The following is a 138293-nucleotide window of genomic DNA, read 5'->3' on the forward strand; positions in this document are numbered from 1 at the left end:
TTTAATTTTCATTTAGCATGTACTAAATTACAGCATGTTTCACTGTTCATGCTGTTCCACTGTTCAGTGGAACAGCATGTTCCACTGTTATTGTGTTCCACACAATTCCATAAGCAGAGCCAGCCAATGGCACCTACCGGGGTAATACAGGTGGCACAACATACAAGTTGATCCTTGATGCAGTTGGTTCCCTATGAGCTACTATTCATTAAGATGGCAATTGCAGTTAGTAGCAATGTCCATGAAATACCAGGAGGGCCCCATTGGAAGTTGTTTTTTTTTTTGTAATAAGGCTGCAAGGTTTGGAACTGTAAGGGCAAAAAATTTAATGCATCTATGCAATTGATTTGATTGATATGCAAGGTTTAACGTACCAAAACCGCCATATGATTATGAGAGACACCATAGTAGAGGGCTCTGGAAATTTCGACCACCTAGGGGTTTCTAAACGTGCACCCAATCTGAGCACACGGCCCTACAGCATTTTGCATCATTTTGCATTTTGCATCAGCATTTTGCATTTTGCCCACCATTTGCATGGTAGCCAATGGTCTACAGGACTGGCATTCCCATCAGCTATCTTTGAATCAACACTACGGATTAAAAAACTTGAATTACGCTTGATCTAAGCCGTTAAAAGAATTATGCAACAGCGTAATTGGGCCCCGTGCGCATCGCCTTCTCAATTGCGAGCCTTGCTTCGGTTCCCTGTGCATGCCTCAACCATGCTGTAAAGAAATGAATGACTGTGTGCGTAACATTGGCAGCTTCTAAGCATCTTGGAATGCCTACTGCACTTGTCTTTCGTGTCCTTCTTGTCTCTATGTTGTCGTTCTGTTCTCCCGCTATAACTATCGTCCTTCTTGTCTCCGTGTTGTCATTCCGTTCTCGCGCTATAACTAATGTGTCATACCAAGAAGCCCAAGCTGCCACACTACTAAGCCTACTGCAAGTTTTAAGTAAAGTGCCCACAATGCCATGATTAGTTTTTTGGAATCGACAAAGGGCCCCATTTTGCATCCATACGTCATTATGTGAACCCACGCAGCTGTTCACATTGTTTATGCTTTTGCTGATGATTAAATTCTATATGTCCAAAGGCCTTGTAATGAGTGGGAAAGGAACCCCGAAACAGTTACGATTTTGTATAAACGCAATGGGCCGGCAGACAAAGTTTTGAAGTTCATTTACAGACAGATTTAAGCTCTCTGTGCCAACTTTGTAATTTACTACAACGCTTTAAAACTGCCAATTGCTGCACATAACTGCGGCTTAGACAAAGGTGTTTTCTACCGCCCATTCACAGTACATCATCCACTGCAAGTGCGACAACACCCAGGCTGCTGATCTGGCCGAGTATGGAATGCGCATGAAATCGGCTGCTGGCTGGCAGATATCAACCACTCGGCGATTATCGCCTCTGTTGCCAGATGACATGAGTGCTGCCGGGAGCACTCTGTTATGGTTGCAGAGATTGCGGAGAATCTGTCAACATGCAATCTCGCAGGTCGTGACTGGGAGAAGCTCAAATCATGAAATGCGCTCGTGTCAGCTCTGTGATCACCAGCGATGCCAGCGGGTCAACGTGTTGAGGCACGGAAGGGTATGAAGGAGGGTATGACATACTAATTGTCCGCAGTGGCCTTATTAGCGTAACACTAAATTTGTGGTGCGGATGGCTTGATGATGGTTTAGCTTAAACGCCAACTAAACTTCAAAAAAGTCATTTCGTGGTCTCTCTGATGCACCCGCTTATTGTGCAATTTATGTTTCAATGCCTGGTACGATTATATGTTCTGCCAAGCAATATTACATGCATTTCACTATATGACATTCACATACGTAGTGTTTTTTTTTCGGAGCAGTTTCAAGGAATAGCATGGCTATGCGGTGGAACAGATGCTTGCCACGCAGACGACATGGATTAGGCTCTCACTTGAACCCTAAGATTTTTATCAGCTATTTTATATGCATCTTGATTTTTCGATCAAGGACAATATTTCTTGCTCCCTACCGACGACACCAGAATTTTCACGAAGCGAGCTTTTTAATGCTATCGCGTTAAAAACTTGACCAGTGACTATGCAACATAAGTGCTTCGTTGTAGAACGGTTTTCAGTATACTTGGTGACAACTTTCTGTGGCAATGAAGGGAAGGCTACGTGGCCAGAGCTACTGCTCCTGTACTCCTCTGCGAAGTAGTGTGGTTCGGCTCGCACTTTGAACGACGGCTGCGCCATGTAATTACACTGCACAAAATTTGATACGCCTGCTTACACACCCATTTGTGAGAGAAATTCGACACAAGCTCCTTCAGCGAGTGGTCGAAATAGCTGAAGGGCGACGCGCGCTCACTTAAAGACGAAGACTCCATTTTGATTTGAGGTGCACGTAGAACTTTGCACTTTGGCTCCGTAGCCTTCCCTTCACTGCCACAGAAAGTTGTCCCCGAGTATAGTGTACTAGATATTACGTTTATATGAATGGCTTAGTTAACAGAAAACAGAAGTAACAGGGCAAATATCTGAATTTTTAGAGTTCCAATACTTTCTTGTGCGCAGTCGATACAAATGCTAAACGAGACTATATAAAACATTTGATACAGCCATTACAAATAAGTTCAGCAGCAAAGTCGCTTTTTAATTTTTGTTTACTTTTCATTATCAACACAATAAATGGTGCACACAAAGGGTGACAAAAATTGAAGTTGGGAAGTGCATCACAGTCACTTAAAAAGTAAGCATTAAGAACATAAATTACTACATAAAAGCAAATATTCGTTTTGCAAACACAAGCTGTATAACACTAAACAATTCCTCAATGTTGGTGAAGTGCATTATAAAGTTCTAGACTTTTCATCTTTTCTTTTTCTCTCCTAAATATGTAAACCTTTCGCAACTTACAAGTGTTGTCAAATTAGGAACCCTGAAGAATGATATATTGGCAGTCTGTCTTTTTACTAACTTCAACCTGCAAAAAAGCTTGTTCTCCATTTTGACAAAAATGTACAGCCAACACACACACACCCACACACACATGCGAGAAAAGTCACACAAAAAAAAAAAAACAAGGCTGGTTGAACTTTTCGCTGCCAGACTTAATGCACGTAGGTACTTGCCGACAACTCATACTTTAATGACATAAATATGTAGCTTGTTCTTTGTCACCGTGGACAGTATGGCTAGCACACATAATACAAAGAAAGAAAAATTGCGGAGGGACCCATATCAGTTGCAAGTTCTCACATCCAGACTTGACATATGTGCACCGGGCCGGTCAAAATTTCCCAGATGGTGCTGTCATAAGACTAAATGAGACAGCAGCCTGAAAACTTCTGACAACCCCTGTACATTATTGTTTACAACTCAAGCATAAATTCATATGTTCCACATCCTAGGTTAAATGCAGCTTTTCTCGCTTCTAATGTGCGTATTTAATGTCGAAACCTAAGTATACCAACTTTCACAACACATTTGAGCACACACGAGTGCTCGAACAGTAATGAGATGTTTGTTGAAAAACAAAAGCAAACAAAGAAAAAAAAAGAACTGTGCCCTCTTGTCACTGAAAGCAAGTCTTTTGCGCTAAAGTGCGGCCTTCTTGGTGTGATGTCCAGCCACTATAGAGGTGCAGTGTAAAACTCGTGTTCATAATGTCTTATCCGTGACACAGGAATCTTGGAACCAAAAATCCGCAAAAACAGAAATTGCACATTTGCAATACAGAAATTGCAAATGTGCAAAACAGGAATTGCAATAAAACAAAACTAAAAAAGACAAAAGTACAATATAAAAGACTGACAACCCCAGTGCTTCTTTTATGTCCAGAGAAAGCAGCATTTCTTTTCTCTCACCAATTCAGCAAGGCACTTCCTACTGCTCTCACCAAAACTGTTCGCAACTCTCAAATGTTACTGCCAAGTAGTTATAGTTAATACTCATAATGGCAGTGTACTGTGGCTAATGTGAATTGAGTTGACCGATTGAAGGCACAGTCACTACACTGTCTGGCAACCAAATATGTAATTCAACTTTCAACTTTCAAAAAAAAAAAATGAGCAATTCAATTCGCAATTAAATACAACACATTCCCCGACTCCTCGACCCCCTAGTGTCCCTGGTTCTTGGCACAGCTTCTTGGCTTGGCCTCCGGTTCCCGCAAGCCGACATTGCAGAGTTTGGCTAGAGCGTGCTTGGTTGTTCCGATTGTGGTGAGCGGGGCGGCTGAGACCAGCTGGTGCTGCTGTCTAGCCGGCTCCACAGGCGTATTGACTCGGACTGGGTGATGTAAGGCAGTACTGCGTAGACACACGACCATGCATGCTATAGATGCATGCACCAGGAAACTACCGCGCTATGCAGGTGAGCCTGATCCTACACTCAAACCTCGTAATAATGAAGTCGCATTTGACACGAAAATAACTTCCTTGTATCAAGAAATTCATTACAAATGCATAACCGTAACACTGAATCTCTAACAACTATTTCTTATTTACTGTGATGAAACCAATTATTCTAGACTTGTGTGAATATTCAAATGAATATTACGCATTTGAATTCACTTCGATTGAAATCTAAGTGACTGAAAATTTTGAAGTATTCGAAACAAATGAATAGGTGTATGTTAATCCGCATGAAACCTCTTGCAAAGGTGGTTTTACAGCAGCAGTGCACCGCCAAAGTGTGAAAGCATCTATCAAAGATACTTTAATGTGCATGTAACCCTTTGTTATGATGGTTTTGCCATAGTGGAGAATTGCTAAGCCGTGAAAACATTAATCCAGAATAAATCCGCAGTGTTGCAAAGACCCATTTCAAAGTTAAATTAACACGTTACCCTCCCATCAATTCAACTTAAGTTGAATTGATGGGAGTTTAAAAGCTTGCTTTACCAGCCTATATGCTCTAAGTATTGTAAATTTTACAATGTAACATATTTTACTGGTTCTCACATGCATTTTACTGAAAGTCAAATCATGCTACTGTTTAAAGTTGTTTCCACTTCCTGTGAACAAAAAAGAAAGGCATTTGCACAGACATTGTTTAAGGGGGGACATGGTTTTTAGAGATAACATAGGTTATTTCTTGGCCAAAGTAGATGAAACTGCACTGCTTTGTTCAGTTTCTTTAGCTTTATTTAACTATCCAGTTATATTTTACACAGGTCAATTATTTCCAGAGGCAATTAGTACTCTCATTCTATTGTTTGCCGAAACAATAAAGTATTATCTATGCAACATAACATCATTTTAAACACATATATGGATACAAGAAAGCCGAAGGAGAGCAACGCTGCAAGCTGATTGGAAATTGAACAACTACTTCTCAATTTACAGCACTAATGAGTTCATGGTCTACACCTAGCCAAAAACAAAAAAATTTTAAATTAATATAAAAAAAATTTTGAACTGCAGATTGAAAATCTGCTTGCAGCGTTGCTTTGTATGCACATTTAGCTACATTGTGCAAAAAGAATTGTAGCTCTAGCTGTCCTGGGTCAACTTTTAGAGAAGACGCAAACAAGGGAAGTGGCCAAAATCCATGTTCTGAGAAAATGAGCAAAACAGGTTAAAACTTTATTGAGCGTTACAGAATGTAAAACATCATAGGCACACATAATTTTAGCGAGTTATTATGCACCAGGCATATAATCAGATTGATTGTTAGCATGAGCATGCCTTTTTTTCAAGTCCCGCTGCATGTTGTCAGCCGACGAGCGTTTGCTTGCTGACGCCACGGAACGACGGCAATCCTTTTCGGCCATGCGCTTGGAACTGTGGATGCCAGGGTTGAGGCCAAGCTCTTTCAGTATGCCTGCAGAGCTTCTCTCATTACCAGCGTTAAACTTCATGACTGCTTCGGCTACTGCTGCTTCAACAGTGAACAATGAAGCATGTCGGTCCTTCGGCGCAAGTGCCCTTATCATGGAGTGTAAGCACTCGTTGCTGTTTTGTGTTTTGCCCCGTTGGCATCGTTGCAGTAGCTTCTTGTCAGAAAGCCTCTGATAAATAGGCAATAATGCCTCACAGACATGAGGAGGCAAGCTGCGCGGATGCTTGGGTACAGGCTCGCCCTTAGCGTCTGCAGCATTTTGCCGACACCATGAGTTGGTCCCTGTTGGGCAAAATGTGTGGTTGGCCACTTCATCGTTTGATGTCACATGGTAATAAGTGGCCATCACTGCCCTTTGCATGGCATCCACATCGTCATGAGATTTCAGGGCCCATCCATAATATGAACTCAACTTGTTGATGAGATCCCCAGTCAACCGGCCTTTTCCGGAAAGGCTCTCCAGGCCAGTGCTTTTCTTGTGCTTGTCCACCAAATTGCGCAAGGCTGTACCCATCCGCTTCTTCACGTGATTCACGCAGTCTTCCTTGGTGATGGGAATGCACCCATACACGTTCTCTTCTTGTAGCGCCAGGTACGTCCGGCTATCGCCATCTGAAAGCACGGTTGTGTACCTGACACTATGCCGCTCTAGTGACCTTTTGAATAAAATGAGGCCAGCCTCCACCTCCATTTCCCCAGCTTTCTTTGTTGTGTTTCGCTGGCACACATGGTTTTCTTTCCACTCTTCGTAAGCGGGGTCCCCCTCCTTCGGGCCCGACTCACACCCGGACAAAAGTTGCTCAGGACAACGTAGTCAAGAACGAGGCCGCTTATCAGTTCAATGACGGTACCGACGCCAATATGCGACGAGTGTCCGCGCGTCATCCACGATCCGTCGTATGACACGGCGATGTTTCCCGGGTTGTCCACATTCAGTTCCGCGTAGATGTCGCGAACCGAACTCGCGCACTCACTCATAAGTTTCGAGGCAGCAAGAGTAGCGGCAGGTGTTAGCTTCTTCTTCACGTACGCCTGCCACGTTTTCGTGTGGAGGCCGCGACGCGATATGTTCATCATTGCAAATATGTCGTTAAAAGCAGTCTGCCTGTTGCCAGTTGCCTGCATTGCGCGGGTGGCGAGCACGTTCACTGTGAATGGATTTATTTTCTGCTGTCCGTCGACGCGCGGCGAACTCCACTTTGACGACCCGTCACCGCAGTTCACACACACTAGCTCAAGCTTGACGGCAAGGCCGTATTCCCGCTCGCCTCTCTTGATCTCGGCGTCTCCGTTGCAAATCTTGCACTTTAAATGCAATATTATCAAAGCATTTACCGCCTCCAAGTCCAGGATGGTGAAAGTCGTTTCATCGGGTGGGGGACCCACAGCGTCGGCACGTTTAGCGATAAGGCTGCGCTTCCGCTCCGTCGCCGCAACAGATGAAATCTCTCGCAGCTTCTCTTCTGCCTTCTTCTTTTTATCCTTTATCTGTTGTGGCTGCAGAATTTGCGTGTCGTGACGCACACGGCCGCTTTCCGCGACGTTGTCGGCAACCGACGGGCTCGTAGGACTAGCGTCCGTTAGGCCTGCCGCGCTGGCGTCGACGACCGCTCCGCTGGCCGCTGCGAGTTCACCATCCTCGTTGTCCTGGGTCGTTGCGGGGCGCTTCCTGAAGTTCTCGGCTAACGACCGCCTCACCCGCTTTCCAAATTTGTGTTTGGTGCGGAACTTCTTGATGACACGACCCATAGCTGTAGGCAGTTGACAACACCAAGACAAAATGGCGCACGCTCACGCGCGTCTGCGGTGAAGCAGACGCCAGAAACGCCGCTTGGCCAATCAGATGCCTAGGTTTTGTCACGTGCCCCAAGCAGCCAATAGAATCGCGCGCTTGTACCTCTCGATGACGCGCTTTTTCTAGAAAACCAATGAGCAAAGCGAGCCAGTGGTGGCGGGAAATTGAAGATGAAGAACGGCTCTTCCAAACGAGATCGAGATGGCCACGATAGCCCTTGTGTACCGGCAACGGTTCGGCACGGAAAAAGCGCGATTTTAGCGTCAATTTGCGCTCATACACACCTCATATTGGTGTTACAAATTGATTTTACGGGGAAAATAATGACAATATAAGCTAGAAACTTAGCAGATTTGTGCAAAAATAGATATAGATTCCGAAAATGTCAGCCTGAAAAAGTCAATTTTTTTGCGATTTTCGGCCTTCTAAGACCCGTGTCCCCCCTTAAATTTTTGAAAAAGTAGTATGTAGGTTAGTTGGGCTCTAACAAATATGCCCATTTCATTATACTAATACGTGACATATACTATCCAAATTTAATCGAAATTATCTAAACCAAATCAGCTTAGAACCTAAATTCGCTGTTCTCCCAAGCTTACATAATTAATTATATGCACGTTCATTACACTAAGGTTTGAGTGTTACACTGATACTTTGAGACAGCCCGAACATCTATTTTTTTAATCAATAGAATTTTATCAAGGAAAACCCGTGACTGTCAGGCTCCTGTAGTTTTCATTAAGCTGGTGCAAATAGTGAATTTCAGGTTCAAAGTAAACTTGAAGCGAGGAGTGATTTGGTTGAATAATCTCGAATAGAAGTGGAACAGTATACATCGCATGTTATATATAAAAAAAAAAAAAGGGCATGTTTGTCAGGATGCAGCTAACCTGCTTAACTTGTCAGTGCTACACAGTTTCCTGTAATTCCACTAGAGGAACTCTGGCGCTAGCGTACACACGGCGCTTCAACTGGCATGAGAATGATGGGTAGTACACAAATTTGCCTAGTCTTCGTGCTTTCGGCTCCATTTGGCTTCGCCTAGTTTGGAGCTGCTTTGTCACGAAACGACAATCAGCAAATGTTCAGCAGTTACACGTCCCCACATTGACCCTTTAGACTTACCAATTCAAATAGAGTCGGAAAATTCACAACGGTCCATTGTTTAATTCGAAACAAAACTGAAACAGAGCGAAAAACAAAGCCACGAGTGCATTCGAAACCCGCAAGCACGTAGACTAGGCAAATGTTTGTACTACTACCCATTATTCCTGCACTGACTAAACGATCTTCGCGCCAGAGTCCCCTCTAGTTAATTTTATGAATCTCTATACAGAGCTCTTGGCCCGAAACAAGAACTCACCTCCACTTGGTGACCGCTGTTGGTCATGCGACCTGACAGCCGCCGTCATGATTGCTGGGCCTGACAACATCGTGGCAGTGGCCGCAAACGGCCGGTCGGCCGTGAAGCGCTGGTAGCAAAATAGATATATGGTCACCAGACCTGCTAAGATGGTCCCTGCAGCTGCAAAAAGTACTGGCCATCCTGACCACGCACCCTCGTTCCCTGTTTTGAAGAAAAAGATGTTGCCGTTACTAAGCATCTACTTATTACAAAAGAGACTGCCTTAAGAGTTGCACTTCTTCATAATCTTAATGTGCAGCAGCTAGATGGGACCACGCTATTTGGTCGAGTTTTCTAAATATGCAGTGCGAAGACAACATGCGGTGCTATCCTTGCATTCTTTTATGATCCTACATACACTATCACAAAAGCAAGCCCTATCCTTTTAATGATGAATTTAATCATTCACGCCTGCCGTGCAGCGTCTTTAAGGGGGACGTGCCTTTGGGAACCAACTTTCTTGTTTCTGGTTGGATCTCGATGAAAATTGGCACACTCAGAATCATAGGTAGTTTCACTTAAACAGCAGTTTTATTCAAGATATTTCCATTCAGCGGGTGTTTAAAGCATTAAGAAAGTGTATCATGCCAAAATTTATACGAGCCATGATGATACCGCTGGGGTTTCCCTGTAACTCGTGTACTTAATGCTATTTAAAGCTCTTTAAAGGGGCCCTGCAACACTTTATGAGCATGGTTAGAGAGCCTTGCCGACCAATCATCAAGGAGAACACGCGTGCCAGATATCGTAGCACAGCATGTAGCCTGGAATTTACAATACCGTATCTACTCGCGTAATGCACGCACCCCCAACATCAGTCATCAAAATTTGTATTTCTTTTTCCCTGCATAATAAACGCACCCCCTACATTCATCCGCTGCAGTCCGCTAACCGACACATGGCGCCTCCTTGCCCGTTGGATCTCTTCCGTTTTTTATTATTGCAGTCGACTCTCGTTAATTCAAATTCAAAGGGACCTCTGAGTATTGTTTGAATTATCAAGAAGTTTGAATTATCAAAGTTATAAGATATATTACTGTGGGTGAGGTGACGCAACACATTATGATTAGGCATTAATTTTATCAGATTTAAAAATTTTTGAAGCGTTTTTACCCCTTAACTGCACGCAATGAATAGATGGTAGAAGTGTAATGGCCGCAAGCTTATCGGCCATTTACTGCTGATCAGACCTTTTAAAGGAATCGTCGATTGCCAACTGCTTCTTTGTGTGTGCCTTCAGCACGAAGCTCTCTATACCAGTTGTGAAACATCACGGTTTACCATGCATGTGCTTCGTTTCAAATATTTGTTTTTTTACTAGCAAAGCCTTTTTCCTTGAAAACATAAGGCGCTTACTTTTAATTTTTAGGCTGTTAGGATTATATAAGCACGCAAGTTTTTTAATAATAGAGGGAAAGCAGCAGATATTTTCTGGTATGAAATAGCAAAAAGTATGAATTAACCGAATGATGGAGTTTGAATTAGGAGGCTTTTAAATACATTGAAAGAATAGAGGGCCAACCGAAAAATTGAATTTGTTTGAATTAACCAAAAGTATGAATTATCAGAGTTTGAATTATAGCAAGCCTACTGTATGCCTATCCCTCTCGGCCACCTCGGCTCGCTCCCTGCTCCCCTTTGTGCGCTGCCGCGCGCCGTATAGTCTTTATTTCCATCAGTGCGAACATGTCCCCAGTCTTTTTCAATTATCTATGCGCCACAGCGGGGTTCAAGAACGGAGCGTGTGCAAGACATCGCAGCTGACAAGCACACGTTGAGTGAAGGACACAAAACTACCTGCACCAAGCGACGATCGCTTCCTGCGAATAGAAAACTTTAGGACCCAATCACATGCAAGCGATCTCCAAGCGACGACGACAGGATTTGCTGTCGCCATAGTGATCTTGAAGGGTCATTCGTCGCCTTCGCCACGCAGGTTTCTAGAAAACCAGAAAAATATTGCTTGTCGCCCAGAAAAAACCGTGATTATTTCCGCAACATGGTGGCACCCCCGATCCTCGCTTCATTTGCAATTTGCTCTTCGTGCTACGTATCCACGCTTACTTCAAAGAATGCAATATATAGGCTACCACTACCTTTTCTATAATAACTTCTCATGTAGACAGTGAGGCAGCGGACGTATTATGTCATTAGGAGTTTGCTGCGAAGTTGACAAAGTGCGTATTAGCAGGCGTTTCTGGGCGCCCCTCACGTACGTAGCAGACACCACTCCTGCGGTTGAACAATTGCGAGAAAAGATAGCCGCAAAACGCTTTTTTGGCTTGCACGGGCGGCGCAGGTACAGCTTGCAGAAGATAGCGTCATCAACGACCGAAGACGAGTGAAGTGCAACAAAAAAGCTGTTTCCAAACAGTGTATGAATACGTCAACTGCGAAAGGCTAAGCGACCCAACTTTTTTTATGCTCATTCCGAAAAAGTTATCATAAAGTTTGCCTCACACAATAAACGCGCCCCCAACTTTGCTAAGACTTTTCAAGACTTTTCAAGTTCGTAAATTTCCGCAAAACAGTATCCATGTCTTTTACTCACAAACGTTCCATGTCTAATTTCACGTACTCATCCGCTGACATAAACCTCCAAAGAGTTACAGAATATAAGTATCTTGGCATTATTTTCACAAGTAACCTATCCTGGTCAAAACACATTGAATATGTATGCACAAAGTCACTTAAGAAACTGGGTTATCTTCGACGCACACTCAGCCAAGCACCGAAAGACACCAAACTCCTGATGTATAAAACACTAATCCGACCGACACTCGACTACGCATGCTCCGTGTCGAACCCTTACCGAAAAGGCGAAATTAACAAAATTGAAGCCGTTCAAAAGAAAGCCATCCGATTCATCTGTCGCAGGTATGACTGCACTTTTTCACCAACCACAGCCCTCGTATCTCTAGAGCTAACCACCTTAGCTGCCCGTCGTGAAATTGAATCACTAACCTTTTTTCACCGCATCATTCACTGTTCATATCGCCTATCATCGAACAAATATGTCACATATGCAAGCCCCACTCAGACCAGAAGCAATCACACCCTTAACGTTTCCCCGTATCATCCCCGCACAGACACGTTCAAATATAGCTTTTTTCCGCGAACAATTGAGCGTTGGAATTTGTTGCCTGGCCACGTGCCCTCTCTTGACTTGCTTACATTTCCTTCTAAAATACAACTATTGTAAACTACGTACATATACCGCTTTGTTTCCTTTCCCCCTTTGTACGAGTGCACTTTTGTACTTAGATGTGTATATTAGGTCGATTTTATGTAACCCTTTACTATGCCGTTAAAACTGTACACTTCCTTCTATGTTGATTTTCGAATACCTGGTTTCGTCATTACTATGTTTTCTTTCCTTCTTCTTGCTTTTGTTTCATTATTGAACTTGTTCGATGCACGGTTTTGTGCGATGTACCCACTCCTGCTATAGCCCCAAGAGGGGCTGCAGTATGTTAAAATAAATAAATAAATAAAATAAATAAATAAATAAAAAGGCTCATTCGTTACGCCAGTAGATACTCAAAGTCAGCAAGGCTTTCCCTTCTTTCGACAAATGACACTACAGACTCAAAATGACTATCGTAATTACTCGAATCTAACGCACACTTTTTTTCCGGTTAAGGAAGTTCATAAATCGCATGCGCGTTAGAATCAAGTACGAAAAAAAAATGAATACGGTCATTCTATTGCCATCAGCATTTCCAAAATGGCCGTCCCCTACGTGCATCGGCATGGCGCGTCGGCCATTTCTGCCTATGCGTTTCCAATGTGCGGCACTTCGTACGTTTGTTGAGGAGTTCGTCATCTGGTAGTGCACTAGCATCGACGGCATGGAAGGGCCGACTCCAAAAACTCGACGAATGCACCACGATGCCGCTTTAAAAAAAAAAGTCATCACGTGTGCCGAAACGGACGGAAATCGGGCCGCATCGCGGTCTTTCAGAGTTCCCGAAATGTGCGTGCGGAACTGGCGAAAACAAAAGCAGAATATTGTCGACAGCAAAGATTCACGTAAAGGCTTCAATGGACCACAGCAGGGTCGGTTTCCGCAAATTGAAGAGCTGCTCGGCAAGTATGTGCTTGAGCAGTGAGTGGCACAGCGGCCCGTGACGACAGAACTGCTCCAAGTGCAGGCTATGCAGTTAGCCTTAGAAAAAGGGCTAATGCCGAGCCAGATTAAAGCGAGCAGGTGCTGACTAACTAACTTTATGAAGAGGAAAGGCTTTTCCCTCGAAAGGCGAACGGCATATGCCAAAAGTTGCCGGAGGAGTACGAAGAAAAGCTTCACAAATTTCAGAGGTTCGTCCTAAACTTGCGGCACAACAACGACTACCTGCTTGGGCAAATCGGGAATGCCGATCAAACGCCTCTTTACTGGCAACACAACTGGCGAGAAGAATGCCTGGCACCACAACTGGCGAGAAGAAGGGGGCGAAGCAAGTTCGCGTGCTGACATCGGGCCACGGTAAAACTAGAGTGACGGCGATGCTCCGTTGCACGTCAGATAGGCACAAGCTTCCCCCGTACCTCACCTCATATTTAAACGGAAAACGCTCCTGAAAGGAGTCGTTTTTCCGAGTGGTGTGATCATGCGGGCCAACGAGAAAAATGGGTGTGCGTTGCAATCGATGTCTTACTTTTTTTTTTTTTTTGTCGTGGAAACCGGGTGCGCGTTACAATCGAGGGCGCGGTAGAATCGAGTAAATACGGTATGTCCCAGGCCAAGTATCAGCCATTGGCTGGTTTCAGAATGGTGCACTTCATCATTACCGGGACCGCCACGGAAGGCCGTCACTTGTCCACACTGCAATCACACTGAAAAGCCACGCATTAGAAGAAACAAGAAAAAATGTGCTGAGGGTTATGAGGTACACATGACGTTTTTTTCTCCCTTGTGCCGTCCCTCCGCGCTTAGCTTCCAATGCTTTCGTTGGGACGAGCGAATAGAGGATCCAACTGCAGCATGCAAAAAATCTTCATGACTTCGTTCGCACAGGACGAATTCTAAAAATTTTTGCATCGGTGAATTCGTGAGGCAATAAGCTCCTTTGGTGAATCCATTCCATGGCCTTGTAGAAAAGTGAGTGTTGCAATGTGCCTTTAAGCTCCTTGTTGCGCCGGGTTGTGCGAACAGAAATAATCAACGTTGTGAAGCGACATACAATTGCTTTGTTCTCTTTATATTCTGCTTCACTCTTACAAAATGTGCACCAATTTCTCTGACTGCGCAATGCAATAACCGTGATGAACAACTATGTAACTCCAATAAAAATCGCGCAACATTGTGCAACAGGTATTCGCGCGACCGAGATCTCGCAACAAGCCACTTGATTTTCATGTGACTTGTTTTCGGGAAGAAACTAACATACGAAACACGTTGCAGCCTGGGGAACTGACTGAAAGCAGAGAATAGTCGAGCTTAGCCATAATTAGTACAACTAGTAAAAAATTACTATCTTCAACAATGCCCTCGAATTATACAAAAAAAATTTAGAAGGAGCTACGTCAAACAACATTTGCTGCAGGTTCAAGCTGCGTATTTTTTAATTTTTTTTGTTGGGTTACTGTAAAACTCAATGACAAAACACCGCCTGGAAGGAGAGAGAGAGAGAGAAAAATAATATTAGCAGGACGCTTAATACCTAGGTGGTACGTCTCCAAAGGCACGCGTAACCGCTGCTTTGTGCCTGAACACTCCAGTGACAGCCACGAAGTGTGTGAGGGTGTCCGCAGCATCACCTTCCAGTGGCTAGTTTTGCCGATCCGCTCAGGTGTTTTCTTCGGGACTACGAGAACACCGTCCGGTCGCCGAATCTGCACAGCGTTGAATGTGATTTCTCTCTATGGCTTCACCATCTAAACCTGTTATCACCAGTGAAGCAAGCTAGTACTGGTACTGCCACATTCCCTACAGTAACAGTCACCCTCCATTTTTTTTTTCAATACGCACAACAGTAATGGTAGGAACGTACGAAAAGTAGATGTACCCGACTAATGTACACAATAACGTACTTATAAATTGAAACTAGGCTTGCACATTTCACTGAACAAACTTGTTGCACAGCTTGCGCAGCATTGCACAATGAAATTAAGTGTAGCGTTCCTTCACCGAATTTTTTTTTGGCGTTCATACTGTGTGCACCAAATGTGCTTTCTGTTGTGAAAATTGAAGGCAAAGAAATCGTTCTATTATTTCCCAAAGAAAAAGAAAAAAGAAAAAACACTCGGACATTACAATTTTAAAAGTACAGTTCTTTGAAAGCAAACCCTCTGCAATAAAGAGCCTCGCTCTGGCACACAAACATGTTGAAGGTACTCTGGCAAAAACTGCTTTTTGTGCACACATTCTCTTGAATCTTGTCACTCCTTTTAACCGCTTTAAAACATATTTTTCTTCTCCAAATGAGGATTTTTTTTGGGAGGGGGGAGGGGGGGAATGCTGATCGAATATTTCAAAACATTTAGAAACCATCATCATCATCAGCCTGACTACGAACACAGCAGGGCAAAAGCCTCTCCCATGAACCACCAATCAACCCAATCTTGTGCTTCCTGCTGCAACATTATACTTGCGATATTTTTACTCTCATCAGCCCACCTAACTTTCCCTCTCGTGCGTTTGCCTTCTCTGGGAATCCAGTCAGTTACCCTTACTGATCAGCAGTTATCCTGCATACGTGCTACGTTCCCGGCCCATGTCCATTTTTTCTTCTCGATATCAACTATGTTATTCTCTAATACGAACGGCAGCAATTTAGAATCCCAGATATGATCTTAAGCATACCGTTATCTTGGTGGCCACACTTGGACCGGCCAGGTAGACCAGCTGAACGTAGTTTCCGACCGGTTCCACACGAACGAGCTGGATGGGCGCTACCAATGCCAGGGGAACTGGCTCAGCTTCTCCACCTTTGGCTGCTAGAGTCACGCCCACCACCAGAGACAGCTCAATCTCGGGTAGGTCCGCGACGCTCGTCAACCGGCACCAGTGGCCACCTAAACAAACAGAGAAGGTCGCCATGAAACTATGAAGAAAATGAGAAAGCTTGCACGCCTCCCAATCTTTACATAAGTATGTATAAGCGTGGCTTGCCGGAAAATTTGTGCCGCAGAACACGTGCACTCATTCTATATACCAGTGGCCCCGAAACTGTGGCTTGCGGACAGTTGACTAGCAGCACGGCCCATATTTTATTTTTATTTTCATGAGCTATGCACAAGTGTAACTTGTCGGAATGGCTGACTGAGTGATAAGGGCTGCAGCGCGAGCACGAATGTACTAGAAGAAACAGAGGAAAGGCGAGGCACGGAAAGCAAAGAGGACAACACGAGCGCTGTGTTGCTTTGTCTCTTTGCTTTCCGTGCCTCGCCTTTCGTCTATTTCTTCTAGCACATTCGTGGTCGCGCTGCAGCCCTTATTACCATGAATTCAAACCAACTAGCCCAAATAGCCATTCTTCTTCAATGCATGACTGAGTGAGTTGGCAACTCATGATACTCAAAAGAACGCATAACTACACAGGTGCTTAAGAAGTCTGGAACAAGTGATTCACAAAAAACTAACTGGTCTGAAGCATTTTTTTTTTTTTTGTACGCAAGACACCCTATGCAGTTAACATGCGATGAGACATAACCGCAGATTCACGCAGATTTCAGTCATTCTGGAGATTAGTATCTATGCATTTTCGATGTCAAATCCACTACAAAAATGACCCATAAACAGTAAAATATTGATGATGCAATCCCAGCTCATACTACTACTTTTGAGGTAATAGGAATTTTTTGTGGTCCCTGCTGTTGAAAATTGTATTTTCCCCACGACGTCCAATATGAGCGTACGCTACCATGCTGGTTTGAAAAGGTGCTGTCCGCACTGTTTTGGAAGATACGGCAACAGCCGCTACCGGTGCAACAGCAGCTTCGCCGCAATTTGACGAAAAGGGCGAGTCCGCTTGCGGACAAGCCTTCGCTGCTATCCAGGTAAGTGGCACATCGCGAAGCGGCCGTGCGGGAAAACTTTCCGAAGGCCATGATGCCGTGAGCGAACTTGTGACGCCGACGCAACCGGTTGTTGCCGCGGTCCTAAGTGGGCACGATACAAGACCGATTCCAACCCTTTGGAAGAATGGGAATCGCTTCAGCAGACAAGAGCGACTCAGCAAAGTGATCCGTTTTGTTACGAAATGTGCGAACTCAGACGAGCTCAGCCTTTACACTGCTTGCCCTGCAGTGGGCACCAATACCTACTGTCTTGGAGAGACGGAGCACCGTTACACTGCTTGCTTTGCAACAGGTGCGAACAGGGGACTGGAACCAGCGTATGTCTCAGAGTCTTCGTCGGATTGATATTTGTTGGACCATGACGGCCTCCTGCTGAAGTATACAGCCACTGACGATGAGTCCATCGATCCGTTTAAGGGGGGACACAGGTCTTGGCAACGAAAAAACGCCAAAAAAAAATTGATTTTTCAGTTTGGTGATTTTCGTTATCTTCATATCATCCCACACCTGCCAGCAAAAAATGAACTCGAAATGACGCGTCGTTGAGCCAAAAAATGTCGTGTTTATTCATCCCAGCACTTGGTTTCGCTTACAAAATCACCGAAAACAGCCCCCTTTTGCATTGCTCAGATCGCAATAACCAGTCATCGGATTGCGGCCAAGTTAGTCTCGTTTGGAAGAGCTTCTGTTGAGCTTGCTTTCTCGCCAGGAACGAACCTTCATATAATGCTGCAGCCAGTCTGATCTACCAGGCAAAAACAAGCCACAAAACCGTGCAGTATCAGTGGTCCATAGCAGTCCTGTGAGTGAACAGCGGCTTGTGACTGGAGCGTGGGGACTGACAACACTCGTGATCATGCGCGCGTGGCCGCAAACATGCACGTTGTCACCGCCATTTCGGAAGTTTTGTAGTTTTGCGATCGAAATCCGAATGTCAAACCGTGCTCGAAAGTTCCGCACACTTTACAAATTCGGCAAGCGACGGAAAAAATTTGCTGTGCAGCCCAAGGAGTCATCGCAGCCAGCGCAGGCTACATCAACAGAGCCGCGCGCACAGGAGACCGGCAGTCACGCGATGCAGCAGCCCGACACAAAGGCAGCCTTCGATCGCTACTTCTACCAGAGGCGACATGCGCTCAGAGTGCCATAAATCATCACAACTGCCGATGAAGATATCTGCAAATCTCGGCGAAAGAGCGCAAGATTCCGCGACGAAGCGGCGTTGCAACACAAGCGATCGCGACGGAGACCACGGTGCCGTCAAAATCAGCTGACTGCGGTAATACTTCAAGAAGGCGCCCGGAAACAACGCCGCCGCTTGTGATTAGGACGGCACAGAATGCTGCTGCAGCAGATCTCGCAGCCGGAGAAAGTGTGGCAGCAACTGCGACCGCTGCCTGCAGTACTTCAAGTATGCACGATCGAGCTGCAAGGATAGACGCAACATTTTTGACAACGGCTGACCGAGAACTCATCGAGCGTCGTACCCAACAAAAAGCAGCGGAACTTTCCTCAGTCTCGGCAGCCAATCACAAAATTAATGTTCTCGCGAGTCAGCGCGGCACCGAAAGTTCGTCAGCCCCGACGTATACCATGGTTGACCTCGACATGGTGAACAGTTTACTAAACGAACATTCTGCTTGCCGAGTGTGCCGTGGTCAGTTGACCATCGAACACAACGTGTGTGAGTATGGCATAGCCATTAATTAAGCTGAAGCTTCACTGCAGCCACTGCGGAGAAGTTGGTTCGAAATGGAGCTCGCGACGGGGTGATGGCAGCAGTAACTGCAACCCGTTCGAAATCAACGTTCGCACTGCGCGTGCGGTTCAGAGCACTGGGAATGGTCAGGCAGCTCTGAATGACATCTTTGCCGCTATCGGTGTTTCACATCGGGGCCTTCACACGAAAACATACCAAGAGTACTTGAACATAAGCTCCCGTTAGCAGCAACGAGAGCTTGCGCCGAACATTTGACTAAGTCTGCCACAGTGGTAAAGCTTCTCTACAAGGACCTCAATTTCGGCGACCTCGGAAATATTGCCGTCTTTTTTGATGGAAGCAGGCACACAAGAGGACACACCTCTCGCATTGGAATAGCTACTGTGATAGAAGTTTTTTCAGGTTATGTGCTAGACTATGTTGTGCTTCCTAATTTTTGCCTCGGCTGTGAATGTGGTCCGAAACTTGAGAGCCCGGAATACTCTGAATGGAAAGCCAAACATTCATGCCAGAAAAATACCTCATGCAAGGCTGGCTAAATGGAAGTAGAGGCAGCAATGATTTTATTTCAACGCTCCCTTTCGCTTTATGGCCTCAGGTGCACCACCATTCTTTGTGATGGTGACAGCCGGTCATACAGTGCTGTCGAAGAAGGTAAGGTGTACGGCTTCATAAATGTTGAAAAAGAAGACTGCTCGAACCATGTGCAAAACCACATGACTGCGCTTCAGAATTTCGTGCAGAAGCACAAAGGGGACAGCAGCGAGCGCATCAGTGGCAAGAACCGCCTCACGGGTGACCTCATCACAAAATTGACGAGTTATTATGACTGGGCTTTGAAATTCCATTCTGCGAATGTGGATGAGATGCATTGTGACAAAGCTGCATTTTACACGAAAATTAGTTATGAAGGTATATTCCTAACACTGATCTATTGCAACACTTTTTTTCATTTACTTCATTACAACGGATATTTCGTTATATCCGAGTTCGTTATATTGAGGTTTGAGTGTAAAAGCACTGGGCTGTGTTAAATTTTGACTATAATTACCTTGCATTTGTATTTACTGTACCATGCCAACACTACCACAAGAGCCTGACAAGTACATCGTGGCACGCAAACTCTTGCAAAAAATGTCGACTGACAGAAGACACAGAGGCATCCCCCTCCAACAGAAGAAAACACTGACCAGAAGCCAGGCTGAATCCCACTGTGGTTTGTACCAGATCTGGCGAAACTTCTGTGCCGTCCTTGTTGCGTACGTGGCAGGTGAATGGCGAATCGTAATCTTCTTCGTCCTCCAAGGTGATCTTTGCGGTGCAAGGCTCACCTGCGTTTACACAACACAATTGGCTTCACCGAGGCAGAGTCACTGCAACGGCACTACAAGGCAGTACAAATTGTCATTGACGTTTGAAATTGTTGTTTGACGCTCTCTATCTCAGTCGGCACCCAATTACACACACTCACAAATAGGGAGGAAAAGTTTTTGGCAGCCGAAAATAAACACCAGGACAAGTCTCGAACTTGGCCAAACGCGTGGAAATTTTTCAGCTATATTATCCATGATGGTCGGGAAAATGCTGAATGATTCAGCATGAAATGACCCATGTCTAAGTAGAGCACACTGTGCACAGAGCGCTATTACAGTGCTATAACAGATACCGACTTTCACCTGTTACATCAGGCAGTTTCTGAGAAGGCAATCCACACGCACGCACACACAAAAAAAATTACTTTCACACTGGAGCAAGCGCCACTATCGTCTGCTCCCAAATGCTGCTGAAGAGAACATTCATGCGAGCACGCGCGCATGCTCGGCTGCGCACGGCCGGTAGCATTTTTTTTTCTTCTGTTTGCAGCAGCGGCTCTGCGGCGCAAGTGTAATGCCTCTGTCGGAGCTTGCTATTTTTATATTTTACGTCACGTTATCTGGGCGCTTGCGGACTCCCATTCTAAGGGTAGTTTCATCTCCTAAATAGTTCTTCCTCTGTGGCCCAGAGGTTACGTCTGCATGCCGATTGTCTTCCATGAGTTGCTATTGCACATGACTGTTTTTCAAGAACATAATTGTCGATAATTTCTCAATCACAATATAGTTATTGAAAAAGAAATTAAAGGTCAAAGTTTCTCTTTCTAATTCTGCATCGAAACTCGTCCACCTAAATGTAGCCACGACATAACTGTATGCGATGTTTTTTTTTTTGGTATTTCACCAGCATTACCTAAACAAAATATGCAAAAACTTGCCATGTGAAGCCTCTGAATTCCACGAAACAAAATGCAACAAATCTTTATTGATAAAATGTAGGCTTGTGTTAATGATAATTTTGGTCGAATAACTTGGAATCGAATTCTAGTGTATATTCTACTGCAAAAAAACTAGTGCATATTTGTTATGATCGAACTAACCTGCACATGCAAACAAGGCCCATGCAAATTCTTTTTTGTTCAAAGGAAGTGCAAACGACTTTGATTAGTAGCAGGATTTGACTTTCAGTAACATGCTACTGATAATCTGTAAAGTACTATGTTACCTTTTGAAATTTACAATACTCTAAGCATAAATGCTGGTAGAGTATTACAGGCTTTTAATCTCAAAAAATCATGAATTGATTTCAGCATACTTTGTTCATTTTACTTTAAAGTGCGACTTGGCGGTAGTGCAAACTTTTTCTGAATGAATCTTTTCATGGCTTAGCACTCCATTGCTGTAAAACCACATTTACGGTAGGTTACATGCAGATTAATATACATTCATTCGTTCCTTTGAAAACAAATTTTCAACAGTTTAAATATCACTCAAAGCGAATTCAAATACAGAAATAATCATTCGAATATTCGAAGCATTCAAATATTCGCACAAGCCTAATAAAATGTGATGTAAACCCCAGCCGACTCCATTCTCTGCCTCTTTCGACAATCATCGCAGTATACAAACACAAGCTAGTATACAAACACAAGAAAATTCTTTTTTCTTTCGTGTTGATACTATACAATGAAATCTGCACAGGAGAATAGACAAGAATACACCAATATGGGTTATAGGAGCAAAAATAGAAGCTAACCGTAAACACTTGAGGTACGCCTGTCAAACTTCACAAACAGAGTGCGCTCCTGGCCAGCCGGCAGCAGCACAGGTAAACCCTCGTCCTCGAGGTTGGGGACCTCCAGATGCACGGTGGTGGGCAGCTGGGCTTCCACAAAGCGTCGAAGTTGCCCTTGGGGTGAACCCGTCCACAGCGCAAGGCCGCGTCCGCCAGGCATGGTCATGTGGGCCAGCGCGCATCCGGGCGAAGCAGACACAATCCGCAGGGGACCCTGCTCGGCGACCCATTGACCGGCAGTGAATGGCGCCTGCAGCCAAAAGCGCTCTCCCACAAGCAACGACGTCACCGTGTCCATCACCCTCGATGAGAGGGGCAGCAGGACTTCGATGTCGCTGCCCCCGCCCCCTATAGACCACTGGACCAGTGCCGAGCCGGCACCGCGCACACGCAGCCTCCAGTGTCCACTGCCATCACCTTGCTGCTCCACCAATATGAGGTCACTCCTGCATGCCCAAAGTGATAGTTAAGTGTAAAAGGCAGGGGTGGAATTGGACTTCAACGCTTTCGAGCAGCTCCAAGAGAAGGAATAATGCTGTTTGGGAGACTCTTTGGCGCAGTAAAAGAGAAGTTTCGGAGCAAGTTTGGAGCACCAAAAGGTGTTTTAGAGCAACACACGGTTTTGGAGCAGCTTTCTAGGGTCAAACATCATCATTAATCGAAATTATTCCTAGTAAAAACAGTTACAACTTCATTCCTTAAACATTCAGAACTCATGAGCTTACCAGACTTAGAAATAAAGTTGTTAACGAAAGCCCCCCCCCCCCCTTATAACGTGTCCACTGCATCTAATTAAACCCAGAAATGGTAGAAAGTTGAGATATATTTCCTCCCTGCAAATACAAACAGCCCAATACGTCGAGTGTGAAACTGGCTGCTCAAGACCAAAGAGTCTTTGAAATTGCCTCGTAGGTGCAAGGGAGGCCACTCACTCACCGGGAGCTGTGGGCTTCAATGCTAAGGTTGGTGGCATGGAAGCGTTGGCCGAGACTGTTGTACAGGAGCACCTCGACCACTAGCTCAAGACCGACGGGTAGAAACACGGGCACGTCAGCAGCACCCCAAGGCTCCCCGCCGACTGGCCGCACCAGAGCGTACACCACAGTGTCCACCTGCAATTCGAGAGTGCTCGTGTTCACCGGAAGAAATGTATTCTTATTAAATAAATGCACGTTCAAGTCTGACACCTCTGCCTCTTGCTGGACATGAGCTGCGCGCCGATTTCCTGTTTTAGCGATAGCTGATCGTTGCCCCCGCGACACCTTCGAAACCCATTTTGTCAAAACTAGGCTTGTGCGAGTATTTGAACAGACATTTAAGTGTTCGAATTCACTTCAATTCGAATTTAAATTACTTAAAATTTCAAAGAATTTGAAATGAATGAATATATGTATTTTGGTTCGAATGTATCCCCTTGTAAATGTGGTTTCACTGCAGAAATTTCATGGGCACTACGCCACGAAAGCACTGGAGTATCTGAGTTTTTATGTAACCGCCTGTAAAGGTAATTTCACTGCAGTAGAGAACTGCTAAGCCATGAAAACGCATATCCAAGGGAAATCCGCACTGCCGCAATGCCCCACTTTAAAATTATATCAACATGTCACCCTCAGATCGATTCATCATTTCTAAAGCTTAAAAGCTTGTTGTACTAGCTTATATGCTCTACAAACTTTAAAATGCCACATATTTTACAGGTTACCACTGGCATTCTGCTAGCAGTCAGATCCTACTGGTATTCAAAGTTGCTTCCACTTCCCTTGAACATAAAAAAAGGACATTTGCACAGGTCTTGTTTCATTTTTTTTTTATTTGTGCAGGTTACTTAGATCATAAATAAATATGCCCATTTCTCTTTACAATATGCTATATATACCATTTGCTTCAAATTCACTTTGAACCCAAATTTCACTACTTAAACAAGCTTAGTCAGAACATACTATTTTTTTAGTGCAGTTTTTGGCCCCTGTTCCTGTGTTGTGAAGCATCTCAGTTGTCATAATGATAGAGCGAACAATGAGAAAAGTTCGAACGCGAAACGCGGCGAGCCACTATGCCTGTAATGCCTCGTTCCTGCCAGCACTTGTTGTGACAGAGCAATGCATGTCTCTTGCACACAAACACAAGAAAGGCCTTGGAAAATAAGGCACGCCTCAGCTCTGTCTTCAGTTACAATGGTGAAATTAATGACAGCAGATTTCTCCGAGCATAAACTTACCAGACTAAACTGATCTATTGCTTCATTTTAGTGCCCTTTAATGACCTTTCAAAATTCAAGACGTCGTGCTAGATTTTGAAACAAAGCACTTTTACACGAGACAGTCAAGGCATCGGTGACGTGCAGACAACTCACCCGAACCAGGTATATCCTCTGCTGGGACTCCCGTCGAACGGACAGCAAGGCAGAGCCGGGGGCAAACAGGGCGTGCAGCACAGGGGGTTGCCGTTCCAGCTGCACTGCCATGCCATTGGGCTCCAGAGACGGCTCCCTGCAAGCCGTGTGCGTGGTTATTTCACTTGCAGTCCATACACACTTCTGCAGTTCATGTTGTGAGTTGATCCTCAGCGGTTTAGTGAAGAGTTAATCGGCAAAAAAAGGAAGAAAAAAAAGAAGAAATAAGCATACAAGGTAAGATATCATACTTGAAATCTCTAAATATGAACTTACAAATGCCTCATTCAAAGTTGCGTTGGTATTTGTATGTTTATGAAAATGAATGGCGAAATTCGCTGCAAGTTCCAACTGTAGGAGCCACCCTTCCTCACTCCTACAACCATCTTACGGAGGAAGGGTCCCATCCCACTGCATCACACTTCGACGCGTCTTGGAAACAAAAAATGAAAGAACCAACACTAGGCACACATATAATACACTAGACTCTCATAATTCAAACCTTGTTAGTTCAAAGTTTCCACTATTTCACACGATTTTTTTTTATTTTTGGGTTCGCTATGGTTTCAATGTATTTTAAAGTTGATTAAAAACTGTTCCAGCGCACAAATTCAGTTCATTCATACTACAGTCAAATCTCGATAGAACGAACCCCCCACTAACAAACTTTTCAGATTAACGAACTTTTGAAAAATTCCGCACCGACTGGTAATAGTTTCAATGTAAAATGATTTCACTACTACGTAATTCAGAATACCTAACTTTTCAGAGTAACAAGCGCTAATTTGGTTCTGCGTTATATTAACAACGCTTCAGTACAACGAACTCGTGTTCTGAAACCCGTAGCGACCACTGGAGCAGTATGCAAGCAGACGACACAGCGAACGGAAACCTTGCTTCTCGGAACACGCGTGACGAAGCAGAGGGTAACAAAAAAAATGAAAGGACTTTTTCTTCTTTCTTTTTGTTGAAACGCCGATGCTGCACATTTACAGGCGCCGAGGCGAGGGCAACGCGGGAGGGCAAAGTCGGCGAGACATAGTGGGAGTTGCGAAGCAGAAGGCATGGGCGCGGAAGACCTGAGACAGCGAGGAAGCAGAAAACGAAACGCGAGAAACTTTCTTCTTTAGCTCTTTCTTCTCTTCGGAAGAAGCGATGACAGCCATATGCTACGGGTTTTTTTATCTTTGTCACTTCTGCATGCGCTCTAGGAGGCCTTGTCAATTGTGTTCTCTTTTTGGCGATTACTTATAGCATCCACAAAGCAAGTCGGAGTTCGCACTGCGGTGCTACTACAATGAGTTCATCTCTGCTTGCGACGAAAAAGCGGAAGCAGTTCGCTAAGCGAGAAAATAGATCGCACCACCGAATCGCACCACAGGAATGTGGATGAGCTGGAGGCCTTCACGCTGTCAAGCTTGTGCTGCACGTGTGAAAAAAAAAATCGCAGATTTTTTTAAAAGTAAACGTGCATTTTTTAGCGTTCGCTTGTGCATTTGTTTTTTCTCGTGAAAAAACAAGACACTTCATTTTAAAGGTAAGTCGTTTTGGGTGGTGGAAAATAAGTATTTATGGTTAATTCTTGGACTTTCGGAATAACAACCTTTCAAAATAACGAACGAATTGCCGCGGCCCCCTAAAGTTTGTAATACCGAGATTTCACTGTATTTACTACTTCATGCCTGGAAATACCTGCTGATTTTGTTGCTTCTAGTTGAACATTCACCGCTTTATGTCGCGAAGACAATTGTCAACCTACAGTGCCGCCAAACTAGCTAAACTGCACGTACCTACAATCGCATGCCGACTGAGAAAAGAAACAAAACTAACGCGTCTTTCGTCTATCGCATGCCAAACCATTTTTAATGTCACTTTTCCAGCAGTACACCAACGTCATGCAAAAAAACATCCTAAAGATAGGAAGGAGCTGCCAGCTGTCACGGAACATAACACATATCATAACACATCCCTCATTTACAAATGCAGGCACGCGATGCACTATATTAAATATCGTCGACATCTAGAAGCTTTACAAGTAATCATGCAGAACTGTCCATGATGCTGTTACAGTACTAAGAAACAAACATCACATTGCTAGTTGGTATACTGCCTCGTGTCTCATTCACGAGAACTCCTGATGATTCAAACGAAATTCTGAAGTCCCTTTGAGTTCGTATTTTCGAGTGTCCACAGTGACAGTAACTGTTCAGGTTTTACATCCCAAAGCCAAAATATGATACACCACAGTGAAGGGCTTCAACAATTTAGAACACCTGGTTTTCTTTAATGTGCACCTGAAGCAAAGCACATGGTCCTTTAGCATTCACCCTCCATTGGAACGCAGCCGCGGCAGCCAGGGTTTAATCCCACAGCCTTTGAACCAGCAGTCGACAATATTAAGTACATGGGAAGATGGTGTGCATAAACGACCAACCTTTGCAGCCACCTATGCAATCGCTGCATCGAGCACGTGCAGGCAGGCCAGCACAAGCTACAGATGTGTAGAGCTGCGCGGAGCGCAAAATTTTGGTTGCGAAGCAAACTCGAATATTGAAGTGCGAGCGCTAATCGGATCGAATATATTTTTCAAATATTTCATCAATATATCTAGAATCTTTTTCGAACAATTCGAAGCGAAATGGCAGAAAAATGCCTGCACAGGATTCCTAAGCATATCCTTATGAGATATGGCAACATGAAAGTGTTTCTTTATGTCATGTTGATGAAGCGTTGGTGGAGTGGCATTTCATCGCTGTCCTATCAAGAACAAGGCTGTGCGGAAGTCGAACTGTATTAGTACACGATTTGGTGCAGCCATAGTGTTGTCCACAACGCTTCGCATGTGAAAGGCAAAGATACTACAGTATTTACTCGCGTACTCCTCGCACTCGCATAATTCTCGCCGACCCCACATCGCCCAACAAAAATACAGTTTCTTTTTTTCCTCGAGTAATTATCGCACCCCCGAAAACTGCCGCAATAATGTTGTCTACTTGTTCCAGCCACTGACGATGATAGCGCGCGCCATCTGGCGCCATCTCTCAATCATCAAGCGTACTATTATTGCACGGGGATTCAATTTAATTTAAGCCAAGCCAAAGTGGCAAGTGTGCATTATGGCACATTTTGTATGTTGAGTCGGTAATCATGTCGCATTATGGGGCAATACTGAAGCTACACGGGTGCTCTCAAGTTCAAAGTGATAGATCATGCACTAAACGACAACAGAGCCGCCGGTAGGCCCTTCGGAGTCTACGAGTTTTGTGTTCGCTACTGATGACGGCAGCTGAAAGCCACCAAGACGCGTTGGGCCTGCCGTGTGCCTAAAACTGGGATTGATGGTTAACTTTATTTCTTCAAAAGGAAACTGCGGACGATTCTGTTAAATAGCCATTAGCCCAATACTGACGTCCCAGGGTTACCTTTTGAGGGCTCCTGTTGAGGGACGAACCCTACTACTACGCCGGCAACGCCTACAAGCTTCGTGCACGGTATCGTAATTCTCGACTATTTGCTTGCACTTTTCGCGTCTCAAATAAATCTTGCCTTGTGTTGAACCTGTGCTTTTATTGTTGAAATAAGTTTTAATTAGTATTTCTCAAAGCTTGCTGTTAGTTGCTGATGCGAGAATGCCCATTTGTGGCCATTTCGTTTTCTTTTTCGCTATGTATGTTTTCGTGGAAAGTTTTCCCTGCGTAATTCTCGCGCCCCCCAACTTAGCATCAATTTTCCACCAAAAAAAGTGCGAGAATTATGCGAGTAAATACGGTATTTCCTCAGCCTTTCCTCCTCTTTCAACTTCTGTGCAAGCCCAACAGATGTGGCAGGCAGAGCAGTGCTCCCTTCTAGTTAGGAGTTCCAAATCAGTTTCAGTGACGTCAACATACATAAAAATTTAAAATTTTGGATGGCAAAAACCTTCGGCATCTGGTTTTTCAATCTTCCTACCCAAATTTCAGGACCAAAACAGCATTAATTGAGCCCCCACCTCTGCCACATTTATCATTTCTATGTTGGAACCAGCGTTTTTTTGAGTCAATACACTTGCGACACTAACAAAGCCTGAAAGACAGCTTTGCCGCAATACGAGAATGTAATGAGGTGAAGCATAATAATGATTTGAAAGGGTCATTTTTAATTGAACATTGACTGCATTTGTCTTTGGGACGTTCCGAGTAGTTAGAACAGTGAAAGTTCCAGTGCGAATCAAATCGAATAGCCAGCACTATTAAAAATATTCGCAACATCAAATGCCTTTCGAAGTCATTCCGCTTACCCTGACACGTCGATGGCCAGCTGTGCTCCGGGACCCAGCACCAGAGACTCTGGCTGGGTCAGGGCTGGTGCCAGGAGTTTAGCGTGTGGAACCACCTGCAAAAAGAGCGACTGCTTCAAGACCTAGCGCAAGTTAGTAGGTACTACCAGTAGTGCGCACCCTATCTCTGCATCAACGCAATGTCAGCATAATAGGCGTGTGCAAAAGTGAATTTTAGGTTCCAAGCGAACTCGAAGCGAATAACAATGGGTCGATTAATTCCGAATCAAATAGTATATATCATGTGAAAAATAAAGGCATATATGTTATAGCCTAACCCACCCAATATATATATTTTTTAAATTGAAACAAGCCCTGTGCAAATGCCTCCCTCTCCTTTTGTAGCATTGACACAGGTCAATGCAACTTCTTTCCCCTTTGCCATTCTGTCCTGTATAGCGCCCAGCACGCTTGTCAGGATGAGAAGGGACAAGAAGCCTTTAAAGAGCGTGACAAGCCCTAGCAAAACTGCTTGTTCTTGACGAATTTGAGAAATTGTTGCTCGATTTTCATGCATTAAGCTCCAAAAACGATATTGTTCGATGACTACCATGAAAAACGGTTCAAGACCCATAGAATAGGTGCTGTTCCCTTGGCTGTCTGTTTAGTCAATATCATGAGTAATTGGGGGAAACCCACAAGAAGAATACTGTGACTGTATTTTATTGGCCCGCTTTGCAGCAGTCATACCTCGAGGGGCAACACTGCAGCAGTGCGGTTCTGCCACAGGAGGTGCAGTTCCAGGTGTCCCGGCAGAAGGGCGCGCAAGTGTGCCACACACAGGCCATCCGGGGGCGCATCTCGAGTCAAGGGAGCCACAAGAGACACCAGACCATGTTCTGAGGCAGCCCAGCGCAAGGAGCGGCTAATTTCGGCCGACAGGCACACCACCTTCGGACCCAGGCCTCCAGCAGCCTCCACGTGCACAGCCACCTGCAAGAACAGTGGGCTCTACTTCAGCGTACCTCTTTAACCTCATATTTTCAGTGTTAATATGGCTCGTTCACAGCTAGTCAAAATATTCGGAGCCCTCCCCTACAGCGCCTCTTATAATCACATCGTGGTTTCGGCACATTAAACACAAAAAATTATTATTAATATATGCAGTCTTTAACAAGAGAACGCAAGAGAACTACCGGAACTTATAATAAAGAATTAATCATTCACTAAATATCACAGTGATGACAACATATGAACCAACAATTAAGGCAGTGTCATGTCCATTTACGCTTGTGCGAATATTCGAGCACTTCGAATATTTGAACAAACATTAAAGTACTTGAACTTAGTTTTGAATAGAAATTATCGAAAATTTCAAAGTATTTGAAATGAACAAACATATATTAGTCCGCTGGTAAACCCCTATAAAGGTGGTTTCACTGCAGTAGAGGAACGCTTTGCCGTGAATGCACTTTTGCAAAAAAATTCTGCCTTACCATGGAGCCTTATTTCAAGGTTAAATGAACAAATTACAGTCAAGTCGACTTTTTTTTTCAAGTTGAAAGGCTTGTTATGCTGACTTATATGCTATAAGAATAGTTAATTTTAAAATATTTTAATGTTTAAAAACTCATATTTTTTCCAAAAGTCAAATCCTGCTACTATTCAAAGTTGCTTCCACTTCCTTTGAACCAAAATGAATTACATTTGCACATGTCTTGATTCAATAAAATATATATATATATATATATATATATATATATATATATATATATATATATATATATATATATATATATATATATATATATATATATATATTGCATGTTAGTTTGGTGATGAAAAATAAGCCCATTTTTAATATACTATGCAATATATACTATTCGAATTTAAACCAAATGACGATTTGCCTCAAACCTGAACTTCACTATTCACACAAGCCTGACTAATATATAGTATACTATACTGTCGCAGTATGCATAAGCCATATTGTATTTACACTATTGTGAATCGACCTATTTTATCAAAACTTGAAATACTAAGTTGGGAAGTCAACCTTGAAATGTAAACTAATAGCACCACTTCCAGCGGGACAAATGAGAAATCGGTAAACTGTGAGTTAGTCATGACATTGCTCTTGCGCTCTGGTGCTAGCTGTCACATACGTATACTGCATTTTCTTGCATATAACCCTAACTCACAGCAATTTGCAGAAAGCTTTCCGAAAAGATGCAATCCCCACATATTGTGGCGAAGCTAGCCTCAGTGCATAGGTGTGAGGCATCCCCATGATGCCAACTTTGCTGATTGGAATTCACATTTTTTGTCTTGACATTAAAATAAACATGTTGTGGTTCTGGTTCGCAAAACATTCCTACTTGAAATATGCAAGCTCTACTTTTTACAAGGAGAGTACAGAGAAGTGCGTGATAGGAATGGGGGTGATGAACGTATGAAGTCAGTCAACATATAGTCAGTCTAGCGACTATAAACTTATGAAATGAGCTTGGATTTTTTTAAGTGCAAATCAATGGGGACCCACCTCTGTGCCCTGAATGATCTCTCGCAAGGGGCAGCGCAGCCGCAACTCCTTGATGGCCACCACATGCACCAGCGTCTCATCTCTGCCATCAGAAGCTGCTGCCGTGGCCTGTACGCGGCCCTGGCACGGTGGGCCCCGTGCCTGCAGCAGTCCACTCGGTGACACCGACAAGCACGGCACCTCGTCGACCATGTCGAACTTGACAGCCATGTTGATTGGGCCTCCCGACCATCCCAACTGCGCATATGCACACACTTCACTTTGCAATCCGACGTTAGATGCCAATGTTACTGGAACAGAGCAAAAAAAGTAAATCAAACAATTTTTACATTAAGAATGCGAGAGTCTAACATGGTTCTTGTGCCTCTATGATCGTGGCTGTACAAACCAGTATGATAACACAACATTGTGTATCAATTAGCCAGAACGACGTCCTTACACATTGAACCGTACTTGGGAATTGCATCATCACCGTTTGTGGAGCTGCAAGCTTTTGTTGTAGTATTCCACAGCTCACCATCACGGTAAGACTCAGGCAAATATTTTGAAGGCAAAATACAGAAAAAAGGTTGTAGAAAACATCTAAGCATGTTGTTACGAGGTAGGAACATGGAAGTGTTTCTTTTGGTTAGGTTGGTGATGCACTGGAGGGGCACTGCTATGTCTCGTTCTTTAGACGTCTCCTAAGGAATGAGAAAACACGGAGGCTGAATTGCGTCCGTTACGTTACTCGGTTAAAGAAAGTGGTCTCGACCGCACATCACACATTGGCGCCAGCAACAGGGCCAGAAGGAGGGGTCACTTGCTTTATCCGCTCCTCGTATTTGCGAAAGCTGGACGAGTGCTCGAAAAACAAATTTTTCCGTATCCCATTTTCAGCTTATACAGCCCTTTTTGTCTCGAATTCTGAAATATGTTTACTGAGGACTACCTAAAGATGCTGTCAAAATGTATTGCATCTGCTGACACAGCCAAAATCATTGTGTTTCAGAAAGCAGCGTTTAAAAAAAAATTATAGCTGCACAACAGCACAACAGGGCACGACCATTTTGTGCTCATCAGATAAGATAAAAGCAAATGTTCAAAGTTTGTTGCAAGGCTTCTGATTGACTAAGTCTGCAAAGTTGCTCCAGCCCATCTCGCCATTAGCCTGATCCTTTGCTTCGGGACAGCACCTGCTGCATAAGCATAGCGAGGCTACAGCTGTCGAAAATCTCTCTACTTAGTGACGCATTCCCACTCGTTCTGCGTCAGCCATCATTTAGCAAACACTTACGCTTCTGTTTAGCAGCCATTACAAGCGGAAGCTCAACCAGATTACACCAGTACGCTGCACTCGTCGCGGACGTAACAGGCTCTCGTCTCAGACCGGCTCACGGCTAGACATTTTTCTCATCACTACTTTAGACCTTGTGACAAAAATTATTGCGGAACAAGTACTCACGATATAGCGTGACATACATACTTGCAGTGTGCATACACCATAGATATGCACACTGCAACTGAGCTTACTTTGAGTAGAGGATAAACCTAACTCCACTCAAGGCGCCATGATGTACGAGGTGAACCCGAACTTTGCAGGCAAGAACATTGCGCTAACGGACATGCAAAAGTGAAGAAGCTGCAATTTGTCTCGTCACAAGCATCGAATGGTGTCGCCCGCTGCCTCCTGGAAACAGTGGGTGGGCATTTTATGCAACTGAAGTGATAGGATGCTGCAACGGCCATGTTGAATGTTTGAGGGCTTTGCTGGAGCGAGCCACAAACTGGAAAAGCAATTCAAGCAAAGTAAGACCCCTTGATAAAGTTACTGACATCAACTAGCATATCAGCATCATTATCAAGGTTCCCAACACATTGCCATAAAATAAATGGCAATTGTTTACATTTTCACCATGAATAATTGGACTTGTTCTATTAAAGTTGAAAACTATCCTCTCCATTTGTTTGCCCTAGGCAAGCCCACATGCGGAAACTGCGACCATGACCCCCCCCCCCCCCCAAAAAAAAAAAAGTCTGCCATTTTTAGTTACTGTACCCCCGTGAAGCTACAAAAAAGAAGAAATATAGAATAAAATAAAAGTTATGCGGATTTTCAAGAAAGAAAGCCTTGACAAAAATACATCCTGGTTAGAGATTCGAAACCACTGGAACCAGGACAAATAAATCACAAAAAAGCTGGCGACAGCCTCTTGGCCAGTGGTCCAACCCGCACCTGGTACTCAGAGCCGACAGGTATGGTCAGGTTTCGAGGCTCCAGGCGTAGTGGGGCAAAGACTTGGACGGTGGCCGGGGCACTGAGTAGCTCCTCGGGGAAGTCCTTGGCCACGAACTGCACGGTGCCAGAGCCCAGGGCCTTGCCACGGACAGCAAAACGGCGGCAGTTTCGTCCCTCCTCCAGTGGTCGCAGAGACAGGGGACCCACGGTTCGGCTGGCGAGGGCCAGTGGAGCCGAGAGCGGCTTGCCCTCCACGTCCTCCAGGTACACCGTGACATCCACTTCTGCGCCGACTTGCACGTGGGAAGAGGACAGCGCGAGCCGCAGCTGGGCGGGCCACACGACAGACACTTGTAACGGCAACGCAGGGGCACGGGGCAGGCAGAGGTCACGCAGGTGAACTTCGACCTGTCCTTCTCTCAGTCCATGCAACAGAATCTTCCTCGGCAATAGTGTCAGTCCTGCGGGAGCGTCGCCATCCACGCTGTCTAAAGCAAAGTGGCCCGAGCCGTTCAGTATGCTCACGTTCACCTGCAGATGCAAGACGGAAACATCAACACCACCTTTTTCACGCAACACAGGGTGTGTGTTTCTCAATAATAATTGTTGGGGTTCCAAGTCACAAAAACACTATAGAAATATGAGACTGCAGTGGAGTGCTCTGGAAGTGAGCCTTTTTCACGTCCGAACAGCACTTCTAGAGGATAACGCCGAAATTAAAACTGGGGTCAGTGGCCTCCGAAGTTGTCTGCCATGCGTCAGTATACAATCTCAGGGACCTGGTCTTTCTCGTGATAATTCACAAATGTCGCCACCCAATCACACAAAAAAAAACATGGTGTGTGTGACGTCCCTGCCGTTGCGCATGTGCAAACTAGCCTCCTCACAGGGCCTCTCCGTCACTGGGCATCTCCACCAGCCAACCTCGGCTACGACACTTTCACGGCGACATGACCGGGTGCTTGCTTGAGAATTTTGTTCCAGTGATAATATTTGACCGATTATTCCAAAGGGCTTAGATGATGCTAAGGTAAAGTTTCTTGTGACCTCACAGCTGAACTGAAATACAAAAATCAGCTCTCAGACCTAAAAGTTTGTCAAGGCAATAAGCCTTCTCAATGCATATCCAGAAGCATGTGGACAGTTTGTTCTCTAGCATTGCTAACCTTAAATCAACCATGTCAAGTGGCCCACCTTCAGCCTGTCACCACTGTGACATTCACCTACGACAGGAGTTGCAGAAAGCTATCTCCTACGGGTGTTCCAGGTCCAGCAGCTCGTCTCTGCCCACTAGGGTCTTCCCTCTTTTCAACGATTCTGCATGTGTTCCTCAGAGTAGTACATCAAAGTTAGGACCGCCGAAGCAGCTGAAACCACTCACCTGATGAGACGGGTGTGCAAGCACTCGTACGCTTCCGCTCGACAGACGGGCAGCTTCCACCAGTTCCAGCTGCAACGAGCCGCTCACTGTCTGCACCTGTGCGAGTGGCGAAGAAGCACTGTAAGACGCTGCAACGCCTTTTGACACGTGTAATCACAGTATTAATACCGTGTGCGAGTGGTTTGTCATGTTTATATTGAAGGCCAGCCCTGTTGATGTGGGACTCCCAATAATACATAGACTTTTGATTCCTGCAAACATCCTTGTGTAAGTCGTATAAAATGCTCCGCATGCTTCAGGCACCCTGTGCCATAAGCGATGTGTCCATGTTAATGAAGTGCCGCATGTACAAAAACCAGTCCGATTTTTTGCAAAACAAAACAAAACAACATGGCAGTCACCCAGCGAAATTGCTGTCGACCGATACAACGGTCGCAAAATCAAGTTGCAATGTTCAGGTAGTCCCATGACGAAGAGAAGCTATGCCTATTGTCCACGTGAAAGTGCCACAAAGGAGTTTTCACTACAGAACTACCATAGTGCAGTGGCAAATCAACGAGTCTGAAAACAGAGCCACAACAAAGCCTGCACGCCAAGAGCCATGAATAAACTGTCCTGAAGCCCATTAGTGTCATTTGAACTGGGCTTGTAGTTTGCATCAAGGCTTGCAAAATTACCATATTGATTGCCACACATGTGCTACGAACTGTGCTCATGAGCATGAGTTAGTACAAATGCCCCGTGCTGTCTGTCACCATCGATCTGCAAACCGCTGAAGTTCCATAATGCGCAGTAAATTACAAGTCTTTAGTGCTGCTACAACATGGGTATCTTGCTACCTAATCTAATGTGTGGATATAGCGTGCGATGGCTTTGTTAAATGCCAAATGCAATGCAAGCTTCCTCATCTAGGCAAATTAGGTGCTAACGAGGGTAACATGGAAGCTGGCCACACTTAATGTACGAGTTCACAGAATCCTTACGTGCCCTTACCAGAACCCTGGGTTTCACGGAACACAGTTTGAGAACCTGTGTTCTGGTATTACACATTTAATGAAATTTGCCCGCAAGGCTGGGACTTGGTCTCTCATTCGTCGAGTTATCAGTCAAGCGTCATGACCATTAGAGCATTATGGCAGGTTCATCTGGCACTAAAAATCCCTTAGCTTCTATCATTGCTTCTTTAGTTCACGTGCACATAAGGATGCCGTCTACATCCCGGTGCCAAGGTCCAGATTACATAGGTACATTAAGAATAAACAAGTACCAACCAGTCTAGATTAGTCCTAAAAGACACCGTAAGTGTACCACGGATTACCATGACAACGCACCTTGTATTGGTGCAGGCCCGCCTGTTGAAGCACTTTCGCACTGAATCCAAGCACCGTTGCAGTAACTGTGAGCAGTCCAGTCTTTCCTTGCGTCTGCAGAACTTGAAAGTCTGGGCAACCAGCAATACAAATATGAGAACTCAGGCTATGAACATGGCTAATATTGAGAACTTTCACTTCAACTAACACTTTATTACCTTAAAGACCCCCTAGAGGGGGTATTACATAAGGGGTGGGAAACATACAACAAATGTAATACATATGCAGGATGGGTATAAGTATGAACAGGGGTAACCAATACAGAAATAAAATAATACATGTGCAGAATCAGTATACGTATTAACAGGCGTAACACCTTGCCAAAAAGTTTGCAACCTTGCCATTAACGTCCCAAAACCACGATATGGTTACGAGAGATACCCTAGTGGAGGGCTCTGAAAATTTTGATCACTTGGGGATATTTAATGTGTGCCTAAATCCAAGCACACGAGCCTCAGGCATTTTCGCCTCCGTCAAAAATGCAGCCACCGCAGCCGGGATTCGATCCCACGACCTGCGAGTTAGTAGCCGAGTGCCTTAGCCACTAGACCATGGTGGCGGGGTACGATAAATTACTGAAGTTACCCTAAATAAGCCCATGAGGTGAACAGTCACAAGTGCCGATCCTGTGATAGAACACAAAAGTGACTTTGCAGCAATGTAGCTGTACATGCACGCTGTGCGATGACCTGGAATCTTTGCGCTGCTATTAATATTGAGTTCGATATAGGCAAAAAACCAAGAAGTGCGTTATTTCAGGAGGTTTCATTTCAGTCAAAACTTTATAGCATCAGAAGTTTTTTATGGTTTTCAATTGTCTTGTTGATTGCATAGATTAACATTTCAGAAAGAAGCACGGGAAGATTCACCGAAAACATTGGTTTGTTCAAAATGTGTCACTTTTTCCCTGGCAAAAAAAACTGAAAATGAAGTTCTGAAATAAACAGAAAGGAAGGTTTCCAAACGCATTACATACATCAGCGGGACGTTCTCGGACACAAAAGGTCGCCAGGCTCATAGCTGGGACCTTCCTTGACAGCCACAAGTTCAATAAAGCTTGTTGTTGGGGCTAGTTGGTAATTCGTCATATCGTAAGATATTTAGCGCAACTTTGTACTCATGCAAACACTTATACGTTCACTCGAGAAACACGCACCATACGCAGCACTGTGTGTTTCTCAGGTGGGAGAGTGAATGAATGTATGAGTGTTTGCAGGACTACAAAGTTGCGCTAAATATCTTACATTAGGCGAAAAGTTCACTGTGAGTGTTTAGCGGCTTTTCGTTGTTGTTTTTTTTTGTTTTTCACCAGCCCTCAACTGGTGGCTTCAAGAGAGTTCGGACCAAACTCAGGAAAGCTTCTGTAGTGTAGCAGCCACAATTGACACCCGCCTGCTTCGAGATGTCCAGTGCACCAGTGTTTCCATTGTTAAACTGACATGCACAAATATTTTAGTTCAAACAAAACAGAGTGCAGGCTCGCATAGAGATCTTTGGAAAACGGTGCCAGAGCAATCCATTGAAGCATTCATTTGAGCTTTGGGTTTTCCCACACATTTTGTCAAACCTTATTGTCTGAACAAGGTGCAGCACGAAATTCTGACCAATGGTGGCAGCAAAAAACAAAGGCATAAAATAGTCATAAAATCGCAATAGAATCGCTCTGTGATAACGCTTCAGCTTATGCTGTGATAACATGTTGCAGACCACACTGAAGACATTGACGTTAAAGGGATACTAAAGAGAAAAAACTTTTTTCACGTGTTAGTAAAGAACAATTTCACAATCCCGAATACACCACTCTTACCGCAACAACAACGCTTTGCAAGCGTAAAAACGCGCGACAAAAAAAAATGCGGGTTGGCGAAGCCGCTTTGAGATTCCCGCACCAAACGTTGTGACGTAAGAAATTTCAAAGACGTCTACTGGGTCTACGTAGTTTCCAATTAATAAAAATGTAGTACATTGTAATCTGTAGGTGCCATAGACTCAGCCAATGAAGTTACAGAAAGTTTTATCGAGTAAATGCCACAAAAATACCGAAAGTACAATTCGAAATTTGTGGCACCACGCGCGGAGCTTTCGGCGCGAAATTTGAAAACGAAACTTCAACCTTGACTTTCTCCTCTAATAATGAACTCATGATAAAGTAACATAAGACGTCAGAGTTCTCAGAGTGCAGTATGCGAATTTAAACCAAGTCATTGTCCCTCTTTAGTGTCCCTTTAGGCACAGTTTTTAAAGACATTCCCTCAACGTCGTGAGCAGACCCACCTCGAACGACTTGACGGTAACCGGCCGAGCTGTCCACATGGCTCATCACGTCCCACTCGTTTGCCAGCTTGGCGAGGGTGGAGTCCGACAGTTCCCACAGCACGTCGAGGGACGACGTATTGGCTAGCTGCCGGCCCTCGGCATCCCGCACAACCAGCTCCACCTCTAGGGGACCACCACTGCTTGGCACCTGTTAAAACACGAAGACAAGAAGAAGTGTAAGTTGACTGAAACAACCAAGAAAGCATAAAGAGGCCATCTTATAATGGTCATGATGGTCTCATTTGCTTTGATGGTGACAAGTCACCTAGCCTGTTCATTATAAGCAGTCTAAGCTCCATCCATTAAAGTCAAGCGTTCGGACTATCTTTTGTTTTTCCCACAAGCTTCTGCTTTGTTGCAAGAGGATTCAGCCAGGTTCACATTGTGAAAAGTGTTGGAAAACAAAGCTGTAAGTGCGCGAATTTATGTTAGGGCAGGCCAAGACAGCTTAGACTCATTTGGAGAAAGAGTGAGCGAATATTCAAAATTTCGAACATTTTTCTAATAGTGCTAGCTATTTGATTTTATTTGCGCCGAAATTTCACTATTCGAACTGTTCGACCTTCCCGAAGACAAATACAGCCAACATTCAATTGGCAGTGGGCCCCCTCAAATTTTCAACAGGCTGCGCCCCATTGCACTATGGTGTTACCATGCCTTTGAGACTCACAGACATGACTTCGAAAAGCTTCACTGTTAAAATAAAATTGGCAAAGCTTACACAAAGCCGCACAAGGCTTTAAAACAGTGAGAAACTCAGTAATTCTGGAGACTAATCTGGTTGCTTCCAGGTCTTAGCTAAGTGATGTGGGTCATTTTAGGTGATTGCTAGGCTTGAGCTAGGTGATGCTAGGTTCTGTCTACGTTGATTCTCAGCACAGAGAGGCTCACACGACACTCGTCTCCAAACCTCGGTGCCAGAAACTCAAGCTGAGACTGAGCATTTTATTTCTCACAGATCGACGGGCAAGTGGTTGTTGGCATAGGTTTTTCGTCACATCGCAACCTTCTCACAGCCACAGTCGCCTTTTCGGTGAGCTAGTATTCTCTTGTAGTACGTACACTGGGTGCACAGCTCAATGCTGTTGCTTCACTGCCATTTGATGAGCCGATTGTTGCCTTCTTCCTTTTTAGTGAACTGGTGAGATTTACCCAATTTCTGTGGCAGATCGATTGTGTTAACTCTTGCCTTTTTGTATTTTTCAGTGGACCAGTAGAGGGCAGTGAAATTCACCTAATTTACATGGCACATACCCATTGACAAAAGTTTTTGGTTTTTCTGACAAGGAACGACTAGCAAAACAGCTTCGCGGTTAAAGCTGCAACTGCCATCGACCACACCGCCGCTGCTCCAAATGCTGCTGATGTTACTGTCGCAGTCATCACCACAACCATCATTACTAACACAACCACAAGCATCGAGCTGAGCCAACCAGAGTGACCGACTGAACCCTCTGACATTGTCACGTGGTGCACGTTTTCTTGTGGTGCGCTTTTATCAGCACCTCTGTTTCTGCAGATGTTTCAGCTTTAACTGAATATTATTCACGGCATTTGCATGCATTGCGTTTGCCAATTATAGACTTGCTAGGTGTTGGAACACGTCTTGCCTGGGTGATATAAACCTAAAAATATTATGTGGGGCTCGACATCTCAAAAACCATGATATGATTGTGAGTAGGCCAGTACCAATAGTGTATTTGAGGTTTGAAGTGAATTCGAAGTGAATAGACATTTTGGTCAAATAATTTTGAATCGAATTCGAACAGTGCATATCACGTATTTGTGATGGGCATATTAGTACCATGTGCAATGGTTTTTTTTTTTTTTGAAACAGGTCGTTTAAAAATTATATTCTTTTGGCTCAAAGAAGTGGAAACAACTTTGAATAGTAGCAGGATTTGACTTTTGGTAGAATGCAAGTGACAACCTGTAAAATATGTTATGCTTTAAAGTTTACTAAACTTGGAGCATATAAGCTGGCAAAAGTTTTTCTATTTTAAAAAATTATCAATAGATGTGAGGGCAATATGTTCATTTAACCTTAAAGTGGGGCTTTGCAGCAGTGCAGGTTTTTCCAAAATAGGTGTTTTCATGGTTTAGCACTCCTCTACTGCAATGAAACCACCTTTACAAAAAAGCTAAAGGGACACTAAAGTCAAATAACAATTCACGTCAGAGTGAAAGCTCAATTTATGACATCTAAAACAACAATATCATCAACAGTGCCCTCCTTACAAAGAAATTAAGGTAAATGCACCAGAACACAAGCACCACAGTAGGACATTTTCAAAATGATCCCGATGACATCAGACGGACCGCCTACAATTAATCACTAGTAATCGATGTAACTGCACTAAATAAAGAGCCTTCCGTGCATCAACAGACGCAATAAAATGCTGATTTTCCGTTTCTGTTGGATTCATGCAACAAAGAACCGCCGGACGTTACTATGGGGAATGGCGCAAGTGGTTCAAAAATTCAATTTTCGCATGGTTACATGGGACAGGTGGTGCGATCCAGCGGGGTGCAGTTGAAGCAAAAGCGTCTGCAATCTCAAAGCCAATTGCAGGAAATTGATCAATGGACGTTGTTGCTGCTGTGGCTCCCGCTGATTTCAGTCTGCTGCTACTAGCCCAGTAAAGCCGGGCAACATTGTGCACGGCAACAGTGATGTGAGACGGACCACTCGGTCCGCTTCTTGAGGCGGGTAATTAGAAGCGCGCTAACCCGATGCGGAGCACTAAAACGTGATTTTTTTCAAAACAGGTTCTTCCTTGGCACCAAAGTAACACTACGAGGTTTCTGGACCTCCATTTCAACAATCGTCGACTTAATAGTTGGCTGTAGTGTCCCTTTAAATACTAACATGTACATTCAAAAAAATGCTTTCATGGCATAGCATCCCTCTGCTACAGTGAAACCCCATCTACAGGAAGTTGCATGTGGACTAATGTATAATTTTATTCATTCCTTTCGAATACATCGACATTTTCAAGAAATTAAATTCGAACAAAGGTGAACTCAAACACAGTAATATTCATTCGAATATTCTAAGCATTCTACTACTTTGCACAAGCCTAATTATGAGAGATGCTGTAGCGGAGGGCTCCAAAAATTTTGACCATTTGGTGTTCTTTAACGTGCACTGGTTATACAGTCGAGCCCACATATAACGACCCCACTTAAAATGAACTTTCGCTTAAAACGAACAATATTCGTGTGACCGTGAAAATATACATTGTTTCAATGACACAAAATCGCGCTTACAACGAACGTCTCCGAGCACCGCCGATCGGTTACAGCGAACGGAGTCGGCGCTCCGGTGACTTCCCAGGAGACCACTTTCGACCACGGATGAGGCATCGGCGAGGTGCCCTGGATTCTTATTGTTAAATGCCGACCCTGCTTATGCATCCCCTTAGTTCCCTAGTCGCCGCTCTCCCAGATCGCTCTGTTAAGTACCCTTCCGTCTTTTGTTGCCCCGCTACCCTGAGGCACGCCACATCACCAGACGAGGCCAGTGTTTTCACACTGCCACCCATCTTTCGAAGATCTCCCCTGTTTTTGATCGCTGGTACTGTCGTTACCGTCGCCGGCCTGGAGTGACCAGACCATTTGCCAACATCGTCTGTATCCGATCGTCTGCGTTTTGTCTTACTGTATCGTTCTAGAGCACGCGCGTACGCTACCCCGCCCACTCTGATAATTCACGATTCTTTTCGTGTTTAGGACCTGTTCTCGCTCACTTCGCACTAGGCCTAGCATGCCCTCCGCACGCATGTGGAAACGTAAAAACGGCCGTTAATTTGCGCGAAACGAATCGCGAAATATCGAAGTCGGTGAGGCCACGCAAGCCCGCCGGCGCAACAAAACGATTATTTGGCCACGACCACCGATTCTTTGAACACCACCACACGCACTGATCCAGGCGGCCGTGCTTAGACCTTCGTGCGTGCCATCTATGCGCGAGTTGCACGTTTTGCGGACCTTTCAAGCAAGCTGCCCGACCTGCCTCCTTCCCGCGTTTTGGTTTTCAAGGTCACCTCCCCGCCGCATCCTCCCCTCTCTTCACTCTATCACAACTCCTTGCCCTTCTCTTGCAAATCGGCTTTCCTCTCTTGACACAACTCCTTCGCCTGTCTCCACTGCTCAGCGACGCTTGCCACGTTGACTCGAATTCAGAAGTTTTGTTTTTTGACTAGAAACGGACCCATAGCTGTACCACGCATTCTTGCATGTGCGTTGCATGTGCACGTCTTGCTCGCTCTCGGTGTGCGTGTCTCAGGATGGCAGATAAGAGGCCTTGCATGCTTTTTTCGTGCCGCTCAACAAAACGTCGAAAGTGTGACCGCTTGGCTTGGGCGTAAACCGCGCATTAGGTGCCACGTTGCGCAGCGCTTGCTCATAGCTGTTGACCACCTGGCAGCCAACTTGCCGCTTCGGGTGTCCCGGTATTCAGCTGTGGAGATGAATACTTCATGCGCGGCGGTGACACCAACATGCGCGCGAAACTGTTTTCGGGAAGCCGACTTCGTCGACGTCGGGCCCGATGCCAAGCCTGAAGCTTCCGAACAGGACCGCTCCGGCAGTGACTTGTGGCAGCGCGTCGTCGACTCTGACCGGGCAGAGCAGGTGGGACATCTGTTGCGATGGTTTAATTACAGCCGATGATGATGCCGACACTGCGGAACCGTGCACAGATTAGGGCATTGTGAATTAAGTATGTGGCAAGGGCGATTTGGAGGAATCGGATTGTGAGACCGACGAGACTTTAGAGCCAGTGCCTCATGCAGCTTATGCCACGGGCCTCAGCGAAGAGCACGCTGCCGTTTGAAATAAACTCGAGACCGCCCTTATCGCTTCTGCTCTTTGGAACACATGCATCACGAACTTTTTTGGGCAAAAAATTTTGTGTTTACACTCGCAACTTCTTTAAAAGCTGTGTTTCATTTACTACGAACTTTGGGATACAGCGAATGGATGCCTCGTCAGGCTCAGGTTCACTATAAAAGGGCTCGACTATAAACCTGTTAAGGCGAATGTTCCGTTCTTTACCAATTAATATGCCTCAGTAATGCCTCAGTATGCCTCAGTAATGGCATATGCCTCAGTAATGGCATGGTATGACAAAGATATTCATGAGGGACTTCCAAACACATAAAACCCAAAACATGGCGAGCCAAGAAAAATACAATTTGTATGCAACTGCTCTGAGAGCAAGGCGAGAACATCTGCCTGCCACTCATGGCACCTCCTGACACACTCGCCTTATTTTCAGGACATGACGCCGACGAGCTTAGCCGAAGTTCCACAGATGCGGGTAAGGAACATGCAAACCTGCAGCAAACACAGATAAAAAGAACATGTCAGCATCGCAACTGATAAGATAGATGAAATACAATAGAACAGCGACTTTAAAGAATGGCATCAAATGACTCGTAAAGAGCAAAGCTACGACTGAGCTCTCGCCTGATAGAAGCACGGCCAGTGGCTGGGCTGGGTAAAGTGGCCGAGGCATTGTTGCCGACAGAGAGTTCCAGGTCCTGTGTCAGTAAGAAGAAAAAACGTTCACGGCACAAAAAGCATAAGCACACATCCCAACTTGTTACAAGCGAAAAAAACCAAGAGCTTGCATGTTCAATAGTATTCTGGGTAGAATATTCTGTACAATAGTATTCTGCAGAATACCACTACGAGTGGCCTCTTCGATAACTCTTATGTCCTATTTGCGAAACCACAGAACACTCCATCAAGTCACCATCATGGCATCAGCGTCTACGACTACACCTGTAGTGTTTATCACTGCCTTTTCTTCGCGAATGAGACACTTATGACATCAAGAGCATCACTTTGCCACTATTTAGACAAATCTAGCAAGAAAATGTAGTCTCACGATACATAGTTACTGGTGTTGTGACAGCGACGTGATGGATCATATGACAGGGGTGTTCGGCATGTTATAGGTTGCCCTAAATGAGACGGCCGGCCTTTGATCCAAGATGGCAGTGCTGTGGTGCCGAGACAAAGATGGGTACAGTTAACGTGTGTGTCACCCCATCACACACACAAAAAAAGAACACTGAATGTTTTGTCTGGACCTTGTAGAGTGTCTTACGAATACATCGTATTGACTAGCAAGAATGAGCCCAAACTACACTCCTATGTGAAGGGTTCGGTACACTAAGTTCTCCAGTAATGCCAGCTATTTCCAACCTTCACTATTTACGGTCGACATTCAAGCTGTCATCTGTGCAAAGACTGGCAGGAAACAATGACTACCACTGGACGTTTCTTTATTTTCTCTTTACATTCTGTTTTCACGGTTTATAGGCCATTGCTAATCTGCATTTACATGCATTGCCATTTTACAGTGCCACAGTTTACTCACCGTCTCGCCCAGTCCCTCACACAGCACTCTGAACACATGTAGGTCCTCTGCGTAGCAAAAAAAATTGTGATGCATGGCAACTTTCCTTGTACCAATGCTAGGCTTAACAGATTAGTTCACCACGTCGACATTTCAGTTAGAGAAATTAATTATGAAAAATTTTGCAAATATGTATTCGATTGCTTTGAATACTCAAGCAAATATTACTGAATTCAAAATTATTAGAAATTTTGAATTACTTGAAATGAACAAACAGGTGAACACTAGTCCACATGTGATCTATTTGTAAAAATGGTTTCACTGCGGTGAAGGGGTGTTAAATCGCCAAAACACCTTTCCAGGAGAAACCTGCACTGCCACAAAGTTCCACTTTAAGGTTAAATAATCATATTACCCTCACATCGATTCATTCTTCAAGTTTAAAAGATTGTTATACCCAGCTTATATGCTCAAGGTAGAGTAAATTTTACATTCAATGTAACATGTTTTACAGGTTATCACTCGCATTCTACAGAAATTTAAATCCTGTTACTAATCAATGTTGTTTCCACTGCTTTTGAATAAAAAATAATGGCATTTTCACAGGCCTTGTTTAAATATGTTTTAAATATTGTGCAGGTTAGTTTGGTCATGAAAAACATGCCAATTTTTTTACAATAAGTGATATATACTGGTATATGAATTCGATTTGAAATTATTCGATCAAAATCATTATTCGCTAAGGACATAAAATTCACTATTCGCACAAGCCTAGAATTAAGTATTCACATGAAAGCATTCTCTGGCTTCACTGTCTATCACTCTGTGAAAATGTAACCAACAAACCAAAACGACTTACTCTTCATATGGAAGGGATCCACAATGCGCTTGATGGTTACTGGCTTGGCAACCCTCGGCAACACTGCATAATAACAGGGTGGTGCAAGTGTGAGTGAAGACCATGCATTAAATAACAGTGCACATCTACGCTACATATGCGAGTGGTTGTGAGAGAAGGGGAATTGAAGGGCTTGTCTTTTCTTTATTCGACACAACCTTAACGAGGACCAACTAACAATGAAGCCAAAGAAAGTACAGGAGAAGGTACAGTATAGTAAAATTTTAAAACGCAACATATTTTACAGAGTGTCACATGCATTCTACCGAGAGTCAGATCCTGCCAATATTTGAAGTAGCTTCCATATCCTTTGTACCAGAAAGAATGGCAATTGCACATGCTCTGTGTGAATGAAAAAAACAAAAGAAAATATTGTACAGTTAGTGACATCATGACGAATATGCTCAATTTTTTTTCATATTTGATATATACTATTCAAATTCAATTCGAACGAAATCACTGTTCCCATCGAATTTGCTTCAAACCTTAAATTTACTACTCCCATACTATATTTATTCCAATCTAGGCTGATAGTTTTTTTTTTTTTTCAAATTTCTTTGCATCAAACTTTAGGGTTGGCTTAGATTCGAGGCTTTTGAAAAACGCACCTTTTTTTATGGAGAAAATTGGTGCACAACTAGCGCCACCTAGATGGTATTGTAGCAGTTAGTGCTGCACTGGTGATATGTACAGCTAAGACCATTTATAATGTCACCGCTTACAGTGCAGAAGTGGCTATGTGTTTTTTTTTTTCTGACTCTCATTTACCTTTCCATACAACTAAATATAACTCGTACCGCTTACTGTACAGCCCCCCACCCCCCCAGATGAAAGACCAGCTATCATGCAGCTGCTGGAAAATTCCCAGAGAAGCAGCGACGAAGCATATGCGCACTTCTCTGCGGAGGCATGCCCGCTGGAGAGAGAGCAACGATGACATTACAAAGCAGAGGGGACGCAGAAAGAACGAACAACAAGGAAAAGGGGCAGAAGCGCAATCCAGGCACATGGTGTGAGGACGGGGAAAGGCCTTTGCTTATGTCGCCTATCATGTACGCTTTGCTTCAAACAATATTCCTCAATCTCATCAAGAGTGCGTTAACGCTGTTTTGTTGCTTCAGTTTTCTGAAGAGAAAATAATTGCACCATCGTAGACTGCAAATATCAAGCATGCGACTTCGATTTCCCTCGCGATTGATCGTATTGAAAGCCGCAGTTGGGCTTTCACTTGGCGACCAACACGCGAATTCACCCGCTTGGAAGACTTCTTTCATTACAGTTGCTGCGCTGTTCCCCTGAATTTGAACCACAACTGTTTCACCCACGCTTTACTTGTCGTATTTAGAAAGGGTGACTTACATCTTGAACCAAAATGAGGGTGCATGTGCACAACAGTGGTAGTTCGTGGTCGTCACTGTTTTGACATCGTGCACACACCTGGAAAATCAAAAGCGTGCGTTTCACATATAGTTTCTGCACCACGTGGCACCGCGGCGAAGCCCCTTATTAATGAGGAGGCAGGAAAAGCCAGTTGACCATCTACCGCTACAGCGCATTTTTTTTTTTTTCCAAATTGCCGGCCCTGCAGGTCTATGGACGTTAATTGGAAATTGAAACAAATGCAAATTTCCACTCCAGTCGCGAAATTGTTAGAATCGCGCGGCTGCCTGTCGGTCAAGTTATGGACTTGTGCAGTTTTTATAAAATGTTTTGGTTATAGAGACGTACCATTTAGAGAGCGGATATTCACAGCTGCGACAACTTATAAGTGGGTTATGATGTACCTGTATAACAGCAATGCGCATAGTAATATACACCTCCATAGCAGCATGTTCCGCTTCATTTGACGAGGCACATCACAACGCGTGGTCACGCAACGTGCTGTCCGCATAATCTAGAGTTGTTCTGTCCCCTGCTGACCTGTTGTGGGTATTTGCTATAAACTACAGGTTGGGTGAAGGTCCAAGTGCAGTTTGACAGTCGCAGCCACTCACATTGCACGCGGTGGCCGGAAGGCAGCATGGGCCAGGGCCGGGGGCCCCCTTCAAAGGCCACCTCTTTGAGTGAACCATAGGCCACCGCAACACTCTTTGCTGGGTGCACAGCCTGCAAAAAAAAAAAAAAAAAATAGACTGTGAGTCGTGTGCAAACAGTGAAGCTAAAGACTGACTGCCAGTGTCAATGAGAGAATAGAATACTGAGAGAGACATTAAAGAGACTTTAAAAAGGGGTTCATCGCAGGTGGGGCCCTTCTTCCAAGGCTCTACAGGCTATATGTAGTGGCTCGGTGGGCTTTTTTAAATGGTAGACAGACGGTGACCTGCCAAGGCTGCCTAAAACAGGCATCTTTCAACAGGTAATGTCACTGCCTCTAGTGCCAATTCCTCTGTTCCAGGATTTTTCGAGTCAAGCTTTTATAACAGATTTTTGTGTCGTAAGTGCTTAAATACTGCGCTGCTATGGGGATTTAGTTAATGCAGCTAAGGAATGGAAATTTGGGCAAAACGCAGGCAGGGGTGTGTGAGTATTCAAAATATCGAATAAGGTTCGAATAGTATTTGCTACTCGATTCGATTTGAGCTGGAATTTTACCATCTGAACTACTCAATTTTCCCGAAAACAAGTACAGTCAATGTTCAATTGACAATGACGCCTTCCTTCACTACGCTTCAATGTTTGTTTTTTCACTTGGAACTATTCCAAAGATGTTATATTCGATTCGCACCCAACATTTTGCTGTTTGCACAGCTCTAACGAGTACCACATTAGGCAATTACGTCTTTGATAGCACTAACCTGCAAGGACTCGTAGCATCCGAGCAGCACGGTCGACTGCAGCGTGCCGTGATTCAGCTGCAGGCGCGCATGCCCAGCCGCCAGGCATTGCACGCGAACACTCGTGCAGCCACGTCCTACAGGTGGACCTCCTCCAACCATCTCTGTGCCAACCAAGCAGCACAACAGTCAGTTTCTGAGGAGAAAGACTTCATAAAACAACATCAGGAAGCAGTCCACGGAAGCACAGGGTTTTCTAAAATTAACTAGAGGGGACTCTGGCACTTCGATTGTTCAGCGACCATGGGAATGATGGGTACCTAGTACACTGATTTGCCTAGTCTTCATACTTGCGGACAGTGAATCGTACTTGCAGCTTTGTTTATTACTGAGTTTTGGTTTTGTTTCGAAAGAAGAAATAAAGCCTTTTGAACTTTTTGACCCAGTTCAAAAAGGTAAGCCTAAAAGAATAAGGTGATGAAGTGCCCCTGCTGAACATTTGCTGATTTTTGTTTTGTGAAAAAACAGCTCCAAGCCACACGAACACACAGGGAGCCAGAAGTACGAAGATTAGACAAACCCGTGCACTACCCATCATTTCCATGCTCGCTGAAGCGCCGTGCTTTGCAGCTCCCACAGACACTAACGCCAGAGTTCCCTCTAGTGTGTATCAGGAAACTCTATGCACGAAAGTAAAGCAGTGGAACTGACACATAAATAATTGCTGGAAGTTTCTGAGAATTCCGTAATGAAATCGGTGATTCCAGCATTCCATTTTTGCCATCATCGGCCATCTTCAGGTGTCTGAGTATTTCAATATCAGAACCGGAGCTAGATGGCTGGCCTCCGACTGCCGGAAAATCAAGAGCCCCGCTACATTTCTTGAGAAATGTTTCTTGCTCTTGCACGTTAAAATGGCTTGTCAGCCTCAACTTCTACTGGATTCAGATCATATGCTTTGCCGGATACAGTTAAACCTGGATAAAACGAAATTGACAAATTCCAGGAAAAATTCATTATGAAGAGGATCCGTGATATGCAGCTTCAGTATGAAAATTAAAAAATAGACACACATTAGAAAGGAGAACTAAGGGTAGAGGTAACCCAAAAGATTTTTCACCCCCAAACTTATTTGCATTGAAAAATGCATTATTCTTGCAATAGCAATTATCTGGACACAATCAACAGGTTCTTGGCGTCGCCAACCAACGGGTTCTTGGCGTCACCGCCATAATACATAATGAATCCAATAACAAATCGATCGCCGCCATAATCCGCAACAAGCCCACGCGCATTGTAACTTTATGAGCGGGTAAAAGGGCACAAGTGCTATTGAAGCAGTATTGAAATGAGCCGGCCCTTCTCTATCATCTGGAAGGCCCATACGATAAAATCCCCCCCTCGTGTTAGAACTGCCGTTGAGTGCTCAAACACAAAGAAAACCGCTTGTCTGGAATGAGCATGAAAATACGTGTAGGGGGGTCCCTCGAGTAGCAACAGTGAACTTTGATTTTAAGGGTGCTGTGGCGATTGCTAATGCGCGTGCTATCACGGCAAGCATCAGTGCACCTTCAACACGAAGAGACTGTGTGAAAAGAGCACTTCTTTCTGGAGCGGCCGTATTTGGTTACACCAACATTTTGTAGGAGTCCCACGATATCAGATCCACAAGACTTAATTGCCAGCCTTACTTCGTAAAACCTTACAATTTCGCTATTGCATTCATTGCATTGCATTCAACATGCCGTTGTGCTGTTGCCAGCGCTATTGGTGAAAGCTACAGTTTTGCGAACTTGCGACGCAGCGCAAGATAGAAACACATAATGAGCCAACCTCTAAAGATCCGTCATTGTCACTGTGGTGTCGAAAGGTTTCCATCACCATCTAATGTGGCATCCCTTCGGTGGTGACGGCACGCTTGTGCGCATTTAAAAAAAAAAAGCAAAGCTGAACATCCACGCGCAGTGAAACCACCCACACGCGTACTGTGTCGAAAACGAAGAGCAAAGGACACGGATACCAAGGGAAAATTATTCAGCAAAGTGCCCTCTATATGCAGCGCGGCCCCACATGTGTGACGATAGTTATAGCGCGAGAACAGAACGATGACAAAAAGACAAGAGGGCACGAGCGCTATGCGCTCGTGCTCGTGTCCTTCTTGTCTCTTTGTCGTTGTTCTGTTCTCGAGCTATAACTATCGTCATGTCATACCAAGTAGCCCAAACTGCCACACTCCCACATGTGTTTCACTAACTAAAAGTGTGGCACTGCCAATGCAAAAGTAGTTTTATTTTGGTTTGGAGGTGTTAGAAATGCACGTGCCTTTTTGTAGATGGTGAAGTAAGAAGACGACATGGACAAAGAGACTCACGTGCAGTTTGTGGCCTGTGTGGCTTTTAGTAGCCTGTATGGCGTTCGAGTTCAGCCTGTGTGGCGTGTGCTGTATTATGTGAGTAAATTATTCTTTCTTATATCGAGGTCGAAGACAACAGAGGGAGGGGGAGGGCACATCCGCACATGCTCCTGTGGCGGCAAGAGTGAAGGCAATGCCGGCACGTGGGGTGCAGGCCCGCCCACATGCCCATTTGCTCGTTCTCGCCTGCTAATCGTCGGAACCACAAGCCCGCCATGCGAATGCAGTGCACTTTGTCGACGGCAAAGCAACCGTAGAAGATGCACGATCGTGCCAAAATGACGAAATCCAGGGCGAAATTCCCAGATTGTCCCATGGCGAAAATTCGCTATTTCAAGGGTGTCTGTCGCTGTTACTTTGTTACATCGAGGTCACAAATACTTGTGCTTATATGAAGTACAGTAAAATCTCGGTAGAACAAACACCACCTTAACAAACTTTTCAGATTAACTAACTTAAAAAAAACCCGTGCCGACTGCTAAAAGCTTCAATGTAAAATTATTTCACTACTACGTACTTCAGAATACCGAACTTCTCAGAATAACGAGTGCTAATTTAGTTCTACAATATATTAACAACACCTCCGTATTACGAACTCGTGTTCTGAAATCCATCACGACCACCGGAGCGGTACCCAAGCAGACGACACAGCCAACGAAGGCCTTGCTTCTCGGAAGATGTGCGACGGTGTGGAGGGGTAAAAAAAACGAAAGGGTGATTTTCTTTTCTTTATATTTATTGAAACGCCAATGCTGCAAATTTACAAGCGCAGAGGCAAGGGGCGAGGGCAGCACGGGTGGGCAAGGTCAGCGAGACCTTCCTCCATGAGCAAGGCAGAGTGGGAGTTGCGGAGCAGGAAGCATGGGCGCGGAAAACCTGAGACAGCGACGGAACAGAAAATGAAACGCGAGGAATTTTTTTAGCTCTTTCTTTCTTTCAGAAGAGGCGATGCCAGCCGCGGCGCTTCGGGTTTTTCTTATCTTTGTCACTTCTACATGTGATCTAGGAGGCCAAAGGGGTATAGATGTTCTCTGAGGAGGCCTTGTCAGTCGTGTTCATCTTTTCGGTGATTACATATCACGTCCGCAAAGCAAGCCGGTGTTCGCGCTGCGGTGCTACTACAATAACGAGTTCATCTCTGCTTGCAACGAAGAAGCGGGAACTGTTCTCGCTAAGGAGAAAGTGGTGAATGTGGATGAGCTGGAGGCCTTCGCATTGCAAATTTTGTGCGCACATCAGAAAAAGAACACACAGACTTTTAAGGAAACATGCATTCTTTGGTGTTCACTTGCACATTTGTTTTTTATTATGAAAAACGAGTTCAAGAAACCACCGTTGTAAAGCTAAGTCGTTTTGGTCGGTGGAAAATAAGTATTTATGATTAATTTTCGGGCTTTCACTATAACAACCTTTCGAATTTCGTTATACCGAGATTTTACTGTAACGATGGAGAATAGAAAACTTTGTTACATCGAAGAATTCGTTATATAGAGGTACGTTGTAAGCACGTTTAACTGTAGTATGTTTGTTCCGCACAATTTTTCGTAAAGGTTCTACTGCATAGATGATAGAGTTCCACATCAACGAAGATGGCCACCGGGCAAATGAACTAATACAGCATCATTAATATTTCCTGACAGCGGTCCAGGTTCCGGTAGTGGTATACTACCAGGACCGCTAGAGCATGGAGCACCGCAGAAACGTGTAGTGCAGACCCCTAGCTGGAAACTCATCATCGCCGCATAAATCCAACAAGCTACTCGTGCACATTCCACAGCAGAGTGCATGCCAAGAACACTACAACTGCAAATTCATGCATGGCAAAGCAAGTGACCCGGCCATGGCAGTGTTAGCTAAGTAGGCTACGTGCAGCACGCAACTAGAGGGGAGATGATCTGTCCTATGCAGCCATACGACATTTCAGTTAGGTAAAGTGAGTTTGTTTTCGCTAGACAGCACGTCATGGTACAGAAGCGGAAAGTCAACAATACACATGCACCCGTTCTGTTGCTATGTCAATTGCTGCATATTTCGAATCCCGTAATAAACAGTTTAAGATGCTCCTAAGCATCACCACCATGCGCTATCGGACTGTCGTGTCAGAACCAGAATCTTCTGTGCCCATTGGCAAAAATACAAATGCTTTGCAGTAGGTACTTCTGGCAATATTTTCCCCGACACTGTTTTCACTTTGTTGGTGGTGATGGCACACGTCAGGAGACACGAATTCTTACTGAGCCGTTAATGCGTAGTATCGACAAGTGCGTAGTTGTTCTGCATTTCCGGCAAATGCGTATTGATAAGGTTTCACTGTAAAAGCAATGCGAAATTTTTGTAAAAAACCGGAATTTTCAATGGAGAAAGAAATGAAACCATGGGCATTTCACCTGGCAAAGGTTTGAGGACACCCTTGTCCAGAACTTCCGCAGTGAGTGACACTTGGCTGCAGTTGTCAAACCGCCTCTGCTGCTGGTTGTCAGCTGCATTGAAAATGGTAGCACAGACAACATTACACAGGAAGAAGACTGAAAAATTATGACACTACGTTACTGCCTGTTGCAGCGCTCTCAATAATGTAGCCAGAGAACGATCTGCAGTTAAAATTACATGTAGCTATACATTGCAAGTGCACACAAAATAAAAACGTGAAACACATGTTCCTGTTCAGACAACACTTACCGTATTTACTCGATTCTACCGCGCCCTCGATTGTAACGCGCACCCGATTTCCACCGCGAAAAAAAAAAAAAAAACGCAAGACATCGATTGCAACACGCACCCATTTTTTCTTGCTGGCCCGCATGATCACACCACTCGAAAAAACGACTCCTTTCGGGAGCGTCTTCCATTTAAATATGAGGTACGGGCGAAGCTTGTGCCCATTTGACGTGTAACAGAGCATTGCCGCCACTGTAGTTTTACCGTGGACCGATGTCAGCACGCGAACTTGCTTCGCCCCCTTCTTCTCGACGGTTGTGGTGCCAGGCATGTCGAAGTAAAGAGGCGTCTGATCGGCATTCCCGATTTGCCCAAGCAGGTAGTCGTTGTTGCGCCGCAAGTTTAGGACGAACCTCTGAAAACTGTGAAGCTTTTCATCGTACTCCTCCGCAAAACTTTTCGCATATGCATGTTCCCCTTCGGAGGGAAAAGCCTTTCCTTTTCATAAAGTTAGTTAACCAGCACCTGCTCGCTTTAAACTGGCTCCGCATTAGACATTTTTCTAAGACTAATTGCATAGCCCGCACTTGGAGCAGTACTGCCGTCACGGGCCGCTGTGCTGCTCGCTGCTAAAGCGCATACTCGCCGAACAGCTCTTCAATTTGCGGAAACCGACCCTGCTGTGGTCCACTGAAGTCTTTGCGTAAAGCTTTGCTGTCGAAAATCTTCTGCTTTTGTTTCCGCCGGTCCCGCACGCACGTTTCGGGAACTCCGAACGACCGCGATGCGGCCCGATTTCCGTCCGTTTCTGCACACGCAATGACTTTTCTTTTAAAAGCGGCGTCGTGGTGCACTCGAGTTTTTGGAGTCGGCCATTCCACGCCGTCGATGCTAATGCACTACTAGATGAACTCCTCAGCACACGTACGAAGTGCCGCACATGAGAAACACATAGGGAGAAATGGACGACGCGCCATGCCGACGCACGTAGGGGGCGGCCATTGTGGATTTGCCGATGGCAATAGATTGGCCGTAATTTTTTTGTTCGTACTCGATTCTAACGCGCATGCGATTTATGAACTCGCTTAACCGGAAAAAAGGTGCGCGTTAGATTCGAGTAATTACGGTACGTTATTTACGGGGTTCATGCTCATTTACATGACAAAAGTTCAAGAGTTTCAAAGGCCTTTCAAGGCTACTTGTGTGAATTTTCAAGGACCACATTGTCTGTTAGAAACCCAATTACCACATGCTTATGGAAGGATAAAGGCTTGAAATAACTAGCATTCATCAAAAAAGGGCAGATGTCAAAAACATGGTTCCAATGACATTTTCTTTCCAGACAACTTTCAATCATAGTTCCTTGCTGCTTGGTTTTCGCAGTCTTTTCAAAGCTGTTTGACTTGATGATGTACATCAAGTCTCTAATTGTCTCTGCTTTTTCGGTGCATGGGTCTGCTGTAGCTGTTAAGAAACAGCGACTTCTAGTTCTTTTTCCGCTTTTGTTCACATTTTGACCTCCTCCTGAAAGCAAAATTTCTTTTTTATGTTTCTCATCCTCCTGTTCCTTCCTTTTTTCGAGTTTCCAGAAATGCACGGTGTTGATTCCGTGCAGAAGCTACTGATATTCTCTATTATTCTGCGATGGGCACATTACATATGTCACCTGCTACATTTACGGCATCGCAAATAATGCGGTGTGAACTGTGCGACATTTTATCAAAAAAAAAAAAAAAAAAGAAGGAAATTCAAGGATGTTCAAGGGTTTCCTAAAATTCAGGAACTTTCAAGGCCTTGAAAACATACTTTTCCAATTCAAGGGTTTTCAAGAATTTCCAGGACCTGCATGAAGCCTGTATTTATGAACCAATTTTGTACTTCTGAAAACTTTGCTTGTCTAGATGATTTCCAGCGGCAAGTTCAAATGTTTGAAGCTTTATATTTTTGCGAGTGTTATCATTATGCCTACTAATATGTAGTGCCCTTTCCGTTGACCCACACGGCCACCTTTATTTTCGTTCACAACTTGCCCAAAACACGCGTGCGCAATCAGCCAACTATCTGCCGTTGAAGTGACTTGATACCTGCCAGAGCACAGAACTTGCAATCCTAACGATGCGGAGCCTTGATGTGCAGCTGACATGGCCCATATGAATGCTCACACTCTTTTTTTTTTTCAGCTTTTCTAAACGTGATGCAACTAACTCGCAGTCCAATTTCAAGTGCAACTATGACACTTCTGCTCCATAACATTGTCAAACATGTTCACTCCGACTTTCAGCTTGCATAAACAGATTTCGGAAGATGAGGGCAGCCATTTACAAAAAGGACAGTACAGTTGGCAGTTAGTTCTGCTGTTGTCCCAACTTGCTTCTCGATTAGCTAGCCTCCATCAATATTGTTTCTGTAATGCCTGCTGCCCTGAGTGGGGCCTGCTCAAATAAAAGATGTTCACGCAGCAAATCCTAAGAAGACCTGCTACGCTGAAACTGAAGGGGAGTTCAAGAGGGAGAAAAGTCCAAGCGAAATAAAGTGGTGGTGTAGATAGCAATTATTATGCTTGTAGATAGCTGCAGATGACCGTGACAAAGTTGTCAGCAATAAGTCATAATAGCACATGCATCGCTGACTGCCACATCGCCTTTGCTTTCTTGTGATGCATATTCGTGACAGCATCGCCGCAATCGCGCAGAAGTCTCAATTAGTACTAGTCTCCACTTTTGCCAAAAAAACGAAACATGTGGTATCCACTTGGTGAACTTTTATGCAATGATAAGTTATTTCAGTCATTGCTAACTGCATTTTATCGCTTCGTGTTTTTCAAGGCATGGTTCATCGTATCCGGCTGTAGCTGGAGAGAACGGTGCCACAAAAGGTTGCTGTGCGAAACTGGACCCTAAGCTTTATGCTACCTACAATTTCTTCTTTCTTTACTCCTCGCTGCTGCTCTGCCACTCAAAAAACAACCTTGAAAGCAAGTGACATCGCTCGCAGCGTTCGAAATCAGCGAGTGGTGCTCGTTTATCTAAGGTATCTTCATCGCGAGTGGAGTGGGGCACACACGAGTGTTCGCCTCTCATGCTTTAGAAGAGCTTTTTTTTTTGTTTTTGTTTTTTCCCTTTGTATGCACCATACTTTTACCACGACCATTTTTAAAGCGTTCATTGTGGAAGTGGGAAGCTTTGCAAAATCTTCGCTCTAAGCCAATGGGTAGCATATGAATAACGTAAGTGCACCAAAATACAGTAGGCCCTCAGCCCCGTATTCACAAACGCTTCTCGACTCGACTTTCACACTTCACTTGACAGAATTGAGCACTGCGCCACAGCTCGGCTCAAAATGACGTTGCACTACTCAAGAGCCGCGGCAGATTATCGCTGATATGCAGTGAGTTGCCATGCCTAGAGACGGCGCTCTCATCGGCTTTCTCAAGTGAAGGTGAAGTGTTGAGTGAAGGGACGTTCTAGAATATGGGGGTCAGTCAACGGAAATCTGTTAAACCAAACTGCTGCTTAAATGGAACACGTACTTATGACAACATTGGTTACATTCTTGTATTCTGCACCCCTCGTCTTCTCTCAGCTAATGTAACTCTAGTAAAATCGTACATATTTTTCTGGTCTTTCCAGGCTCCATTCAACGGGTCTACCGTATTGTTATAACGGATAGGTCGTTAACTTGTTATAAGTGGGTTCGACTGTATCATTCTCTTACTAATATGCATGATCATACAAGCAACGCGACTCCAGAAAATATTTCAGGGGCTCATTTTCTTCTTAGGCACAAGCAGATAAGCCAAAGAGACTTCAAAACGAATACGAATCCTTCCCCATGCTTGGCCTGATCCAACGAATACTTGGCTTAACTATAAGCAGAATTAATTTGATATAAGCAGTCCCATTCAAAGCCATACATAGCAACCATAAAGCGGTCACTTACGGTCACGACCATACATAGTGACGGCCACCACCAGCACCCCAGCAGGCAGCTCGGCCTCTAGTGCGGGGGCGCCGTGGGCTTCCAACTCCACAACGGGAACGAGCGACACCCACGTGCCGGCCGGGGCAAAGTGGCTGTCAGTGGCCACCAGGTGCACACGACCGGGACCTCCACGCGTTGCCACGATGGCCGAAGGACCTAGAGTGGGGCCTTCGATTGCAGCCCACACCGGTGCATCCTGGTCCAGCTGCCAACGTACGGGGGCTCCAGTGCCACCGTAGGCATGCACTTCTACCATGTACGCTGGCTGCTTCTCGGGCTCCCAGGGCAGCCACACCTCCTCAGGTTGTACAGTCAGCCTCTCTTGGATGGACACCGACTGCTCTCCTACTGCAGAGGCCGGCAGCAGTGACCCGTCCTGACAACAGTAACGGGTAATAAAGCTCCTGCCACACCCAGTCCTGCTACAGTGACTTTAGGCCGTATTCCCGCAGGAAGCACCTTTCCCCATTTCAGCATGTGGCTACTGCTTCGTCTAAGGCCTAGGCATCTACACTGTCTATGGGTGTAACTGGAAACCGAAGCATTACACAAGATGCAGCCACTTGTCTGCCGTCAGGCCCAGCCCTGGAACATTATACCTTCAATTAAAAAACCACAAGGTACAGTTTTGCAATACGTTCCATTCAAAGGAGATGACTTTTCCTTTTGTGTCAATATAGATGCCACGGTGAAGGATTCAATAAGTGTCCCATGCCATGCTGGTGCTGTTAATTTAACTTGCAATCGACAGTCTGTGTTTCCTCTTGAGAAAACTCTTATGCTTTTATGATCTCAACACAAGTAGGAGTTGTTTTAAGCCAATGCTCCTTTTCGTAAGAAAGCATCTAATGTCTTAAACGAATGCACGTGGTATGACGACTGCCCTAGTTAGGCTACATAAGTAAAATTTTACCATCTGGGGTTTAATTTGAGCCAAAATCTACACGAGTTTTTGCACTCCAAGCTTATTATGGAGCAGAATACAAAAAATATGCAATGGGTATCAACAGTGAAATTCGCTAGGGTTGTACGGGTATGAAAAAATAATTCGTACAGTGAACTAGATAAATGCTCAAATGTATACGCTGGCTGGTTCTCTAGCTTCTCAGGGCAGCCGGGCTCCTAGAGTTGCACTGTCAGACTCTTTTGAATGTTTTTTCATAGACTCAAGGTAAAAAAAAAAATCCCCTTAATACAGACAGCTTTATGTTACAGACAAACGTCTGCAGTGATCGCTAACACTGGACCTCCGATATTCACAGCTCTGGAAATCAGGCGGCAGCCAGAAGCATCCAAAGGGCTACCACATTTCCCCACCCTTACAGAAAATGACAAATGGTGTCGCAGTTGTCTGCCCCAGAACCCAAACAAATTCCAGAGAGTTTGCACGCCAAGACCACTTTGGCATCACAAACATGGAAAAAGATGACTACCGGTCTGATGGCACGGGCATCAGCAGGGACGCGCAGAAGAAACACTTACCCCCCTTCTTCCCCTTTAAACCACAACATTGGTTGCCCCCACCCAAGTTACGTTAACTAACGCTCCACCTTCTAGCAGCCGCAATACAAAATGGGTTTGCACACCTGTACACAAAATCTTGCCGATGACCATGTGTTATGGCATGTGCATTACCACAACAAGCATCCCAGATAAAATAAAATTTTGTGAGCGAGCTTGAAACCACTACTTTTGATCCGGCAGAACCAAGTAAGGGTTCCTCTTGCAATCAATTTCTGACACACCCAACTCCGCTCACTGTATTCAAGGAAAATGCCACAGTTGCCGACCATTGATTCGGACGAAAGGCAGCCACAACATGTAGCCAAGACACATAGCCTTCCAGATTGGCAATTGCAATTGATGCATGCATTTTTACACCGGCACGATCTCCAGCCGTAGCTAGTTCTGGAGACCTAGCAAAAAATATTGTAAACATTGTGGACTGCTTCTCATAGCCTTCGACATCATACTCGATCAGCCAGCCAGAGTCTGAAAATAAAATGGGGCACTGTGGGGGGTCCGGATTTTTCATCGCGATTTTACATTACTTCAACGGGACGAGTGGCGGAGGTGCAAAAATGTCCACATCAATGAGCATGTCCGAATTTTCAGCATCCGAATGAACGGTCGGCGACTGTATTTAGCTCCTTTTAATGCCTTGAATACACTTTTCGGAGGCACCTCGAACGAGCTGAAATTATGGCAAGATCATGTTTTCATGTGCCCTGTTACTTCATTCTTAAAAAAGTGCCCATTCTACTTACACAATCGACCATTAAAGTATGACTGAGAACATGCAGGATTGCGACCTACAGTGCTTGCTATAAGCTGTGGAACTCACCGGTTGTCGGCAACCCAGCAGTTCTGCGCGTATCATAGTACTGCCATTCTGAAGGGTGCGCACCCAGTGAACTGTGCCATTTTCCGTGGAGTAGTTCACCTCAAAATATTCGGGAGGAAAATGCACATCCATTTGAAGACCCTGCAAAGAAAAGGAAATCAATGATTTTTATCTTCTAGTGCACAACAATGCTGTTTCACATGAGTGATCATACTTTCATTTTTTTTAAAGCAGTACTTGACACGCTGTAATTATGTCAGTGGTTAATACCGTTGTCCCGACTTAAAACATAACAAACTTCCACATGATTACAGTTAAACCTCCATTATACAAGAGAGGCTATAACAAAGTAATCGACACTAGCAAATCGCAATTGCCCTCAAGAATCGCCACAGAAACCGATGTTTGAAACCCCAGTTCAATGAGGCAAATCTTGTCTGTTACAGGATGCAATTAAAAAAGTTTTATAGGAAATAAAGTTTGAGCCAGTGTCACGACAGTGCTTAACACGGCAACAGTATTTAAGAGTTCGAGACTACCGCCATGCATCCTCCAGCAAGGTGCACAAAGCTAGACGGCATGTCGTGTGCACGATGCTGCACCCGCAATGCCATTCCCACCCCCATGAGTGTAGACCCTGATCTGGTGATGCACTTCATTGTTGATGCTCTAGCAATATAGGCATTTGACTGAATTGTGCACTGAATGAAACCGCAATTAAATGACAAAGCAAGTAAGAAGCAACAACAATCACCCAAACTCGCATAAAAATAGCCTAGAAAATAATATAGAAAATACCATAAAATTAACGTACGCCGAGAAAGTTGGCGGGGGATGATTGTCACGGCAGCTTAATCAGTAAAGCACGACACAGTTAGACACCAAAGGCAAATCCATGGATTTGGTTCGGTCGGAGGTGAATCAATAGTGCCTTGACAGATAAGCATCAGAAAAAGTGATGGTGAGATGACCGCTGGCGATGAACATGCCCGTTTTAATCATCGCTGACAACCTTGTCACTGTCATCTACAAATACCTGTTTGGCTGCGCGTGTGGCTTAAACTGCGCGGAGTGACAGCAGTACAAGCGCATCATGCTGCAGTGTGCGACTTCGCTGCCACTGCGTAGTGTGAGGCCGATTGCGTGTTGCTTGCAAAATGCTTGTCTCTGTTGTGTAGGACGAACAGGCAACTCGCCGCACTAGTGCACAATTCGGGGTGAAGCATGCACAAAGAATGCACAACCCCATGCATGTATTAGACTGCAAACAGTGCATGGCATGTGATGGCAAGAGCCTAGCAGGCGACACGCTGTATGCAACTAGCCAGGGATGACGGCCTTTACGTGGCACTACCGCGCTTCGATGAAACTGCGTCAGTTCATGGCAAAGGCAGTTAGATTCACTCGGAAGCACGCAACAGGTGTCGCTTTACACGCAAAAAGGCTTAACTTGTCACCAAAGGGGTTGTAGCACCGTTTAATTTTAATAAAGATACCCAGAAAAAAAAAAACAGTTTGGCTACTAAGCATGTATCCAAGGGCAAGTCCCCACACAAAGAACTACTGATATTACGACCACTTATCATTACGATTTCGAGTTTGTTATAAATGGGTTCCACTTCACTGACACCTAACATGCCTTAAATTATATTAGTACTCACTATCACTAATTAACTCAGCACTCACTCCATTTGCTTTGATAGAAATCATCTCTCATTACTCAATAGTTAAATTGCCACTCGATTTACTTTCATCGTTATACATAAGCAAAGCCATGCTGTCTCGCACTTCTGATTGGCTCTCACTCCCTACAGACGTCGTGCAATCTTTCGGCTTCAATTCTCTCACGCCGCCCTTTACATCAAGGTCAAATTAACAGAAGACATACTGTATTTTCTTGCATACAACCCAGCCTGCATATAAACTGTGCTCTTAAATTTAACTCTACAACAAAAATATGTACGCATATAATGCCTGCATATAACCAGCTTTCTAAGCAGAACTTAAAGTTTTTGCTGAGGGTTAATAGCGAAAAAATGCAGTACAATGCTTTCACGCTAAACTTAAAATCAGCTGCAGCCCAGTAGGGCTGCCAGGGAATAGCCTTTGCAGCTCACCTCACTGTCGTGGATCCGATGCTGCTGATCATCAAAAAGCTGCACCTCCACCCAGTACGAGGCCTGACGTTCCAGCACCCAAGCATCTCCCGGAGACACCGACAGGCCTGCAATGCATAGTACAGGCACACGGGGAGCGTTGGGAGCACACAACATTTGTTGAACATGCAGTCATCGTACATCGAGTAGAAAAGGCGATTTTATCACGTATGATGCAACTGTGTGTGATCTTTAAAGTGCCAAGACACTAAATTTTCTATCGTAATTTGATTATGTATGTCAATAGTACTTGTTAATAAGTTAATAGTTATTTGTTAGTACTTAATAAAGAGGCCAGCAATATTTTAGCACATTTGCTTGAGCACTTCCTTTATAATTGAATAGGTTATATATAAACATTAAGGCACCCCGGGAGCCAGACAACACTGGCACACTTGTGAGCCGTGACGTAACAGGCCGCTCACTGTTCCGAGAGTCTGCATTCTGGCAATGTTCAGTGGTAACGTTCTGTAATATGGGTAGCCTAGCGGCGAGAGGAAATAAAACATAGTCTCATCAATATTAAGTTTCCTATCTAACTGTTACACGATTCGTAGATATTATAGCATGAGTGGGATTAAGATTGTAGTGATCGTTAACTGAAGAGATTTTGTGAAACAGCAATCATCCGCAATTACTTTCGACTACAAAAACAGTGGCCTCGATGACAACTGGTAGTGGTGCTCAAGCTATTCAGTTTCCTTTTCTTTATGCTGCCTCATCAAACAGGAACAAAGAAGCTTTCTCACGCAGGTAGCTCGGCTTGACGACGTGCACATCAGCAGTCGGCTGGCGGCCATCCACAGACAGGTCTGGAAGCTGCTAAGGAACCGCAACTGGCTAAAAAGCTGTGGAAGGCTAGAGGGACCCATCCCACAAACATAGAGGGATCATCTCACAGAAACAGGCAGTAGAACAAAGGGAATGTCGAAATGACGCAGCACCACTGGCGTGCACATGACGTGTTGATGCATCTGCGTCGTGTAATCTTCTGGCTCCCTCCTTGCCCTCTCGGATGCCAAGGAGAGCAGGGAAGGAATTTGGCTTGCGAAGTATACACCGGGCGAGTGGCGAAGGTTTCAAGATCACCTCCTCACATCATGCTTTCGTAGCATTCATCACTACATTCATCATTACACTTCTAATGAAATAATTGTATAATTTTAGTGCAAAAGCTTTTTGTTAGGCACACAAGAATTTCCAGTGTCTAAGATAAATTTCTCATGTGACCAAGTGAAGCGCAGTGTAAGAAGTAAATGACAAACAAAACAAAAACCACGTGGACATCCTTCTTTTCAATCTACACTCTAATTTCTTCTGCTGGCGCTCCACAATTTCAAATTCGTTTTCTATCATACGTACAGCTGCACAGAAGTATCTCGTTCCCTATAAAAATGTGAGTAGACGCCGGAGAGATGCTGAGCAGACGACGCGACGCAAATGAATACATGTGTGGAGGGTAATTGGCCTTCGTATTGGCTAAGAGGCCTTGTAGCCTTGAGGGTGCTCAAAGAAACTTAAAAGATACAGTATAGGTTGCAGCCCATATAGTTCTGAAAGTTCAATTTCGCCTGATAACATGAATACTGGTCTCCAGCTGTACTCGAAGGCAAAATACGAGGCCAAATAGCGATCATTTAGGCACCAATTTTCACAACATGCCTTTATAGGCACTTATAAGAATTTAGGCCCCAATGTCAACAATAGGCATTTACAGCCACTATAAAAACAGTATAAAAGCTCTTCTTAACCTCAAATTCGTGCTCATATATCAAAGTGACACGATAGAAACACAAGAAACAAAATAGGCGTTTGCCCGTAATCCAGCCTCGAATCATGACACAGCAATTTTTCCTTGTTCTCTCTCAACTTACATGCCAGTGACACAGGAAGATACTCTAAATAGCGCCAGCATCCCATTTTGAAAGTATGGCAGCGAGAACATGCTTCCCTGTGACAGAAACCAGTAATTTAGCACATTACCTCCTAAGAAGCATACTTTGAAGCATATATGACTGCACATAACCAGATCTTCGAGGTAATGTTGTCAATCTATGACTCCTTGAAACACTTCGAATGTTAAAAAAAAAAAAAAACAAGTACACAGATTGCAGTCTTGAATGTGGAAAGTACTATAAAAAGTAGTGTTCATAAAACACCAACAAAGTTGACATGTACATTAATGAAACAAACGACTCGATGCACTTCAGCAGCAAAGGATACGTGCATTGGTCAGTAGCACCTGTGTTTGACCCAGTTTTCGGGCCAACACGCAGAGGCCCTCCAGTGTTGCCACCCGGTTGTCTTCGATGCGCTGGGTGTATCGCTCCGATGGCGCCACAGCTGCAAACATGCAAGCAGGTTTACACTCAGCACTGCCAACGGATGCATAAACAATCCACTCGGGGATAACATTGCTGAATTTCACAGGTATCCTGAACATATGTTTATCATTTTTTCTAGGATTTACGAAATTCCTAACGAGCAACGACTTTGTCTTCTTGTACAGTCAACTGTAAACATTCAAGGCACCCGGCTTGTCGCATGTGCTCCGAAATTCGGATGCTTCCACAGCACCACCGGAAGCTCTATAGAGTCAACATTTACGAACGTTTGAAATGAGAGATGTCAGAACTCTTTGACATATGATGCTTCGGACATTCTGCTCGAATTGGAGGCAGAAAATGACACTATATTCCCTTTGGCACCACCACTGCCACTCTCTACAGCTAAACTGCTTACTGCTCCCCAAATAAATCACCACAAACACTTTTTGAATTCACCAAGAGCTAGCGGAGTTACAGATATTTGTTGCACACTTCAACCTCTTCCTTTTCTTTTGTAAAATGCTAGCACACTTTGGAGCAAGGACACTGAATATGCCAAGGCAGTTTTTCTGAGATACGCTGGAAGCTTACATCGCACAGCAAACACACTAAACAGTCAACTCTCTTCGGCCTGAATGCTTGCAAAACTTTTCTTCAACTACAAACTTCAATAGTTAAAAATGAACAAATTAGTGTTTATTTTGGTGCATGCAGCCAGCCATAAACTCTCACTTTAAGTCAAATGTATGTACATACCGCATTTATTAGGATCGTGCAAATATTAGAATGCTTCGAATATCCGAAGGAATAATGCAGTATTCGAATTTACTTCAAGTCGAATTTAAAATATTGAAAATTTTGAATTCTTCGAAACAAACGAATAGCTGCTTATTAATCTGCATGTATGAACTTGCAAAGGTAATTTCACTGCTGTGAAACAGTGGTGTGCAGTAAAGCACTTATCCAGGGGAAACTCGCACTGCCAGGAAGCTCTACTTCAAGGTTGAATGAGGATATTGCCTTGACATCGATTCCTTAAAAGTTTAGTATACCTACCTAAAGTGTAGCAAATTTTATAAAGTAACATATTTTACAGGCTATCACTTGCATTCTAGCGAAAGTCGAATTATGCTACTATTCAATGTTGTTGCCGCTTTGATGCAAAAAAATTGTATTTGCATAAGCCTTCCCTCATATTGTGCAGGTTTGCTAGGTCATGACAAATATGCCCATTTTTCTTTATAATATGTGGTATATATGCTATTCAAATTTGATTCGAAATTATTCGACCAAAATCGCTACTTGCTTCGAATTCGCTTCAAACCTGAAATTCACTATTCGCACAAGTCCAGTATTTCTTTTGTACATAACCTGCACCAAACTAATCAGGAAAGAAAAATGAGCTTAAAAAGAGGGTGTGCTGATAATACCCATTTTTTTTCTTTTTGTAGAGTTAAAGGTGTGGGGGCAGGTTACATGCACGAAAACACGGTAAAATCGTTCCCTCGAATAATCATTTTTTTTTAAGTTGAAAAGCTTGTTACACAGCCTTATATACACTAAGTATTGCGTATTTTAAAGTGCAACATATTTTACCGTTTGTATCTTTACCATTTTGCTATTCTAATCTTAAATTCAAGGTTGCATGCACTTCACTTCAAACGAAATATACCAGATGGTCAAAATTTCCAGAGCCCTCCACTATGGCCTCTCTCATAATCATATCATGATTTTGGGACGTAAAGCCCCATATATCATTATTATTATTAACTTCAAACAAAAGAAAAAGTCACATTTGCACACGCCTAGTTCAAACTTTTAAAAATTTAATGCAAGTTTGACCATGACAGATATGCCCCATTTTCCTTTACGACATGTGATTAAAACATTCAAACTAGTATCTGATTCAACATTATTTAACCAAATCGCAATTCACTTCAAACCTCAAATTCACTATTTGCCCATTCCATTGTTCTAACACAAAACTGTCGCAACTGAATGCCGTATAGGTACTGACGGCTGGGTGGGCGTCCCTGCATCAGCCGCTGCAGCCTGAAGCAGGCCTGGCAGCCGGGCAGAAGGTACACGGTCGAGGGTTCGAGCTGGACACTGTCCACAACCCGAAGCTCCAGTTCCTGAGGTGCCAAGTCCTTGAAGGCCGAGTGCATGGGTCGCACTGACACCCGCGCCGTGCCTGCCGCCCTGCCCTCGAGAAGCACTGCCCAGCCACGACGGCCCTTCGATTCCCAGAGAAGCAGTCCGGGACTTGGCAGCTCATACGGCCACTCCGACGCTGGCACGAACCTGTGTCAAAGTGGAACTCGTCACTTCAGTAGCTCTAGTCAATGAGGAACCACCATCATAATGAGGAGACACTGAGCAGGCTTGATCAAAGGGGCCATGACACTGTCACCCAACAATTTGGGGTTTATAGCGAAAAATACCAGTATCGTGAAATCTCGAGCAATATTTCCCTTTTATTGCGATACCAATTATATGGACACTTTCTGCTGATTTTTGCCGACACCGTCATGTCCAGGATATGTATAAGTAAGTACGTAGAAAATGATTCAAAGCACTACCTTTCAGTATAAGTTTTTCTGCTCCAAGCAGATCAATAACAATGCATTGATAAACTGATAGTTCCTCCTGTATGTTTCATTGGCAGACCCGGACCAGCTCTGCTGCCAGATTCACTCCATGGGGGAACTCTTTAATTGGCTAAAATCCGTGGATTCAGCCCAAAAATCGCAAGTGCCCCGCACATGACCGCAGCGTGGTATACCCAGTGGCTGACACAACGCCCTGCCCAAGAGCGCCCGCTCTCTCCGCAAGCCCCCATGACGGCGAAACATGGCTTGCAAGCGATAATGAGCGGTGCATCGCAGCGTCAAACTGTTTTTACACAAGGAATGTTGGGAATCTCATCACCTCTCTTGAACTAGTACAAAACTCTGCTAGGTTCATCCTCTCTAACTACAACCGCACTGCAAGTATGACTTCAATGAAAAATAATTTATCACTTACTCCATTGGCTCACGGACGAAAAATCGCCCGTCTTTCACTGTTTCATAAAATTTTCTATCACCCTACACTTCATAACGACTTGATACTCTAGCCTCTGTACATCTCGAACCGTGTTGATCATTGCAATAAGGTAGGAATCGCATCATGTCACACTAGGTCTTTCTTTCAGTCATTCATTCCCCGCACATCTCATGATTGGAACCACCTTCCCTCGAATGTCGCAACCATCACTGACTTCAAACTTTTTCACGAAACATTAGCTAAGATCGTATAACCATAAAAATCTGTTACCTATGATTATAGCTTCTGTTTTTGTATATTTGGAAATAGCTATTTTTGTACATTCTGCAGAAATGTTATTATCTGTCTTTTATTGCACTGTTTTATTTGTATTTATTGCACTGTTCTATTTGTATTATTTATGGATTCACCCACTCCCCTCTTTAATGCCTTTTTGACCCTGAGGGTATTACAAATAAGTGAAATAAACTTCATGAAGTGGGTGTGCACTAGCATCGTGTGCTATTTGCTCTGGCAAAAGTGCTTGTGTTGCAGCGGCAGATTTCCTTTGCAGCGCTCGGGCGCAGGGTTCGTTGGCCACTACGAATCTGCCATTGGAATTTTCAAAACCAACCTCCATGGTCTCAGCTGCTGTATCCTTTATATGAATTGACTGTCCCTTCCCAGAACACTTGCCAAAGGACAGGCTCGTACTGAAACCTTTATTTCAACTGAGTGTCTCTTCAACCAGCACTGACCTGAGGACGGGCTCGTACTGTTGTAGGCTCCAGTCAAAGGACATGCCCTCAATGGAGGAGAACGTGTCCCCTGCAAAGAAGCAACCAGAGAAAAAAAAAAGCATCGCAACAATCTTGTGTTTACAAAACAAACAGTTGTCAAAACAAGTAAATGTATCCTAAAGCCTATAAAGGTCATTCACTTCAAACGATGCAGCACTCGAACGCACATATTCGATGGAAAGGAGACTTAAGCTAGCGTTTGTGGTGCAGCTACTCAGCAAAAGCAATGCTCTTTCGTGTTGCCTTGACTCTTTCCGTGTGGCGGGGAAAACAGGAGTTCTTAGAAAGTTACACTAGATCTTTAATACCGAAGTAATTATTGTGCCCAATATTTTCTTTATTTCATAAGCAAAAAGTAGAACTGTCCTGACACGTTCAAGAGTAATTTTTTTCTTTAAATGCTTCAGCTTCTCTTTAAGGATATCTCAGTTGAAATCAAGAAGAAACGGGCATGGGCAAGGCATGCAGAGGAAAAAGCTAGAGAACCGCTATTAATTTATAGTAACAGACTGAATTACAACAGAAGCCAAGCGCGCAAAAGGAAGGCAGAGAGTCAGGTAGGTAGATGAGATAAAGAAGTATGTGGGGATAACATGGCCACAAGCACAAGACTGAGTTGATAGGCGAAACACGGGAAAGGCTTTACCCTGCCGTGGGCGTATTCAGGAGCAAAACGTGGGAGAGGGCTCTGCACTACTGTGAAGATAATGATGTGCGAGTAAATAAGGTAGTTAGGTACTTCTGTATGAGGGAGAAAAAGTCCACCTGTCACGGAATGGTCGAAAGAGACTAGCAATGCTATTCGCATTAAATAAAACTGTACAGTGCCGGTACCTTGTTGGTTAAAGCCCTGGACTTCCAGGAGCTCGGGCGAGTCCTCGAGGAGAAGCACCCGTGTCGTGGTCACCACCTTGAGAGAGGCAACCTGGTCAATGATGACATCACAGCGCAGCGTCTCGCCAGTGCCTGCACAGAATGCGGAAATGTCAATGAAGATAGTATTGCTTACCAGCAAGCGTTACTGATTCATCCAGGTGTGACTACTACGGACCAATTTCAAATTACAAGGCTTCTTGGATGTGGCATTTAGGCTCCTCTGCCTTCCCGTTAAACCAGTGTCAAAACTGAGTCCCATAGCACTGCCAGTTGTACTGCGTCTTACACAATACAATTATTATAGACAGTAGCAATACTTTGGGACAGGCTACGCTACATTATTTATTCCTGTGGTTCTAAGTATCACATTGCTGAGGAGCGTAAATAGGCCAAACTAACAAAATGTCAGATGGTTCTAGTCTACAGCTTTTCCCTGAATACTACATCAATCATGAACTTATGTCATACAGATATGGAACTATCAATCACTTCTTTTTAGGTGGGCTGCCAAGAAAAAGTATTTTCATGCACTGATAATATATGGTAGCGCAGACAAAGGACATGGACAAGAGAAGGCACATTCAAGACAACACCTTCTCTTGTCTGTCTCTTCTTTTGTCCGTGTCCTTTGTCTGCGCTACTTTACATTATCATGCTACCATACCAACAAGCCCATATCCCCACCTTCATTCATGCACTGCACCCGGTTTTTCAGATGAGCAGAAATGTGTTGACTCACACAGGGGAGTAGTATTGTCCCTTATACGAGGTGTTTTATAAGGCTACATACTCACTTTATGATGAAATCCCCATTTCAGTGAAGACTGGTGGTCTCTCTTTTACCCAACTGCCTGTTACATCAGCGTCTTCTAAAATGGATTCAAATGTTCCTCAATAAAGCAGGTATTGTACAAACTACGATTGTCTCATTATATGCAATCCATATTCAATCAACTCTTGAGTAAGAGTTTCTGTCATGGTTTTGATTTTCATCTCTTGTAAGAGACCAGCACGACTAAAACGCAATACATGAGATTACCTCTTCTTTACAAGGTAACAATGAATCCAGTCATTATACACATGCAAGATAACTTTCCTGCAAGGACTTTTTACCTATATTTAGAGTTATACAAAAAAATTACGGTGCATAGGTCTATTGTATTGTTTAAATAAACTTTTTGTGGAGAGGGAGAGAAAAGAAAACAAACTAAGAGGAGGCAGGGAGGTTGACCTTGCTGTAACTGACCACCGTAGCACAATATTTTAAGGCAAAGTGAGTGGCATAATGAAATAATGGAGTAAGCATAATATGTAAATGCATATGATTCAGCATTCATGATACTATCAAGGACAACGGTAGATTAGAGTGTGCAGCGCTGCTCTGAAAGGCACACTGATCCACCTTTCAGAGCAATCATTTAATGACTTCAATATTCCAGTTTATTGGGTCACAAACCAGTCGCTGCAATTTTTCGAATCCGTAGAACGGGTGACGTTACAAGGGTTTTTCATGCGTTTCAGCCCTTTCTCTCCTCTCTTCACAATGAGCACGCCGGACGCAGTACAGAGATAGGAGGCACGGGGAAATAATTTACAACCACACGGGTCATGATCTTAAGCATGCGTTACCAAACTCAATCACTCTCTCTCCCATTTTGGTTCTTGTGCACAAGCATGGCTCACTCTGTAATGTTCGACTATGGAACACCACAGCACCCTGTAGCAAGAAGTACATCCGATCCAGGCACTGCCATTGATTAATGCCGGTTGTTCACCAAAAGAATGCTGGCGGACATTGGACATCAAACAGCGAGCGCTGGCCACTCCAAAGCGAGTGAGAATGAGCTTTTATATGAAAAGAGGGCACCTGAAAAAATGGCAACTTCATGCTATACGTTAGACTTCCCTTTGCAAAGTATGATTGCAAGCTATGGTGAAGACGTTCACAGCAGTTCTGGCTACCCGAAGGACACGTTTTTTTACCAAGTCGAAAAGGTGGTTCGTGACCGTCCTTAAAGGGGAACAATGGTGCTTTTTCGACCATACTGAGATAATACTGTTTTCAAATAGTATTTACAGTCCTGCAAAGGCTAGGGTGGTGCATTTTGCCCAGACACTCATAAATACTTTAATTAAGCTGTAAACGACAAGTCAAAAGAGAAACCGAAACAGGGAGCTGCTCTATCATCCATGATGGGTATCGGATGACGTAGCGAGACACACTACACGGGAACCGCCACGTCTGGCCAGGGTGTAAACATAGCTCGCGTGCCTCTTGTGACGCGTGCAAAGCAAATCGGCGATGTCATCCGACGCAGAATCAAGCTGCGCCAGCTCATCTGAACTTAACAGTCATAAGTTCAGCGATGACTGCAGCTACTATATGAGCGTGGAAGCATCGCTTTTTGATTTCGGCCAGCCAGCGTGTGAAGCATCTGACATACCCCGAACCGATTTCCTCGTTGCTCAACATTGTAATACCTGACGTCAACGACGACTTATACACTGGATGCAGCTGACAAAACTGGACTGTGCTCGCGTCGTCGTCGCCTCGTAGAAGAAGCGCGTGCTGCATCCGTCTGCTGTGAAAGGCGGGGTTTTACATACTCAGGGTGGCTTTTACATACTCAGGGTCATACACTCAGGGTGGCTCGTATTTATAAGTGTGATTCCAGAATCAGCTACAAACTTTAAAATTTGTTTTCTAAAATGCTAACTTATATTTGTATAATTTGGCACTTATCACCACAGTACTGACGAGAACACATCTTTAAAGTTTTTATGAAATTGGTGAATATCGAAAAAACGCCGGATTTTTCCTTTAAGGCCTGCAGCGCAGATTATGATACAATGTATCCCCCAGCACTTTCTTTTTTTTCTTTTTGGTAAATGTTCTACAGTTCAATAGGTCTAAAGCAGCATACAATGTCAGCCCAATACTACCGAAACAACACACTATGAGATGTCCTATGTTATGGCTGCAATTACAAATTTTGCTAGGGACGCTCATGTTTATGCTGAACCTTTGACTAATAGCCCGTCCACCCCTTCGCTCAAGGGAATGCAACTTTGTCGTGTCTCTTGCCGTTAACCATTGCCTTTTACAAACATCTATCATTTCATTCTCACAGTGGGTGAGTGAAACAAGAAAGAAGGCAGAGAGGAGTGTGCACTCACTCGTCTCGCGTGCTAACACTGTAGCCGTCTGTCGACCAGGCTGGCTCCATATTGCAGACACAGTTGCTGTCTGGGAGCAGCTGTCCTGCACAGACACTGTGGCCACCTCGGGTCTGCTGGAGTGCCTGCACACAGAGAGAAGTGGTAGCAATACACTCGCTAAACTGCCTTAAAAATTTTGTGAAAAGAGAAACAAACCATATGATGTTTCTTGAACATGGAGTTAGGAAAATGCAAATCAGTTTAGGATGACATGGCATGCTGTCAATGCGCTTTAGGTTACTTAGGCAGTGCAGTTTGTAGTGTGTGCATGTGCCAACAGTTCATACAACTGCTTCCAGCTCTTTATATATTCGGTTGCTGCGAAATCCTTGGATTTAGTTTCTTGCTAGGCAGCCTGGTGTACAGCTGGTCTTTGCATGGCTCGTGCTTGTGAAAGCACAGCCCACTACTAAGTTTACATGTCACTAAAGGAGAAACGAAAGCCCGATCTTCTTCTTTTTCTTAATTATTATTTTACACTCTTGTATGCCCAAGGGGAAGATATAGATAGAAAGAGTGCTAATTAAGTTATTAGCTTTCAATGATATGTGCTGCAAAGTATTATACAATAGGGCTATATAAGAGCCTTAATAGAGCCACTGTTGGATGTATGGAATGGATACATACTAAAACCATGTCATTGACGGTGACTGCAAACAAAAAATACGTCACAAAAGGGCAACATCCTCCAAAGGCATAACCACCAGTAGCAGAACTGCCCCACTAGGTTACTAAACTTTTTCTCACTAAAACTTGAGTGCCAGTTCACCAGCCTTATGTGAGAAGTTCCAACGTATGTCCTTGTATGTAGCCGAGTTGTCGGAAAGTCTATAAACTCCCCACGACATGGACGAAAACCGCAGACAGCAAGTTTATTTTTCAACTTCTTGGGTTCCTTGCCCATTCGCGTCACCATCGCTTCACTGAAGTAAAAGACCCTCTTCTGGGGCCATTTCAGACGTTCACGAACACTGGAAAGTAAAAATGCAACGCTAGTGCCGTTTCAAGAACAGCTTTCTGGGGATTCGCCTTGAGCATCAAGGCAAATCTGTGCTATGACGTTTACTACTTACCTTTACCTGCTACATATGGTGACCACTATGACTTTAACGCAAACTTTCACGCCCAGGTCACGGTTAGAGTCACCTAGCTACGTGTGTACAGCACGCAATGACGTTCCAAACACACGTCCCAAGAACGCCTAAGGTGCGTCGGTTGTAGTAGGATCCGTCTCAGGGAACGAAAGCAATTACGACAATGAGCACATACGTACCATTCAAAGCAGCTGCGCTCATCCACGTCCACTAAGTGCAGAGAGAAATTAGAGGCGACTTCGACGAGGCGCGGCAGTAGAAGTCTAGGCACGTTCAGTCTAGCCTCTTCAGTCACGCTCAGAACGAGGTACAGGAGGCAAAGGCAACCCGGAGCCTTCCGCACAAGATCCATGCTTCAAACAGAAGGAAACGTCGAATTACCGTGAAACGTAACACAGCGCGGCTCGATACACTTAGCTGGAAACCCCGGCATTCAATATAGGCGTTCTTTCGAACGACAAGCAGAGCGCGCGCGAGCGACGCATGGCAATGGTCGCCGGTGGCTCTGCTTGGCTGCGTTTGGCTCGCCGCCACAGTTATAATCAACTTTATAAATAACCGCATAAACTCTATAAAAGCAGGCCATGTTAATTTTTGCACACAAAGCGAAGTAAATCCTAAGCACTGTGTATTGGTGCAAATAGTTATTATTCACATTCGATTTTCTGTGTTAGCGTTTTTTACGTCGTAAAGAGGGCGTCAGCGCGCACGAATTAGTTTCGGTTCGTTGTCAAAGTTGTAAAATGACGTTCGCTGGTACAACGGTACAACTACTCCTCCAAATTGATAATATTTATCTGATTTCTCGTGCCAAAACGAAGCTGATACGCCTACCGCGCGAAAATTGTAAGCTCGCTTTCGAACAATGTGTATCCGCTGTGCCGAGCTAGTGTGCTTGTGACGTCCTTTCGGAAAAAAGCAAACACATGACCCCGTACGTTACTCCACCATAGCCGCTGCAGCAAAGTTTTGGCAGTAGCAGCTGCCGTAGTTAGACTGAAGAGTACGCTGAAGCTGTTATGAACTAGACATGGGAAATTAATTAGTCATCAAGCTTCGCGCATTTCCACGGCGAAATGTGCGTGGGTCTCTCGCGCGAAACACACCGCCGCGAGCAAATTGATGAAACAAAATAAAAGCCGCCGGTAGCTGGGGCGCATTGCACGTGCTCTGTGGATGCACTTCGTGTCAGCGCTCGAGGCGCGCTTGGGACGAGCGCAGCGTCGACCGCGCCGCGCAGGCTTCTCGGAGTCGCGACCTTGGAGAGGTCCCCGCGCACTTTCCCGGGGCCGCGTCGCATCGTCCCGGGAGTGAGAGGATAATCGTGTCGATAAGCGCGCGCGGTCGCATCCACAGCGGCCGGCGTGCGACGTTTATTTCTATACCTGACACGAATGGAGGCAACGCGAGAGTGGGTCGGCGCGGTCGCCGGCGTTGTGACTCTGGCGAGCTTCGTGGGCGGACTGTCTCTCGCCTGGCGAGTGCGGCGCGCCGCATCCTCGGCGGGAATCGCGTTCGCACCCGTGGCCGCGGCCGCGGTCTGCTGCCACTCGTGGCTCCTCTACGGTCGTGCCGCCCGGGAATTCGCCGTCGTGTGGGTGAACGCGTGCGGTCTGCCCCTGATGCTCGTCAACGCCGCCGTGCATCGAGCCTACGCGCGCAACAGCGGACCCGGTTGGCTTCTGCTGGCGGCGCTCGGCGCGCTCCAGTTGACGGCCCCCATGATGAGCGTCGTGTGGTTGGGCCGCGTCGCGTCTCTCTACACGGTGGCCTGCAACGCGGCGCCGGTGTCCCGCATCCGGACGGAACCGCTGCCCGAGCTCGCCGCCTGGGCGCTGGCGGCGTGCGGTCTCTGGTCGGCGTACGGGGCCCTCGGAGGAGACGTGCCACTGTGCGCCTCCAACCTGCTCGGGGCCCTGGTGGCGGCGGCAGAGCTCACCGCAGCCGCTTTCAATAGGCGGCAGCACAAGCAGCTATAAGACGAATGTGATACTCAGCCAGTAGAGGTGAGTGCGTAAGGAGACATACGCTTTTATATCTCAAGAGGTCTGAGTGTTTCTTTTTTAGAGTGAAAGTAACTATCATAGCACTGGCTTAGTGTTTAATCCCAAGTTTTGTCAACTTGAATGTAGTGACACTTTCGCTTAATTTTGTGTGCTCGACCAAGGTCTTGGGTTCAAATCCCACGCTCGCTACTGAGGCACAGGCAATGAACCACACCTTCACATTATTATTATTATTATTATTATTATTATTATTATTATTATTATTATTATTATTATTATTATTATTATTAGTGGTGGTGGTGGTAGTAATAATTCCTAAGAAAATGCACACGCGAATAATGCACACGTGATGTATCACGAGGTATTGAACCAATGCTTGGTCAGGCGAACCTTGGTACTACAGTTAAAAACTCTATCTAACGAAATCCGATTTTACGAATGTTTAGATAATGCAAGCTGAGATGTCGGCCTGAATTCATTTTCTTTCCTGCTACACAGTGTTAGGAAATGGGAGGGGTGGAAAAAAAAAGGAGGGAGAGGAGATGTTGTTGGTGATTATGAGAAAGGGGGCGATCTAACAAAACCTTGCATCAATTTATAGTCTCTTGTCGAGTTCTGTCTCGATCTCGAAAAAAGCTTTCTCAGCACCTTCAGAATATGGCGCTGATGAGGTGGTCCCAACATAACTTTTTCCAACTCAATTGCTGCTTTGCAGATTTCATCAACGGAGTGGCCATAGAATTTTTTTTTTGCGCGATATATCGTGGACCGACGCAGAAGACACGTCGCGGTTACGAATAGCTGTGGCGATCACTCGTCGTTTCCTACATCTTATAGACAGCCCTAATTGTGAGGCCTGCGGCACCCCTGAGACAACTGAACATATCTTGGGCGTGGGGTACTTACAGAGTTCAACGTTTTCATCAACTGAAATTTACGAAGCTTTTGTAGCACCGAAATCGCTGTTACGAAGTTTCTCCGAAGGTAAATGAGAGCAGTAAAGGCAATAATTCCTTTCCAATTTTCACACAGACAGCTGTCCTTCAGACGTGCGCTGTAAAGCTATTGCTTTAGAGCCTGGCCACATGCACACGTTGCAGCGCGTCAGCGCGTGGCTTTATCGCTTTATGGCGCCGCGCCCTCTTTCAACAAAGGGAAAGGACGCCGCGTCAGAAAGACACATGTTGACACGCTTTCTCCCGCGGCCCCACGCCCTTTCCCTATGGGGAGAGAGAGCGCGTTGCTATGCGAAGCTGCGCACCCACTCTCTCCCTAGGGAAAGGGCGCGACGCTGCTTCCAAATTTCGCGCGCTGCAATGGGTGCATGTGGTCAGGCTTTCAGTTACGTGTGGTCAGGCCTTTACAGCACCTATATAGCATATAGCACGCTAATTTTATTTTGACGCGGCTGCACGTCGCACTGGGTAGCACTTTTGCGTATCGAATGGCGCTGCGGGTGGTTGTGACTCGTTGTCTCCTTGTAAATACTCCCACAGGAAAACGGTGTTTACATGATGCTTGCTCTCGTTATTTAAATATTTATGCGACGGATGGCACTGATATCCAAACATTAGGGGCCCAGGTGGGCTGTCGTCGCTTGGCGCAACACAGGCGAAACCAAGTATAATTTTTTTAAGAGGAAGCAAGGTAGAAACACGGAGAGAAAGAAAGGAAAATAATTAAATGGGACACATAAAGAGAAATAAATAGATGAATAAAGTGGAAGAAATAAATAGAAAGAAAAATTGTAGAGAGGAAAAAGAAGGTTGCTACATGATAGGGTGCTCTAGTTTTTTTTATTATTGCAATATAATCACACGTCATGTGTAAACAACGCATCGAGTTATTCTTTCCCGTAATAAATATCTGTTGAAGTTTAGCGCTTGTGTCGTCTCTTGGTGCCCGTGTTCTTCGTGTAACCTGGTGTGTACGGCCATGCGCCATGATGTCGCACCGACTAACCCGCCAATGCGTTTTAAGAAAAAAAAACCCGGAAAACTGAAGAACCATTTGAGAAGCTAGGTTTAAATTTAACCACAGAAAATAATTTAAACGTTGGTGCCTCTGTTTTGGGAAATTGCCACAGTGATGCATTCAATGCGGTGTGTAAATTCATTCAAGACTCTAAATGTTTTTCAACATAAGACCCACTTTAACAAATAATAAAAAAAGCGGGTCGAGAATTAATTTTCGAAATGTGGATAAATCTGAGACATACCAAATTAATCGGGTTTGGCAAACTCAGCTGTCTGGTCGGCTCCCAAACTCAAGGTATAGTTATTATATTAGTGTCTACTTTCTTGTTGTTGTTTTTCTCACTCTCTGAATCTCTGTTTTTTTTAATATACTGTCTTCATTGTACAACTTTTTTTCCTTTTTTGTTGTAAGCAATAATGCAGTTATCGTCCATAAGAGATTATATGTTTTCTTGGCCAATCTCTCCAGAGTGGGTATGAGCCATGGATTCTAGGCTACAAAGAAACAAACAAACAAACAAACAGAAGACTGCCCAGTTCGCGTTTCTTCCATGCTTGGCACCACTAGTTCGAAACTGCCTTATTGCTCTGCCTGCTCGCTCATTAACGGCATTCGTTCTGCCTGTTTTTGACAATCGGCAGCTTGTCGTAGCTTCATCACGTGACCATTTATACGTAGCCCGCATAGCGTGGACTTGGGAGGAATTCGTGCTCTGGCGGACTTTGCGCAGGAACATACATGTACCATAGGGGGATTTAGAATAGCGTTTGCAGGCGCTGCGGGCATAGCGGGCGTCATATGAGTTTCAGAATAGCGTTTTCTTCCCCTTAGAGAAAAGTCTGGGGACTTTCGCCCCGACCGCAAACCCAAACGCTCGGAAGCTACACACAGCACTTCGCGGGCTAAGCGTGCCGCGATCGCCGCACGCTATTTCGGATTTTCTGCAAGCGAGCCGCGAACGGCGACTCGCGTTACGACGCATGCGCAGTGGCAGCGACCGCACCGCAAGGGCTCGCGGTGCGCTATTCTAAAACTCCCTATTGAGGCCTGACCACACGTATAGCCGCTGTCAGTGCCGTGGCTTTCTTGACGCGCGCCGCACCCTCTCCCTATTAAGAGAGAGGGCGCGAAGCATCGCGTAGCGCTCTCAACTTCACTATTTAAGGGGGAAAAAGATAAATCTAGTTGTTAGTACGCTAAGTATTACGGCTAGGTGGCGTTAGCCACCGCCCGATCTAAGGAGTACAGCCACATCAATTCATCAATCCATGCACGCGTTCTCCCTCTTCCCGGAGAGAGGGCGCAACGCTGCGTCAGAAAGCCAGGATAGGGTACCTAAGCCACGCGTTGACGCGCTGCAGCGGGTACATGTGGTCAGGCCTTTTAGTGTTAAAATGCCGCGTTAGCTTTGGGGGTGACGTTACGTTAATTGTAATATTGTCACGGGCTAAGTAGATGCCTGAGGATGACGACGACGAAGTGCTGAACGGGAACGTGCTCGGACTGCAGCAGCGTCGTACGCATTAGCTCGCCAGTATATTCGCCAGTACACATTTGTTCACCAGTGTATACTTTATTCCCCCGTAATAATATCATCTGGGGTTTTACGTCCCGAAACCCCGATATGGTTTCGAGAGATGGCGTAGCAGAGGGCTCCGCGAATTTCGACCTTCATAGTGTTCTTTGACGTGCGCTGACATCGCACTGCCAACGCCTCCTCTAGGAAGATGCCTGCCGCATGAGAAAAAAAAAACAGCTGCCATACCCTTTCTCTCCTTCATTTTGAAAATGTTCTCGGTCGCTAGCGTCACCTGTGGCGGATGGTGCAACAACGCAACACTTTGCATAGCCTCCGAAACAGTAGTGCACAGTTGCAGGTCTTGAACAATGCTCGACTGATGCGCCTCTATGGGCCGCAGATGAAAAATGATTAGCTGGTACCGCCCGTCGCCATGATGATAGTGTCGGTCGCGAGCGCCGCCACGCGGAGATTGTTTAAAACTGAAGGCAGATCAACTCCGCTGGGAGCGTGAACCATTCCTCAGGCATCTTTCAAGAGGAGGCGTTGGCACGGCATACGGGTCTCGTGCATATCGCCTACGTCGAAATTCGACCACCGCGATCTTCGGGCTAGCATCCCAACACCCTAATCGCTGCACCACCGCGGCGGACGTTACGTCACAGTTTTCGATCTTGAAGAGCTGAAAGCTTTCTTCCTGAGTATTGTGAATTTCCTGATTAGACGGAATTAATTCGAGCGCCCTCATCACTCGGTTAAACCGAGTTTCAACTGTATTAGGTATTGATCGATACGTGGGGTTGAACGTCCCAAAACCACCATATATGATTATGAGACGCCGTAGTGGAGGGCACCGGAAATTTTAACGTGCACCCAAATCTGAGCACACGGGCCTACAACATATCCGCCTCCATCGGAAATGCATAACTGTGTTAGGTATGAAGCACGTTACAGCTGCAGGGCTGGTCGGCGTCTCCTGTCATCACGATGCGCCGAGTAGCCGTGATCCATCGTATGAACGGTTATGCGCCACAATGGATAAATCCCACACCAGTCCACTAAAAATAAAGGAGGCAACGTTAGAGCAACGAATAGCCCATTCGTATGGGCATTTAAAGGTATTTTTAAAATTTGATCTATACAAGCACCTGCAGCTTGTATAGACCACATCTACATGCTTCGCCATGTAATGCCACGTGGGCATTATCATACGGTGGCCATTCAGGAAAAAACAATAGTTGCGAACCAATATACATGTAACTCGCATACAAAGATGAAAATAAGAGCTAATTACAATGCGGCGGAAAAAGCGTAGAAAAGTGGTAACACATAAAAACGAAGCAATCACGTTGAATGCAGACACAGTTTTATACAGAAAAGAAAAGCAAGAGAAAAATAATGTAACAACAAAAGCAATGGGACAGGCTGTTTATTACGGGAGATTGATAATGTAAAAACAATTGGCATTGGGATAACGTTTTATAATTAGGTATATTCTTAGCAAGTCTGTTTCAGTGAATAGGGGTGGAGAAAAAAAAAAGAACATTGAAACTATTTGGGCGGCAGACCATTTCCAAAACCTTACACTCATGATCACAACGTGTATATAGATGAAGTGACGGGAGGATGTACAAGTTTTTATCCATTCCTGTGAGATCAGAGTAAATTAGCTAAAAGAGTTCCAATTTCGCAGTTAGGCGGCGTTGAGGAAGGGTTTTCCAATCAAGGTTGTTCTCAACTCTGATGAATTATCATTTGTGTATGTTAAGGCGCGCGCGTTTGTATACGTGTGCGTGTACACACACACACACACACACACACACACACACACACACACACACACACACACACACACACACACAAATGTTTAAATTCGAGGGGTGGAACGGTAGGATCGACTGAACTTCTCGACGCCTCCCCCACCGGGCCTCTGGCAACGCCAGCGTCCGAACGTGATGTGCTGTAGCTACTTACCCAAGTACATCGATCTCTCAATTGCTTTGCTGGAGCGCCCTGTTCAGGGCATACTAATCACGGGGGTCGGGGCGTAGTCCGGAACTGAGAATCGGGGTCAGCGTGACCCAGAAACTGTGCACGGTTTACTTGAACGCGCGAATATAACCTCGCGTGCAAACCCGCCGCGGTGGTCCAGTGGTCATGACGCTCCACTGCTAAACCGCAGGTCGCGGGATCGGATCCCGGCCGCACTTTCGATGGAGGCGAAAACGCTTGAGCCCCATGTGCTTATATATTTAGGTGCCCGTTTACCAGTTGATAGGCTATGTGCACGATTGTGTACACCACTCGCTTTTTTTTGTCATTTGCATCATGTAGAGGCTAAAAGAAAGCGCAAGATATATCGTACTTTGAATGAACATCCTGCATAATAAAGTTGTCTTCATCTAATTTCATTTGGCAGTTTACCGAATCATATATGATCACTTTTCTGTAGACACTACCACGTTCGGCGAGATTTGTGACCTGCCGCTTCCTGCAAGCAATGTGAAAAGCCAGAATTTTTCTTTGCTCGAGATTGACGTAATCAAAAAATCATTTGACACTTTATTCCTATATCTTGAGATTTACCTCTGTTTATGCCAAACGTAAGCGTCAATGACTTCAGTGTAAAAAGATATTTAATTACAATTTAATTTGGACGACTGACTATAACACATCTGAATTCAACAATTACCTCATTATTCTTGCTGATGTAGAATTTCGATTGCCTTGAATTAACGTTGTAGTGATTTGGCGCAGGCAGTTCTTTATTGGTGGCGTCTGAAAGGGTTAGAGAACCTCCAGTGGTCGAAACTTGGGAGGTCCTCCGCTACGTTGTCTCTCACAATCACATTGCCGCACCCACTCCTTTCTATTCTAACATTACCGCCCCATTACAATGCATCTGCTGCCTTGCGAAAAGCGCCCCCATGTGAATGGAAATTATATCGATAATCTTAGAACCTTCCGATCAGATTACGTGCTCAACGTGAACGTCAGAGTATAGTTCTGCAACGGTCGCTTTCGATAACGCTGCAAGGCTTCGATGATACGTAACGTGCCGCGTCTGACCACTTGTCGTTTTTTTTTTTGTTTTTTTTTATCGACGGCCGACGCTCTGCTCGCCGATATCATTGTGCAGTGTGTATTGCTGTAATCTGACCTTCCGTTTTCCGGCCACAAGTTTGACCAAATAAAGAGTTCCATCTTGAACAGGTCGACTTCTGCCTTCGTCGACGTCAGGACGACGTGTTATCGAGATTTCTGGTGGTTAAACCACAATGGTCGTTAAACCACAACAATTATTGAAGTTTAACATTTGTTGGGGTGTAACTGCATTTCCTCCAACAATTATTTGGCGAAAATGCAGCTGTCGCAGCCGGGATTTGATCCCGCGACTTGCGGGTCAGCAGCCGAGTATACTTAGCCTCTATAGACCATCGCGGCGGGGCGCTTGCAGTGATCCGATGCAGTTGGCACAACTACAGTACTTTTACATAGTGGTGTTGCGTGTGAAATGAAATGCATTTTTTATTATTTTTCTTGGCCTCTTTTTTTCAGGTTGGTACTGGGTGTTACAAGAATAATCGAAGCGTCATCCACCCCACGAAGTCACGAAGATTCATTCATACTTAGCGGTGTTTCCCAGACAGCCTCCTCACCAGACAGGGTGTAGTACAAAACAGTATTAGCGGCCCAAGCACTCTTCGACGACGTTGTACGGAAGGCTGGGCAGCTAGAGTGGCTAGACGAAAGGGATGTGTGCAATACGACAAGCAATACTTGTATTACTGCTTTACGACGGGCCACCAGGGACGGTGTATCGTGCTCAGAAATAACATGTCTGCTAAACCATACAGCCAATGTTATTTTGCGTAGACCAATGTGTACAAACACTATACGTTGTTGCCTCTTTGTCAGAATTGTATGTCCTTCGGGCTCTGTAATAAACTTTCTGTTAAGTCTCTCTAGCAGTTCTTTGGGACTGTATAGCAGTTGCATAACGTTGCGAAGTATAGTTCGCTGAAAAAGGGCAAGGTCATCAACATCATCATCATCATCATCAACACAATCCAGGAGGTATGTACATAGTACAAAACCCAAGTTAGGGGCAGAAAGTTTTCTGATAGGGACAGGGGAGGAATAGCACATCGGCTCACGAGGTGTCTTTCACTTCTGAGTCATCCGAGACACATACACGCATGAAGAATCTTGAGAGTCTTCAGCGCTTGGGCGTCACGCAGCACTCGCTAAATTTCCACTTACCGTCAAGAGATTACCATCCTCGCAAGCAAAAGCGCTACATATCAGCTTACCGCCTTTGGCATTGCCAATACCCATGTTGCTGTTGCCATCGTCCATGCGCCACGTTTCAATCGCCAAGCAATGCCCAATATATGCATATGGTATGAGTAACGTATTCTCGCGTCATCAGGCGCAAGGGGCACTGTATACTATTTGGACAAGAGCTTTTACTATAGTCATCGTCTCATGGACAGTTTCACCCAATGCGAAACGCACTCTGCTGCGGTGCGACTCGTCGTGCCTGCTAAAACCGTTGACTAAATAGGCGAGAAGCTATCCGATATGTTATAATTTTGGCGAAGGATGAACGAAACAAATATTGTAACGATGTTGAAGGACTCGGGGTGTAATAAAACGTATTTATTAAAGGGCGAACCTGTGCCCGCAACTCAAAGGGACTAAGGTCGTAGCACGTTACAGCAGAACACCAAAGATGTCTCCTATCTTCTGCTTCTTCAAGAGGAGTCCCAAGCGCGTGGTGCACATCAGCCGGGACCAGCTGGGTTCTCGTGCTATCATCATCGTCTCTGCGCAACACTAGACGGCGCGCATGTATGTCCCTGTGCGCGCGGTGATGGGCGCGTTGTTTGAATGCAGGCACTATGTCGCGGCAATCCATAGCTAAAACAGGGCAGTCGCACTCGCCACCTCGTACAAATGCGCGTAGCCACGCCCCTATGAAAGATATAGGCATGCGTGTTTTTTTGTTTTTTTTAACGAGACGCCATTGTGACATGCTTGAATGGTCTCAACGCAGTCCCTTTGGCGTTTCTTCGCCGTGGTGGCCACCCCGCGGTCCTCGTAGGCGGTAGTTTCTCGCAATAACTTCGCCCGGCGTGTCTCATTCTTGCTATAGTCGCCGCTCCCATCATCTGCTTCTAAGCCTGGCCCCTCTTCCACCTCGCCGTCGACCGCACCATGGCGATCATCTCGAATGACGGGTATCCCCCCTTCTAATGACCGCTTGGGCAGCGGCGCAACGCGCCTTTGTGGGAGCGTTAGATGACGTTCCTTAATATGCACATTGTGCTTCCTATAATTCTAGGCTTCTATTTGCTTATCTATATATTTGTTTTCATTCTCTCACCCATCACGATTCTTACCGGCCACACCAGAAAAGTCGGCGCGCGTGTTCTATAGACCCTTTCACTGTTTACAAACAGAGGCCCTTGGTTACATCCGGTTTTGTGCACCGCTGTGCCTTATTAGCATCGGTAGATAAGAAGAGCGTTAGAAAATAGCCCGCTGATTTTCTACACTTTCCTTCCCATATTTGGCAAAGCATATTCAAATAACTTTTCTTTTGAGCTACACGAAAGCTTTAGGAGATTTCCTTGAACAGTACGCACGTTCTCTTCATCTGAAAAACTAATAGGAGACTTTTCTTACCCTTGAAGAAACGTGAAAACGTGCTTTCAATTACGACATTAGGAGCTGGTAAATGAGGTGACGGGAAGTTTTGTTGGGGCACAACGCTCGCAATCTTCTAACAGTCTTATAGGAGCGAAGTAAAAGCGGACGAAGATCACGAAGAGAATGTCGAGAGCGCGTGCAGGTTCGTGATGAAGATCATTTTCGTCTCCCACATACAAATCACGGGCCTACAATTCCGCCTCCATCGGAAATGCAGCCGCCGCAGCCGGGATTTGATCCGGCGACCTGCGGGTCAGCAGCCGAGTATACCTTAGCCACATGACCGCCGCGGCGGAGCTTACATCGCGCGAAAACTACGCCGCTGGTAACTCTGTTGATGTTCTTCCTTCTGATGATGATTTAATAAGTTTGAGTGCTTTCTGGGGGGAAAAAATTGGCCTTTTAAACATTCAATCACTGCACAGTTCACTCGTTTTGACACCTGGAACGATCCTGCGCTTCCACCATGCAACGTTACATCCCTTTATGAGACTCCCTCCGCTAGGTGACATTCACAGCATTTTTTATTTGAATTTTTCTCCTCTTTTTATCATGGACTGAATGATATTACGTTGCCAAGCAATGGCACCAGCGCCGGCACCAGAATCTCTGAAAAACCAGTTCCTTAACATTTTCGTGTTAAAAGTGTCTTGCACTCGCTTGTCATGGCAAGAACGGCAATGACTAACACTTCGAGGTCATGTGTCTGTTGGATAGTGAACTTAATCTATTGCAGAACTCTGGTGTCATACCACAGCGATTATTTTGCACGTGTGTGTGTGTGTGTGTTGGGAGGGGGGTAGTCATTAGAGAGAGATATGCACAACTGTGCGCTCATTGTGCCATATGAAACAATTTTCTTACCCGCTCCTTTTATTTTTTGTATTAAAATCGGTGTGAAGTCCGCGCTCGTGCTGTCAGCTCTTTTTAGTCTGTCCCCGTAAGTCGGTGCTGTGAAGGTATTCCGTCATGTCATACAAGCTCGCCCAAGCTTCCGCACTCCGACTCATAAGTACGTGCGCGCCCCATACGGCAGGCCGAAGACGCCGCCAGGGCTTACAGGTTCACGGTCAACGTCTAGATTAAGTCTCCCCCTCCTATCAATATGAGGCGGAGATTTTCGCGAATTAAATAAAGTTTGCTTCCGAGCCCAGGGGTACACCGCTAGGGGGCCATGGAGTGCAGACGTGTTTCGCGTCGGTTCCGTAACTTTCCTATGTTTTTGGTGGTTTGTCAAACTCATCGTGTAAACCATTCTCTCCATCGATCAGCGTAAGTTTCAAGGACTCCTCTATAACCAAGTTTGCCAGGTGGGCCCACTTTTTGGCCGCTTATCAGAGCCTTTTCCTCCGCTACGCTGGCACGAACGCCAAGTCCAGCGTCTCTACGTACTGTGCCATAGCCCGCCCGCTGCGGCGGTAGGGCCAGCCAGCCTGACGTGTCGCCGGACCTCCTCGGAGCCCCCGATTTCCGACGAAAACGCACCAGGCCTTTCCTAGAGATAAATGGATGTCGTAGTGGTAGATGGAGAAGAGATTTGGCCGGAAGATTTCGGCGAGGCAGCAGGATGGTGCAGCGTCCGGAAAACAAAACAGGCCTATGGCGCGCCCAAGTCGGCGCAAAAGCAGCAAGCTACGGCTGCCGCATCGACTACAGGAATAGCCCCAGCTGCGGCCACGGCTGCGAATTACAAAAAAAAAAGTGTGTCCGTCAATTGCAGCACCTCGCTAAGGCGAGTCGAATGCCAGAACTATCACCCGATGATTTCAAGATCATCGTACGTCCTAGAGATGGCTTCGACGGGGCCGAATATGGAATGAATCGCCTTTCTTGCTGCCTATACATAACGCAGCGGTTATTGGCAGAGAAGCAGCTATAGAAGATAGCGTCTGCCTCAATGTGATGCAAAACGTCTTTGTACTCAGCACACCGTCAGCAGACAGAGCCACACGCTACGGATCCATCAGCAAGCTTTGCATCGGTGGCAAAGAGTTCGCTGCTAATGCTTATCAAGCCGCCCCGGAAAACACTTTAAAAGGCCTGATTAGGAACATTTCCAAGGATGAGAGCCCGGCGGACATTGTTAATAACTTAGTGACGCAGCGCAACGCCGGAGTGCACGCTAAGCGCATGCACGCTAAGCGCATGGGCACCACGGACCACATAATTATATTGTTCGACGGCTTCCACGTACCCAGACACGTGTACTATGGACCTATGCTTGTCAGTTGCTCCCTGTACAGGAAGCACATCGACGTGTGCTATGAGTGTGGCAGGCTGGGACATCGCTCGGACGTGTGCCCCAACCCGCAGGACAAGATATGCCGGGGCTGTGGCAGCAACGAGCCGCCGTCTGACCATCGATGTGAGCCGCGGTGTCAACTGTGTGGCAAAGGCCACCTCACAGGATATCGCAGCTGCAAGGCGAGATACAAGACTCCGTACATAGTCAAGCGTCGCCAACTAGAGCGAAGACGACGAGAAGAGCAAGCGGCCGAGGTGCACAGCAGCACATACAACAGCAGCATTGGCACAGAAGGCAACGCAGGTCACTACGGTCATTATCCATCGTTTGAGAATAATTCATGCAACGCCAGCCCAACAAGACGTTTGACTAGCCGAGACGCGAGAGGCGGCAGGGGGAAACGCCAGTCCCATTCTCGCAGCCGCACACCGACGCCGAGAAGCACGTCGAAGACGCGTGGTGGTGCCGATCCGGGCACCGCAGCCTTTAACCAAGGCACACAAAGTCAGCAGCACCAGACAGACGCAGCAGCAGCCGCAACAAGGGCACATGAGCACTGAGCAACAGGTGAGATGGGTGGATGTCGCCGCTTTTTCCGCCAGTGGCGTCGCTTCCGCGGATCGTTCTCTTGGTCCCGCCGTTGGTGGGAGCGAGCGCTAGAACAACGCCTAGGACCGTTGCAATCAATAATTTCTGAACTTAAACGCTATCCTCGGAGCGGTAAATTCCATGTTAAAAGTATGGCGACCCGCTACTCACCGTAGCGGATGATCACCGCGGGTTCACGCTTAGCGAGCCACAGGGCTGCGACTCCGTCACCTACTCGCGTGTAGCACACCGCTCCGCGCGCGCTCAACTAACAAGGCGTTTAGCGTGGCGCGGCAAAACAGACAGTGTTCTAATACAAAATACACGACACTTTATAGCCTCTGGCGGCACCCCGAACAACAGTACAACGTCCGCTCCCGGTACGCGGACGTTCACGATAAGGGGAAACCGCGAGCACGTCGCAGCTGGCAATGGCGAGCTTTGACAAGCCGGTCGGGAAAAGGTCCCTCGCGGCTATGCTGCGCACTCTCACGATGACCACTGGGCCTGGTCGCGAGTGTTACGGCAAACCTCGTACGCGTAGGCCTACGGCAAGTGCGGCTCGGTGTGGTACGACCACTTCAAGCACTAGGCACCGCTTTGGGCTTAGCGTACGGTACCGAAGCTGCACTCAAGTAAACACGCCTACCGAGGTGCCAAAGGCCACCCCAGGGAGGCTACAGTCCAGCGATTCCCAAAAGGGACGCGGAAGAAGGAAACACGTGCTAACCCGGCGCCGACTACGGAGGAGAGAGAGCTCCCACGGCGCGCACGTAACACCTGCTGCGCCCGCACGTGGCGCCATCTATTGCCACGCGCCGTTACCAGAGCAGAAAAAGCAAAAGGGTGTGGCAGTATGACGGAATGCCCGCGAAATGGTCGCGGGTACGCCTCAGATCCCCACATCCTCCTCTCCTTAATTCACCCTATATACCGGCCTGCAAATGCAGCCGGTCGTCACCCATGCATGCAAAGACATCATGCAATGGGCAACAGCTAGCCTCAGCCTCGCTCTGCAACTGCTGCTAAAGAAAAAAATGAAACAACACAACAATACAAACATATATTTGGCCTGCTGCAGCGTTCTGAGGGGGAGGCTCCACGTGGCCCTACAGTTCTAACAGACGGTCCACGTTCATTAGAGAGTTTTAGTACTGCGTACGTGGCGGCGTTGCGTACGTAAGGACGCCACGTTCTGCGTAGTGCGCATGCGCAGACCGCAACGCGCACGTATCGCGTTACGTACGCAGCCACTACGTACGCACGCATTAGATGCGTGCGTGCGTACGTATGAGGTGATCGCGCCGCTCTCGAACAAGTTCGCGACAGCACGAGACTTCGTTTTGCAAAATGGCGGCATCGAAGGCAAGCACCGACCGCCTCTGTACACTTGGATTGGCTCACATTGGCAGTCAACAACACGTGCTTCTGTTTTGATCTACCAGATGGTGCAACTCGCTTCACGCTCGCTACGTACGCGGGTACTACGGCGTACTAAAAGCCCATAACTGGCAAACGACGCCACGTAACGCAAGGCGCTTGCGTGATGCGTAAGTAGCACCATTCCGCAGTACTAAAACTCTATTGTAGCGACGCCGTTCATCAGTGGCCCGTCGCTGGTTGCGGGCGGTGGCAGCCCTGAAAGCAGTGCCGCGAAATGGGGGTCCTCCCCCATTCGCTGTCGGCACAGGGCCGCCAGGTCGGTGTCCGAGCGCTGGCTGAGCGGGGCTGGTTCCGAAGCTCCCGCCCCCGTGGTGGCCATCCCCTCAGCAGCCACCTTTGTCCGCGCCACGTGCATGACACCCTTATAGTGGCACTGATAGTGCACGGTCACACGGCACGTGGCGCAGAATTCTACCGCAACATCGGTAGGCAGTTGGGCACCTCCGGCTGCCTTCTTGTTGTCCGCCAGTGTGCAGCCCCGGAATGGCCACGGGACACGGTCCAGGGGCAGGTCGCGCCGAATACACCACTGCGTCTTCGAAGGTGCGTCGCTCACGAAGTAGCGTGGCACCTCCTGCCGCGCCCACGTGGCCGCGCTTCGCCTTGGCGTTTTGGGGACCAGTGGCGGTGCCGACGTTGTTGGTTCTGGCCGCGGGGACGCCTGCCTGGTGGACTTGGGTGGTGCCGAAGCGCCCACCTTGTGGACTTCTTCTGGCTGGAGGGCATGTTGCTCCACGAAGTACCGGCACCAGAACGAGAATGGCGCTCCGCTGGCAGTCTCCGGCTTCCCCCCTCTCTCTTCACCGACAACCAGCGCCACCTATGTTTACGTAGTGGTCGTTGGATGGATGGATGGATGGATGGATATGGCTGTACCCTTTATATCGGGCGGTGGCTAGCGCCACCAAGCCGTAATACTTAATGAACCCAAAACTACATTTATTTATTTTTGCCGGTTTCCCGGTTAACCAGCGCCACCTATGTTTACGTAGGGGTCGTTGACCCAGTACTTCTTCCTCCCCGCACCACACAGACACACACACCTGCACCACCAGAGCGTCCTTGAATGTTCTCGCGAGTAACCGGTCGCTACCCCACCGCAGGCCAAAAAAGCGAAAAAAAAAAGAAAAAAGAAAAAGGGTGTGGCCTTGTGACGGAATGCCCGCGAAATTGTCGCGAACGCGCCTCAGAACCCCACAAAAGGCGAGGCTCCACGATCGCAACCTTCGCAGCAACAGGTGACGCCGCTGCCACCCTCGTCGCTTCGGTCCTCGACTTGCACGCGGCCCGAGGCGGTGGAGATGGACACGAACGATGAGAGCGGTTCGGGGGAAGAGGCAGACGGCCGAGACGACCGCCCGTGTAGCGCGAAAAGAATTGCACTAAATCCTGCGAATCCCAACCCCCCCCCCCCCCCTGCAAAGTGAACGTTATGAGCAACTACAAAAACGCATCGATATTATAGAGGGGGAAGAGGCAGACGGCCGAGACGACCGCCCGTGTAGCGCGAAAAGAATTGCACTAAATCCTGCGAATCCCGACCCCCCCCCCCCCCCTGCAAAGTGAACGTTATGAGCAACTACAAAAACGCATCGATATTATAGAGGGGGAAGAGGCAGACGGCCGAGACGACCGCCCGTGTAGCGCGAAAAGAATTGCACTAAATCCTGCGAATCCCAACCCCCCCCCCCCCCCTGCAAAGTGAACGTTATGAGCAACTACAAAAACGCATCGATATTATAGAGGGGGAAGAGGCAGACGGCCGAGACGACCGCCCGTGTAGCGCGAAAAGAATTGCACTAAATCCTGCGAATCCCAACCCCCCCCCCCCCCCCTGCAAAGTGAACGTTATGAGCAACTACAAAAACGCATCGATATTATAGAGGGGGAAGAGGCAGACGGCCGAGACGACCGCCCGTGTAGCGCGAAAAGAATTGCACTAAATCCTGCGAATCCCAACCCCCCCCCCCCCCTGCAAAGTGAACGTTATGAGCAACTACAAAAACGCATCGATATTATAGAGGGGGAAGAGGCAGACGGCCGAGACGACCGCCCGTGTAGCGCGAAAAGAATTGCACTAAATCCTGCGAATCCCAACCCCCCCCCCCCCCCCTGCAAAGTGAACGTTATGAGCAACTACAAAAACGCATCGATATTATAGAGGGGGAAGAGGCAGACGGCCGAGACGACCGCCCGTGTAGCGCGAAAAGAATTGCACTAAATCCTGCGAATCCCAACACCCCCCCCCCCCCCCTGCAAAGTGAACGTTATGAGCAACTACAAAAACGCATCGATATTATAGAGGGGGAAGAGGCAGACGGCCGAGACGACCGCCCGTGTAGCGCGAAAAGAATTGCACTAAATCCTGCGAATCCCGACCCCCCCCCCCCCCCCTGCAAAGTGAACGTTATGAGCAACTACAAAAACGCATCGATATTATAGAGGGGGAAGAGGCAGACGGCCGAGACGACCGCCCGTGTAGCGCGAAAAGAATTGCACTAAATCCTGCGAATCCCAACCCCCCCCCCCCCCCCTGCAAAGTGAACGTTATGAGCAACTACAAAAACGCATCGATATTATAGAGGGGGAAGAGGCAGACGGCCGAGACGACCGCCCGTGTAGCGCGAAAAGAATTGCACTAAATCCTGCGAATCCCAACCCCCCCCCCCCCCCCTGCAAAGTGAACGTTATGAGCAACTACAAAAACGCATCGATATTATAGAGGGGGAAGAGGCAGACGGCCGAGACGACCGCCCGTGTAGCGCGAAAAGAATTGCACTAAATCCTGCGAATCCCAACCCCCCCCCCCCCCCCTGCAAAGTGAACGTTATGAGCAACTACAAAAACGCATCGATATTATAGAGGGGGAAGAGGCAGACGGCCGAGACGACCGCCCGTGTAGCGCGAAAAGAATTGCACTAAATCCTGCGAATCCCAACACCCCCCCCCCCCCCCTGCAAAGTGAACGTTATGAGCAACTACAAAAACGCATCAATATTATAGAGGGGGAAGAGGCAGACGGCCGAGACGACCGCCCGTGTAGCGCGAAAAGAATTGCACTAAATCCTGCGAATCCCAACCCCCCCCCCCCCCCCCTGCAAAGTGAACGTTATGAGCAACTACAAAAACGCATCGATATTATAGAGGGGGAAGAGGCAGACGGCCGAGACGACCGCCCGTGTAGCGCGAAAAGAATTGCACTAAATCCTGCGAATCCCAACCCCCCCCCCCCCCCCTGCAAAGTGAACGTTATGAGCAACTACAAAAACGCATCGATATTATAGAGGGGGAAGAGGCAGACGGCCGAGACGACCGCCCGTGTAGCGCGAAAAGAATTGCACTAAATCCTGCGAATCCCAACCACCCCCCCCCCCCCCCCCTGCAAAGTGAACGTTATGAGCAACTACAAAAACGCATCGATATTATAGAGGGGGAAGAGGCAGACGGCCGAGACGACCGCCCGTGTAGCGCGAAAAGAATTGCACTAAATCCTGCGAATCCCAACCCCCCCCCCCCCCCCTGCAAAGTGAACGTTATGAGCAACTACAAAAACGCATCGATATTATAGAGGGGGAAGAGGCAGACGGCCGAGACGACCGCCCGTGTAGCGCGAAAAGAATTGCACTAAATCCTGCGAATCCCAACCCCCCCCCCCCCTGCAAAGTGAACGTTATGAGCAACTACAAAAACGCATCGATATTATAGAGGGGGAAGAGGCAGACGGCCGAGACGACCGCCCGTGTAGCGCGAAAAGAATTGCACTAAATCCTGCGAATCCCGACCCCCCCCCCCCCCTGCAAAGTGAACGTTATGAGCAACTACAAAAACGCATCGATATTATAGAAAACAGCCTCGACGAGCGTTTATCAAACCACGTGGCGCAGATGAATGACATGTTGAACAGTGCGATAACTAAGCTGTCTGAGCAAATGGCTCAAATGTTCACCGCGCATGTGGCGCGCATAGAAAACATGGAAGCCCGACTGCCGCTAGCTGGGGGCAGACCGATCAGAACGATAAACAAGCCGTACGCTAGACAGCAACCGAGTCAACAACAGCAAAACACGCTGACAGACGCAGAGACGCCAATTCAGCCGAACCCAAGTCGCCTTGACGGCGATGGGTTAAATTAAATGCGAGTGTCACCATGGCTAGACACGCACATAATCGCACTATAACACTAGCCAACATAAGTATAAGATCTAGCAGTGGAACTGCCGGGGTTATAGGAGGAAGCGGGGCAATCTAGAGCAATATATTCGCGGCCGCGCAACGAAACCCGATGTTATCATTTTACAGGAGACAAACTATCCGGCAAAACTTGCTGGTTACAAAGCCATAAACGCGGCAGCGACTGACAGCAGACAGAGAAAAACAACGGGTGACATCATGCTTGGCACATGGCGGGTCGCCGAGGGTGGCCGCGGGGCGTTCCACTCACGTCGTCGGTGCGCCCACTGTCGCCGCAGGTGCTGGTTGTCGCCGTGCTTGTTAGACGTAACGTCACAGTGGCACAGCGTGAACTTGAGTGCGCAAATATACCACACATCTTCGTAGAATTAATTCCTAGGCGTGGGCGAGGACTGTTTGTCCTTGACGTATACAGTAAACCCACGTTGCAGCACCGATTTGGGGAGCTGCTCCGGATGGCTATAGCACGGCCGCCAACGGGGAACCTCTGCTAGTTGCGGGTCATTTTAATGCGCAGCACGGGGCCTGGGGATACATGCGTGAAACGCCTAAAGACAAACACCTTTGGGAAGACTCTGCAAGACCTACGGCTTGAACTCGTCGCGAACACCACCTGTCATGTCCTCGCTGACACATATCACGTCGTAGCATCGTGCCCAGTTAATCCCGTCCCTTTCTCATCCCCTTTTCCTATCCCAACTAGAGAGGCTTGGGAGGAGCCCCTGCTCGGCTGCTCTACCTTGGCTGCGCAACGCTCCTATATATAGGTGGAGCGCGCACGGGCAGCTTCCAGCTCCACTGGCGTCCCGGAATAGGGTCCACTCTAGCACGCCGATGGGCCACGTCGGCACTCTCTAGTAGACTTTTTCTGAAATAAATGTTTTTTACCACCACCACCGCCGCCGATCCAACACGCAGGGCAATACCGTGAGTGCAGACACGCTGCCAGACTTTGCGTTCGTATCGAATGTAACCGCAGCGTCTTGGCAAAACATGCAAGAGGACTTGGGGAGTGACCACTCGCTTATAGAGATTATAACTGACACGGGCCCGTGTGATCGTGGAGTATGCTCGAAAGGCAACGGCCGTAAAGTCAAACTAGTAAAGTGGCACGCGTTCCGGAATAAACGAGAAGGGCGCGGTGACGAGCCGATCACGAATATGGACGAATGAACTGCAACGCTCAATATAGGAACGTAGATGCGGCAACGTGTGACATTCCGCCCGAGGCGAAGCTTGAAGTAATCGACAGCCGGCTGCTGCATATGTGGGAAGCAAAGCAAGCCCTGCTTAAAAGGTGGAAACGCCAAAGACACAGCCGGGCATTGCGAAAACGCATGGCACAGTTAGACATATCTAGGAACACGCGTTCAAAGTATGTGTGGCACAGTGGGAAGACATGTGTAATAGCTTGGAGAAGCAGATGCGTGGGGCGGATGCTTGGCGTCTCTTTCGGCACCTGTTGGATCCGGAGGAGACTCGGGCCGCCCAAGGCCATAAAACTCGGAGACTTGTGAAAGATTATGAAGGTGCGAATATCCTCACCGCAATACGAGATCGTTACTTTAAGATGGAAGACAGCGCTCAACACCCCGATTACGATTGAGTTGCTAATGATAAATTAAACGCAGGCTTCAGCGAGACATAAATTCGGGCAGTCCTTTTCAAACTTAACTCCCGGTCGGCGCCAAGACCAGACAGGGTTACCAACAAGGCCCTCCGAAACTTAGACGATGAGTCAATCTTCCGACTGGTAACTTACGTCAACTAGTGATGGAGAGACGGCTCCCCTCCCGAAGCGTGGAAAAGAGCTCGAGTTGTCATTTATACCTAAACCAGGCAAGCAAATTGCGCTCGATAATCTGAGGCCAATTTTGCTTACGCCCTGTGTAGGAAAAGTCATGAAGCACGCAGTTCTCATTAGAGTAACCGACTTTCTCGAAGACCGTGACGCATGCCCGCACACCATACTGGGATTCCGCTGCAATCTCTCCGCACAGGATGCCCTACTTCAGCTAAAGCGCCACATTGTTGACGACACTACGAGCTCCACCAAGGCAATTCTTGGCCTGGATATTAAAAAGGCGTTTGATACCGTCAAACACCAATCCATACTGAAACAAGTTGAGGCATTAGGTCTAGGTAAAAAAATGTACAATTGCATACGTGATTTTCTTGCAAGCAGGCGCGCAAGTGTCGTGATCGCCGACCAAGAGTCACAAGATTTTGAGATGGGCTCGACGGGAACGCCACAAGGCTCCGTAATATCACCATTACTTTTTAATTTAGTGCTATTGGGGCTACCAGAGAAATTAATGGAAATACCCGGACTGTATCACTGTATATACGCGAACGACATCGCCCTCTAGCTGCAGATCTGGGTTCCCGGAGGAGGTTGTGACGGTCACGTCGAGAAAACGCTACAGGCGGGAGTAGACAAAGTTCAGGAGTACTTGCAAGGAACGGGCCTTGAGTGCTCAGCCACCAAGTCCGAACTTTTAATCTACAATCCCACAAGCAGGGGCCGCAAAACCTCACGTGGCGAAGAATTCTTCAAAATACGTGTTCTGTTGGCAGATGGCACTCCCATACCACACGTAGACAGAATTCAAATTCTGGGTTTACACATACAGGCAAATGGCCATAATGGTGGGACTGTGCGCCGACTCCGTTGTTCAGTAGACGACGCGATCAGACTTTTGCGTCGTATCACGAATAGACGTAACAGTCTTCGTGATCCGTCTCGTGCAGGCCTACGCAATAAGCCGAAGAACATACGTTGCCCCTTACCTCAAGTGGATAGGCTCAGAAAAAAAAATCAACTGCATGATACGAAAGGCTTTTAAGAGAGCTATCGGCCTCCCGATCAACGTGAGTACCGAAAGAGCTATCGGCCTCTCGATCAACGTGAGTACCGAAAGATTTCTAGAGCTAGGACTTCACAACTCACTCGACGAGTTAATTTAGGCCCCGCTTAACCAAATCAAAGACGGGTTGACACTTCCTTGAGTCGCTGGGCATCAGATATCACGCTCAGCAAGGAGAAAAGGTGGAGGCTTCTACCTCAGGCCGCGACCGCTTGATCGATCCGCCGATTCCTAGGAATATGCACCCGACGCACCACATCGGACGGCGTAACCAGCGTGCTAGACAGCTTCAAAAGAAGTTCGGTAACAGTACGGACGTGGTATACGTAGACGCCGCGAGATATGGAGAAGAGCCCACGCCACTGCGTTCGTTGACCATCAGGGCAGATGCCTCGCTAGCGCCACGCTGACGACGGGACACACAGAGGCGGCCGAAAAAGCCGCGATAGCCTTAGCACTCGCCGCAGCGCCGCATGCAGAGATTGTGATAAGCGACTCGCAGGCGGCAGTCCGCAGTTTCGCGCGCGGCCGTGTCTCGCGGGAAGCGGCGCGCATCCTTCAAATGTGCGGAGATGGCGACTCGACGTCGCCTTCACAACCCCAAATTCCGACGGTTTTCCTCCCATGGACCCCGGCACACACCAGCGTTCCGCTCGCGGGGAACGAGGCGGCCCATGCCGCGGCTCGAGGTCTTCTCACTCGCCGAGCCGTGGCTCACTATGTGGCTGTCGCCTCCGAGAGCGGGGCGGTGCATCTGCTGGATCAAGGCACTTTGATAGGCACGCAGCAACAATATTCAGATTGGCCATGAGGTGATCGTCATACAACGTTCCGTGACATCCCCCAACACTACAGGCTCGAAAGGCGCAGGTTCCCGCCACCACACGAGAAATTAAACAGGCGCGATGCCGTAAGCTTACTCCAAACCCATTCCTACCCTAGCCCGGTCGTTCTACGCCACCTATACCCGAACATATACGCCACCGATATGTGTAAAGCGTGCGGGCACAGAACAACGCTGAGCCACATGCTCTGGGAATGTGCCGGCGACAACAGTCGTGAAAACGCCACCAATCGCGATGCGCCTATAGCGGCCGTCAATACCAAATCACATGGAGCCTCGAGCTCACTGGTTCCTGCCGCCGCCCCGGCTGCGGGAGCCGCGGGGGACCTTCTTAATCGGCGTCGCCGCCGCTCGGAGGCGGCCCTCCAAAGCCCAGAGCTGAACGACCAACTCTGGGCCGTCCGGCAGGCCGAGGATGCCACCCGTGTCCAGGGACTACGATCCGCCACCTAAAGCCACCGAGACCAAATTGCCGGCCCTATGTGTCCAATAAAGTATTTTCTCTCTCTCTCTCTCTCGAGCCGAGCAATCTGCCGTAAATCAATAAAGTTTACTTCTCTCTTTTTCTCTCTCTCTCTCTCTCTCTCTCTCTCATATTCTCACTCTAGCTTTTCGCAATGTCAACGCAGCGGTGAATAAAGTCGTGCGGGTGCAGTTCGATTAATCATGAAGCTATATGTCGTATCGGGTGTTTGATATTACAAGTGGGTGCTGTTTCAAATAAAAGGCTTTCACCACGCTCAACGCTTTACATTACTCGTGAATTTTTTCTTTTTTCAGTCCTGTTTCAGTGGACATAACAGAACGTAGATGACATATCAGCCTGGTGCTACTGCATTATAGGTTTTCTGTCAAGGCATAGAAAGGGCTAATTAAGGAGACCGTCGTCGCAATGATAACAGAAAGTACTTCAACTGTTGTCAGTTATTTGCTTCAGACAGCGGGACGGCTTTATGCTCTCCCATAGTAGAGTACGAAGTACTCTAAATCGTTACCTTTTTTAGTGAACGCATAGTAGAGTACCTCGTACTCTAAATCGTTAACTACTTTTTCTAACACAGTTGCTGCTCAAGCACTCGTCGTGAACTCGTTCATGGCGTAATTTATGTCAGCAAGGCCTCATCAAGTTCGAGGTCACCGGGACAGCCTTGTGCTCTCCCATAGTAGAGAAAGCCGTTGTCGCATTGATAACAGAAGAAGCTTCAACTTTTGTCAGTTAGTTACTTGCTGCCGACAGCGGGACGGCTTTATGTTCTCCCATAGTAGAGTACGAAGTACTCTAAATCGTTACCTTTTTTTAAAAAAAACACCAAGTGCGAGGTCCACGGGACGGCTTTGTGCTCTCCCATAGTAGAGAAAGCCGTTGTCGCAATGATAACAGAAGAAGCTTCAACTTTTGTCAGTTAGTTACTTGCTGCCGACAGCGGGACGGCTTTATGTTCTCCCATAGTAGAGTACGAAGTACTCTAAATCGTTATCTTTTTTTTTAAAAAATATCAAGTGCGAGGTCCACGGGACGGCTTTGTGCTCTCCCGTAGTAGAGAAAGCCGTTGTCGCAATGATAACAGAAGAAGCTTCAACTTTTGGCAGTTAGTTACTTGCTGCAGACAGCGGGACGGCTTTATGTTCTCCCATAGTAGAGTACGAAGTACTCTAAATCGTTACTTTTTTTTTATAAAAAAACATCAAGTGCGAGGTCTACGGGACGGCTTTGTGCTCTCCCGTAGTAGAGAAAGCCGTTGTCGCAATGATAACAGAAGAAGCTTCAACTTTTGTCAGTTAGTTACTTGCTGCAGACAGCGGGACGGCTTTATGTTCTCCCATAGTAGAGTACGAAGTACTCTAAATCGTTACCTTTTTTTAAAAAAACACCAAGTGCGAGGTCCACGGGACGGCTTTGTGCTCTCCCATAGTAGAGAAAGCCGTTGTCGCAATGATAACAGAAGAAGCTTCAACTTTTGTCAGTTAGTTACTTGCTGCCGACAGCGGGACGGCTTTATGTTCTCCCATAGTAGAGTACGAAGTACTCTAAATCGTTACCTTTTTTTAAAAAAAAAAACATCAAGTGCGAGGTCCACGGGACGGCTTTGTGCTCTCCCATAGTAGAGAAAGCCGTTGTCGCAATGATAAGAGAAGAAGCTTCAACTTTTGTCAGTTAGTTACTTGCTGCAGACAGCGGGACGGCTTTATGTTCTCCCATAGTAGAGTACGAAGTACTCTAAATCGTTACCTTTTTTTAAAAAAAAACATCAAGTGCGAGGTCCACGGGACGGCTTTGTGCTCTCCCATAGTAGAGAAAGCAGTTGTCGCAATGATAACAGAAGAAGCTTCAACTTTTATCAGTTAGTTACTTGCTGCAGACAGCGGGACGGCTTTATGTTCTCCCATAGTAGAGTACGAAGTACTCTAAATCGTTACCTTTTTTTTTAAAAAAAAACATCAAGTGCGAGGTCCACGGGACGGCTTTGTGCTCTCCCATAGTAGAGAAAGCCGTTGTCGCAATGATAACAGAAGAAGCTTCAACTTTTGTCAGTTAGTTACTTGCTGCCGACAGCGGGACGGCTTTATGTTCTCTCATAGTAGAGTACGAAGTACCATAAATCGTTACCTTTTTTTAAAAAAAAAACATCAAGTGCGAGGTCCACGGGACGGCTTTGTGCTCTCCCATAGTAGAGAAAGCCGTTGTCGCAATGATAAGAGAAGAAGCTTCAACTTTTGTCAGTTAGTTACTTGCTGCCGACAGCGGGACGGCTTTATGTTCTCCCATAGTAGAGTACGAAGTACTCTAAATCGTTATCTTTTTTTTAAAAAAAATATCAAGTGCGAGGTCCACGGGACGGCTTTGTGCTCTCCCGTAGTAGAGAAAGCCGTTGTCGCAATGATAACAGAAGAAGCTTCAACTTTTGGCAGTTAGTTACTTGCTGCAGACAGCGGGACGGCTTTATGTTCTCCCATAGTAGAGTACGAAGTACTCTAAATCGTTACTTTGTTTTATAAAAAAACATCAAGTGCGAGGTCTACGGGACGGCTTTGTGCTCTCCCATAGTAGAGAAAGCCGTTGTCGCAATGATAACAGAAGAAGCTTCAACTTTTGTCAGTTAGTTACTTGCTGCAGACAGCGGGACGGCTTTATCTTCTCCCATAGTAGAGTACAAAGTACTCTAAATCGTTATCTTTTTTTTTTAAAAATATCAAGTGCGAGGTCCACGGGACGGCTTTGTGCTCTCCCGTAGTAGAGAAAGCCGTTGTCGCAATGATAACAGAAGAAGCTTCAACTTTTGGCAGTTAGTTACTTGCTGCAGACAGCGGGACGGCTTTATGTTCTCCCATAGTAGAGTACGAAGTACTCTAAATCGTTACTTTTTTTTTATAAAAAAACATCAAGTGCGAGGTCTACGGGACGGCTTTGTGCTCTCCCATAGTAGAGAAAGCCGTTGTCGCAATGATAACAGAAGAAGCTTCAACTTTTGTCAGTTAGTTACTTGCTGCAGACAGCGGGACGGCTTTATCTTCTCCCATAGTAGAGTACAAAGTACTCTAAATCGTTATCTTTTTTTTTAAAAAATATCAAGTGCGAGGTCCACGGGACGGCTTTGTGCTCTCCCGTAGTAGAGAAAGCCGTTGTCGCAATGATAACAGAAGAAGCTTCAACTTTTGGCAGTTAGTTACTTGCTGCAGACAGCGGGACGGCTTTATGTTCTCCCATAGTAGAGTACGAAGTACTCTAAATCGTTACTTTTTTTATATAAAAAAACATCAAGTGCGAGGTCTACGGGACGGCTTTGTGCTCTCCCATAGTAGAGAAAGCCGTTGTCGCAATGATAACAGAAGAAGCTTCAACTTTTGTCAGTTAGTTACTTGCTGCCGACAGCGGGACGGCTTTATGTTCTCCCATAGTAGAGTACGAAGTACTCTAAATCGTTATCTTTTTTTTTAAAAAATATCAAGTGCGAGGTCCACGGGACGGCTTTGTGCTCTCCCGTAGTAGAGAAAGCCGTTGTCGCAATGATAACAGAAGAAGCTTCAACTTTTGGCAGTTAGTTACTTGCTGCAGACAGCGGGACGGCTTTATGTTCTCCCATAGTAGAGTACGAAGTACTCTAAATCGTTACTTTTTTTTATAAAAAAACATCAAGTGCGAGGTCTACGGGACGGCTTTGTGCTCTCCCGTAGTAGAGAAAGCCGTTGTCGCAATGATAACAGAAGAAGCTTCAACTTTTGTCAGTTAGTTACTTGCTGCAGACAGCGGGACGGCTTTATGTTCTCCCATAGTAGAGTACGAAGTACTCTAAATCATTACTTTTTTTTTTATAAAAAAACATCAAGTGCGAGGTCTACGGGACGGCTTTGTGCTCTCCCATAGTAGAGAAAGCCGTTGTCGCAATGATAACAGAAGAAGCTTCAACTTTTGTCAGTTAGTTACTTGCTGCCGACAGCGGGACGGCTTTATGTTCTCCCATAGTAGAGTACGAAGTACTCTAAATCGTTATCTTTTTTTTAAAAAAATATCAAGTGCGAGGTCCACGGGACGGCTTTGTGCTCTCCCGTAGTAGAGAAAGCCGTTGTCGCAATGATAACAGAAGAAGCTTCAACTTTTGGCCGTTAGTTACTTGCTGCAGACAGCGGGACGGCTTTATGTTCTCCCATAGTAGAGTACGAAGTACTCTAAATCGTTACTTTTTTTTATAAAAAAACATCAAGTGCGAGGTCTACGGGACGGCTTTGTGCTCTCCCGTAGTAGAGAAAGCCGTTGTCGCAATGATAACAGAAGAAGCTTCAACTTTTGTCAGTTAGTTACTTGCTGCCGACAGCGGGACGGCTTTATGTTCTCCCATAGTAGAGTACGAAGTACTCTAAATCGTAATCTTTTTTTTAAAAAAATATCAAGTGCGAGGTCCACGGGACGGCTTTGTGCTCTCCCGTAGTAGAGAAAGCCGTTGTCGCAATGATAACAGAAGAAGCTTCAACTTTTGGCAGTTAGTTACTTGCTGCAGACAGCGGGACGGCTTTATGTTCTCCCATAGTAGAGTACGAAGTACTCTAAATCGTTACTTTTTTTTATAAAAAAACATCAAGTGCGAGGTCTACGGGACGGCTTTGTGCTCTCCCGTAGTAGAGAAAGCCGTTGTCGCAATGATAACAGAAGAAGCTTCAACTTTTGGCAGTTAGTTACTTGCTGCAGACAGCGGGACGGCTTTATGTTCTCCCATAGTAGAGTACGAAGTACTCTAAATCGTTACTTTTTTTTTATAAAAAAACATCAAGTGCGAGGTCTACGGGACGGCTTTGTGCTCTCCCGTAGTAGAGAAAGCCGTTGTCGCAATGATAACAGAAGAAGCTTCAACTTTTGTCAGTTAGTTACTTGCTGCCGACAGCGGGACGGCTTTATGTTCTCCCATAGTAGAGTACGAAGTACTCTAAATCGTAATCTTTTTTTTAAAAAAATATCAAGTGCGAGGTCCACGGGACGGCTTTGTGCTCTCCCGTAGTAGAGAAAGCCGTTGTCGCAATGATAACAGAAGAAGCTTCAACTTTTGGCAGTTAGTTACTTGCTGCAGACAGCGGGACGGCTTTATGTTCTCCCATAGTAGAGTACGAAGTACTCTAAATCGTTACTTTTTTTTATAAAAAAACATCAAGTGCGAGGTCTACGGGACGGCTTTGTGCTCTCCCGTAGTAGAGAAAGCCGTTGTCGCAATGATAACAGAAGAAGCTTCAACTTTTGGCAGTTAGTTACTTGCTGCAGACAGCGGGACGGCTTTATGTTCTCCCATAGTAGAGTACGAAGTACTCTAAATCGTTACTTTTTTTTTATAAAAAAACATCAAGTGCGAGGTCTACGGGACGGCTTTGTGCTCTCCCGTAGTAGAGAAAGCCGTTGTCGCAATGATAACAGAAGAAGCTTCAACTTTTGTCAGTTAGTTACTTGCTGCCGACAGCGGGACGGCTTTATGTTCTCCCATAGTAGAGTACGAAGTACTCTAAATCGTAATCTTTTTTTTAAAAAAATATCAAGTGCGAGGTCCACGGGACGGCTTTGTGCTCTCCCGTAGTAGAGAAAGCCGTTGTCGCAATGATAACAGAAGAAGCTTCAACTTTTGGCAGTTAGTTACTTGCTGCAGACAGCGGGACGGCTTTATGTTCTCCCATAGTAGAGTACGAAGTACTCTAAATCGTTACTTTTTTTTATAAAAAAACATCAAGTGCGAGGTCTACGGGACGGCTTTGTGCTCTCCCGTAGTAGAGAAAGCCGTTGTCGCAATGATAACAGAAGAAGCTTCAACTTTTGGCAGTTAGTTACTTGCTGCAGACAGCGGGACGGCTTTATGTTCTCCCATAGTAGAGTGCGAAGTACTCTAAATCATTACTTTTTTTTTATAAAAAAACATCAAGTGCGAGGTCTACGGGACGGCTTTGTGCTCTCCCGTAGTAGAGAAAGCCGTTGTCGCAATGATAACAGAAGAAGCTTCAACTTTTGTCAGTTAGTTACTTGCTGCCGACAGCGGGACGGCTTTATGTTCTCCCATAGTAGAGTACGAAGTACTCTAAATCGTAATCTTTTTTTTAAAAAAATATCAAGTGCGAGGTCCACGGGACGGCTTTGTGCTCTCCCGTAGTAGAGAAAGCCGTTGTCGCAATGATAACAGAAGAAGCTTCAACTTTTGGCAGTTAGTTACTTGCTGCAGACAGCGGGACGGCTTTATGTTCTCCCATAGTAGAGTACGAAGTACTCTAAATCGTTACTTTTTTTTATAAAAAAACATCAAGTGCGAGGTCTACGGGACGGCTTTGTGCTCTCCCGTAGTAGAGAAAGCCGTTGTCGCAATGATAACAGAAGAAGCTTCAACTTTTGGCAGTTAGTTACTTGCTGCAGACAGCGGGACGGCTTTATGTTCTCCCATAGTAGAGTACGAAGTACTCTAAATCGTTACTTTTTTTTTATAAAAAAACATCAAGTGCGAGGTCTACGGGACGGCTTTGTGCTCTCCCGTAGTAGAGAAAGCCGTTGTCGCAATGATAACAGAAGAAGCTTCAACTTTTGTCAGTTAGTTACTTGCTGCCGACAGCGGGACGGCTTTATGTTCTCCCATAGTAGAGTACGAAGTACTCTAAATCGTAATCTTTTTTTTAAACAAATATCAAGTGCGAGGTCCACGGGACGGCTTTGTGCTCTCCCGTAGTAGAGAAAGCCGTTGTCGCAATGATAACAGAAGAAGCTTCAACTTTTGGCAGTTAGTTACTTGCTGCAGACAGCGGGACGGCTTTATGTTCTCCCATAGTAGAGTACGAAGTACTCTAAATCGTTACTTTTTTTTATAAAAAAACATCAAGTGCGAGGTCTACGGGACGGCTTTGTGCTCTCCCGTAGTAGAGAAAGCCGTTGTCGCAATGATAACAGAAGAAGCTTCAACTTTTGGCAGTTAGTTACTTGCTGCAGACAGCGGGACGGCTTTATGTTCTCCCATAGTAGAGTACGAAGTACTCTAAATCGTTACTTTTTTTTTATAAAAAAACATCAAGTGCGAGGTCTACGGGACGGCTTTGTGCTCTCCCGTAGTAGAGAAAGCCGTTGTCGCAATGATAACAGAAGAAGCTTCAACTTTTGTCAGTTAGTTACTTGCTGCCGACAGCGGGACGGCTTTATGTTCTCCCATAGTAGAGTACGAAGTACTCTAAATCGTAATCTTTTTTTTATAAAAAAACATCAAGTGCGAGGTCTACGGGACGGCTTTGTGCTCTCCCGTAGTAGAGAAAGCCGTTGTCGCAATGATAACAGAAGAAGCTTCAACTTTTGGCAGTTAGTTACTTGCTGCCGACAGCGGGACGGCTTTATGTTCTCCCATAGTAGAGTACGAAGTACTCTAAATCGTTACTTTTTTTTATAAAAAAACATCAAGTGCGAGGTCTACGGGACGGCTTTGTGCTCTCCCGTAGTAGAGAAAGCCGTTGTCGCAATGATAACAGAAGAAGCTTCAACTTTTGGCAGTTAGTTACTTGCTGCAGACAGCGGGACGGCTTTATGTTCTCCCATAGTAGAGTACGAAGTACTCTAAATCGTAATCTTTTTTTTATAAAAAAACATCAAGTGCGAGGTCTACGGGACGGCTTTGTGCTCTCCCGTAGTAGAGAAAGCCGTTGTCGCAATGATAACAGAAGAAGCTTCAACTTTTGGCAGTTAGTTACTTGCTGCAGACAGCGGGACGGCTTTATGTTCTCCCATAGTAGAGTACGAAGTACTCTAAATCGTTACTTTTTTTTTATAAAAAAACATCAAGTGCGAGGTCTACGGGACGGCTTTGTGCTCTCCCGTAGTAGAGAAAGCCGTTGTCGCAATGATAACAGAAGAAGCTTCAACTTTTGTCAGTTAGTTACTTGCTGCCGACAGCGGGACGGCTTTATGTTCTCCCATAGTAGAGTACGAAGTACTCTAAATCGTAATCTTTTTTTTATAAAAAAACATCAAGTGCGAGGTCTACGGGACGGCTTTGTGCTCTCCCGTAGTAGAGAAAGCCGTTGTCGCAATGATAACAGAAGAAGCTTCAACTTTTGTCAGTTAGTTACTTGCTGCCGACAGCGGGACGGCTTTATGTTCTCCCATAGTAGAGTACGAAGTACTCTAAATCGTTACTTTTTTTTATAAAAAAACATCAAGTGCGAGGTCTACGGGACGGCTTTGTGCTCTCCCGTAGTAGAGAAAGCCGTTGTCGCAATGATAACAGAAGAAGCTTCAACTTTTGGCAGTTAGTTACTTGCTGCAGACAGCGGGACGGCTTTATGTTCTCCCATAGTAGAGTACGAAGTACTCTAAATCGTTACTTTTTTTTTATAAAAAAACATCAAGTGCGAGGTCTACGGGACGGCTTTGTGCTCTCCCGTAGTAGAGAAAGCCGTTGTCGCAATGATAACAGAAGAAGCTTCAACTTTTGGCAGTTAGTTACTTGCTGCAGACAGCGGGACGGCTTTATGTTCTCCCATAGTAGAGTACGAAGTACTCTAAATCGTTACTTTTTTTTATAAAAAAACATCAAGTGCGAGGTCTACGGGACGGCTTTGTGCTCTCCCGTAGTAGAGAAAGCCGTTGTCGCAATGATAACAGAAGAAGCTTCAACTTTTGGCAGTTAGTTACTTGCTGCAGACAGCGGGACGGCTTTATGTTCTCCCATAGTAGAGTACGAAGTACTCTAAATCGTTACTTTTTTTTTATAAAAAAACATCAAGTGCGAGGTCTACGGGACGGCTTTGTGCTCTCCCATAGTAGAGAAAGCCGTTGTCGCAATGATAACAGAAGAAGCTTCAACTTTTGTCAGTTAGTTACTTGCTGCAGACAGCGGGACGGCTTTATCTTCTCCCATAGTAGAGTACAAAGTACTCTAAATCGTTACCTTTTTTTAAACACATAGTAGAGTACCTCGTGCTTTAAATCGTTAACTACTTTTTTCTAACACAGTTGCTGATCAAGCACTCGTCGTGAACTCGTTCATGGCGTAATTTATGTCAGCAAGGCATCATCAAGTGGGGCTTTGTGCTCTCCTATAGTAGAGTATCTAGTACTCTAAACCGTTACCCCCTCTTTCTAAACACATTAAGACTATTCTTATACGGTCATTTCAGCAACCCCACATATCAATGCTCATGGCTTAATTTTTGTCAGCAAGGCCTTATCAAGTGTAAAGCCCACAGGACGGCTTTGCGCTCTCCCATAGTAGATTATGTAGTACTCCAAACCGTTACCCACTCTTTCTAAACACATTAAGACTATTCTTATTTGGTCATTCAAAGCTTATTCGGTCATTGCAGCAGCCCTACACATCAATGAAGAAATATAGACCAAGCAAAGGACAAACATGAACAAAAGAGAAAAGGTAAACAAGCGTGAGTTCATACGGTTTTTAAATTTCCTTCACCTGTAGAAGGCTTTCTACATCTCTAGAAGAATTAACCTTCATCACATAAAAAGAAGAAAAAACGTGTGAGGGTTAATCCTGCCGATATCAATGTGCTGCCAGTCGAGGTGACTTCCCTGCATTGCTCTATTTATTTTCTCTCTCTCTTCATGCGCGAGTGCTTTCGTTCAGTGATCCCAACATATATAACGTAAAAGACGCAGTACTATATCGGTTCCGTATATTTTAGACACTTATCTGCAAGAAGTGTTATTTATAATATACGTTCATACAATGACCTTGACAGCATGTTCAATGGTTTGTGTAGCGTCGCTGCTGTTGCCTGTTACGTGTCAGTACAGGGAATAAAGAAAACAATACAAGTGATGGTAAACAGATATTAAAGCGCTGAAATGTTAGTTCGAACATAAATTTTACTCTGACAACTCTACCGTCCTTAATTTCAGCACCACAGTTTTATTAAGATGCAGGCATGTACTTACAGCATTCGACATAGTGCTTACTCCTTGCCGCGTGACGATACGCCTCGCCTCTGTCGTAGGTCGCATACCCCCCCCCCCCCTTTTTTTTTCTTAAAGCAGTCAGACTCGCACACTTGGTCAGAGACGAGAGGGGGTGGGGGTGAAGCCAGCCCCATAGAGTGACATTATAGGGAGGGGGTGCGAAATGGTGGCCCAAATCAGTCCCATAGATTGACATGATAAGGATGGGGGTGCTGCGACGAACCTTCGCCTCCCTCTCCCCCCCCCCTCTTCTGAAGGGGAACCCTACGCACGCTTATGGGCCGGTTGGTTATACGCGATAGGCTATCGCGTATTGCCTATCGTGTATATAGCCTATCACGTGTAGCACATCGCATGCAACCTATAGAGGTGGGGAAGTTGGTCACTTAGTGCATTTTTGTATCCTTCTGGTAGCCAGCACGTTGACGCGGTTTCAACTGCAATCGTTTCGACTCAATAGGCATGGGGTTTTTAGCAACGTCTTCCTCGTGTATTTCATAGCTTAGAACGAATCACATATTTTAACGGATATTGAGCACTCACTATTGCACATAAAATCGTAATTAACGTTGAATGATGGCATCAAAAACGCCTTTCGTCCCGGTTGTCAGGAGGGCTCAACGAGCAGCGCATCCATCGCCGGTGCGTCGTGCTTATCGGCGGCGTTGTGTACGACGACGTCCCTGTTGGAAGCCTGCGGAGCCCTGACCCTCGCGTCGAAGTTCATGCCGGCGAACAGGGCCACCGCCGTGAAGAAGCTGATCACCTCCAGGAGCAGGAAGACCACCGACCAGCCGTAGTGCTCAGCCACCAGGCTCAGCGGAAAACCCGATACGACGCCCCCCACTGCGCGCCAGCCAGGCAAGACGTGAGATGCAAGAACTCCGAAGGCCGTTAAGGAGGTATTGGTACTCTTTTTCAAAGGGGATACACTCTGACATACAAATATCTTTTTATAAATAGACGGCTGTGAGATATGAAACTCAATTTTCCCATGGCGGACCCACCGACATCGGCAACAACTTGACGTCACGTTAGAGTGCTAATTCTGGTGTCTTCATGCAGCAGGCTGGCAAGTTTTGATGACGTCATGTACCGAAGCTTCGAAATTGGCCGTTTTTGTGTCACAGAGTCAGGGTGTGGAGTGGTCGCGGAAACGTCACGACGTCTTGGTAAGACGATAGTTATAGCACGAGAACACAACGACAACACAGAGATAAGGACACGAAGGACACGAGCGCTTGTCTCTGTGTCGTCGTTCTGTTCTCGCGCTATAACTATCGTCGTGCCATACCAACTAGCCCAAGCTGCCACACTTCTAAGTCTTTGTAAGCCCGCGACGGGAAGCTAATGCCATGTGGTGGCGGTCAGGTTACAGTATAGAACCGAAACTTGCTTTCGAAGACACGCTGTAAGTATCTCTCAGGGTCTACTCACGCTTATCAGGACATTTTTCTAGGCTCGTTAATCCTTGCCCTCCAATTCGACGCGAGAGAATTAACCAACGAGCATTCTTTGTCGGTGCTCATCTAATTAAGCGTTAAGCTGCGTTCGTGTATGCCGAACAGTACTCGCCACCACTCACGGCTTCCGCCGAAGGCCACGATGGCGTGCGACGTGCCCGACAGGTGCGTGGGCACGCACTCGGAAGCCACCACGCCGAAGATGGCCATGGCCCCGTACAGGCAGCCGCCCATGACGAGACCGATGAGGCTGATCAGAAGCTGCGCGTGTGAGGGAGCAAAGGGGAGAGGTTGTGAGCACTGTTACAGCATCTTATTTCCGTCTTCATTAGACACATATATGTATTTGACTTTAATGACCGACCACTTGGCCAGTCACCCATTGTGAAGCATCGGATCAACACCGGCGATGCCAATCCAATACACTGGCAACTCTATTGTGTTTCTACCACTTAGCGTCAAATTATACAAAAAGAAGTTGACAAAATGCTTGCCCGGGACATAATAGAACCTCTTCAAGCCTTTGGGTTTCCCCTGTCATGCTCGTCAGAAAGTAGGAACACAGCTGGCGCTTTTGTGTCGACTACAGAAACCTCAACAAGACAACCGAAAATTATACGTGTACCCCCTACCACGGATAGATGACGCCCTTGACTGATAGTTAACCGTTAGCGTGACATAGGAGGTTAAGGGAATGGCGTTTCCGTGAAGCAAACGTTCGTTGTGGGCAGCGTCTTATAATTTAGCGGGATAACGCTTACGTGGTTTACGTGCCCCAGCTGGGGCGGTGGCGCCACCTATCGAATTGTTGATAAGTTAAAGAACAGTGAAAATGAAAAGAAAACGAGAATGTTATATACAGAATGTTTATACACGATGTATATATTGATTGATTGATATGTGGGGTTTAACGTCCCAAAACCACTGATGATTATGAGAGACGCCGTAGTGGAGGGCTCCGGAAATTTCGACCACCTGGGGTTTTTTAACGTGCACCCAAATCTGAGTACACGGGCCTACAACATTTCCGCCTCCATCGGAAATGCAACCGCCGCAGCTGGGATTTGAACCCGCGACCTGCGGGTCAGCAGGCGAGTACCTTAGCCACTAGACCACCGCGGCGGGGCACGATGTATATATAGTGAGGGTTTAAAGGATATGTACACTGAAGAAGTTGACCCCCCCCCCCCCCCACTCCTATTAGCTGTAGTGGGGGGGGGGGGCACCTCTCCATCCCTGTGCGCACGCTTCTGCGCATACAATAGATGCTGCAAACAGTGGATTGTCAGCGCGACAGCGGTTCACATATGTGCGTTGACTTTTGTGCGCATGCGTGCACTCCGCGCGGCTCCACATGCTCAAGTTTTGCGGCAAAGGCGGCGCCCGCATTTTAGCGTGCAACACTTATTACACCATAGGCAGCACCAAGCAGGGAATGATAATGATACGCATACTTCAGCCCTGAGCACCAATTATGGTGCTAATGGGGGCGTGGATACCACGTACAACGAAGTGAACAACTCCATAATTCAGCTTAACATCACTTCCGCTATGGGATGCGCGACATACCCGCGTTTCCTGACAATTTTACACGCGATTTAAACTCCGATCGCGAATAAAGGATGCTTGATTCTGTCTTTATAATTCACGGCCTTTTCATTTCCGCAAGCATATAACCACATGTACAGGTCAGCTTTTGGTTCCTTTCATGTTCGTCGAAATAAATAATAAAAAATAACACCACTTAATTGATCCCGACACACCACTGGTGTAGTCAGGGGGCGACACAGTAAGGGCCGTGCCCCCCTCCCCCTTCTGGACTTTTTTTTTGCCATAGCATATACGCACTACAAAGTGACACGCTTCCACATATGACTGCCCAGCCCCAGGGGCGGCGCCAGGGGGGGGGGGCAAGGGTGGGCTGGAGCCCCCCCCAAAATTCTCGCCTGCCCCCCCCCCCCCTATGCCCACCCAAATGCCCGGAAGCATATATTGAAAACCTAGTATGAGCAGAGCTAGCTTGCCCCCCGGAGGAACTCACTTTTCGTGGTTGCCCCCCCAGTAAAAACATCCTGGCGCCGCCCCTGCCCAGCCCACCTTTCCGATCAAAGAGATACTCCCCCCCCCCCCTCCTCCCCGACAAAATCTCGACCTACGCCTCGGCAGCACACCTCCATTTAATTTGGGTACTCAAGCATTCCAACAGCATAAAGTCGCTAACAAATGACGTAATCAATGCAGATGTCTTTTACCCGCTGCGCTTATGCTCTTAACGCAATAGAACTGACCCATTGTTCTTGAATCGACGTGCATTATTTACCTCTGACGTGTGTTGCGTGACGTTGTTGCTGAACAGGTGAAAGGCTACGGCGGCACCGGCCACTAGAACCACCGACACGGGAACCCTGGGGCTTGTTCCACCGGCGCCACCCTGCGGTTACCATGCAACACTTGAGTCGACGGTCAGATGGGCTGGAAGCTTGTGTCGTATAGTTAAAGCAGGGCCTACGAGATGGCCATCTTGGCGGCCATGGCTAAAGTAATGAACTCGCCGTGGTATCCTACGTGGCATTGAAACAAGACAACAAAAAAAAACGTCGCAAAGAAGTGCGGGTGAGTAACAGTAACAGTAAGAAGAGATACATTCAATAGTTGATTTGTCTGAGCGATAATAAGCTAACTCGTATTCAAGAAAACATTTTGTCGGGCGAGTTGGTAGACGTTTATAATACTATAGACCCTTCTCACAATTCGCAAGCGAGCTTCTCTGCACTGCATATTTGTCCAAGAAATGGCGGCACCTTTCGCGCTTCAAGCGGACGCGTGGTCCAGACTCTGGAGTTTTGCGGACACGCATCGCCACCTGTCCACGCAGTTTTGGGTAGTGCAAAGCCCCTTTTCCTTGCACAGTTTGCTTTGCAACCATATGCAACTACAGCGTTCAAAACAACGACTGAGCTAAGTAACAGGTGTATTTGCGCATTGAACATTTAGAAAGAGATCGACGAATTTCTCTAGTCCGACGCGTCACCGAACCGCCCTGAAGTGCTTGCTGGTCCACTCGCCAGAACGACGGCGGAAACAAGAGCAGACGCAACAGCTCCGCGCTCTACGAAAAAAAGACCCCAGTCGACACTACTGTTGCTTTGTGAATTGATACGGACGTAAAGGACTTCCGTTTTACTGATTTCTGCTGCTTTCGCGAAGCACAACGGCGTAAGCGCTGGATACGGGCCGTTGCGAACGTGTTCGGTGAGCAAATTGCTCGCGTTCTCCACAGCCGTTCACTTGAGTAAGTGTGATAATGTGGGTCTCCTGTCATTGTTTTGAGTAGCCTTGACGGAGAACTGTAGTAACTTTGATTGTGAAGCTTAACAGACCCTCTGACCGCGTGCGCGACGTGCAACAGTAGACAGGTGACGCCCGAACGCGATAAACATCGCACACGCTGCGACCATCGATAATCTGAAGTTATCGCCACCACAGAGCATTAAACACACTAGAGCTTTGAAGGCTCTAAGGCCGCGTTCACACTGAGCATTACGGCCACCGAAAGTGCTCCGAATCCGGTTCGGCGGCGGTGAGATCTGCCGAAAGGGCCCTCTCCGCGCCGATCGCTCTCGGACCGATTTTTGCGGCATCTGCCGCCGAATCGGTCCCCGCGGACCAATAGGAGCGCTAGTCAAGGAATTTTGAAAAATGGCGGCCAAGCCCTACTCACTTGTTATGTTGCAGTGCACGTAACGGAATGTTGAAACCAACGGAGGTTTAACCTACTCTGTTCCTACTTCGCGTCCGTATTTCGTGGAAGAGGTGACCGAGCTTGCTATTGGCGTGACCGAGCTTGTTGCGGTCTAGCAAAGCAAAACGAACCCACCTACGCTGCTGGCGTCGGTGGTTTTTCTGCTCTTCGTGCATTACAAGACAGCCACTTGCCAGCAAAGTAAGCAGTTCTGTCTTTTCTTGCGTACGAGAATCGTCGAAGTATACACCATTGGATAGCGTAGTAGCGGTTGCGAGCCGCGACAACAACCGGGTGAAAGCGCATCCATCCCGCATTCGCCCCGTAGTAGATGGCATATTCGGCGGCGCGGGGCACGTCCAGTGCGAACGACGCTGTGTTTCGGCGGCAGGGGAATTTCGATCGCTGTAGAAAGCGGATGTTTCAGTGTGAACTAGGCATAAGTGCCGGCTTTAACTAGGAAATGCGAACACGTGCGTCATGCAGGTAAATCGCAAAAGGATCGTGACCACAAAGAGATTTTTTTTTCTTTTTTTGACGTTGGTCTCCGGCATTACCGGAGCTATCTCGGAGGCATTGGTTTTCCCTTTCGTTGTACACTGAGAAAGTGGACGCGCATGTGTCCACATTTGCAGTATATACACACGGAAGACAACCGTCAACAGTGAATTCGAGCATGCGTAATAAGACACGTCGACGCACAGCAAGCAACTGCAAGCAAGAATGGAACTGCAAAGTGAAAATCACCGGGGCCTTTCATGCCGGATGAAACGAGCTTCATACATCTGATCGCATAGATTGTTCGTGTATGCACTTAGTATAGTGCTTGCCTCAAACTCGATGTCGTGGTTTGCTCGCTTGCACTTAGATTGTCAGGTGCAGCACACCAAAATAAATTATACATATGCGTTCTGCCCGCATTTCGTTTAGGTGAGCTTCCCATTTTTCATGAAGCGAGTTTGGATTGAAGGAATAAGCTTGTCAGGTCGTTGATTTTCACGAAACCGCGCCTCAAGACAAACGAAAGAGGAGGGCCTATGCACGTTCGCTTGCGGACGGCTTTCTGTGCACTACCCAATTATGGCCGGCGCGGTGACGGGGGCGCTGGTGGCGGCGTTTTTCGCAGCACCGCCTCGGCAGAGTCTGACGTCCAGTTGAACGTGCCGGGACATGTCTGGTATGAGTGCTTATACCAATTCCAGGCCATTTCGTAAGCAAACCGCGCTTGAACAGGATAATTGCAGTAAGTGACTTGCCGACAAGATCCGTTCAAACTGCATAGCAGGAAAGCTAACTTTACAATTTTTGAAAAGGGTCTAGCGAATTTAAGGCGCGTAAAGAGACGCAACCACAAGGGAGAACACGGGACAATAGACCCATTCCATAATTGTAAAGCTAGCTTTCCTGCTGTGCAGTTTGCCCTAATAATGACGGCTAGTCACTTTCTGCAAACAGAATGTTCAAGCGCAGTTTACTTGCACTAATACATGGAAAATATAGGTTTAGCTATCTCGACATTACTGCACGACTCGCTCGCTGGATTTTGTGCCGACCGGTTGTGCCCTCGCGATCTCTGACGTCAGCGTAGCTCTGGCCGACCGGGCTGGCCCTACGCCAACTCCTGACGCCGATCTTCGACGACAGCGTAGCTCTGGCCTACTGGATTTGCCCTGCGCCATCTCCTGACGCCGACAAGAGCTCTCGCCAGTGGTGCCCCATCCTCAGACTCCTGCAACCGCGTCCATCTTTACTGTCTTCTCCTTACTTCCGCCGTTCGCTGTCCCTGCGCCTCGTTCTCTCCTTCCCCTCTCTCTCTATCTCTTTATTTTTCTCTATCTCTATCCTATCATTTTTATCCCTTCTCTACCCCCTCCCTCGTGAGCTACTGTGGAGGTGTCCTCCCCCTGAGAGACTGTTACGGGGCTCACTTTTCTTTTCTTTTCATTTAGAATCACTTGCCCCCCGTTACTGCGCGTCATAGACGAGCCCCAGCGTGTTTAACATAAGATCTGGTCTCTTTTTGAAGAAAGAAAGGTGCCGCCATTAGTAGAGCAAACACTTTTGACAGTCACGTGGTCACACTGATCTGTGTGCCCGATAGAGGATAGATAGAGCAGGAACCTAACATCTTAGCATGCCACCGCCCGGCTGGCATATCAAATGAGCTATGACACGGTCGCCAAACAATATGAGGTTTTGAGCGAAAAACACAAAGAGAGGCCATCGTGCATCTATATGCTCCTTAGGAAAATATTTAATGCAGCAGAAATTCGCCGGCTTTAAACCCCGCCCACCTCTGGTGACCACCATTTTGTCATGACGTGTGTGACGTCACAAACTTTTTGTCATTGCGAATCATTCAGTTTCAACGCCAAGCTGAAAAAAGCCGAAATGGCTCGATTGAACGCGCAGCTGACCACATAACAAAATCGTTTGCTCTCAAAGCAAGCACCCTGTTACGTCACAACTAGCAAGCCGCACTAGTGTTGTCCAATTCTCACACTGCTCGCGTGTTTATGAATATATTAAATTATAGATTAAGTGCGAAACTAAACACGTTAAGATATCCCCAGATTATGTGCTAATGGACAAGAATTTTCCCGCAAACACTGATTACAATAGAAAATCTTGCGCTAGGGTCCCTTTAAGACATGAGGTATCGGCTTTGTGTTAACCTCTATATCACAAACAATCCTCGCGTATTACAAAAGTGTGAATGCGTGCCCAGCTTTTTAAAGCCAATAGTGGCCTTCGCTGTAACAGTACTACAGCGTACGAAGGGTAAACCACCTTGCTGGAGCGCCAGACGATCATCCAGTCCGTTACGTAGCCAGCCGTGATGCCACCGAGGAAACCGCCGCCTTCGATACAGCTCATGAAGGCACTGGCTGCAAATACACGCACAAAATAAATAAAAAAAGCATTCAAATCATCATAATATTTGCCGTTTACCGTCCGTCGGTCCGGAAGGACGGACGGACAGGGGCACGGACAGAATCACGGATAGACGCACGGGCAGAAGCACGGATGGACGGACGCACGGATTGGGGAAGCACAGACGGACAGACAGACTGGCGCATGGACGGATGCTTCGCCCCACTCATAATTATTCCCTCCGTGAGTATGCTGTGAAAACCACTAACGCCATCTAGTTATATTATTCCCAAGGTCATATATACACACAACGCCATACATTGCGCAAGTCATAAATTAGAGGTGGCTATATATACATGCACACACACGGAGGAGGGAACAACCCACGGCCTATAGGAAGCTTCGCCCGTAAAAACATTCAAATTATAATAATATCTGGGGTTTAACGTCCCCAAAAGCACTATTTGGTTATGACAGACGCCGTAGTGGATGGCTCCGGAAATTTTGACCATCTGGCCTTCTGTAAAGTGCACTAAGATCGCACAGTATACGCGGACCTCTACGGTTTCGCCTCCATCTAAATGTGCCGGGGTCGAACCCACGACCTGTGGGTCAGTGGTTCAGCACCGTAAAACTGCTCCACCACGGCGGACAAGAAGAGCATTCAGTCCTTCATTCATTGGTTCACCGCAAAAAAGACGTTCTTAAAACAGACCAATCGGAAAATTTATTCTTGAATGTATCTATAGTCGAATACAACGTTAAAAGTCGGCGGCGTTTCCTTCTCAAAGGCGTATTCACACAAGCCTGGACAAATCGGCGCGTACTCCGGGCTGTGGGAGTACAAGACCAAGTTAATGAGAGTGTCTATTTTTTTAGTCGCGAAAAGGCGATCGGCTGCCGTGTGTCTACAACCTGGCCAGGACCTCCCCGAGCTCTTTAAAGGGACACGATAGATATATTAGGAATGTCTTGAGTACTAAAGTGTCACAGATTAAAGTAATCTGTGCATGTATGTTTCTTTTGGAAATAAGATTTTCTTAAAAGAGAAACTATGAGTTGGTTTAGGTTGACGAGCTGCACTATGAGAACTCCAATACCACACGTTTCACTATCATAAGCTCATTGTTAGCAATATCATCTCCCCCCCCCCCGTTTCACGCCTAACCGAGAACAACAATGTGGACGCGTCCAACAAGCGTTATTTGCTTAGAGAATACGATCTTTCAAGCAGAACCTGTGAGGATTTGAACACCAGCTAACTTCGTCCGAGTCCTCCACATCCTCCACAACGTGCAACGGAGCATTCCTTACTTCACGTCACTAAGAGCGACCGTTACGCTACACACCATCACGCTACGCGCCATCTCAGCACTTTATCACAAAAACTCTCGTCTCTACCTGCGAACTGGGACTGCTTGAGGTCCTCGATTATGTATATTTGACCCCAGTCGGCGGCACCGGTGCGCACGAAGAACATGGTCAGGTAGGACGCCGACAGTAGCCAGATGAACGGGCTGCTCAGCAGGGTCCCAGTGGTGGCCGCGGAACCGGTGAGTTCTTCTTCCTGCTGCCCCCTGGCCACTGCGCCGTTCTGTGCTGTCCCTGCTGGTGCAAGGGAGAAGGGAGCCATTGAGCACGAAGCGGTTACGAGGAAGAGGTGAGGTGACCGCAGAAATGGCGCATAAAAAAAGGGGGGGGGGGGTCACGACGTCATATATGCATACATGTGCACTTAAGACGACTCGAACGCGAAAGCCATAGTCTTAAATTTAATTTTTTATTCTTTATTTTTTATTCATGAAATTCCCCGCAGCACCCCAGGACGTTACAGCGAGGGGGGGGGGGTTCCATCAATGAATTATGTACATCATCGCAACCACAGAAAATCAATCAATAACTGAAATACAACTGTATTCACACACATAATACAGTTATTTTCACACATAAATACATCTTCATTCAGCTTACAGCACGGAATTACAGCATTGAATAAAATAGATCTACATTCGCACTATGTACTTGCTTTTGAGTTGTCTTATTCCACTGTTTAACTGTTCTAGGAAAATATGAATTGGCATACATGCTCGTTTCAGCTTGGTATTCCGGGATCCTGCAACTATGATCTCAACATTACTTCACACCTCTTTATTCGGCCAGGGCCACCTATGGCTATAAATATATGGGAACCGATCAGGTTTTCTCTGCTTTTAGCCTTGCGCTTCTAATGAAAGCTATACGCCTTTTTTTTTTTAACAAGAGAGTGCACTATACTTGATCTCACCTGTCCTTGCAGGAGAGTCAGTGGGAGCGTGACTCGACCTCGGACTTTCCTTCACACTCAGGCCGACGTCGCTCGGCTTGTTGACGACGGTGAAGAGAGACAAGGCGCCCAGGACAGCGCATATCGCGCCTGCGGTGCCCAGAATTGGAGCGATTGGCCAGCGTCTATGTCTGTCTCACTACGACCAATTCACTTGCAGCAAGAAATCAGCTTTTGAGCTTGTTGTAAAACGGCAAACCATTTGGAACTGCTGAGGTGCCTTTTCGCTTTGCCGCATCATGATCACGAGCGATATCACCAAGTCTGAACGGGGCTTGCGATAAGCAGCAGCCTTTCACTTACCAAAATTTTGGTGAGGGCACCACCGAAATTTTTCCACCGGACATTTCCGATGGAGGCGGAAATGCTGCAGGCCCGTGTGCTCAGATTTGGGCGCACGTTAAAAAAAACCCCAGGTGGCGAAAATTTCCGGAGTTCTCCCGGGCATCTCTCATAATCGTATGGTGGTTTTGGGACGTGAAAACCCTCATAAAACCGCGTGAGTGCTAGCGAGCTTGAACACGGTCAGGGGCATACCCGGAATCATTCTTTGGTGGTGGACGGGTAGGGGAATTGAGTGCATCAACCTGCCCCAGTAAATTATTGCCACATCCGTCGTCGAGCTAACGGCTCCTTGACATATGCCCGCGTATATGAGTGAATGTATGGCAGTCGGGCACACAGTTTCCAATAAATAACAGAAGACACGCACCTGTAAAACCGACGCTTACGCGCCAGTTGTAGGTGACCATCAGATACGAAGACAGGAACGGGGCTACGCTCAGCGAAACGTTGGCCGAAGCCGCCAGCACGCCGTACAGCGTTCCAAACTGCGCTTGTAGAAACCACTGCGACGAACAAAAGTGCAGCTGTCGTCATAAAGCGAAGCGTTCGCACAGTGAAATACGCGGCAAGAAGCAAAGACGACTCGGTAATTCTGAAAATAACCACGCATAGCTGAGATACACTAATGATTCGACCATTCCAGCGACTATATGGGCGGCGCAGCGGAAAGTCGAAATGGCGGACGAGACGGTGATGCTGCGAGCGTTTACGTCAGCGTCGTAGAGCGCGAAGATGCGTTCACTGAAACCAGGACCAGATATTGGATTGGGCCAAGAGAGTAGCGGAGACCTACGCTGCATGGGTAGGCTCCTCTGAAACTCCGCCACTGCATCTTTTCCTCTTGGGAAAAATAAAGTTTTTCTTCTCTCTTCTTCTCTTACGACTACTGAGAGACTGAACTGCGTCGCTGTTTCATCACCGTGTGACAGCTTCGGAGCACGGCTATACATGACACCGCCTGCGTCGCTGGAATGACCGAATGGCTGGGGAACATTGGTGCTGGCCAGTTACGATTCATCAGCTTCTAAAATTCCGCGGCAGTATTTACAATAATTATGCTATAGCATGACAAAAAAAGGGGGGGGGGGGGGAAGAGGGGGATGAATAGAGGGGCGCGTTTTTATGAGCGATAAAATCTAGTGAAGCCAGCCTGAACAGTTTTAAAGTATAGATACGAAAAGTTTTGCGTAAGCGCTTCGTGATTCTGCGCATGCGCCATAGCATACGAGTCGGTACGACGTCATTTTGAGTACGCGCGATAAGTTACGGAAACAGCTAGTTCATCGTACTCAAGCAATAGTAACGGACAGGTCCCCACCACGGTGGTCTAGTGGCTAAGGTACTCGACTGCTTACCCGCAGGTCGCGGGATCGAATCCCGGCTGCGGCGGCTGCATTTTCGATGGAGGCGAAAATGCTTTAGGCCCGTGTGCTCAGATTTGGGTACACGATAAAGAACCCTTGGTGGTGGAAATTTCCGGAGACCTCCTATAAGGCGTCTCTAATAATCATATGGTGGTTTTGAGACGTTAAGCCCCACATATATGTCAATCAATCAACCGCAACGGGCGCTATTTTTTAAGAATGCCTGATATACAGTTTTATAATAAGGTTTGTAGCGTTTAGTTGTTTTGGTACATACTTTAACCGTATGACTCCTGAGTAACGGTCACGTTTTCATGTGATAGAAGACCTGCTACATCTGACATAAATGGGTCATTTCCGAACGGCATTCGACGTCAGGTTCCGAGAAGTATATCGATATACACTGATCTCTAGTATGACCGAAATGTCGATGCCGATTCTGAAATAGAGTTTTGCACATGGTAACTGGATGGGGTGCCTCAAAAAAAAAAGTTACGTATATCCTCGAAGTGAATGCTGATGATGGGGTGAAGCAGTGTGTATCAAATCAAGAGTCGTGACCTTTTATTGTGTTCTGGTTACCAGCGTTTTATTTTATTCTTGTTAGCATTTTGTTCTGTGGTTGATGAGTTGTTAAAAACCCATGTTCTTCCGGTGTGTAGCCTTTTATTTTGTTTGTTCTGGCTAACAACCTTTTGATAACCTTTTTGTTGTGCACAGATGTTTAGGTTTCTACATCTGCTGCGGAGGAGGAGGAGGAGAAAAACTTTATTTATCCCAAGAAGGAAAGGTGCGGTGGTGGAGGGTCAAAGGAGCCTACCCAGCGTAGCTTTCCGCTACCCTCTTGGCCCAATCCAAGATCTGGTCCTGGACCTCGGGCACCGAGCTGCACATAGCAGCCTCCCACTGCTGCTTACTATTAATGTGTAGAGAATTAGGTGGTGGGTTTCGAGTACACCCCCACATGATATGGTCTAGGTTAGCTCTTTGTTGACAGAAAATGCACAAAGGGGAGGGGTATATCGCAGGGTGTATAAGATGGCGAAAATATGGGGTAGGAAACGTACGCGTCTGTAGCTGGCGCCATAGTATTTCATGGTAGCGCGAAGCTCCATGATGTAAGGGGGGTATATAGTGTGCTGTAGGCGGTAATGATTTGTTATATCGTGGAAGGTCAAAAGACAATCTCTCGCGCTGAAAAAGGCCGCGTGGTCTAAGGCGCCATCAGAGGCCTGCGCTCGGCCGCTCATTTCTCGAGCACAGGTATGCATGAGCTATATTTTGCGGGGGAGGATGTTTCTTAAGAATTGAAAGGGCAGTTGATGAGATGCGACCTGCGCTGAAGTTGCGTATGGCAATTTTGGAGCCACTTACAATCATAGTGATATTGGGGATGGATAGAACTAAAGCGATGGCAGCCTCCTCTGCCTCCTCCGAAGAGTTGACAGTGATGGATGCTGTTGTGAGCGCCTTGGCGTTAATTATAGTCGACAGCAGAGAGGACGCCTGGCGGCGTTTCATGTACAGAGGGACATTGTGCGGTCTCAAGCTGTTTGCTCCCTCCCCCGTTAAAGAAAAAACAATAATGTCGCTGGCAAAGGCTCATCGGGTCACGGACCCGCTTGTTTGAGACTCCTGGTTTGTGGAATGCCGACCTGTTGGAGGACCTTGATGAGCGAGGGCCATCCACAGCCCTGTGCGCAGCCGTTGAGGAACCAGAGTACTGCGAACACTTTGACGGACACGGAGGCGATGGCTGCCAACACGATGGTGAACGCGGCCGAGAGCAGCAGGCCACTGGCGAACAAGAGGCGAGAACTGACGCGGTCCGACAGCACGCCGAACAGCAACTTGCTGCCGGCGTACGCCAGGTTCTGGCTGCTCAAGACTGCACCTGCCAGCGGGGACGTCATGTAGAGTTAGCCCAGGGAAGCCAAACACAAACATTTTTTTATCGTGCCCATACTAAAATGGCGACTCCGCCCGCCTACTTCTGGGCGGGAGAAGGGGGGTAACAGCTTTTCTTTTGAGGCACATGTCACGACGAGTGCTGTGGCGCGAACTGAAGACGAGGACGTCCTTGTTTGTCTCTGTGCCCTCGTCTTCGGTTCTTGCTATTGCACTTGTCTTGAGACATGCTTTCATTACAGCAATTCTTTTTAAACATCCTCAAGTTCCCTTACATGGTAAGGGAAAGGCGCGCATCACGTTCGGCCTTGGTGGATGAAAATACCGTAGAGCATATGTGGTCCACAAACTTCGAGGTCGCTGTCACCACTAACCACGTGGGCTTCATCCGCTGCTCTCAATCTCGGCGTGCTTTGAACACACTAGCAATGGCGAGAAGAATTCTGATGCCGGAAGGCACAAACAAACGGTGCAAAGGAACAAGCGAGAGTACAGCTGAACTTCACTGTAAGTTACAACGAAGACTGTTATAGCAAATTATCGGATACAGCGATATAAGTGCAAACTTTGGTTGACCATGCTTCATTTTAATTACGCTTAATAGTTTTCTAACTAAACCTATCATGCGAATACCTCCACAGAAGGTAGCATAAAAAGCAAATAACTGAAAGTCAATTAAGGACATTTTATATATATATATATATATATATATATATATATATATATATATATATATTGTGGGCATTTAGTATACGCATCCTCTTCACCGGTACATTATCATCATTATCATGTGTGGCTCATGCATCCTCATCGTTGTCGCGTAGCATCATCATCTTGGCTCATTCATCGTAGCTGTCGGCTGCCGGTTCCTCGGGCCTAATAAAAGGTAATCCAAACCAAGACTTCATACGTGGTGGAGAGTGCTGTTAGATCCCCCGCCATCCTCTCAACCACTCTACCCCCTGGAGCTACGTTCAGGTCGCCGCTTGGGCCAGGTGTCCGGAAATATGTCGCACCAAGATGAGGCCGGTGCTGCAGCCGTTCCCACTCAACCACCGCGTGCCGCGCCTTCTCACGTCATCAACAGCCTCCAGCGTGAGCCCCATCCCTTCGCTGGTATGCGCGGGGAAGATGTGGAAGAATGGCTGGACGATTTCGAACGTGTCGGCGCTGCTAACCGGTGGGATAACACCTACAAACTCGCTCACGTGTCGTTCTACCTCACGGGTGTCGCGAAGACGTGGTTTCTCAACCACTTCATCGACATCCCCGACTGGTCAGCCTTCAAAGATCAGCTTCGTCATGTCTTTGGCACACCGGCTGTTCGTTCGGCTCTCGCAAAGAAAGCTCTCGCGACTCGGAAACAGCACATCGGGGAGTCGTACACATCCTACATCGAGGATGTTCTTTCACTTTGCTGCCGGGTTGACACACCAATGACAGAATCAGACAAGGTGCGCCAGCTTCTTAAGGGGATTGCACCCGTCGCATTCAATGCCCTAGCGATCCAGAATCCGGCTACCGTTGCTGACGTTGCGACAACCTGTCAGCGCCTCGAAGAACTTGAGTCTATGCGCCTACAATCAGACAGTGACGCGGCCCGTATTACGACTGATCCAAACCTGCGAGACACGATAAGGGCGATTATACGTGAAGAATTAGAATCAATGGGATTCACACTACCTTCAGTGTGTCCCGTTCAGTCCTCTTCAACGTCATTGCGGGATGTCATCAGGGAAGAGCTCACGTCCATGACCCACATGGCCAACCTGCAGCCCATTGTCTCTCGTACTCTACCATCGTTCCCGCACACCGCCGCCGCACCACCAGGCACCGTCAGCTCGACGTCCCCGCCACGAACGTACGCGTCGGTTGCTGCCGCACCTTCCACAAGCTTTCCCACGAGCTTTTCATCACCACCACGTGAGGCGTCACCTGTCCCTCTGACTTCTCTCTCTCCTGGTGCAGTTAGCGCAAGCTACTACCCTCCTCATCGATCGACTCGGCCTACGTACTATTATTGCGGCTATCGTGGTCACATTGCACGCTATTGCCGCAAGCGCCAACAAGACGAGCGCCGAGGGTATGACATACGCGAACGGGACTATACCGCAGGAGCCTTGTACCAGGGTCGCCGTTATTCGTCACCACCGCGTCGGTCTCCATCTCCGCCAGCATCGGGTGAACTGCGCAGTAGTCACCGATCAATCCGACGCCGTTCACCGTCGCCTTATCGGCGCTCTTCTTCTCCTCTTCAGCCTGCTTCCCTTACCTCTGATCGGCGTCCGGAAAACTAAGCGATGCAGTTTTTGGAGGACAAACTGCATTCCAACACAGGACTCCAATTCCTCCAGCGCGCCCCTACAATATGTTACGGGAAGGAGACTGACTCAGAGGGGTAGTCACCGATGTATTTACAGACGGTTAGGCGAGCAGCGCCAGCCACACAGATTAGCTCGTGCCAGTCTATCTGCTTCGTCTTCTTCAGCTCCATGCACTGGCACGTAGCATGACCCCCGGCGGCGGAGGCACCGTCCCGGTGCTTTAAAGGTCGTTATCTGACGCATTATTGTAGGGCTTGATCCGCGAGACGTGTACGATATCACTGGGCCGCATAGTAGATGATGATGGGCAGATGGGGCTGATCTCGTAGGTGACAGGTGTTACTTGACGCAATATACGATAGGGTCCCATGTAATGAGACAGAAGTTTTTCGGATAGGCCCAGCCGACGATGAGGGGACCAGAGTAAAACGAGGGTACCGGGAGCGAAATGTACGTCTCTATGTTCCGCATCGTACCGACGGCATTGGTTGGTTTGCGACGCCATCAGCCGAGCGCGAGCGAGCTGACGGGCATGGTCGGCTCGCGCAATCGCGTCGCGGGCATACTCGCTGGTGGACGAGGTGTGAGCTGAGATGACTGTGTCCAGTGGTAAAGTCGGCTCTCTTCCGTACAATAAGTAGAACGGCGAAAAGCCCGCTGTGTCGTGACGGGATGAATTATACGCGAAAGTTGCGTAGGGTAAGGCAAGGTCCCAGTCTCGGTGGTCGGGCGACACGTACATAGCGAGCATATTTGTTAAAGTGCGGTTAAATCGTTCCGTAAGGCCGTTTGTTTGAGGGTGGTAAGCGGTTGTCAGTGTGTGTTGCGTCGAACAAGAACGCAGAATGTCGGCGATGACTTGGGATAAAAATGTACGGCCACGGTCTGTGAGAAGCTGTCTCGGCGCACCGTGAATCAATATAACGTCCCGTAACAAGAAGTCAGCGACGTCGGTTGCACAGCTGGTCGGTAGAGCTCGCGTAATAGCGTAGCGTGTAGCGTAGTCTGTGATAACGGCTATCCATTTGTTTCCCAATGTTGATGTGGGAAAAGGACCAAGCAGGTCTAACCCAACACGGTAAAATGGTTCCGCGGGTATGTCAATTGGTTGAAGATGGCCAGCGGGTAGCAGCGATGGTGTCTTACGACGTTGGCATAGGTCACACGTGGCGACGTATCGGCGTACCGAACGAGCAAGGCCTGGCCAGAAAAAACGGCGCCGGACGCGCTCGTACGTGCGGGATACGCCAAGGTGTCCAGCCGTGGGAGCGTCGTGAAGTTCGGTGAGAACACAGCGGCGCAAATGCTTAGGCACAACAATGAGAAGGTCGGGCCCGTCTAGTCGGAAATTGCGACGGTATAGCACACCCTTTTGAATGACAAAGTAGCGGACGGAAGCATCATTTGTGGAGGATTCCATACGGCTGATGATGTCAAGCAGCTCTGGATCACGCTTCTGTTCTTCCCCTATATTAAGGAAGTCGGACACTGACAAGATAGAGTTCTCCGTGGGCTCGTCGGTGTCCTCAGGATTGTCGACAGGGTACCGGGAGAGGCAATCGGCATCACGGTGTAGGTGGCCAGATTTGTAGACCACTGAATAGGAAAACTCTTGCAGGCGCAAAGCCCAGCGACCAAGGCGGCCTGATGGATCTTTCAGAGAGTTCAGCCAGCAGAGTGCGTGGTGGTCGGTAACTACCGAAAATGGGCGTCCGTATAGATAAGGTCGAAATTTCGCCACCGCCCATACAAGAGCCAAGCACTCACGCTCTGTTATCGAATAGTTACGTTCAGGGGCGGATAGGAGGCGGCTGGCATATGCAATAACGCAATCATGGCCATGTTGTTTCTGAGCCAGCACTGCACCAATGCCATGCCCACTTGCATCTGTACGGATTTCCGTAGGGGCAGCAGGGTTGAAGTGTGCCAGAATCGGAGGGGTAGTGAGAAGAGCGACGAGAGTCGAGAACGCAGAAGCCTCTTCGGAGCCCCATGAAAACGGGACTTCTTTCTTGAGGAGCTGCGTAAGCGGCCTCGCTATGTGCGCAAAATTTTTCACGAAGCGTCGGAAGTAGGAGCATAGTCCGATAAAGCTGCGTACATCCTTCGCAGATCGTGGTACAGGAAAGTTTTTGACGGCGCTGATTTTTGCCGGGTCTGGTTGTACACCGTTGGCGTCTACTAAATGGCCAAGCACTGTGATTTGATGGCGTACAAAGTGACATTTGGACGAGTTGAGCTGCAGGCCAGCGCGACGGAAGATTCCCAGGATGGCTGAGAGGCGCTCTATGTGAGTTTCAAACGTTGGTGAGAAGACGATGACGTCGTCCAAGTAGCACAAACATGTGGACCATTTGAATCCTCTGAGCAGGGAGTCCATCATTCGTTCGAAGGTGGCTGGAGCGTTACAAAGGCCGAAGGGCATGACCTTGAACTGATATAGGCCATCGGGGGTGATGAATGCCGTCTTTTCACGGTCCATTTCATCTACCTCTATCTGCCAGTAGCCGGAACGAAGGTCTATGGAGGAAAAATAGTGGGACCCATAGAGGCAATCAAGCGCATCATCTATTCGTGGCAGAGGGTAGACGTCTTTTTTGGTAATTTTGTTTAGGTGTCGATAATCCACACAGAAACGCCATGCACCGTCTTTCTTGCGGACTAGCACTACAGGAGAAGCCCAAGGACTGCAAGATGGCTCAATGATGTCCTTGGCGAGCATTTTGTCGACCTCACTTTGGATGATGTGACGCTCGGCCGCCGACACCCGATATGGGCGCCTATGAATAGGATGCTCATTACCAGTGTTTATGCGGTGGCTCATACCGGTAGCTTTCCCCAACGGACGGCCGCTGATGTCAAATACGTCGATGTAGGACAGCAGAACCCGGTGGAGCTCATTAGTCTGCTGCGGTGTTAAGTTGGAAGCGATCATCGAAGTAATAGCGCTGTCGGAGCAAGTGGCAGACTGATGTTGAGCGTGGGGTTCAGAAGGGGCGGCCATCGCGAAAACATCTACCGCATTGTCTTCTAAGGTGCAGAGCAACGCTAAAGAGATCCCTTGCGGCAAAACTTGAGGTGTCAAGCTAAAGTTGACAACTGGGAGGCACGTAGAATTTCCTGCGACGGACAGAATGGTGTGCGGTAATGTAATGCCACGGCTTATGAGAACATCGGTGATAGGGGTCAGAACATAGTCACCGTCGGGAACTGGTGGTATTGAGACGAGCTCTATGTAGGTCAGTGTCTGTGGAGGGAGGCGCGCGTGCCCCGTTGTGCAGAGGCGACTCGGCCGTTGTGTAAGAGGTTCTGTTGCGGGCAAGTGTAGACGGAGCGTACTGGTCGAACAGTCTATGAGGGCAGAATGCGCGGATAGGAAGTCGAGGCCTAAGATTACGTCGTGGGGGCATTTATCAAGGACGGTGAAGAGAACAACTGTGTGTCGATCCGCAATGCTCACACGAGCGGAGCACATTCCAACGATAGATGCTATGCCACCATCCGCAACACGGACGAACTGGGTGGTCGCAGGTGTGAGAACCTTCTTGAGCTTGCGGCGAAAATCACTCGTCATCACGGAAAGTTGGGCGCCGGTGTCGACAAGAGCAGTGACATGTAGGCCGTCTACTTGTACGTCTATGAGGTTCCGTTTTGTCGGTATCGTCAAAAGAGGATTTTCGGTCAGTCCGAGCGATGCAGCGCCACCTCCGGGGGCTGCAACGCTTAGTTTTCCGTCGGAGAACCTCGTGGGAAGGCGGGGGAAGATGGTCGGCGGGGCTGTGGAGAACGAGACTGGCGACGCTGGGGGGATGGAGAGCGGGAGTAGCGGCGTTCAGAAGCAGGTTCCTGGGCAAAATGGTCGCGGTTGGTCTCATGGCGATAGGCAGGACGTGCATATAAGGGACGAGAGGACGGTTGTGCAGGAGGACCCCAGCGACTTCTGCAATGGCGAGAAATGTGCCCGATTCTGTGACACGAGAAGCATATCGGCTTGTCATCGTGTGTTCGCCATGCGGACGGATTACGGAACGTTGAGGGAGAGCCGGTCGGGAAGGGACGTGCAGGCGTGTATCGGGGCTGGTAGTCGGTGCGGGTAGGCGGTGAGATAGAGTGAATTCCCAAGCTGGCGATTTCCTGCCGGACGACTGCTTGAATGAGAGGATTGCGGTCACAGTTGAGGGAGTGGACGTTGATGCTTTGGTGGACACTGGGGCTGCGTTTTCTGTTATTCGTGCTGATTTGTGTGCCCGTCTCCGAAAAGTCACAACGCCTTATGATGGACCGACACTGGTTACGGCCCAGGGAACAATGATTCGCCCTTCCGCTCTCTGTACTGCCCGTGTACTAATCGACGAAATTCTTCATCATATAAAATTTGCTGTGCTATCCCCGTGCTCCCATGAACTCATTTTAGGCTGGGACTTTCTTTCCTCTGCTTCTGCGGCTATTTGCTGTGCACAACGTGTCGTCCATCTTACTGACACGGACCACTTGCTCAACGACGAAACCTACAGGCCACTTCGACTCATCGCTGCAGTAGACATCGAGTTACCACCAAACGAACATCAATTAGTGACAGTTTTGTCCAACGACGTCGACTCTGGTGACATTTTGGTCACTCCGTCACCGTGTTGCCTTAATAAAGGCATAGCTCTCGCATCAGGTGTGGCTCGCTTCAACAATGGATCAACTGTCCTCGCTGCTACCAACACCACACAAGATAAAATTTTACTACCACGGGGCACTACTGTCGCCTGCGTTGCCGATCTGCAGCCTGTGTGCGTTGTGCCTCTTACCCCTGTCTCCTCTAAAGGCCATCCTGCAGATCATGCTGCTTCCTCGGCCTTTACACCAGCCATCAACAAAGACTTGAATGACTCACAGAAGCAGCAGCTGCTTGATTTGTTGGAAAAGCATGCAAACTCCTTTGACGTTCATTCATCCACCCTGGGCCAGACAACTGCTACAGCACATCGTATTCAGACCGACGGAACATCCATTGTGCATCGTCGTCCGTACCGCGTCTCCCTAGCCGAACGGAAAATCATTGAGGAAAACGTAGAAGATATGCTGCAACGGGAGATAATCCGACCCTCAACCAGTCCTTGGTCGTCTCCAGTGGTTCTGGTGCGTAAAAAAGACGGTTCCGTACGATTTTGCATCGATTACCGAGCACTCAATAAGATCACTAGAAAGGACGTATACCCCATGCCACGCATCGACGACGCCCTAGATTCCTTACAGGGTGCTGAATACTTTTCCAGCCTCGACTTGCGTTCCGGCTATTGGCAAATCCCCATGCACGAAGATGATAAAGAAAAAACTGCGTTTGCAACCCCGGACGGCCTATACGAATTCAATGTTATGCCGTTCGGTCTATGCAATGCGCCCGCAACTTTTGAGCGCATGATTGACACCGTACTGCGTGGCCTGAAATGGAAGACTTGCCTATGTTACCTCGATGACATTGTTGTCTTTTCATCGACGTTTCATCAACATCTGCAACGCTTGGACGAGGTCCTGACTTGTCTTGCGGGCGCTGGTCTTCAAATTAACACCAAAAAGTGCCATTTCGCCAGCAGATCTATCAAGGTACTCGGTCATGTTGTGAGCAAGGACGGAATTCGCCCAGACCCTGATAAAACTGCTGCAGTGCTTCGCTTCCCTCGCCCTGACAAACCAAAAGATTTGCGAAGTTTCCTTGGTCTCGCCTCTTACTTTCGGCGATTCATACAAAACTTTGCCTCCATAGCGGCACCACTTCATAAGATACTTGCTTCCGGTATGCCCTTTCAGTGGTCTCAGGAATGTGAATCGGCTTTCGACAGGTTGAAGAGTGCCCTTACGACCGACCCTGTACTTGCTCATTTTCACGATGATGCACCGACCTTCCTTCACACAGACGCTAGCGGCCGCGGTTTAGGATCCGTGCTCCTGCAACGCGACAACTCTTCGCGAGAGCGAGTCGTTGCATACGCCAGCCGCGTCCTCTCCGCAGCCGAGAGGAACTACACGATCACCGAGCAGGAGTGCCTCGCCATCGTTTGGTCAGTACAGAAATTTCGTCCATATCTGCATGGCCGCCATTTCACCATTGTGACCGACCACCATGCTTTATGTTGGCTTTCGACACTCAAGAACTTGTCGGGACGCCTCGGACGCTGGATTCTACGCCTCCAAGAATATGATTTTGAGATCGTGTACAAGTGTGGCAGGAAGCATAGCGACGCCGATGCTCTTTCTCGCTGCCCACTACCAGCGACTCCACTCGGGGTTTCCGCAATCAATTTGCACAACACGCCCTCGGAGTCCACGTCTACGGCGGTTTCCTCTCTCGCCTCTATGGACCAGCTGCCTTCGGACGACCCGCCCGATTTTCCTTCTCGACAGTTGGCTGACCCATACTGTCGACGTATTATAGACTACCTCACTGGCAGTTCCCGTCCACCTAATGCAAGGCTCCGTCGCCAACTCTCGCAATTTAAGCTGGACAACTCGGTGCTGTACCGCAAAATTTACCATCCTGACGGTCAGCGCTGGGTTCCCGTTCTACCCCGATCGCTTCGGTCCGAAGTCCTCAGGGCACTTCATGACCATCCGACTGCTGGTCACCTTGGTTACCATAAAACCTACGATCGCCTTCGAAGTCGGTTTTATTGGCCAGGCATTACCACTAGTGTATAGCTCGGTACGTCGGGTCCTGCACTACCTGCCAATGTAGAAAACTACCAACATCTGCTCCCGCTGGTAAACTACAGCCTCTTCCGTGCCCAGCCACACCATTCGAAGTTGTAGGCGTCGATCTTTATGGCCCCCTCCCAGTCAGTGCTGGTGGAAACCGGTGGATAGTAACAGCCATTGACCATTTGACGCGCTACGCCGAGACGGCATCCGTTACTACAGGTTCAGCTTCTGAGATTGCTGATTTCATCCTCCGAGCCATTATACTGCGTCATGGTGCTCCACGTGTGTTGCTCAGTGACCGTGGAAGGGCCTTTCTTTCACAACTAGTGAACGAACTTCTTGAGGCCTCCGGCACAACTCACAAGACTGCCTCTAGTTATCATCCCCAGACTAACGGCCTCACTGAGCGATTCCACCGCACTCTTGCTGACATGATCGCCGCCTATATTCAACCAGACCACAAAACCTGGGACGTTGTTCTACCATTCGTCACTTTCGCCTACAATACGGCCATTCAGCGAACAACCGGCTACTCGCCATTTTACCTAGTTTATGGACGCTCCCCTACTTCTTTCCTGGACGTCTCCTTCTTTACCTGCCAAGCGAATTCATCTCCATCCTCTTCAGAGGAATACGTTTCACGACTCGCACAGTGCCGCCAACGAGCTCGTATAAACACTGAAGCCCGCCAGCAAGACAGAAAGCTAGTTTATGATGAATCGCATCGTGATGTATCCTTCCAACCTGGAGACGAAGTGCTCCTTTTGACGCCTGTTCGCACACCTGGTTTGTGCGACAAATTTCAGCCTCGGTTTATTGGGCCGTACACAGTTCTTGAAGAGACTTCACCAGTGAATTATCGCGTGACGCCACTTGTAGCCCCAGCAGGTCGCCGTTATCGAACTACAGAGGTCGTCCATGTCTCCCGTATGAAGCCCTTCATGCGACGTTCTTTGTCCCCTTGACTTGCCGCGGCCAGGCTGGCCGCTTTCACGTGGGGGGAATTGATGTGGGCATTTAGTATACGCATCCTCTTCACCGGTACATTATCATCATTATCATGTGTGGCTCATGCATCCTCATCGTTGTCGCGTAGCATCATCATCTTGGCTCATTCATCGTAGCTGTCGGCTGCCGGTTCCTCGGGCCTAATAAAAGGTAATCCAAACCAAGACTTCATAATATATATATATATATATATATATATATATATATATATATATATATATATATATATATATATATATATATATATATATATATATATATATATATATATATATATATATATATATATATATATATATATATATATATATATATATATATATAGTGGTTGTGACATTCAAAATATCGTCACAATTGTGGTCACATTCTTCTGCAAACAAATGTGACGCAGCTTCATTTTGTCAAGCAAACTTTCTGTCTGGAGGCGCTGTCAAGCAAACGTCTTCTGTCTGGAGGCGCTGCGTGAGATATGGACGCCATCTGGCAGTAATGTCAGGAAACAGGAGCCTGTACAGAATGTACAGAACCCAGTGCCACTGTCAGGCGGCAACTCCATGTCATCGGCAGAGAGCTTTTTCATGCATAGCATCGCATTTTTGGCGAGCGTAAAAAAACACTAGGATTTTTAGTATTACGTATCTATGTATTTTTCTAGTAAAGGAACAGACCACCTAATACTTACGTAATGATGTTACGCCTCAGATATGCGTAACATTTGCTTTTTGATTGACAATGTTCGTAAGTATGAACGCAGCCGCTAGCTCATAGTGACTGGGCGTTTAAGAAGCGTTTTAACGTTGGCCTGGCGGTTGAATAATGCCAGACAAAAAAACAGCAAGACATACCCAAAAATTTTTGCTTTCAAATATCCCAAGAAAGACTAGTATCTATCTATCTATCTATCTATCTATCTATCTATCTATCTATCTATCTATCTATCTATCTATCTATCTATCTATCTATCTATCTATCTATCTATCTATCTATCTATCTATCTGTCTGTCTGTCTGTCTGTCTGTCTGTCTGTCTGTCTGTCTGTCTGTCTGTCTGTCTGTCTGTCTGTCTGTCTGTCTGTCTGTCTATCTATCTATCTATCTATCTATCTATCTATCTATCTATCTATCTATCTATCTATCTATCTATCTATCTATCTATCTATCTATCTATCTATCTATCTATCTATCTATCTATCTATCTATCTATCTATCTATCTGAAGACGATACATTGTGTCTAAAAAGATCAATGAAAGTAGCATCGCCCAATTCCCTGTTCTGCTAAATGTGGCTGTCACTTTAAAGCAATGCACAATGAAGGGTTGACTTCTTGCCTGCCTCATCCTTGCGCAGACCGCTGGTGAGGAGTTCGGGCAGCACGAACGTGATGCTCTTGCGGTTGTAGCCGTAGCAGGCGTAGCCGAGGAACAGAGTCGCGAATATCATGCCCTGGTAACGCCTCAGGCTCGCCGCCATAGAAAATTCTTCCCAGATCCGCTACTCGCGAACAGGCATAACGGGGACATCGGCTTCTTCTTTCTTACATAACGCGGCGCATAATGATGATGTCACCCGGGGGTTCTTTAACGTGCACCTAAATCTAAGCACACGGGCCTCAATCATTTTCGTCTGCATTGAAAATGCTGCCGCCGCGGTCGGGATTCGATCCCACGACCTGCCACTACGGCATCTCCCATAATCATATGGGATATGATGTTGGGACTTTAAAGCCCAACAATATTTATTCATTAAACTTGGTTTCTTTTTTTTTGCTTTTTTGTCCTTTTTCTTCCGCAATCTTTCAGTCAGCTCTCACTTTCGCAAATATATTTCAAGGCTAGAAGGACGCGGCAGTAAATATAGGTGTGTGTACGTGTGAGAGAGAAAGAGAGAGAGGGGAGCAAGTCCGACTTCTAAATTAAATAATCCAACATCAGTCCTTTAGGTGCCGGCTTAGTGACTTCATTATGGCTATCTTGTCTTGTCTTGTCGCCTAGGATATCTTGGCTCATACCCATTGGCCACCCTGTACCTCATAATTGATAATTATTTTACAACGCTTGCTAAAAAAAGAAAGAGAACTTAGATAGGAACAATAATAATGTTCCTATCTCTAATGACTATCTCTATTGCGAGACTTAAGGTTTGCTTTTCTGTTTGCACAAATACGTCCGTCGAGCTCATGATGCTTGCCTCAAAGCCGAAAATGCCACATGAAATCAATTCGCAGAATGCGTGGTATCTGCCAAATTACTTTTTTTATTGCCATGTTTGACTGCGTGGCAAATGTTTTCTCGAAACATCCGCCTCACTGGAGGGAGTGGGCTAATGCTGACATGGGAAAATTCAATTATGCCAAAAAAGTAATATAAGATAGTTAAAAATTCTTACGTGGTAGAAAATAGAATTTGCTGCTGCCACAAGAAATTTTGCGAAGTTGGGGTTACGAATTTTTCAGTCAATTGATGTTTAGTGGACGAGTATTTGTGTTGCTCTTCACCAACCGAATTTCTGGCAATAAAACCCTTTCTTGGTAAACGCGAAATGCGCCTCATCTTTTCTCTGCATGTTTATGAGCAGGCATGTCGACGGGAAACCTATTTGTAGACATTTTTTTTTTCATTGGCGAACAAGTGTGTGCGAAATGCATTCTCTGGCTGACTACGTCAGCGGTGCTTTGAATTATCGGAAGCATTTTTGTTTTACGAAAACCAGTCACTGCATTGTTTATAAGCGGTCTCTTCAGTTTTTCACGAAGCCAACGTAATCTGCGCCTAGAAATCCGTTTGGGGGACATTTTGCAATAAACGTCTGCCTCGTCACTGGCCCTGGATCCAATTTTTTAATGCCTGAAGGGAAAAAGAAGAAAGGATAAACAGCCCCCCCCCCCCCCCCCCTGTGAAATAGTTGCCGGACAGGACCAAAGCGAAGCTCTGAAACGTCGCAGGCCGGCGCCACGGGAGTGGCGGAGGGCTCCGCATTTTATGAAGCCGTCCGCGGAGAGACTTCATAAAATCCATCGACGTAAAAGAAAAAAAAAAGACAAAGCAACAAAAAAAATATGTGCAAGGGGGCACCCGGGTTTGAACCGGGGACCTCTCGATCTGCAGTCGAATGCTCTACCACTGAGCTATACCCCCAACGACGAGGATGAGTTGTAAATGCATGTTTTTGACCATTTTCTGTTTTATACAGCAATCTCTGTGTTTTTTTTTTTTTGGACATTGTCGAATTTCGCCATGTTATCACATTCCCCCATTGATCGATGCTAACTGGCCAAGATAGCTGTACACTGTAATAGCTGCTACAACCTCTCTGATTGGCTTAAAATGCCGCCATTACGAAATTTAACAGTTTGACAATTATGCGGTGATTTTAGGTCAGATTTTTATTTTTTTTTCATAACTGTTAGGATCCCGTGGACGGGCCACAGCAGGCCGCCAACGACCACCGTTTCAACCACAGCGTCCAGCTTCGCTGTCGGGACTGTCGACGCCACAAACCGTTAAGAGAATATAATTAAAAACAAATGGATCGTAAAATATTTATTGCAGTTATATAGAAAATATCAATGAAATCGTTAATTTTTGAAAACTGTGTTTCCTGGCATTTTCCGTGGCTGTACAAAAACAGAAAACATATTTTCATTTCTAAATTGGTACATACACTGCTCCCATTCATTTTCTCTGCACATTGTTCTGTGAGAAAGAAGCAAACAATAAAAAAAAAGCAAACAAAAAAGCTGGTTACGGAAACATATGACACTCAGAACTCCGTTTCTCGCCATAACAGCTTTTACCTGTTCCTCGTTTTTGAGTCGTCTCGAACCTTCTTTGTTAATTAACTCTAGCAGCAGATAGTAGCAGATAGCCGTAGTAATTAGCGGCACCGCGCGCAATGAACGGCAAAGCCCCGTCACAGAACACCTACCGGTACCAGTGGCCCCGACTGACCCCGTGTGTGACTGTTTGACACGGTGGCGCCATCTTCCGCTGGCTACTAGCAGCTCTTTCAAGATCGTGGTACGTGTTCGGCGCACAGCATGGCAAGCTTTATGCACTATGGTACAACTCCTGAGTCCTTGCAGATGATTGTGATAGCAGTATTAGTAGTACTAATAGTAATAGTGGTCGCGATACCACGTGTTTGTAGCAGGTTGTTTGTTGAACGAAAAAAAAAAAAGATGAAAGGGAGGTTTTTCAGAGTTCGGGCGCGCTTTTTGAAACGGTTTCGGTGGAAACGGAAATCGAACATCGTTCCAATTTATCGGATATGCTCAATAACATAGGTCCCTTGCCTACCCGGCGTGCGTAGGCGTGCGGACGAAGAGATTGGGGGGGGGGGGGAGGTGCAAAGAGGCGATCATCTCTCCTAGGCACCTAAGAGAGAAAGGGGGGGGGGGGGAGACGCAGAGTGAACCCCACGCATTAATGGCGGAGGTGGGGGGGGGGGGGACTCCGGATAATTCGAACTCCTGCGGTTCTTTAGCGCTGTCATCGCACAGTGGGCGGATCTAGCGGTGAATCCAGAGGGGGTGGGGGGTGGAAGAGGCGACCCCCCCCCCCCCCACGAAAAAAAAAACCTGTCAGATCCCCCTTTCTTCAGTGCTTGCCGTCCACTTGCTATCACCAATTAAGACAAATTAGTAGGACCACTTTGGGCACGCATTAAAAGTATTTATGATATGACTGAGTTTTTGTGCTAGTAAATATAAAAAAAGTAATGGCCACGCCCCCTTCTCCAGTGTGACTTCAAGTGACCGCCCCCCCCCCCCCTAAAATGACTGGCTGGATCCGCCTCTGCGCTGACCTGTATATCACCTCTATATAAATGTGACCTATTTTGCAACTGCAGCGTGTTGGCAGTTGGCACATCGCTAGTATGGATGGATGAATGCATACTATTAGTGGGTGACGTGTGCTCCACGATGCTCGAAAAAATAAAAGAAGATTGACGGCCCAGTTCTCACGCCCTTAAGGCAGAATGTCCTTATTTTTCCCTCTACTTATTCTCATCCTTTCTCATTTTTTTTTTTTTTTGGCCACCAATACTCAACCATCTCCTATTTCTATAACGGGTGTTCAGCTTTTCATAGTTGTCCCTAAATCTCAAAGTTTTATGTGGGCTCGTCCAAATCACCTGGGGGGTGGCTGTAAAATCTGTCTCACAGTTTCACTCAGCCGCACCTCTCACGTGATCAATTAAAGAATAGCGACACGGGAAACTCTGCTCCCACCCCGATTCTTTTTCTTCACATGGGAACCCTACGCAATGCGTACACCCATGCGTACAATTATCGTACAGCTTCTATAATAGCTTCCACCTCCTAATGCTCACCATTGCATGTAGAATAAACCGCCTAGATTTATATGCTTCGTTGTCCAAAGTGCAATGGCACTATATTGACAGCGTTAACGGACTGTCAGTTCCAGGAATGTCACAGCCGTGCGAGCCCGGCTTCGAAATTATGTGTTACGTCACCCGCGAGCCGACGCCATCGCAAATTGTCATTGCGCGGTAGCGTCTGCACGCAGTAATTCGACGCCTGAAACACACAGACGACGAAGACGACCAGAACGAGACGCTGCACGGACGCGACGCAGAGCGGACGCGGCCCGCGGTGCCCAGCTTCACCAGGGGGGGCTTCACCGAGGTCTTACTTCTGAAGATAGAGAGTTTGCCGAGTTGCTGCCAGCGGCCACGGTCATGCTGCGACTAGCGCTTTTGGCATGCCTCTGCCTCCAACAATTGCCTACGTCAAACGCCGACGAGGTAGTGCTGGTGTCTCAAGCTCCGCCCGCAATTGCGGCGGTCAAGAGCTTCAACGGCACGCTAAGCGCCGAAGTACTGGCCGCCGCAGCACTCGCCGGACTCAACATTACCATCATCAACGGAACGGCATACGAAGAGTACGAGGTGCCAGACTCCGTGCCGCAGAGCGGAAGCGGCAACGAAGACTCGTTGGCAGCGATGCTGGCTCAACAGCCACCCTTGTCGGGTGACAAACAGGCCTACCCCCAGCCTTCGACAGTTGCCGCCATTGTCGCAGCTGAAAAGGCAACGGAACAACCTGAAAAAACACCAGTGACAGTGAAAGAAGCGCCAACCATCATGACACCAGCCAACGAAGCTTCTGCTGCGCCCCTGGTCAAATCAGACAACGTCGCCGCCACTACGAATGCAACGACGACGACAACAACGTCAACGACAACTCTATCTACGACACCAAAAGCGGAAGTAACAATTTCGAGTGTTGAGACCACGATCACGACCACAAGCGGTCCTGCGACAGTGAGGGTCGAGCTTGGGCGCCTTTCGGTCTATCCGGTGCCGGCGGTCGTCGAGAATTCCGGGGGCGTAGAACTGTTCTGCAGCGCGGGCTACCACGACTCTGCGAGCATCGTGTGGACCCTCAACGACGAACCGCTCGAAGACGTGGTCCAGCGCTCGGTCATCTCGGGGCGCAAGGACTTCTACCTCAAGTCACTGCGAATCCAGGTGGACCGGCTTGAGACGCTGCCGGCGCCCGCCGGCAAGTACGTCTTCGAGTGCATCGCCAGCGTCGACGGCAACCTGCTCAAGGAGCGCGTCGAGATCGACTCGCCGTACGGCGACTTTTGCCGAAACGACTCGGAGTGCGCGTCGCGCCACGCCGTCTGCGGAAGTTCGTTGGCGTGTCGTTGCGACGGCGGCCATCCCGTGCACCTCAACTCGTCGCACGTCACGTGCCGGGCTGCCGCGCACCTCGGCTGGCCGTGCAGTTACGATGAGCAGTGCACCTATGCCGCGAACAACTCGCACTGCGGCAGCAAGGGCGAGTGTGACTGCGTCGAGACGTTCAAAATGGAGACCTCGCCGCTGGGCAGCCTCGTCTGCGTGCCTCGAAAGATGGTCAGCGGACCGTGTAACACCGACAACGACTGCAAGGACATCGGAGCCAAGTGTAACCCTTCGGGTACTTGCCAGTGCCCGCCAGGCACGCTCGAGAACAACGGACGCTGCGTGGGGAAGATGGCGGCCCCTCTTGGACTCAATAACCTGACCACCCTCCTCAACGCCAAGGGCATGTCAACAGGAACGAACGCTACAGCTGTTACCGTGGTGACCGGCGCCATGTCCACCGCTGCTAACGTAAGCGTCGCTTCGGACCCCAAGAAGCAGCATATGCC

At 46.7% G+C, this 138293-nt stretch overlaps 3 protein-coding genes and 1 non-coding gene across 4 annotated transcripts; 1 reads left to right on the plus strand and 3 right to left on the minus strand.

Moving 5' to 3' along the window:
- Nucleotides 1-4073: 4073 nt before the first annotated feature.
- LOC119181467 (nuclear pore membrane glycoprotein 210) lies at nt 4074-73785 on the minus strand. Its single transcript, XM_037432721.2, has 32 exons — nt 73472-73785; nt 72157-72281; nt 68938-69069; nt 68062-68131; nt 66294-66580; nt 64173-64292; nt 62699-62761; nt 61911-62017; nt 59794-59934; nt 57408-57825; nt 53198-53290; nt 48419-48561; nt 47618-47729; nt 45585-45647; nt 44747-44793; nt 43828-43901; nt 43626-43695; nt 38314-38503; nt 36001-36110; nt 34670-34765; nt 33286-33819; nt 31071-31307; nt 29279-29521; nt 28550-28644; nt 24235-24370; nt 22818-22993; nt 21843-22327; nt 19964-20104; nt 15837-16048; nt 14695-14866; nt 8990-9193; nt 4074-4297 (listed from the first exon to the last, which is right to left on the minus strand). Exons 1-32 carry the CDS (start codon nt 73642-73644, stop codon nt 4182-4184), a joined length of 5385 nt encoding a protein of 1794 aa, XP_037288618.2. The 5' UTR covers nt 73645-73785; the 3' UTR covers nt 4074-4181.
- A 754-nt stretch (nt 73786-74539) lies between these two features.
- On the plus strand, nt 74540-82646 carry LOC119181084 (uncharacterized). The gene is made up of 2 exons (XM_037432260.2): nt 74540-75298; nt 82353-82646. Exon 1 carries the CDS (start codon nt 74687-74689, stop codon nt 75269-75271), a length of 585 nt encoding a protein of 194 aa, XP_037288157.2. The 5' UTR covers nt 74540-74686; the 3' UTR covers nt 75272-75298; nt 82353-82646.
- A 24751-nt stretch (nt 82647-107397) lies between these two features.
- Nucleotides 107398-132637, minus strand: LOC119181770 (glucose-6-phosphate exchanger SLC37A4). Its single transcript, XM_037433012.2, has 9 exons — nt 132459-132637; nt 120862-121100; nt 118210-118345; nt 117459-117587; nt 116576-116779; nt 115091-115188; nt 110879-110989; nt 108681-108819; nt 107398-107941 (listed from the first exon to the last, which is right to left on the minus strand). The coding sequence occupies exons 1-9, from the start codon at nt 132598-132600 to the stop codon at nt 107703-107705; spliced, it is 1437 nt and encodes a 478-aa protein (XP_037288909.2). The 5' UTR covers nt 132601-132637; the 3' UTR covers nt 107398-107702.
- Nucleotides 132638-134192: 1555 nt separating this feature from the next.
- TRNAC-GCA (transfer RNA cysteine (anticodon GCA)) lies at nt 134193-134264 on the minus strand. Its single transcript has one exon. It is a non-coding gene; the product is annotated as a tRNA-Cys (tRNA).
- Nucleotides 134265-138293: the final 4029 nt, after the last annotated feature.

This window comes from Rhipicephalus microplus, chromosome 10, assembly GCF_043290135.1.
Source record: "Rhipicephalus microplus isolate Deutch F79 chromosome 10, USDA_Rmic, whole genome shotgun sequence".
NCBI lineage: Eukaryota > Metazoa > Arthropoda > Arachnida > Ixodida > Ixodidae > Rhipicephalus > Rhipicephalus microplus.

Bases quoted from the DNA above. Each gene is read 5' to 3' on its own strand.
- LOC119181084 (XM_037432260.2), top strand. From the start codon at position 74,687: ATGGAGGCAACGCGAGAGTGGGTCGGCGCGGTCGCCGGCGTTGTGACT.
- LOC119181770 (XM_037433012.2), bottom strand. From the start codon at position 132,600: ATGGCGGCGAGCCTGAGGCGTTACCAGGGCATGATATTCGCGACTCTG. The intron at 118,346-120,861 runs GTCGGCATTCCA...TGTTCGTCGCAG, and splicing joins TCATCAAGGTCCTCCAACAG to TGGTTTCTACAAGCGCAGTT. The intron at 116,780-117,458 runs GTGAGATCAAGT...TTGCACCAGCAG, and splicing joins TGACTCTCCTGCAAGGACAG to GGACAGCACAGAACGGCGCA.
- LOC119181467 (XM_037432721.2), bottom strand. From the start codon at position 73,644: ATGGATCTTGTGCGGAAGGCTCCGGGTTGCCTTTGCCTCCTGTACCTC. The intron at 69,070-72,156 runs GTGAGTGCACAC...CATTCTGTGCAG, and splicing joins AGTGTTAGCACGCGAGACGA to GCACTGGCGAGACGCTGCGC. The intron at 62,762-64,172 runs GTATCCTTTGCT...AGCAGCTTCCAG, and splicing joins GGTGCTACTGACCAATGCAC to ACCTGTCTGTGGATGGCCGC.